We start from the raw sequence: 138214 nt of genomic DNA on the forward strand, positions 1-138214 counted from the left end.
CCCCTGGCTCTGCTCTGCGCGAGCCAGGGTAACAGCTGGACCACCACTCGGGGGACCCACTTTAACCCTTGCTGTGGGTTGTCAGTCTTGCCAGGCCAGTGGGCTCTGCACCCTAGAGATGGGGCAGCGCAGGGCGACGCTTGTGTGTGCCAGAGAGCTCAACACGAGGCCTGGGCACCACTTGGAGGGGGTGGGGGAGGGTTTGCCGGTTGGCTGCATGGGGAGGAGTCTTCAAGTGACATCCTTGGCCTGGTGCATGGGAGTCAGAGGCGCTCGTCACCTCTGGGATCAGGCCACGGGGACCAGAGCCAGTTTGCAACACCTCTGGGGCAGACCCGGAAACACACACCAGGAGCCCTGCCCCTGCCCTGTGCAGTAACTGTGGGACCATCCCACGCAGTGCATGGGAATGGGCCTTTCAGCCCCTCACTCCTGGGGTGCTTCTAATCCTGTCCCACACACCGGCATGTAGACGGGGGAGCACACGACCTGACCCAGCCATCAGAGAGGTTTGCAAACTCTGGTCCCTTCCCTTTCCCCTGCCCTACCTCACGTTTCCTGGCCTGGGAGCATCGCCAGCCTTGGCCATACAAAACCCAGGAGTCAGGCCCCAAATCAGGGGTTAATAATGGCTGCTGGAGGCTTTTCATTGTCCTTTATGCTTCAGGCCCCTGGGCTGCTCTCTGGTTCCAGCCCCCCTCCATCAGCGCAGTCAGCCACGCTGGAGTCCCAGGCCCATTGGACCACCAGAAACCAGCTCCCTTTTCACGGATACACGAAAGCTGAGATTTTCACAAAGCCATATGCCTCCAGGAGCTGGACTGTAAATAAACCAAGTATCACAAAAGCGTAGCCAGGGGCAGAAGTGGAACCAGAAACAGTCTAGAAAGTGCCCCATCTTGGCATCTTTCTGTTCCCCAGGGCAGTGGGAAGGGCCCAGAGGCAAGGCAGAGCCCAGGGCAGGAGACTTACTGTTGCTCGGCCAGAGGTCCTGACAATGTTCGGGGAACCAGCTGAACCTGCAGATGCTTTTGGGACCCAAATCTCCAGCTTCAGCCCTCACTAATGGGCCTCCAAAGAGCCAGGCCCAAGCCGCTTCTGGCTAGTTTGAATCAGCAAAGCAAGCGGCTGCAAAGCCCTGGTGCCAGAGGTGCCGGCCGGACCCCGCTCTGCAGGAGCCGGCTGGTGTCAGCGTGGAGCAGGCAGAGCTGAAGGAAGAGCCAATTCTGAAAAGGCTTCACAGCAGCTGCTCCCATGTGAATCTGCCCCAGCCCTTCTACCGCGGCTCAGCCCTGGGAGCACTTTGCTAAGGAAAACGGGCAGAGGACAGAGACCCCCTCCACAGCAAGGAGGTCAGGCTAAGGGAAGGGGACGCGCTCTGGCAGCTGGGTTCCAGGGCTGCCTGACCACCTGGAGCCCTGCGAGGAAGAGGGACCCCACGACTCCTGTGTGCTCCCTCAAGACACCTGGAAAAACAAGGATTGGGCAGAGTCCCATTTGTTCCTTTCTGAAGGTCAGCACAGGCCAAGGGCCCCTGGCTTACAGTCCCTACACCCATCGTGCTCCCGGCCGCTACTGCCCATGCAGGAGCAAAGCACTCCCACCGGGGAAGGTGCTCACCAGCCTTCTCCATGGGCAGAGCCCCCGGCCGCCGCACAAGGGGAGACAATCCCTGCCCCACAGAGAGCAACCTGACCGAGCCCAGAGGGACCTCCGGAGGAAAACGCTCCCACGATTGCACAGGTCAGTAACAAGCACAAATCGATGGCTCCACATTCCCACAATGTCTTTCTTAAGCTAATAAATAACATAGCCGGCCCGGCCCCCACCTGCCCACCCAAGCCGCACGAGTTGGCCAGTTGCTGTGGCTGAAGTGTGCCCGGTGCAGCACACACGGCTTCCATCTCCCACGTGCGGGTCCACCAGCATGGAGACGAGCTCGGACACGGCGAGTCAGCGTCAGGTCGTCTAAGGGGCCCTCAACCCCCCTTGGCTCTGCACGGGGCCAGTCCAACACCAAGCACCCAGCACAGTGGCCACTGCCCAGCTCTGCTAGACCCCAGACTGGACTCCCGGGAACGACGCAGCCCTCTCCCCAGTCTGGACTCCCGGGGCACAACAGACAGGTTCCTCTGCACGCCCAGGGCCGGGGCAGCATTTTCAAGAGCACCTCTGGAGTGGAGTCAAGGGAACTTGGGCTTCTAGGTCAGGGCAGCACCTTCGAAAGTTTCTCCGCAGCTGCTCGGAGAGAAACCGAAGGCACAGCCCAGGCGCCCATGGACACGCTCGACTCTCAGAAAGCCAGAGGTTAGCAGGGGCTGCCAGGATCAGCCAGGCCAAGCCCCTGCCAAGATCCAGGAGTTGTTGGGTCGCACCCCTCCAGCCTCCGTTGGAAACCTCCAGCACGGGAGCTTCTCTGACCTCCCCAGGCTCTGCGCCATTGACCCAGGGCTCAGACAGCCAGGGCGTTTTCCCGCTCGGTTGGTTTTACTTACACTTTGGAGTCAGGAGGTGAAGCGTCCTGGGTGGGGCTGTCGCCCAACTTTCTTCCCTGCTCCGGTTCCCCCACAGCTGGGTGAGTTTCTCCCTGTAGAGCTGACGCGCTCTCCTCACCCCATCCTGGTCCAGCCTCTGCCGGAGCACGGGGGGCTCCTGCAGCCCCAGCCGATCCAGGATGCCCCTTTGGATTGTTTCGAGCTGAAGCCTGTTCTCAGCCCATCCGTGCGGCCGCGGTTCCACGCTGGAGAGCAGCAGCAGCAGCAGGCAGGTGGCGGCGTACCTGAAGTCCTGCCCTGAGCTCTGCATTGTGCAATAGGACAGGCAGTGGAAGCAGCACCGAGGTTGTGCAATCTCGGTCTATATTTATAGCACACTCTGGACATGCAGCTTTCATCAGCCTCTGAGAGAGAAATGAATGAAATGGACCAGACCTGGCTTTATACTGAGCTGAATCTTGCCCGCCCTCCCCATCCCTCCACTCCCCCCCCCACTCACTCGCCGCCTTACGTCACTGTGTGAAGCAGTAAACACACATGCAGCAGGAATCTCTCCTGTCCCCCGGCCTGGGGAAGATCAGCCCTGGTGGAAGAGCAGCCCTCCCATCCCAGGGCCCTCGGCTGAAATTTTATGGGAGAGCTTGGACAGCGCGGAGGCCTGGGGATTTGTGATGTGTTTTGCAGCTATGGAGACGGCAACGATGACTAAGAACCAAGAGATGCTTCTCCATGGCCGGCTCTTCGAACTAAACATTTGCCCTCCATGTCCCCTTTTCTCAGTTGACCTTGGTGTGCTAGCAATGGGCTTGGGGGTCCATCCGGTGCAGAGAGGTGGGGGAGGCGGGGGAAGTGGTATGCAGCCTGGCAGAGCAGTTTGGAGAAAATAACCCACCCCAAGCCTGCCTGGAAGTCTCAGCAAGGCCAGCACCTTCCCGCCTTCCTGTTAACACTGCTGCCAATTTGTGCATTTCTGACCCTAGTGCCATGTAAGCGCAGTGCTGCCTCGAAGGCTGGAAGCAGGTGTGACAGATCTGGCAATTTCCTGCAATGGCCTCGGGAGACCCTGGCTGAAGTTTCTTTGTTCCCTTGAAGTCCATTGTACAAGATGCAGTGGGTGTGTCTTCCTGTGGATTGGGCCTGTGGGTAACTCCTCTAGGGACGACCAGACCAGGGTGGGGGCGGGGGCAGCGAGCGCCACTTCCATTGTGCCAGGGAAGAAGGGAGCTTTGAGGCGGTAACTGCTAAGTGGATTTCCTAAGAAATACCCCAGCAGAGGTTACTGCAAATTCCCCACTTCCCGCTGTGTAAAAGCCAGGCTTTCGAAACATCACCCTGAGGAGTGTGATTGGCTGCTGATTACCTGTTCCCAGAGCCTGGAGATCAAAGGCCCCGTCTCTGTAAACGGCAGCTGATCTGCCCAGCCCAGGGTCCGGTGCTCAGCAGAGAGCTGTGAACTCGGAGCTACAGGAACTCCCTGTGGTGGGTTTAAGAACTGACGCCTGCCAGGGTGCGAGGCTGGCACTGGGAAGCCTTTCAGCGGGTCTGCCCTTGTGTTGGCTCCCGGTGGTTCTCTCTGTAATGCTTTCTGCAGCTCAGAGCCATGGTGCCGTGCGACTGGAGTGCGAGGCTGGTCGGCACCCACAGAGAGGAGGCAAAGCACAGCCTGGCTGGCTTGCACGATCACAGCGTAACCAGAGGGCTGGGCAGCCCGAGCACCCTCACGCAGGAGGGAGAGAGACTTGGGGCTCTGCCTGAGAGAGGAGCCGAGAGGGAGAATACAGGTGCAGGTCCCTGACATTGGGATAGCAGGACACAGACCCACACCCAACGCTTGGTGCCCAAACTGCACTGCTTTAAAAGCTCCCGGGTGCAAGGGCAGGGGGCTTAGTGTGCTCTGGAAATCAGATCCCCCTAGAGAAGTCTCAGGCTGGCCTGTCGGAAATGGAGGTGCCCAACGTCACCAGTCGCTCTTGAAAATCTTGGCCGATGAATTCCTGGTTCCACTGTGACCCAGACCCGCCCCAGGACAGCTGTGCCTGCCACGCTCCGAGCCTGGCCTAGAGCCAGTCGTTTGGCTGAACTTGGGGCAGACTCCGTCCTTGGGCACGTGGCTACCACCCCCTGGGAGCGAGTGCCAGGGCAGAAGCTGCTTCTTCGAAGTATGCTTCCCCTCCTCTGCGAGCGCCGGCCTCCCTTTCCAGCTGCTCACGCCTGGGCCTGCACTCAGCTGGCAAAGATGCAAGAGGCCTCCTATTAAATACTTGAATTTGGGGCCATTTCCTAAAGCGACCTGCAGCCCCTGGTGGGCACCACCCGAGAAGCGAAGCCGGCCTGTGGGCAGCGTGGGAGTCTGTGCTGGGGCGGAGCAGGGCTGCACTTGAACCGGAAGAAAGAAGAATGGTCCTGATGGGTCTGTGAGCCGCTCTCCCTCTCCCCAGGGTGTGTGCGCCCCATAGGCACCAGCCATTGCACCCGGCCGGGACAGGACCAAGGGCCAGAACTCCAGCTTCAGCCTCCCCGGACGGGTACAGGATGCAGGGGAAGGGCGCCCTCTAGTGCCCACAAAGGACACTTCTAGCTTCCACATGGAGGGCTCCAGCATTGCAGGAACTGAAGCTAAATGCAGGTGGGTGACCAGGCACCTGCCCAGGGATGATGGGCAATGACACCACTCCCTTGGCTCCAGCTGCCTAAACAAAGGGAGCTCGTCTGCAGCCCAGGAGAGCTGGTGCCTAGCCAGAGTCTTGCTCTAGTACCTAGTTTCACAGCTGGGCTGGCCAAGGCAGAAAGAGGTGAAGTGGCTCCCCCCCGTGCACTACGCAAGGTGCTCTTCAGAGGAGGGAACCACAAACAGCGCACGGGGGGCAGCCTCCCCCGGCCACGATCTTCCCCCAAGGCCCATTTCAGCTGGAGGGAGGCACAGACGGGGGGGCAAGGGGGTTGTCACAGAGTGTGGGGGAGTCCGTGGCCTGCACCCCTCTTCCTGGGATTCACTGTGACTCTCAGCCAGCCAGTAAAACAGAAGATTTATTGGACAACAGGAACACAGTCTAAAACAGAGCTTGTGAGTAAAACTGAGGGGTCCTGGTTAAGTCCTTTGGGGGGTGGGGGGAGGGCAGGGAGCTTAGACCCCAGCCCTGGGGTTCCCTGCATTCCACCACCCAGCACCAAACTGAAACCAAACCCCCCCCAGCAGGTTCTCTCCTGCAGCCTTTGTCCAGTTTTCCGGGCAGAGGTGTTACCTCCCCTCCCGGCTCAGGTGACAGGCTCTCAGGTCTCCCAGCCCCAGTGAAACTCCCCTGCCACATCCCCAGGTCAACACTCCCCCCTCCCTGCTGCGTCACATCCCCCCTTCGAGACTGAACTGAGCGGGGTCACTCTGACCAGTGACTTGGGGAAGTTCAAAGCCCCCTCTCCGGGACAGCGCATCCGCTATCAGGTTGGCACTTCCCTTCACGTGGACCACGTCCATGTCGTAATCCTGCAGGTGCCGGCTCCACCTCAGGAGCTTGGCGTTGGCTCCTTTCATCTGATGCAGCCAGGTCAGGGGAGAGTGGTCGGTGTACACGGTGAAGTGTCGCCCGAAGAGATAGGGCTCTAGTTTCTTGAGGGCCCACACCATGGCCAGGCACTCCTTCTCGATGGCCGCGTAGTGTTGCTCCGGGGGTAGCAACTTCTTGCTCAGGTACACGATGGGGTGTCTCTCCCCCTTTTCATCCTCCTGCATTAACACCTCCCCCAGCCCCGTGTCTGAAGCATCAGTGAACACCACAAAGGGCTTGTCAAAGTCTGGGTTTGCCAGAACTGGGCCACTGACCAGAGCCTCCTTCAGCGTCCGGAAAGCCTCCTGGCACTGCTTGGTCCAGACCACCTTGTCTGGCTTCCCCTTCTTGCATAGCTCAGTGATGGGGGCAGCTATGGCACTAAAGCGGGGCACAAACCTTCGATAGTATCCTGCCAACCCAATAAAGCCTTGGACCTGCTTTTTGGTGTGGGGAGCGGGCCAGTCTCTGATCACCTCCACCTTGGAGGGTTCCGGCTTTAGGCGGCCGCTTCCCACCCGATGGCCCAGATAAGATACTTCCGCCATCCCCACCTTGCACTTCTCCGCTTTTACAGTCAGCCCAGCCCCCTGGAGTCGGTCCAGCACTTGTCTAACCTGGGACACATGGTCCTCCCAGGTCTGGCTAAAGACACAGATGTCATCAATATACGCCACGGCAAAACTCTCCATCCCCCTCAGTAGCTGGTCCACCAGGTGCTGGAAGGTGGCCGGTGCTCCCTTGAGGCCGAAAGGCAGGGTCAGGAACTCAGAGCCCCAGAGGGGTGATAAAGGCCCATTTCAGCCGGGCATCTGCATCCAGCGGCACTTACCACCATGGACCTTACAAAGGGCTACTGGCAAGGTATCGAGCTCCTCCCAATTTGTCTAGGAGCTCATCAGGCCTAGGCATGGGGTAGGCATCAGATACAGTGATGGCACTGAGTTTCCGATAGTCCACCCAGAACCGGATCGACCCGTCCTTTTTGGGGACCAGCACCACCGACGAGGCCCAAGGGCTGGCCGATGGCTGGATCACCCCCAAAGCCAGCATGACCCAGACCTCTCTCTTTCCAGGTCCTGAGCAGTTTTCCCTGTGACTCGGAAGGGGGAGCATCTTATTGGCGGGTGTGACCCTGTCTGCACCCAGTGGACAGTCAGATTAGTGCGTCCAGGCTGGTGGGAAAACAGTTGTCGGTACGGATGCAGCACCCCTCTGATCTCAGCTTGCTGGGCAGGGGTTAGCTGATCCAAGAGGGGAATTGTTTCCAGGGGGGAACCAGCTCTGGTCCCAGGGAATAGATCTACTAAAGGGTCATCTCCCTGCTCCTCCCACTGTCCACACACGGCCAACACCACATTCCCCCTGGCATAATATGGCTTCATCATATTCACATGGTACACCCGGCGGTGGTGCGCCCGGTTCGACAGCTCCACCACATAGTTTACCTCATTGAGCTGCTTGACAACCTTGAAAGGGCCCTCCCAGGCGGCCTGTAGTTTGTTCTTTCTCATGGGGATGAGAACCATCACCGGATCCCCGGTGGCGTAGGCACGGGCTCGCGCCGTGCGGTCATACCAGACCTTCTGCTTCTTCTGGGCTCTGGCCAGATTCTCCCTGGCGAGGCCCATGAGTTCAGCCAGTCTCTCTCGGGAAGATCAGGACATACTCCACCACTGACTCTCCATGGGGAGTGGCCTTCCCCTCCCACTCGTCTCTCATCAGGTCCAGGGGGCCCCTCACCCTCCTTCCATATAACAGTTCGAAAGGTGAAAATCCAGTAAACTCCTGGGGTACCTCCCTGTACGCGAACAACAGGTGAGGTAAGTACTTGTCCCAATCCTGCGGGTGCTGGTTCATAAAGGTTTTCAGTGTCATCTTTAGCGTCCCGTTAAACCTCTCCACCAGCCCATTGGACAGGGGGTGATAAGCTGAGGCCTAGTCATGCCAGATCCCACATTTCTCCCACAAGCACCGGAGCAGGGCCGACATGAAGTTGGACCCTTGGTCTGTCAAGACTTCCTTGGGGAACCCCACTCGGCTGAAAATGGTCAGGAGCACATCGGCCACGGTGTCTGCTTCGATGGAAGCTAAGGGCACTGCCTCGGGGTAGCGGGTAGCAAAATCTACCACCACCAGAATGTATTTCTTCCCCGACCGGGTCGTCCTGCTGAGAGGCCCCACGATGTCCATGGCCACCTTCTGGAAAGGCTCCTCGATGATGGGCAAAGGTTTCAAAGCCACTTTCCCCTTGTCCCGGGCCTTCCCCACCCTCTGACAGGGGTCACAGGATCGGCAATACTGCTGGACAGTGGTAAAGACCCCGGGCCAGTAAAAGTTCTGTAGCGACCTCTGCCGGGTGCGCCGGATTCCCTGCTGCCCTGCGAGGAGGATGTCATGGGCCAGGTACAGGAGCCTGCGGCGATACTTCTGGGGGACCACCAGCTGCCTCCTGATCCCACAGGACTCTACTTCCCTTGTGGGAGCCCATTCTCGGTACAGGAACCCCTTCTCCCACAGGAACCTCTCCTGGCAGCCTCTCCTCATGGTCCGTCCCACGCTGAGGTCGGCCAGGTCCCTGAGCTTCCGTAAGGAGGGATCTTTCCTCAACTCGGCCTGGAACTCAGCGGCTGGGGAAGGGATGGGGACCGGTTCCCTCTCACTGGCCGGGTCTGAGGCCTCAGACTCTCTAAGCCGTGCCCCTCGGCGCTCCCTCCCCACCAGGGTAGGGTCCTGCGCCTCCGGGGTGGTACCCTCCCCAAGGTCAGGGTGCAGTGCCCCTCACCGGCTCTGGCTACGGGTCACAACCAGGGCGGTGTGGGGGTTGCTTGGCCAGTCCTCTAGGTCTCCCCCCATCAAAACCTCAGTGGGCAAATGAAGGTGCACCCCCACGTCCTTGGGGCCCTCCTTGGTTCCCCTATTTCAGGTGTACCCTTGCCACGGGCACCTTAAATGGGGTCCTGCCCACCCCTGTCAGGATCAGGTAGGTGTTGGGCACCACCCGATCTGGAGCCACCACCTTGGATCGGGCCAGCGTCACCTCGCGCTCGTATCCCAGTATCCATTGGGCCTTCCGCCCATCCACCTCCAGGGGAACAAGGCACTCTCTCCAGAGGGACAGCCCCACGCCCACCCTGTAAACCGAGCACCCCGAGTCCAGAGCCTCCAGCCCTCTGGCGGAGCTGGCCTGGGGTACTCTTCCCTCCCAAGCAGGTGGTAAACTGGCAGCCCCCCTTGCCTGGGTCATCTTCCCCTCGTCCAGCTGGGTCCCTACCCAGTTAACCCTGGGTAGGTTGGTCTGCTCAGCCTGTCCCTGAGCCTGGGGCACTGGGTCCATAAGTGGCCTCTCTGGCCACAGTGATAGCAGCTCAGGTCACGTTGGTCCCCTCGAGCGGGTCGGAGGGGCCCGACGCCAGGCGTTCCCCTTTGGAGGGGGTTCTCCACATTTCCCCGCTTGGAGGTCCCATGGTGATACTCTCTTTGCATCGGGGGGGGGCTGTTCTTTTGGGACTTCTCCCTGCTACCCCCTGACCAACTGTTCACAAACTCGTCAGCCAGCTGCCTTGCGTGCTGGGGGTTCTCGAGCTTTTTGTTCACCAACCACAGCCTCAGGTCGGAAGGGCACTGTTCATACAGTTGCTCCAGTACGATTAGGTCCAGCAGGTCCTCTTTAGCTCGGGCCCCAGCTGTCCACTTGCGGGCATATCCCTGCATTCGGTTGACCAGTTGTAGGTAGGTGACCTCAGGCGTTTTACGCTGACTCCAGAACCTTCTCCGGTACATCTCGGGGGTCAGCCCAAACTCACGGAGCAGGGCCTGTTTGAACAGTTCATAGTCCCCTGCCTCCGGCCCTGTCATCCTGCTGTACACCTCCACGGCTTTGGGGTCCAGTAAGGGGGTGAGGAACTGGAGCCTGTCTGCAGGGTCAACCCTGTGCAGCTCGCAGGCATTCTCAAAGGCCGTCAGGAAGTTATCTATGTCCTCCCCCTCCTTCCGCTGGGCCAGGAAGCACTTATCAAAGCTCCTTGCAGTCTTGGGTCCCTCCTCACTCACCACAGCCGGGGCCCCACTGCTCCTCAGCCTGGCCAGCTCCAGTTCATGCCGACGTTGCCTCTCCTTCTCCTCCCGCTCATGCTGATGTCGCTTTTCATGATCCTCCAGCTCCCTCATTTTCATCTCCCTCTCCCATTCCAGCTGCCTCTGCTCCAGGGATGGGGAGCTCCGCCGGGAGGATCCCCTGCTGGCTGCCGGGGTCAGGGTGCCCTCGGTATTCGCCGGGCTTCCCCCAACCCCTCCCCCAGGCCTAGGTAGGAAGGGTCTTGGGATGTCCTCGGCAGTAGTCTGACCCCTCCCAGCCCAGTCAGGCCCCAGGGCCCACGCTGCATTCACTGGGCAGCTTCCCTCAGGGACAGGGATCGGGTCATCCAAGCGATCCCTCTCCTCCAGCTGGGCAATCAGCTGTTCCTTGGTGGACCTCCCGATGCGCAGCCCCCTCTGCCTGCACAGCTCCACCAGGTCGCTCTTAAGGCGTTTAGCATACATCTCCCTGCTGGCCACTCGCAGGCCGGGCAGCTTTCCATGGTTTCCAGGAAGAACCCCTAGGGTGCCAGTCCTTCTTGAGGTCACCACCTCTTTGCCAGGGTCGAGCTGCAGACTCCTCCCCCCCGGTACCACTTGCTGCAATCCCCCGGGGGACCCTGTTACTGCAAGTGTCCTTCTCTCTGGTCACACACTCCAAGGGGTTAACCACCCCCTGAAACCATCTCTCTCTGACTCTTCAGCAGGCCTAGTCCCCGTCAATCCCCCTTCCTTTTACTGCTCCCCAGTCACTTACTGCAGGAAGCGCCGTTCACGGGGTGCAGTAGATCCCACCTCTGCCACCAGTTGTCACGGAGTGTGGGGTAGTCTGGGCCCTGCACCCCTCTTCCTGGGATTCACTGTGACTCTCAGCCAGCCAGTAAAACAGAAGGTTTATTGGACAACAGGAACACAATCCAAAACAGAGCTTGTGGGTACGACTGAGGGGTCCTGGTTAAGTCTTTCTGGGGTGGGGGTGGGGGGGCAGGGAGCTTAGACCCCAGCACCGGGGTTCCCTGGGTTCTACCACCCAGCACCAAACTGAAACCAAAACCCCCCCAGCAGGCTCCCTCCTGCAGCCTTTGTCCCGTTTCCTGGTAGAGGTGTTACCTACCCCTCCCCCTCCTGGCTCAGGTAACAGGCTCTCAGGTCTCCCATCCCCAGGTCAACATTCCCCACTCCCTGCTGCGTCACAGGAGTTTACAACCAGAAGGGACCAGGAGCTCAGAGCTTCACATCGCCCCGACACTGTAGGAGAAGCCTGATGATCTCTGGTGACTCCTGGCTTCACTGAATAAATGTGGCACATCTGGAAGGTGGGGGGGAATACGTGCCTGTTCGCAGGGGACGAGGGGGATCGGCAGCGATTCAGTCAGACTCTGCTGAAAGGCAAAGGATTGTGACTGAAGCCATGGTCCACACCAGCTGCGATGCGCCGAGATGGAGCCAGACAATTCCCTACACAGAGATTACACTGAACTGGACAAAGCATAAGCCTAGCCCGGCTCCCCACTGCTCAGACCAGGGCAGATGGCTGGGATGGGACTTGGACAGTATGCTCCCTTGGGCAGTACACAGTGGGCCTGCATCAACCATGGGCCTGGCTTGGGCGCTTGCAAGCGGCAGGAGAGATCACTGAATAGGGGGAATCTCTCAGTTCAGCTCACATGTGGGACAGAACTGCAGAAGCACTCTAGGAGACAAACACTGACTGAGCAGAGATCTTGCAGGTTGGAACGGGACATTGCTAGAAAATACAGTGGCAGGGGCTTCACTCAGCCCAGGATGTGGACTCTTCCCCCTGCTTTGAACCTCCAGCTGCTTCAGTTCTAGTTCCTCTCGGCAGAGCAAAATTTGTGGTTGCTGATGAAGCCTCAGAGCCTGCTTCTCCCCTGCCACAACTTCCCTGAACTCTGGTGAGTTAAAGTGAGAGGAACCAGAGCTCTCAGCCAGGCGCTGCTCTGCTCCATGGTCATTGGCACCAGCTGGGCTCCCAGCCCCTTGGGGAGCGTTATTTGGCTGGAGGTTTGAGTGATGGCACTTGTGGGGGTGCAATGCTTAGCACCAGGTACGTCTCTTAGGGACAAGGGGGTTTGTGACATTGACAAGAACTGTGACCGTATAGATCATTGTTGCAACCAAGGTCCTATAGTTGTACCACATCTTGTACAAAGGAGGTCAAGTAAGGTGTCTACAGCCAGGTTGTAATTTGCTGGTTATGATTATGCTGTCTGTATGTGTGTATCGTTTTTGTATTTGAAATTACAAGTACATAGCCAATATTTATATCTCAATGTGTTTGACTCTAAGTAACCTCAATGAAGCATTTGGTCAGCTTCTTGAGAAGGGACTATTCTCAATAAGTGCCCAATCAAGAAACAAACAAACACTTAGCTGACAATGAACTTTGGGAGACACCAATCCACATCTGAGCTTTCCTGGGAACGATCAAAACTAACATGTAAACAATGGTGTCGGCTTGCAAAAAGCTGAATCATTCATGGACATGACTTGCCCAGATGGCTACAGACTCCATCTTGTTGCTGTGACTTTGCACAGAAGAACAAAGGGGTTTCCGCCCACAAGAGAGACTATAAAAGGCCCTGGAAGCCTCTCCATTTTGTCTTCAGCTGGTTTAAGAGATGGCCTCTTCACCCCAAAAAGATGCCTGAAAGAAACTGGGACAAAGGACAGTAACTACAGGGGTGTGAGCGATTGCTGGACCCAGGCCATAAACTACAACGTTGGTCTGTAAAGGATTGGGTGCAGACTAGGAAGGAGTCCAGTCTGTGGAAGAAGCTTATTGGAACATCTCTGAGGGTGATTTACCTGTATTCAGTTTCATACTGTATTTGTCTTAGACTTACGTATTTTATTTTGCTTGGTAACTTACTTTATTCTGTCTGTTATTACTTGGAAATACTTAAATCCTACTTTTTATATTTAATAAAAATCACGTTTATTAATTAACCCAGAGTAAGTAATTAATACCTGGGGGAGTAAACAGGTGTGCATATCTCCATCAGTGTTATAGAGGGCGGACAATTTATGAGTTTACCATATATAAGCTTTTTACAGAATAAAACTGATTTATTTGGGGTTTGGATCCCATTGGGAGCTGGGTGTCTGGTTGCTAGAGACAGGAGCACTTGTTAAGCCCTTTTCAGTTAAGTCTGCAGCTTTGGGGGCGTGGGTCAGACCCTGGGTCTGTGTTTGCAGCAGGTTAGTGTGTCTGGCTCAACAAGTCAGGGTTCTGGAGGCCCAAACTGGCAGAGAAAACTGGCTCAGAGGTAATCTCAGCACATCAGGTGACAGTCCCAAGGGGGTCTCTGTAACCGAACCTTTCGCAGGATTCACACACAGAAGGCAAAGGGCAGGTACCGGGCAGGAGTTCCCTGACAATGCTGGCCAAGGAGCTGGTGGCAGAGAGGGATGGAGAACAGGTCCAAGGAAGGACAGGGCCTCAGGACAGGGGCTCCCTCCAGTATTTTTGTTCAGGAGACACTGGGCAGTTCAGGGCTCATCGCCCTTGATCACTGAAGGGAAGGCAGCTTCTGATATGGTCTCCCACAGTATTCTTGCCAGCAAGTTCAAGTATGGGCTGGATGAATGGACTATAAGGTGGATAGAAAGCTGGCTAGATTGTCAGACTCACCGGGCAATGATCAATGGCTCCATGTCTAGTTGGCAGCCAGTATCAAGCGGAGTGCCCCATGGGCCTGCTTTGTTCAACATCTTTATCAATGATCTGGATGATGGGATTAATTGCACCTTCAGCAAGTTCGCAGAGGACACTAAACTGAGGGGAGAGGTAAGGGTAGGGATAGGGTCCAGAGGGACCTAGACAAATTGGAGGACTGGGCCAAAAGAAATCTGAGGAGGTTCAACAAGGACAAGTGCAGAATTCTGCACTTACGATGGAAGAATCCCATGCACCGCTACAGGCTGGGGCCTGACTGGCTAAGCAGCAGTTCTGCAGAAAAGGACCTGGGGATTACAGTGGACGAGAAGCTGGATGAGAGTCAGCAGTCTGCCTTCTTGGCATTAGTAGGAGCGTTGCCAGCAGACCGAGGGAAGTGATTATTCCCCTCTATTCAGCACTGGTGAGGCCACACCTGGAGTATTGCATCCAGTTTTGATCCCCACCCCCTACAGAAGGGATGTGGACAAATTGGAGAGAGTCCAGCGGAGGGCAACGAAAATGATCAGGGGGCTGGGGTACTTGACTTATGAGGAGAGGCTGAGGGAACTGGGGTTATTTAGTTTGCAGAAGAGAAGAATGAGGGGGGATTTGCTAGCCACCTTCACCTACCTGAAGGGGGGTTCCAAAGAGGATGGATCTAGACTGTTCTCAGTGGTAGCTGATGACAGAACGAGGAGTAATGGTCTCAAGTTGCAGTGAGGGAGGTTTAGGTTGGATATTAGGAAAAACTTTTTCACTAGGAGGGTGGTGAAACACTGGAATGCGTTACCTAGGGAGGTGGTGGAATCAAATTCCTTTGACATTTTTAAGGTCAGGCTTGACAAAGCCCTGGCTGGGATGATTTAATTGGGGATCGGTCCCGCTTTGAGCAGGGGGTTGGACTAGATGACCTCCTGAGGTCCCTTCCCACCCTAATATTCTAGGGTTCTAATGGCAGAGTCTGCAGCATGGGGAGCACCCAGAGCCCTGGCTGCTTAGGCGGCCCCCAAAATAGAAGAGGCAGCACCTTGGGTCTTTGCCCCACCCCATCTCTTGGTTTCAATCTGTGCAGAACAAGCAACCTCCTCTGCCCCTTGCACTGGGCGCTCCACTGCCATCCAGCCTCTTTGGGAATCACCACGCCTTGGTGATAAATGCAAGTGAAGGAAGGGGAGGCAGGAGGAGATGAAAGGCAGGCCTCCCTTCCCGCTCAAGCCCCATAGCATGGTGACAGTGGAAGCCCAAAGCTGCCCACATTTCCTAGGAGTTGGATCTCACGGAGGAGCACGCAGTTTCCAGGCAAACTGGGCCCTGGTTTCACATGAGCTTGGGGAGTTGATGCCTTGGCCGGGAGACCTTTGCCAAGCTTTGGGTTTCTGTGGGTGGCTTGGTGATCTTTACCCACTTCCATCTGGAAAGGTTTTGCTTCCTTCAAACCCCCAGTCTCAGCACAAAGGCAAGGGGGCCAGGAGCTGCCCATGGAGCAAACCTGAAGGAATCTCTGCATGAAACTCCAGCCGCGAAGCCAACCTGAGTTTCACCAGTTGTAGCATTGTTATGCAGCACGGTGTGGAAGGAAAGCGCTGTGAAGTTTGCCAGCATGTAGCGAGGGAGGCTTCCTGAAATCCCTGGGTGAGTCAAAGGGAAGCTGGAAAGGGGATCTCCATAAGACACCAAGTTCAAGTCCATTTGCGTGGCAAGCCCTTTGTCATGGGAGGTTAAGAATTTGGGTTATCAATCCAGCTCCCCAGGGTACAAACAGGCCCTGAGTCACGAGCAGTTTATGTACAACATGGGAAATTCTTATCCATTGAGGTGACAAGCGCTAAATATTTTAGCTCTGTTTTTCAAACCATTTTCTGGCTGCTGAGCTCTGCTCATTGGTCCTAGTGCTTCCTGTCCCATGACAGACGCCTGGTGACTAAAGCCTGGGGCACTTCAAAGTTTACGTCAAGCCAGCTGGTTTCCTCTGAAAGGCTCCAGCCGCTGAAGCGGATTATTTACAATCTGGGATCAGCAATAAAACTTCTTTGTTTTAATAGTTGCATTTGCAATTGCTCAGGGACCAGTTAAGAAATTCCCGCATGTGTCCTGACCAGAATGGGAGCTGAGTTATCCTCTTCTGTGATGTGTGCGCACTCACAACGAATCTAGTGTCCTGGATAGGCCCAGCGGTCTAGGATGTTTGTATCCAGGAGTCAGAGATTTACCCAACACCATCACCATCTTGTTGGATGCTGATCTTCCGAGCGTGGCTGGGAAACGGGTGGAAGAAAGCAACTCTGCAATTAGTGCACTTGTGTGCGCTGCAGGCAGGACCGGCTAACGCCTTCCCTTCTTTGGGGGGAAGGTGGTAGTGGAAATAGGGAGATGGCTCTAAAGTTTTGTTCTGATGGAACAGCCCAGTGGCATGTCTGGTACACCCAGGCTAACAGCCTGACGAGTGACGAGTGGGAAGTTCAGAGGGTGCACTCAAATACATCGCAGCTCGCAGGGCCTCAAACACCGGCCGAGCAGGGAAGACTCTAATGAGCTGTGATACATTTACCCAGCCTCTCTCCAGCTGGAGTGTTCCCCAGACAAGTGCGTTAGAGCTAGGGTTGCTAGGACAGTGAGAGATGACAGAGTGATTCTGCATGCGATGTGGCAGGGGGCTGCTGAGCGGTTACCAAACCCTATTTGCTGTCGAGGGAAGCCGGCCAGGTCTTAACTGGGTCAACAGACTCAAGAGGTCCCAGCAGCTCGTGGAGCAGGTGCAATCAGACAGTCCCAGGAGATGGTCGAGCCTGTCTTCTGACTAGACAAGAACATTCTGCAAGGGACAGCGCCGGTTGTGCAAACAGACAACTGTGTGAACCACCACAAAGATCTTCCTCTCTATGAACCTTTCACTGCTCTCACTTGTGTGTCTAAACATACTGCTCAGGGCCAACCCCAGCCCTTCCTCCCGCCTGCCGGGCATGAGGAATCTGCGCCGAGAGGGGTTGTGCTGAACAGAGAGCGATCAGATACCAAACAGGCAGCAATAGGAACAAACACTTAAGTACTTCCCCATTAAATGAAACATAAGCCAGCCATCCACCGTCACTAAACAAACCATTAGCATGTAAAGCAGTTCATGCACTTTGCCAGTGGTTCCAACGTGGTGGGCAGGCCCAGGAGAGCAGGACGTCATTCTTCTAGCCTTCGCTCCCATCTTGTGCACAGGGCACCTTTCTGCCTTGAGTGCTTCTAGGAGACACGCACCTGCCAACCTTCGGAGGTATCAGCTCTGTGGCTGGACAAGGAGCTTATTCCTGGAATCTCCATGCAGAAGAGACCTGCCTGGAGATCATAGAGATATCAGGGTGGGAGATCATAGAGAAGAGATCATAGAATATCAGGGTGGGAAGGGACCTCAGTAGGTCATCTAGTCCAACCCCCTGCTCAAAGCAGGACCAATCCCCAATATTTGCCCCAGATCCCTAAATGGCCCCCTCAAGGATTGAACTCACAACCCTGAGTTTAGCAGGCCAATGCTCAAACCACTGAGCTATCCCTCCCCCGTGGCCGGCTTCTGAACGTTCCTGAGAGCTTGAGGCCACGCAGGAGAGCTCAGCCCTGGAACAGTGACTGCGACAGCTGGCAGGAGGGGACCAGAAGAGCAACAGTAGGAAGCCCCCACCAAAGCCATGCCACACTCAGTCTCCTGGACTCAGCAAGCCGCTCGGATGAGGAGGAAAAGCAGAGAAACCTGGTCATCCCCGAAGCTGGGAACCTCCCTCATTGCAGCCACATGCCCCAGCACGAAGGTGCAAAGGATGCTAGCTGGAGAGGATCACTGGGCCCGGGTGGTTTGGCCACCGCTGCATTCCCACAGTCACCAGCAGAGCAGTCAGGAAGCCCTGCAAGATGGAGACATTCTAGCAAATAGACTCCCCAAAGACAATGGGAGCCTGGACTCCCTTGATTTCATGGGTAACCCTTCTGCCAGGGGTGAGAGCAACGGTTGGGTCAATACCTAGGGGTTCCTCTTAACACCCAACACAACCAGCTTGAACCCCAGCCAGTGACCTGGGAAAGGAGCCCCTCCCCCAGGACCTCACAGAGATGATACCACCCCTCGCGCAAGCACCGAGGCCAGGTACAACACAATAAAGCTCTTATTCAAAGGGAAAAGGGGCCGCCCAACGGTGATCTGGGAATACACCACAACACTCAAAAGCACGTGACCACAGGCAAACAAACACCCAGCCCACAGCACGCTGGGCAGTGCTCTCTGCCTCAGTTTCTCACCTTGCAGGGTGAAAATCCAACAAACGAATGTCCCTCAACACACCACTCCCCAGAGCAATGCCTCTGCTGCTGACCCTCTGCACCTGGCTCACAGCTGCCACGGGCTGTCTCTGCCACCGCCAGTCTGAGGTTCCACGCTGAACCTAGCTCTCAGGGAGAGGGGAACCTTGCCGCCGGTGCAGCTTCTGGGTGGCCTTTTGCTGCAAGGCTATCCCCATAGAAGGCCCAGGGCGAAGCCCCCAGACCTGCTGAGCTGAACTCACTTGCTGAGGAGAACTGGGCTCTGCCTGCGGGGGTAGCTGAACTCACTGAGTAGCCCAGTTCAGCTGCCCTTTGCTTGTACAATGAGACCAACATTTCATTACCCCTGCATGCGAGTACTAGAGTGCTCGTAACTCAGAACCAGCCGCCATTGATCCTTTGGGCTCCATCTGCTGGGCACTAGGCAGGGCAGGTGTGTCTATGCAGACAGGGCCTGTTCCGGAAGTCTTAATACCCCCCGCTCGTCATTAGCCATCGGGGGAGAGCTCATGCAGATGCTGTGTATCCATGCAACGAACTGGGCCCTCAGCATGCTACAGGCTCAACGGGGACCCTGAGTTGTCAGAATAGGAGGCGGCAGCCCGAGTTGGGAAGCATCTGTGGGTTCATGTGCTGGGGACTTGCAGCTGGCTCTTGCATTGTGGGCAGTTAAAAAGGTTTGGAAGAGCAGGAACCAGCCACGGGGCCACCTAGAGGCACCAACTGGGCTTCACACGGCTCCTTCTGAACTTTAACAGCCATTGGGTTTCTTTCAGCTGGAAACGGTCTCGTAAGAGAAGACTGTCTAGTCCCATTGTCACCTGTCTCCAGTCTCTCCCCACTTGCACCGTGACACACCAGAGCTGCAGGAAAGTCTCCAGGGAGGAAGCGGGGGCAAGAGAGGTGGGGAGGGGTGCAGCATCTGCAAAGCAAAGGGTCGCGGCCTGCAGTGACCCGCACCAATTGGAAGGTGCGTGTTTTCAGCAGAAATGTTTGCTCCAGCCCCACCTATTTGCTGTAGTTTCAGTGAGAGGAACGTTATTTTCTTTGACTCTTGGGGAGGTTACACAACTGGCCTCAGAGCATTTATTCAAAGCCTGCATCCGAGTGCCTCAGGCCTAGCAGGCAAGATGCATCTCTGGCAGCGGGATATATGATGAGCATCCAAACACAGAGATATTAGGCTATGGCATTGTCTCTCAAGGGAAAAGATAGGGCCCAGGAAGTTTAAAACCAGACTGGACGAAGCCAAGGGAAGCTGTATTGCAGAGCTGTGCATGGACTTGCAGAGGAACTAGACCACCTACAAGACCTTTCGCAGCTCAAATGTCCATGATCTAGGACTTCAAAGGCCTCTTTGAACTCATTTCTGAAAGCGTGAAAGGAAAGAAAATAGAAAATGAAGGGACTATGCCCCATGTTTGTATTGACCAGGCAGAGAACTTGGGTCACATCAGTGGGCATTTTGCCTGCAAGACCACCAGAACTGGGCACTGAAGGCAGATGTACTCTACTGCGCTTGTCTGCACTCCCTCCCCCGTGAGAGCCGCGCCTGATGGACAGAATTCAGATGGAAGCCCACCCTTGCACTATAGTAGCATGGACACACTTTAGCGCATACTCAACGTGATGCCCTAAAGAATATTCTAAACCCCAGGCTCATGGGGCATCACCCTACCTCCTCCTGAGGAAGGATGTTTCAGTCGAGGAATAAAGTCGTTTTCATGTAATGCTTGAAGCCAAAAGTAGTGAGGCGAGTAACATACAAGAAAGTCCACGCTGCCAAGAGGCAGGAAGACTGTGCTTTGCCTAACAAGACCCCAGATAAGCCTCATGGGCTAGACGCAACTTGGCAGTTTTCTTGGTCTTTTACTGTCCTGTGGATTAATTTACTGGAGGTGGCTTTAGCAGATTCCCTAACTATAATTCTTCTTTAAAACCCCCACAAATTAAAGAACATCTGAGTCTGCAAACTGGTTAGTCTCCTTCACTGCTTGTGAACCAGACTAGCAAAGGGTAGAGAGGCCCTGCCCTCTTGCATAAAGCCGAGAAAAAAGCAGGGGGTGTTTTCACCTTCTGTCCAGAACTATGCATGAAGAATTAAGGTTTGAGAAACAGAACATTTCTTCCTCCTTTGCCAGCTTGGGAGACAGTTACATTGGAGGTTTTTCTAGCACTTGCTCAGTCATAATGAATCTCCACAATGGAATCCTCGCTGACCTTTAGGCAGTTCTAAAGCAACCAAACAAGATGAATCAAAGTGGGTGCTAAACAGTTTTGTTCCTGCTGCAGCAGGAATCTGTCTGCTTTCTTTTCCTTTCCAGCAGGTTGACAGCGTTTGTCCAAGACAAAGCTTACGCTTTTTCCAAGTGGAACATTTCTCACTTAACCGCACTAGCCATCAAAGAAATTAACTGTACAGTAACCCCAGCATTCCAGGTCCGTGCAATGCAGAGGAGCATGCTTGAGCTTCCAACCACCAAAAATAGAAATCTTGTCTAATGTGTCCCCTCAGCTGTTGCCTGAAACCCCTTTCTGCTATTAACTCCTTCACACGGGAAGTCTCTTGCAGCCACGGTCAGCAGCGAACATCCTTCCTGGGCTCTGACTTCGGCCAGGACTGCACCAGAAGGGGTGCTGCACTGTTCCAGCCCATCCTTAGGATATGCTGTTACAGGAGGCCTTCACTCCCCATCCCCAGGTGTTACTCCTTTTGGGCCTGAGCAGTTAGCCAGCACTGGGGGTGGGGGTGTCTTACAGGCTAGAAGTGGATGCTTTATTGTATGCAATCTGATTTACTTCCAAAGAATGCATACAAAGGCCTGATTTCTGCTGTGTTCAGGGAAAGTAGACAGCAGGACCCAGGTTCAAGCCCCTTTCCAGCCAGCCCTTTACCCAAAAGGTCTCTCAGGGTCTTCCCTAGTGGTCTCTTTAGCTTGCCCCTTTCACAGATAACTAAGGGGAAGGGGGAGATTGGGGTAACTGTCATCACGGCCCAGCCACTGCCCAGGCTTGCCAGGCTGGGCTGGGTCTTGAGTGGAGGTTTCCATTGGTTCGGCTATCCGTCAGGAAACACAGGGACAGTTAATGAGTCTCTCCCTTAGCTGGGACGGCTGGTGCTTCATAGAATCATCGGCCCACTCAGCCTCCGGCGCTGCTCAGCATAACAAGTCATCTCTCTCATCCCATCTTCCCAAGGATCTGGCAATGCTGAGAGCCCCCCACAGCTGGCTGGAGAGCAGCTGACAAACGCAGCCCAGGCAAGGCCCGGCTGATTGGGATAGGGACGCACTGCCCATTCTAGCCCTCCTTCCATTGACTGTGCTGACACTCCCCCATTTGTCGAACTGGTACGAAGTCTCAGGACTCTGTCTGACCTGGCACATAGCTAGGCTATCAGCGGTTCTCAACAACTGGTCCCCGGCCTGGTGCCGGTCCCAGAGACCTCCGGGACACGTTTGGGAAGGCAGCGAGCCAGTCCCTGGTATCAAAAGAGTTGAGGGACACTGGCCTAGACAACCAGACCGCATCTGTGGAGAAAGGTCGTTGTCCACTTCTGACCCTCTAGGAAAGGCAGCCCCTCCCTCCCAGACAAGGACCCGGCCCCAGCAATCCATCATCTCCAGGTCACTGTAGCACTGTCTGGGGCCAAAGGTGGAAGCCAGGCAGAGGCTCCGGATCATGCAGAACATGGCAGCCAGCCCATCTCCTTGATGGGAGATGCTGCCATGAACACACAGGCTGGGTGCAAGTCTGCTTCCAGGGCCTGGGCCAGATCTCCCAGAGCCATCAGCAGGCCAGCACCCAGCTACCTCAGCAGCCAGGAGCCCCTCCAAGGTGGCCGCGCTCCTTTGGGATGATGCAGAGCACAATGCCCAGGAGTAAGCATGAGAAAGCCAGAGAAACTGCTCTCGGTCACGGCAGCTCGACTGCAGAACCAGCTCCCAGGGGAGGTCAGCACGGCCCAGAGACCGATCACCCGCTGGCCGTGCTGCAGGCCCCTCCCATGAAGCTTTCCCACTGGAGCTAGAACAGTGGGAGACAGGAGGAAGGGAACAAGACAACTAGCGCATGTCACAAAGCACCGCCTGCTTTGCCTGGGAAGGGATGAGAGCAGAAGACTCAAAGTCAGCCAGGCTCCCGGCCACAAGGATCTATTTACCCACAAGCACTTGGCCACTACGGTTATGCTGCCGTTTGAAAACCCAGCGACAGCCTCAACCACCGCAGGCAACACTAGGGAGAGCTGTGGTGCTTTGGACCAGTCCTGTGGGATATTTTTATTGGGTACGTAACCCAGCATCTCAGGTGCAGAGATCACCAACTGTAACCCCACGTGCAACAGCAGGGTCCCTTGGGATGAGCAGAGGATGGAGCCAGGAGCGGAGTCTCTGCATTTCCAACAGGATTAGCCCAAGGTGACATACTGCGTCTATTCTGCAGCGCGTACACACACATGGCTTACCCATTTCCATGGCCGTGTTCCGCTACTGAGTCAGTGCAAGGCAGGATGCAGCATTGCCTGGTTCATTTCTATGCAGAGACTCCAGTCCAGAGCAGACTGGGTAGCTTTGGGCAGGGATTTTCAAAGAAGGGAGGCACCTAAACCCCACAGAATTGAGTGGGAACTCAGTGCATAACTCCCTTAGGCTCCTATGAAATCCCAGCATGGGCCCCATGGGCTGGCATACCCTCTCCATCCCCACCTGACAACAGGACAATCCATGATGTTTGAATATTGACTCCTGGAAAACACACAGATAATCATCTCATTCTAAATCCAGTCTGATTAACAAAACAGCTGTTCAAGGCTACATGTCAAGTAAGACTGGGGGATCCAACCCAACAGCCAGGGAACAATATAACCCATCATCCACCGCAGTCCTTGCAGCTGTACCAAGAGGTGATGCAGAGTGAGTGAGCTGGTACTGCCAGGGGGCATGCCGTCTCTTTTCTAGATGTAACAAGAGCGCTCCAGTCCCCAGCGACATCAGGCTGGCACCCTTCCACCAGCAAGAAATTTACTGGAAAGAATCAGACTCCATTCAGAAGTTGGAGCCGATAAAGAGCGTACCCTTAAGTACCAGGGCGGAGACAGAGACACACGCCTGCAGAGGGGTGAAGTATTTATATTTCAGAGAGGACAGGAGCCAGACAATGAAGGTACCTCAGCGGCGTCAGTAAAGTAATGAAGAGGCTGTTGAAATGTCACTGCACAGAGCCAAGGAAGAGGCAGAAGTGGGAAATGTACAGTCAAAGCCTGTCTCCCAAGGATGAGCTCAGGAACACTCAGCCCACTGGAACAGGAAGCAAATACCAGGAATTCCTTTCCAGTGCTTCAAAATCTGTCAGTCATCTGGCTGAGCAAGGGATGGGGCCAGAGCCAGTGGCCTGTGAAACAGGACCGGATTGCTAGGAGTGAACAGCACTTCAAGCACTTGCAGGCTAAACTCTGTTCCCTGAGGCATGTGCACACACATACCTCCAGGAACGGGTTTATCAGAAGCTGGGGACCCAAGAAGGCAGGAAACTCCAGCCATTCCCAACTCCAGATCCTATAGCTGTATTTGCCTTATTGAAGTCTGGGGAGCCCTTCTCTTACATTGCAAAGAAGGTTTGCACCCTTTGCCTAATGTCAGCTTTGACTTGCAAGCCAGTGGAGTTTAATAAATAAACCCTCCTCAATAAAAACCCTCAGCTAACATAATAAAATCCAGCAGGAACCAACGTGCAAGGAGTTCTCCCGCTAGCTCCCTGCACCTGCTGTCTAGAAATCTAGTCAGGATGCACTCCAAAAATCCAGGTCGTTTCCCAGCTAGATGCCCATCTTTATTGGCTGGCTCTTGGGTCACTCCTTCCTCAGAAAAGTGTTCTGACTTCAATCTGACCTTATCAGATCTAGTACTGGGACATCATTCCAGAAGCAACTCCTTGCAGGAATGACTTATCACTTTATCAAGTAATTTAATTCGAGTGATCTCTGTGTATGCACAAATTAATCACAGGTTTCAGAGGAGCAGCCGTGTTAGTCTGTATTCGCAAAAAGAAAAGGAGGACTAGTGGCACCTTACAGTGTGTATGATAACACCCATTGTTTCATGTCCTGTGTGTATATAAGTCTCCTCACTGTATTTTCCACTGAATGCATCCGATGAAGTGAGGTGTAGCTCACGAAAGCTTATGCTCAAATAAATAAGTTAATCAGAGTACCAGGGTTGGAAGGGACCTCAGGAGGTCATCTAGTCCAACCCCCTGCTCAAAGCAGGACCAATCCCCAATTTTTGCCTCAGATCCCAAATGGCCCCCCCTCAAGGGTTGACCTCACAACACTGGGTTTAGCAGGCCATTGCTCAAACCACTGAGCTATCCCTCCCCCCTCTACAGACTAGAGTTGCAAGATGGTTGAAGGATCATTGCAAGATGGCCGTGAAGGATAAGAAAAAGTGTTTTAAACTTTGGCAAGCAACACTCCAACAGCAGGATTTTCAGAAGTATTCAAAAAAGTCAAAAACATAGCCAAGAAAGAGGAGGCATCCGCTAAGGCTAACGCCATGGAAGGCTTATATGCCCATCTTGAAATGATTGGCAAAGACCCGCGATGGAAACTAAAGACACTGGTAAGATCAAAGTAGAAATACATTACCCAGTGGGAACCAGTGGAGAAGTTACTCTGAAAGGTTTCTGAATGAGGAGACTCCAAGAGAACCATGCTGTAGGAGAAAACCAAACAAGGGACTGATAAGGTCAGTCCTAGAAGCAGCAGGGAGGCATTAAACAATGAGAAATAAGAAAGCTCTCAGCCCCAGTGGCATACCAGAAGAAATACCTGGAGCAAATAGGTGTGAAGATATTGAGACAACTGCCTGGTCACCTCATGAGGCATGAGAAGATGTCTACAGAAAGATATTGGTATTAATGTGCTCTAAGAGAAAAGGAGATGTACAAGGTTGTGGTAACTACTGCAGCATTAAACTCATACACCACACAGCAAAGATCTGGGAGAAAGTTATTGATAAGACTATGAAGAGAAATAAAGGTCAGCGACAATCAGTTTGGATTTGTGCCAGGCATGGCAACAACAGACGCTATCTTTGCATTAAGATGGCTTGGGGGGGGGGGGGAGGGAAACAGAAAAGAAAACCCTGCACATGGTATTCATCGACCTTGGGAAGACTCTTGACCACCTTTCAAAATAAATCTGGTGGTGCATGAGAAAGATTTCTGAAGACCATCTCAGACTCATCCAGGACATATGCAAGGGAGGTATATTACCACAGGTTGAAGGCCATGTGGAGACACTGAACAGGTTTTAGTAAGGCTTGGCACATGCTGATGCTCAATGCACTTACAGAAAACATCCAGAGAGTGGCACCATGGCTGCGTGCTTTTTGCAGAGGTGTTCATGGGGGAAAGCAAGGAGGAAGTAGAAGATGATTTCAAGATGCAAGTGCACACTTGAAAGAAAAGGGCATGACAATCAGCAGAACTAGTATATGGTCTGCAGATTTGAGGATACCTTGCAGAGAGACTAGACCAAATTTTGTGGGCCAGCCATTCCAAAGGTAGAGAAATTCCAATAACTGTTTGATAGTACAGGATAATGGTGAACTCAAACTTATAAGCAGAAATGGAAAGGCATGGACTAAAAAGGGAGATAAGTGAGAAGAATGATCTGCAATAGGAGAATGCCTATCACATTGACAAGATCTACAAGACAGTAATTAGGCCTTCACTTTTGTATGGCTCCAAATGCTGGGCACAGAGATAGGAGATCTTGAATCCAGTGGAAATGAAAGTGTTAAGATGGATGCTTGGAGTTACAAGGATGGACCATGCTCAGAATGAATGAGTCGGGAAGTGTGACAGTGGTACGAGCTGTGGAAAAGCTGAGGGAATCCAGGTTTAGATGGTTTGGGTGTTGTCAAGGTTCCTCCCCCACTCTGAACTCTAGGGTACAGATGTGGGGACCTGCATGAAAAACCTCCTAAGCTTATCTTTACCAGCTTAGGTCAAAACTTCCCCAAGGGACAAAATATTCCACCCGTTGTCCTTGGACTGGCCGCTACCACCACCAAACTAATACTGGTTACTGGGAAAGAGCTGTTTGGATGCGTCCTTCCCCCCAAAATACTTCCCAAAACCTTGCACCCCACTTCCTGGACAAGGTTTGGTAAAAAGCCTCACCAATTTGCCTAGGTGACTACAGACCCAGACCCTTGGATCTTAAGAACAATGAATAATCCTCCCAACACTTGCACCCCCCCTTTCCTGGGAAATGTTGGATAAAAAGCCTCACCAATTTGCATAGGTGACCACAGACCCAAACCCTTGGATCTGAGAACAATGAAAAAGCATTCAGTTTTCTTACAAGAAGACTTTTAATAAAAATAGAAGTAAATAGAAATAAAGAAATCCCCCCTGTAAAATCAGGATGGTAGATATCTTACAGGGTAATTAGATTAAAAAAACAGAGAACCCCTCTAGGCAAAACCTTAAGTTACAAAAAAGATACACAGACAGAAATAGTTATTCTATTCAGCACAATTCTTTTCTCAGCCATTTAAAGAAATCATAATCTAACACATACCTAGCTAGATTACTTACTAAAAGTTCTAAGACTCCATTCCTGGTCTATTCCCGGTAAAGACCAGCATATAGACAGACTATAGACAGACACACAGACCCTTTGTTTCTCTCCCTCCTCCCAGCTTTTGAAAGTATCTTGTCTCCTCATTGGTCATTTTGGTCAGGTGCCAGCGAGGTTACCTTTAGCTTCTTAACCCTTTACAGGTGAGAGGAGCTTTCCCCTGGCCAGGAGGGATTTTAAAGGGGTTTACCCTTCCCTTTATATTTATGACAGGTGTGTGAAAAGAAGATCGGAAGAGCATATAGAAAACAGGGTGTTAAACTTAGAAGTGGAGGGTAAAAGAAGGGTTGGAAGACTCAAATCTAGATGGATGGACAGCGTACCAACATCTGTGAGTAGCTGGGGAGTTGCTGAGGCACTGCTTCGAGACAGACCGGAATGGAGGAAGATTTGAAGAGCTGACCCCATATAGATAGGACTAAAGCTAGAAGAAGTAGCTGCAAACTAGTGATTTCCTCTCCAGAGCACTCCCAGTAACCAAGTATTTGGAGGAAACTGCTGACATTCTCCATTACCTACTCTTTCACTTGCAGCAAGGGGAAGTAACTTGGACAATATATGATGAACTCATTCAAGGCGGTTTGTCATCAGCAACCCACAAGAAGAGACCAGACTGGAAGCACCTAAAAGGAAGGTCACTAACAGAAGTAATACAGGCAAATGGGTAACCTCAAGACATCTCAAAGAGATGTGGATAGAATTAAAACAAAGTGACCTAGTGCAAGTAGTTTGAGAGACTCTAAAGGGAACTTCAAAAGATGGATATTTTTATGTGCCCCAAACACACTCATTTTTAGCTGTTGATCTCAAACTGCTTTACAAAGGAAGGTGATCATTAACCCATTGTACATATGGGGAAACTGAGGCACAGGCAGGGGAAGGGACTTGCCCAAAGTCATGCAGCAAGTAAACGGCAGAATAGAGCCCAGACCTGACACCCACCAGGAGTGGAGATATATGTGAACTTCCACTGTCTGTATAAATGAAGCGCATACCAGCCCAGAGGCTGGTGTGTCACTTTCATAGATCTTGCAAAAGGAAGAGGCAAAGTTAGTCAGGCTGCTAAGAAAGGCACGTGTAGGTTCATTGGTACTCGGTTCTTCCATAGCACCTTTTATCCAAGGACCTCAGGGAGTCAAAGGAACCCTTGCAACACTCTTGAGAGCTAGTTAAATCTGCTTCCCATGTTACAGAGAGGTCACCATGGCAGGGAGAGAGAGACCTGTCCAGGGCCAGAGAGCTAGGGAGAGAACCTAAATATCTTAGCTTCTTACCTCTGCTGTAACCACAGCTCCTCTACACTGAGGTCTTGGGCACACACAGGGAAGTCCTAGCAGACTCACCAGGGCTAACCTAGTAACCCTGACCAGCACTAGGATTTGCCTGTGCAGGGACAGAAGAAGTGATGTTCCCAATTGCTTCTAGTTTCTTGTGTAACAGATCTGCACTGACTACGTCTATTCACCACCACCACCTGGCTCTTATCTTCAGATCTCAAAGTGCCGTACAAAAAGGTAGTCAGCATTCGTCACAGGGATCTTCGTAATAGCTAGAGATTTTTCCAGCTTATGACGTTCTTCAGGCTGAAAGCAGTTCGCTTTCCAGACAAACCGCGGTAGCCCTTGCGTTCCTCCCCACGCCTGTGCTGTGCTACCGGAAGAAAAAGGCACTGCTGCCATGGATTCCTGGGGAAAAAAGCGATTTTCACATAGTTGGATGGTTCAGTCTGGCGAGTGACCCACCCTGTTCTCCAGTCAGGCCAGCAGAGCCTGCTTAGATCGACCACAGGCTGGATGTAGGCAACATTAGCTTGTTTTAAAACACAGAGCTCGGATCTGGTGCATAGACAACTTTCCAGTTAATGGGACTTCAAAACTGGCACAGAGTGGGGAGGTTCCAGCACCTGTGCCTAACCTGGGTCCCTGGATTAGCTGTACGTTAGCACCATCTAGTGACTTTAGTACAACATACAAGCTATCACCGCTGGGTCTACAGATTAACACCCTCCTCCCCGTCCACCCCCCAAAAGCCTCCACCGTTTGGTGGCTTCTGGGGCAGCTCCACGTGCGGCTGCAACGGTGGCAAGGCTTGCATGGATCAGCTGTAGTGTTGGCTGCCACGTTGTCGAACGCTGCTCAGATCACGCCACAGAGGTAAGAAGGCTGGTGACCTGTTTACAATAATGCTCCCACAGCTGGTGTGGCTTTAGTCGGAATCAAGAACAGAGCTCAGGGCAGGCAAAGTTTAAAGGAGGATCTGCCCATTTGGTCACCTGGAGTCCTCAAAGTTTCCAGCGTTAGCTGTTTGTTTTCAAGAGGCAGTTGGAGTCCATGGGCAATTGGAGGTAGGCATCTAACCAATCATTTTATGAGCATCTGCAATACCATAGTTCTTCTAACAGGCTGTGCAGCCTCCACAAAGATGTTACTTCAGGACTAGTTTGTCAGATCAAGTACTCTGAAAAACCCTGACCAAAAATTATAGCAAACCAACGACCAACCCACCCACTATGGCGGCTTCTCAGATTTTGGTAAACTCATTGTGAAGAATTTGAAGCCCAAAGTGCCATATTTAAATTCACTGTGTCTAGTTTTTAGTCATGCCTGTTTCTTGAATGCATGCTTTGCAGTATACTCTTAAATTCAGCTTAAGAAAAGGTCTGTGGTAGATGGGATGAGCTGGAGGTGTGTCTCCTTAGAAGTTTCACACACTGCGTATTATTTTGGGATGGTCCCACACTTTAATTTCAGACAGGAGTTAAAAAGGTGACTGACGCAAATCCCTTTTTTTCCACTTTCCTGCCACATTAATGCTACTGAATTCATTTTGTGAAGCTCTTTGAACCCTGGCAGACAGGCGATATGGCTGGCCTTTGTGTATCCTCTCTAAATATCTGTCTAGATATGCTAGACAGGGTGTCTAATGTTACATTCAGTGGTATTCTTTGACATGCAGAACATTATCTAGGTATTTATACTGCACTCACCATGAGAGGTTTACAGGAAGATGGGAACTAACAGGTGCTCAGTGGAGATTAGTTGTATTGGTAGATATAGCTAAGAGGGGTCAGGGTCTGTTTAAAACATTATCCTAGGAAAACTAAGGCAGAGAGATGAATCTTCATCTTTGGGCCAAAGATGGAGATTTTTGGACGTTCCAAACTTGAGGAAGGGAGCTCCAAAAACCTTGGGTCAGCTGCCAAAAAGCCTCCATCAAGTCATTGCCTTGTAAACAAACAATTCTCCTAATTGAATCAATACATCACATCAGTTGCATAACTGAATGTAATAACTAGAACCTCTGCCTATTGGTTCCTGGGATCATCAGTCACAGAGTGACACATTGCAAGTATCAGGCTCAGAACTGTGCGACTAGATTTCATCTGCTAAGATTTCATGCTTGCTACTCTTACCATATTGATCCAGCTGCCAAACCTGTGCAAGAATCTTCACAATACTCCCCACCCCCCTGAGGGGAAGGACACTACGCTGGCAAGTAGCCACAGGAGGCATTTTAACGTTTAGAAAGTTGTAAACAAAAGTAAACAATTTTTGCTATGTAACATGCCAGAACCATTTCTACAGATCCCCAGCTTTAGGTCCGATATCACTCCCTTGTAGACCAATGTAAGTTTTCTGAAAAGTCTTACATTACACAGCGCCTAGAACAATGGGGCGCAGAAACTACTGTATACACAGAACAATACTTCAAAGCACTCTTCCCCGTAACACTGCACAAAAACCTAAGCTATGCAATGGAAGTTTAAAAACCAAAGTGACTCCAACCATACAAGAGGGCATCCCAGAGAAAGCTCCGGAAGCGTTTGTTAAAGAACACTACACAGCAAAGGATTAACTCGTTTTATTTACTTTTGAAATATCAGTTTTAAATTTTCAGTTACAGAGTCCAGTCTAGCAATGGCAAGCCGAAAGTGTGTTACTGTTTGGTCATTACAATACAGCCCTTTTGTGACACACTGGATTGTTTGGTTTTACAAGGCACTGCAAGAAAGTACGGAGAAAAACAGAAGCCACAACAAATGTATAACTGTAGTTCCAACCGTTATGATAAGCACACTTGGGGGAGAGACGTTTATCTGATCACGATTAACAGAGAAGGTTCAAAAGTGCTCATCTTGAAAGGCTGAGTGATGCTGCAAATGCATAAACAAGAGACGTCTGGACAAGAGAACATGATCTGAAGAAATCTGACCAATAATTCTGCCAGTCTGCTGAAGACCAGTGAACAGCGAGAATGTTGTGTGCGCGCAAGTGCACTTATACCATGTAGTCTGCTCTCCCTCCCTAGGCCTGGATGTGTTCTGGGAAGGTCTTCAGAGCTCAGGTCAATGCAGAACTTCTCTGGAAGGTACTCAGATAAAGGGGACACAGACAGGTGGTCAGTGGTTTCTCCCAGTTACAGGTGTCCAGTCTTGCCTCTTCCCTCTGCACCCACATGCAAATGGCTCATCTATCCCCATGCACCAACAGGCTGCATCCCCAGGGAGCAAAGCCCAAGAAAAGGCACTCCCTGTTTAATCAAAGTTCATACAGGCATTTCAATAAGCTGGTGCAATACAAGATCTGAACCTGTATTTAAACAGCCCAGGGTTTAACTTCAGGGCAGTGTATAATTTCATTTCCCATATTTAATTCTTGTCCACAGCAAGACACCTTGCATTTCATTTTGTTTTAAAATATTTCTTTAAATAGAAGTAGTCTCCATGTTTCCATAGGGAGCGGAATTAAGCCCAAGAGTATCCTGTGGGTTTAATTTTTTTGGATATAGCTTTGTTTCTGCTGTGGAGATTCAGTGAAACTGCTGTTTATTTTTACACTGATACAGTTCTTTACTATGTCAAGCTGCAAATACTAGTTTTGAAAGGAAAAAGGATATTTCTTCACTGCAAAATGTTAGTTAGGATTTCCGGTAAATGCAATGTAACACTCCACAAGATTTTTATTAGGGGTGTGTGTGTGTATATATAAATATAATGAGTGATTAGGGGTATTTGATGCTAGCTTTTCAATAAAGTTTTGAAAATATAACAAAACCCAGAATAAGCTAAATTGAATGAAGCCCTATCAAACTGCCCCGCACCCCCTGTATTTTACTGTAAACCAGCTTTCTACAAACCAGAAGTGAAACAGTCAAAGGCGCTTGGAGGGAAGCTGCTCGATGGAAGCCTATTTGAGAAACACAAATTGATTTAGAGCTATTGTGAATTCAGCTACAACATCCTTGTTGCAGAAGGATTCCTAAACTGAGAAAAACTGAACTCCATATGTGAATATAACACCAACGTGCCTGTTACTCTCCATTACATTGCGCCTGGACAGGTGGTTTTCAAACACTGCAATTAACTCTTAAGGGAGCCCAATACTGTATCACAAAAATGCATGGTTAGAAAGATTAAACACACTTATGCTACAATTTAAAACTGATTCACAGGTCACCATTGGCCTGGTGGTGACAGAATACATTCAGGTCGGGAGTTTATTTTGTGGGATAGTTCCTCTTTTACACAAGGCTGTCACCTGCCAGATTAATCGCTCTTTCCCACCTAACCTTTCCCCACTTGGGGTCCAGCCAGGTCTTTGCACAGTGCTTTCTTTATACAGTTCATATCTAGCTATGCTTGCGTGTAATGTTTCACTGAATTACATGTTCAGACACTGAGGATTATTGGTGTTCTATCATTTAAAAAAAAAAAGATACCAGGAGGCTGTAGTATCAGCTAGAGCCCAGGCCTGGAAGCTCCTGGGTTCTTATCCCAGCTATACCATGGATTCGCTATGCGACCATGTCCAGGGTACTGTTTGCCAGTTGAGTGAGGCACAGAGAGGTTAACACCATGTGGAAGATTAGGCAGACAAAAAAAAATTACACATCACTGAAGTCTAAATGCTACATTTGGGACAATTTATAGTTCCCTACTTGACTTATTATAAGCCAAGCACTTACAGTACAAATCCTAAGGCGATACAGAGACATTGTCATATATCAGACCCTGGCAGCAGCCAATACCCAATGCTTTTAGAGGAAGAGCGACAACCCTCCACACTCTGTCATGCCACGCTGCATGGCGACAAATCCCTTCGACGCCAGCAAGCAGTCAGTTTAATTTTTATTATTTTGAGTTTACATGGTACCAGTGAAACTGGCCACAGAGCCAGCCCTACCAGCAGCAATGAATTGCAAACACTGAGCTGCATAAAGTGGTATTAATTTTTTTCATTCTAAATGTACTCCCTTTAATTTCACCAAGTCTTATAATTTTGAACCCCCTCAACCAAGTCCCCTCCTTGTAAAATTGTTCTTTCCAGGCTAAATAATTCCAGTCTCACATCACAACCCTTCTCAATACCTCTAAACCATCTTCATTACCTTTTTCAATCTTTCCAGAGGAGGCAGCCAATGCTGGACAATACTCCACATAAATGTGAGACATGGATATTTTCTTTTTTTTTCTATATATCACTCTTTTTCCAAATGCACTCAAACACAAATGGCTGCTGAGCCTTGGGCGTTGGTCTTCACTAGTACACCCACAATGGCTCCGAGTCCTTATTTTCAGAGAAGCCTTCAAGTTCAGAGTCAGTCAGTACTTCTCTTCCTTGAGAGATAATGGACATTACAGCGTTTTTATTCAAGCTTAATTTCTCCTGCCACTATGGTCACCAATCCCTGAATGAGTTTGAGCGCATCTGGAGTTTCTCAAAAATCCTCCATAGTTTTTATTAACTGAAGCAACTAAGTCTCATCCATAAGTGTCACCAACTCCTTACTCATTTCCTCCCACAAGCTGTGAGTAAGTACATAAAGACACACAAAAAACCTGCTCTCATTAAAACAAAATCCACTGAGCTCTCACTCAGTTTCTCAGCAAAGTGTTAATACAGACAGTGCTGCAATGACTTACTAGAATTTCACACATTTTATAAGGTGTACTAGTTATAGGTATCAATTTTAACTAACCCTCGTTTTTTGTGTTTCCACATTGACTTGCTAGTTTGAAAAATTCTGTAGCTGGCAATGGATCTCCCAGGCAAAGTTCTATTTATTAATGAATTGAGGATGAAGCAGGCAGCAAATATTACACAAGACAGTAACTAAAGTTTTTGACCATTTGTATGGTGTAATTCCAAACAAAATAGGTCTATATTAGGGAACACGAGTTAATGGGGTTAAAAAAAATTCAGCAAAAAACCCACAAAAGTATTTAATTTAGGTCAGATTTAAACAAAATGAGTTTAATGTCAATTTAAAAAAATCACTATACAAAACTTGGCTAATAAAGTGAGAAACCAACTCTTTAAAGAGGTGATCAACTACTTATTCTCAAAACAAAAGATAAAATAAATTATATTTTCTAGCAAATAAAACTGATCCCATGAAGCTTTATAAAAGCAGACTGTGAGGAAATGCAAACAATTAAAAACACTGCTCACAACAAAGCGAAGCTTATTAGTAGAAATAAGAACTTTGACACGGACATGCAGAGCTCCCATCCCACGCTCCCACTCTCAGAAATCAGTGAAGTTTTTCCCTCAAAGAAGGATTGCGGGAAGGGACCCAAAACGCATTTCTGAAAGGGTGCCTGGCTGGGGAGACTCCACTGACTGAGCAAGCTAATCCTGAATGCAGTTTTATCCTCTAGAAGACACATCCCTCCTACTTTCTCTGTTCACAGAACTGGACGCTCCTCCTTCCACAGTTTTATACAATATAATCCATTCCTATACTCGAGTGGATTCCACCGAGCATGGTGCAGTATCAACACTAGTAGGGGGCTCTGAGGCTGACCATCTGCAAACTCCATAAGGACTATCTGCACTCAAAGTTACAACTGAATGTTCAACAGGAAGACGTTGACAGTGTCCTATTTAGAACTGGAAACGTTGACCAAAATGAGACAAAACTGGTCAACGATCCAGAGGATCGGAGCTGCTCAACTTCCCTTACTGAATTAGGAGGAACGTTCAGCAGACAGGTGGCCCACACAAGCAGATACCTGCCAAGATGAACCAATAAAAGTTTCTGTTTAGGGGCAGCCTTGTCTGTGACTTTCTGGGGACATGCACTACAAGGAACATGGGTTTGTTGATCTGCAGCCCTTTAGGAGACCATCCCATGGAGTTTTAACTCTACGGTCCTTCTCTCTCATTCAGCTGTGGAATTCTGCTTCAATTTTGTTCATAGCCCAGGAATCTTTAAGTGGAAATTAAATGGTTTCAGAAATTATGTACAAGTCAGCTGCTTTATTTAATGGAATATATGAATTCTCTCTTTTGAAGAGGTTCAACAGTTAAGATGCATTTTGGTGATCAGAACTGCTTACCAAAAGAGAAAACTGCAAGATTACCTCCACTATTCACAAAAATGAGTAAAATCACCAATATTTAAACAAAATATTAAATATAATAAATTACTAAACCGGAAATTGTGATCTGACCTGTCTGCTGAAAGCCTGACAAAGTGCTACTCTGCATCTAATGCACATGAGAGACTATACATTGACTTTTAAAGCAAGTTCTATCAGAAAAGCTGTGAAGAACACATGAAGCTATTTCCCCAGAAAACCAATCTTAAGTAACTCAAAAGTGTATCTGAAGATCTCCATGCACTAGCTTCCCAAGCAAAAGTGGTCTTAATGCAACTGCAGACTCTCCAACCTCTGGCATGCATTCAGATGCTAAGTGGTATTTTCTTTGTCACTATACTTCCTGGTTGGAAGTCGCAGTAAAGTGGCAGCTCTCATTTTGAGATTCTGTAGTAGAACCGTTCATAATTAGAGAACTTAAAACATTAACAGATATTTCTAACAGGTTTCAAAACATAGTTTAATATCTATTTTAGTAAAAGTATTAGACTAGTATTATGTCTTATTTAAATGGTTCCCTAAAAAGACATGCTAGCTAGTACCAATTTAACCGTTACTTTTGTTGTGGCATTACGTACCTTTTACTTACATCACAATTTAGAGTCAAGGTCACATACTAGCAGTTCAAAGACCTTTTCGAATCTTGGCTAGAACAGAAGACCCATCTTGCCAAGTGCTGCCTTTGGAAATTTTGCAAGGCAAGCGACACTTCAGACCTAGCCTCAATGGCACAAATGAAATCATCTCACCAAAGAGAGGGCACATGGAGACCACCCAGAAATGCCCCTATGGAGTGAAATTCTAAAATACAAGTCTCAGTTTATACATAATGAGAAGGGCTTTCTTAAAAACTGATAGAATGGGGCCAGGCCCACAACACAGCTTGTGCAGAAAGTTTTGCTCCCCAAGAGGATGCTGCAGCTAGAATGGGGACATTATCTGCCCCGATGCGTCATGCCCCCTACAATTGGTTTTGAAACTAGAACAGACCAGTCAGAAAAGTGCATGTTTGCTACCATTGGGGTGAGTGACCCCGGCAGAGAACCCTGGGTCCTGATTTTCCTAGTGTAGATAGATCACAATTGGTTTGCACTGGTGTAGATAATGGCCAGAAAGGTAAGGCAGTGAAGAAAGACTCGTTTTCTCCTGGCTGTAGGCCACTAAAGGAATTATGTTACTTTTGCTGGGAACTGAGCCATGGGACTTGAAACCAGAGCTGCAGGAGAGTCTCTTTGCAGCAGGAACCACTATGGGGTCTGGAACACATGACTTATGAGGAGAGGCTGAGGGAACTGGGATTGTTTAGTCTGCAGAAGAGAAGAATGAGGGGGGATTTGATAGCTGCTTTCAACTACCTGAGAGGTGGTTCCAGAGAGGATGGTTCTAGACTATTCTCAGTGGTAGAAGAGGACAGGACAAGGAGTAATGGTCTCAAGTTGCAGTAGGGGAGGTTTAGGTTGGATATTAGGAAAAAGCTTTTTCACTAGGAGGGTGGTGAAACACTGGAATGCGTTGCCTAGGGAGGTGATGGAATCTCCTTCCTTAGAAGTTTTTAAGGTCAGGCCTGACAAAGCCCTGGCTGGGATGATTTAATTGGGGATTGGTCCTGCTTTGAGCAGGGGGTTGGACTAGATGACCTCCTGAGGTCCCTTCCAACCCTGCTATTCTATGATTCTATGTGTATGTGTACGTGTACAGCACCTAGCCCAGTGGAGCCCCATGGGGGCCCCAAAGGCAATAGAGATAATAATGGAAGCCATGGTACCTTCTGGTCATTCCTTCTCAGTGCCCCAGGAGAAGCACAAACACAGAGCTCAGTGCAGGAGTAAACAAGATAATTGCAACTCTGGGTCTGCAGTAAGGGTGGCATTGGGTGGGGTTGCCTTTCATTCACATTTTAGCATATTTATGTCTATCGCACTAGGAACCTTTTAGAGCACGCCAGCAGGGTCTTCAAGGAACAGCTGGAGCACAATCCACTAGATGTCCTTCTTCCAATCCATAAACAGAACAGACATTTACAATAAAATTAAAAAAAAGTACAGAGTTGGTTTTAAGGTATGGGGGCAGGGTAATTGAGGTTCTGGGAAAAGAGACCCCTGTGGAAACAGTGGTCACTAGCAAAGCTTTTCCAACCGCTATACGTTTTATTTTATACACGTATGAAACGATGTGTTTCGTAAAGGAGGTATATGGTTAGTCTGAGCAAGGAAGGTAGTATTAAGAGCACAATAAAAATAGTTTTTCGGAACTATTTGGTGTGGGTTGGGTGTCTCCCACATACAAAAAGCCATCCCCTTTTGTACCTCAAGTGCTTCCCATCAAATCAAAACCATGTACCCCTTCTGTTTGCAGCACTATTAAAATCTTAACAGACGTGCACACTAATGCACTGCTATTTTAGGACTGGCAAAAAGATTCAGTGTCCCTCTAAAACAATTATAAATGACTCCCCATCCCGAACAAGAACCGTTTAAAATATAAGCCCAATCTTCTATGCCAACTGCTTATAGCTATAATTTTACATTAAAACCTTTTTTTTTTAAAATCAGTAAATCTTTTAAATTAAGGACTTCTAGTCAGAAGGTGGTATCATCAATTCCCTGCACATGAACTCTGATTCCAGGTGTAAACCTTTTCATCTGCACTGTATTAGACTGCTCAATAGCTGTCACTTGATTTACAGATATCCTCTGTATAAAACACAGCACACATTTTTCAGCCACTTCAGGAAATAAGTAGTTACAGGTGGTTTAAAAGAAAGACTTGAAATCCTTTCTTGCTTAAGATGAAATTCACACAGGAAGAAAAGAATGTCACAGAATTGCTGGAAGTGGAATTAACTTTCATTCTGAAGTCTCTGATTCTTTTTCTGTACATTTCAGACAGGCTGCTTCCCCAGTACTTAGTAGTGGGGAATATTGTGGAAGTGCAACAGTAGTAGGACTTTTGCCCAGCTTCAGTGTTCATGGCGACAATTGATTTTGCCTTCAGAATGCTCCAAAACATCGAGCATTTCTTCTATGATAGCCTGTAGTGCCCGACCCAGCTGTTCTGCAGTATATGGCTTTCCCAGTGGAGGCACGTGAACAAATGCAGACCTGCCATGGCTCTGGTATAAGGACGTATAGTAAGTGAAATCACAGAGATATCTGTAATTAAAAAAAGTTTGTTTAGTGATAAGCAACAAGTACTGTGAGCAAATGGATACGAATAAAATGGAGCGTGGGAAGCCCAGCACAAATGGCTTCTGGTGATTAGCAATGGAAAGCGGCTACAGGAGAAGAATGGTTACATTAACCCTGTATTGGCTTCAGTTATTGTCTCGGCAGCAGCCAAACAGGTTTCAGAGCCTTTCATGTCATTCCCATGCCAGCTGTTCTAAAAATACCAAATAACTTCTCCCCAGACAACAAGACATCACTTTTGTAGTTGCTTTACCTGAAGAGCATTGAGGAGATGGCCTTTATTAAGATAGCGGGATGTCACAAGGACCAAAGACCCAATTCTCTGCTGTCCTACACCTTGTGTAGTTACTTACAGCTGTGCACAGTGGGTTAGAATGGTGCCAACTGAGAAAGACACATGCATGGAAATAAGGCTGGCTCAAGAGGCATAGTTGATTGCTAACTTCAGTGTAACACTTTAGAATTAAGTAATAATTTCATAGAAAGGATTAAAGCATTCCTCTGCACTGCAGACAATCTGTTCCTAAGCATTTATATGGCCTCAGTGTTCTATTTTAAACAACTGATGGACATGAGCAAAATTAGCATATTTCTAATTAAGGAAGACAGAAGTGCCCGCAAGCGCTTCAGTCTAACATATTTATCTTCTCGACACCCCTGGGCAGCAGGGCTGTTGTTCCCCATTTGGGGGACGGGGATCTGTGGTACAGACAGACTAAGAGACTTGCCTAAGCTCATATGGGAAGCCTGTGGCAGAAGAGGGTACTGAACTCATGTCCCACAAATTCCAGGCTAGAGCCCTACACTCCAGAACATCCCTTCCTTTGGAACACTTTTAAACAAGGAAGGGAAAACATGCAAACATTGAAGAGTTTATAGCTTTGCTTTCTGTAAGGAAAGCTGAAGTGGAGAATATCAAAATGCAGATATTTCAGAAAGTCATTTCAAACAAATATTTCAGCAGTTCTCTGAATACATTTTGTTAAAATGAAGGAGTTATTTTTGCTATTCTGGGAAAAAGTCATGACAATGTTTAACAGTAAAGCAAAACCACACGATAGCCGTTTCTGCTGCAGCCAGATTGCATTTTTGGTTTAACCCAGTTTCAGAAACTCTACTCCCCCAATAAGAACACTGATAATTATCTAACTGGACTTCCAGGAAACACAAGGTAAGTGCCCCCAAAACATCCCACAGACAAAAAACCCAGCTGTGATAAGAGCCTTCAGTTGCATCCAACATGTCTGGCTACTATAACATTTTAATGTATCTCAGTTCCAGGCCCCGGGGCTTTGTTTGTTCTGTGAACGGTGGATAATATTCTGGTTTAAACCTAGGGATAACAACTGTTGCAAGATCTCCAGATAAACATTTTTCTTAGTTTCTTTTTCCATTAACACCACAATAGAAAACAAGTCCAGTTCCGATGCTTCACACAAAACTGTTAAAATGGAGTTAAGGTTGAGAGTGCATATCAGTATTTTACCCTAAATTACATTACAATGATGTTTCAATTATAAACCTAGGAAATTCACAGTTAAGGTTAAAACTTTAAATGCAGACACATTCAGATATGGAAATACAGTTAGGACATCTGAACAACCTTACCTCTGTCTTCTAGTGACACTATGCACTAACCACAGGCTTAGGAGTATGACATTTTCTCTTCATAGTCCCAGATTAAATTAAATTTGTTTTAAAAGACAAATTAGGATTTCTTTCCCCACCCCCACTCCCTGGGTGAAGGGATGGAAGTGCTGACCCCATTAAAAGTGAGAGGCTCAGAAACTGTCATCCCCATTAGTTTAGCACAAATGGAACATACACCGCAGCATGAATCGGTTTCACTACTGATCATTATGATCCTGTACCTGCCAGCATCCTTGGATATAGTAACCGTGACATCAAGTCCCAACGTTGAGACTCTCTTGCAAACTGCATCCATGTCAATAATTGAATCGATGCATTCTGGGCCACCTTCTACACAACACTGAGAGCCTGGGCAGAAACGGCAGTTGTCCAAGCCTTTGTATCCTACGTTATGCCCACATTTTTCCAGTGTTACGGTTGTAGCCATACCTGATACACCCACATGAACCACCAACTGCAAAGAAAAAAAAAACCAAAACAAATTACAGGTTTCAGAGTAACAGCCGTGTTAGTCTGTATTCGCAAAAAGAAAAGGAGTACTTGTGGCACCTTAGAGACTAACCAATTTATTAGAGCATAAGCTTTCGTGAGCTACCGCTCACTTCCTCAGATGCATATCGTGGAATATGTTTCATATTCTCTGTGTATATATAAAGCCTGCTGCAGTTTCCATGATATGCATCTGAGGAAGTGAGCGGTAGCTCACGAAAGCTTATGCTCTAATAAATTGGTTAGTCTCTAAGGTGCCACAAGTACTCCTTTTCTTTTTGCAAAACAAATTAGTTAGCTAAAATTGGTGGTGGAAGGGAAGAGGAGAGGGGGAAAGACAGTAACCCCTGGAGCATTCTAATGCTATGCTGATGGGGCCACATTAAAACCTAGAGCGTTCCAGTAGAACCTCAGAGTTGCAAACACCAGAGTTCCAAACTGACCAGTCAACCACGCATTTTGTTTGAAACCAGAAGTATGTAATCAAGCAGCAGCAGATACCGCCTCCCTCCCACCCCCCAAAAAACCACCAAATACAGTACTGTGTTAAATGTAAACTACTAAAAAAACGGGAACGTTTAAAAAAAAGATTTGACAAAGTAAGGAAACTGTTTCTGTGCTTGCTTCATTTAAATTAAGATGGTTAAAAGCAGCATTCTTCTTCTGCACAGTAAAGTTTCAAAGTGGTATTCAGTCAATGTTCAGATGTAAACTTTTGAAAGAACCATAATGTTGTGATCAGAGTTATGACAACCTCCATTCCCAAGGTGTTCGTAACTCTGAGGTTCTACCGTAGTTCACAAGCCAATGAAGTCTTGGGTCCAATGTGAAACGGATTCTACTTCTGTCTGTCTAACTCCTAGTGAGAGTTTTATTTCACACCAGGCAAAAGGAAGGTTGGCATGAATGGCAGAATCTGCTCGGGAGAAGCTTGCTACTGGAAGAGGCAAGGTGGCATAGATTAGTCCTAAGGTGCCTAGCCCTAGCCAGCCCTTTTCAATGCCTGTCCAGCAACCACTACTGCTGGGCAGTGCTCTACATTTTGAGAGGTAGAATTCTTCAAACAAAAGCGGTGCTTTGGAAACCATGGACTACCCAAAGGCCCCTGTATTGACTTTATAAGTGTTCTATGTATCTTTATGGGCTGCCTAGTGATGGCATTCCTGGCTAAACGGGTAAGATATAGGTTTCCTGAAGCAACCAAAGTACTGGGGTGTAATCAGTGAAAATTCCCAATGCTGAAACAGAGCAGGTGATAATGCTTGTGGCAGTTCATCCCCTGGGAAATAGCACTCCAACTGCTTTGAGTTGGTTCAAGGACCTAACAGAGAAAGAACTTGGAGCTGTGCAAGATGTCAGCTCTGGCCTGGGCAGAGGACCACAGACACTACTTGTGAACTGACGGGCATGAAGATAGGTCTAACAGAATCAGGTCCTGCAGGAGGACCTCAAGTATTTTTGAATCTACCAGCCCTTCCATGTGAAAGATGGGTGATCACCTGGTAGGGCAGGCATGCATATAACAGGTTTGTTTCTCAGATGCGTTTTCTCTAAAATGATTTCATTCTGAACACATAGTACTTGGCTTTATGAAAGCTGGCTAATCACTGGATAGCTTTGTCATTGCCCTTGAGAGACTGGAACTACAAGTGATGAGCTGAAGTCAGATCTGTGGAGGTAATTAATGAATTGTAAGGATCTGCAGCCCAGGAGCAGATTGCATGATTCTGCCCTGAGAACAGTGGCAGCTAGAGGCTTGAACCCAAGGCGGGCTGCCCTCAAGTAGGCTATGTAGACATCACTTGTGCAGGGATTCAGGAACTGACACTACTAACCAGGGCTCTATTTTAAGCTGTATAATTGTCCAAATTCACAAGTTTCTGTCAAAAGGAAAGATCTGTCAAATCAAAATTTTAAATCAAGATACATCAGAAGTTTGATTTTGCATTAGGAACATCAGCCCATGGTTGTAAGGATCCGTCAGTTTATGATCATCTATTCCATCTTGCTTTGGATTTTACTCACTTGTGGACTGTGTTTTTTCCACAATGCAGGAATTAGTCTTTGTACTGTTTGGTATTCAACTGGGATTTCATATACATACAGATCCACACCATCTCCCAAGCCAAGCTTCTCCAGCTCCTAAGAACAGGAAAAAAAAGTAAATATCAAAATATCAGACATTTATGCTGGAAAGTCTATTGCTGGGCCAGCCTTCAAGTGTGCTTTATGCTATCCTGCAGGAAAGAGCTCAGTCTGGCTTCCTTGCCTCTGGACAGATGGGAGGAGAACCACCATGGAGGTTTCCAGTGCCCAAGTTAAAGTGAGACAAAAGAAATAACCTTTCTATTCCTCCTCTGTTGGCCATTGGTAGAAGTGACACAGCATTCCATTAGCAAGCTCTGCACCTGCCCTAAGGAGAGGCTCTCTCCATAGCAGTTAGCTGGGCAGGGGGAAAGCAATCATAACTGGGCTGAAGGGACAGTGAGAAATTATCTTTCCATCAACAATAAAAGGTCCTATCTGTGGATTTCTAATATCATACAGATTCTGACCTATGCAGAAAGTTAAATTCCTTAGTTAAACCCAGACAGGTTGCAGACAGTGCCTCACATCAAAAAGTAACTTCATGTCTGTGCCATTTTTCTTAGCTATATTATTTTCAGGAATATGTAATGATATCTTGCTTCTTTCAAGTGGTTTGCATTATACACAGAAAGCACCACAGATCATGCTATTCACAGAATAAGTCTTTCTAGTCACCCTAGATAGGAAGAACGAATATGCAAGTTTTCATCCTTGCCTGCATGTGAGAAGGTCAGCAACTCCTCTCTAGTGAAAAGTAGCACCAGTCAGATTGCTTTTTTGTTAATCTTTATAGGGAATTACAAAACTCCTCATACGGAAAACTGAAGCAGCATCAGCACAGATCACTCCATATATTTATGGGTTTTACTTTCACTTTGGCAGGATTAAAAATACAGCCTTAAACTTTAACATGGAAAAGGAGTTTATTTGATGTCTTCACCTATACTGTACCATCCAGCATATTTGTACTTAGTTTTACAACAGCGACTTTTAATTTCTGATTCAAATATTGCACTGTCACTCCTCTAAAAATATTGGCTAAGAGTCCTCTGACTGTTTTAAATATTTGGACACTAACTGAATTTCAGTTGAACAAACATCCAGCATCGACTTTGTTCCTACACGAGAGTGAAAATGGCAGTTCTGTGGCATGCTTAGTACTAGCGAACATGATGCTCCGTTAAAGCAGAGAACGTTCAGGTAGCGAGATGAAAGCTAGCTAGGAGATACATCCTGCTGCACTGGGAAGCAGTACCAGAGCCATCACAGCAAGACACAGAAAACTTAGAGCGCTGTGGCTAAATGCGACAGGAACAAGTTTCCCAGATGATTAAACAGTACAAGTGGGAATCTGGTCACTTTAATCCTACTACACAGACAGCATAAATCCCCATGCAATAACAGAGAAATATAACCTTTAGGAGCATTTAAAAATAAAAACTTGGAGCATAAAGACACATGGAAGTGCTTGAGCCACACTGTGACATTCAAACACTTGAAGGAAACAATTGTTTACTTTAGGATTTCAGGTATCTTTCCCCCATTCCACTAAGGAGAGCTGTAAAACACATCCCACAGGTGCCTAACCAATCAGTACACATACTGCAAGTCTTTATGTGCATTACATTTTCACCATCCCCCTCCCGTAAGCATGAAGGGCTACATATAGTCCCCCCCATTCAACCAGTGGGTATGACAACAATTAGTGTTACTCCAAGGCAAACAGACATGGTGGATGCCCAACCTCTTGGTATATCTGACTCCTCTATGTGTCTCCAGACCCAGGCCATGGGACCACTTTAAGTAATGCTTTGCTTGTACTTCTACATCATCCTTCACTCAAGGATCCCAGGCTTTACCAACAGCTAATTCAGTCTCAAACACACCTATGACACATGGAAGGACAGTAAGGTCCCCATTTTAGAGACTGGGAAATTCATGCAGCAATATGCAACCTTGAGCAATTCAATCAGCATGCTAGTGGCAGAGCCAGGAGTAGAATCCAATTCACTAGACACCTAGCAGAATTTTAAAGACAAAGCCATCCTCCTCCTCTGATCATCATCGGGATAACAAGTGGCTTGAAAATATGTTGTCATGCTTGTCCAAACATGGTCTGGGACAATAGAGAACCCATAAAAACCAATATCCTGATTGCACTAACACTTTAATAACCCCTTTGCTTTAACAGGTATTGTTTCAGAGGGCCCTGCTGTTTCAATATATTTTGGTTTGATAAATTAATAAAATATTAGGATAAATGAGTGTTAAGTCCATTTATTTTATCATTTAGTGCATTGTAAATGTATCCCTTTTGACATGTTTATAAAAGAATAAACATCACTATTTGCACAGCTTTTGGCTCGTTGCACTGAATTTTATACAGGTTTGCTAAGACAGCTACATAGTATTGTTTGTGTTGTGGGACATACATATTTTAAATTGGAATCTGAGTGGATGGTAGAGCTTGGAGTTCCCCAAGAGCTACAGTGAATATCCCTTTACTCATAAGTTAACATGTTCAAAAGCATTCTAACCCATGGTGGTGATTTAACAGTTTTTGAAATGCAAAGGTAGAATGTGACTTCACTGACTACCCTTGAGGTGTTCACTTCTCGTCATATCAAAGTTGTGTGTTTGGGGTTGTGTATGGGAGGAGTATTGGAGTTTAGCACAAAGCAACCACTTTTATTTGCTGATCTGGGCACTACAAAAATGAATTGTTTTTTCCACATGCAAAGTGAGCAAGTCAAAAAAAGGAGACAATGTACTGAAATGCATTTTAAAAAAAGGAGCTCCATCGGCTGGCTATGGGGTTAGTTTTAGGAGAGAGCAGAAGGGTGGTTTCTATACTTCTGTAGGATTTGTAGATTTACTATAAATCAATGAAATTATATTTCCACAAACCCATATAGAATCAACATTGCCGCCAAATTGGACAGCTGGCTAGAGTCCCATCTTCTGACTTTAGAGTATCTGGATTATAATTTTAGTCAAGATTAATAGCCCAGAATACAAACATGTATGCAATCAAATTTTTTTACAGAATTTATACCCTCTGTGCAGCAAAACAGACTGCTTACTTTATTTTAGAATATTTATTTCAACTTGCAGATGAGAGGAAGGGTCTCAAATATTAAAAAAAGTAAGACATTAGCTGCAACTGAATTCTTAAAAATTCAGTTGAATTTAATCTATTTATTCAAATGCAGGACTAGACTTTCTGCTGTAGTCAAAACTTTGTCCTATGACAACCTTAATCAGACAAACAGAAGCCAGACAGCAGACTAACGAAATTCAGACCCCAGAGACACACTAACCTTCCCAATTGCCCAGAGGTAGGGAGAAGAGGAAAAAAAAGTTGAGTACCACATTACTTGGTTTTAAGTACAAAGACACTAAACCTGTGGGAGCAACTCAACGAGGCCCTACAAGAGCAGCTTAGTACATGGAGGCTTTTATAGTGCAGTATTACTCTCTCCCAAACTACTATTTATGGCTACTTTTTGCAACATCCTAGTAATAACTGATTCTTTAAAGTTGCACCACTTCATTGAATTCTTTATTTATGCATTATTAAGATACCAGTATTAAAACTTGTATGCAAGTGCACAGGGTAACTGCATCCTCCACATGCTTAGGGAACTACTAAAGGAAGAAAGGGACTGACTTTGGTTATTTTAAACATTAAGGTTTAGAAATACAGCCTTAATCATTTACCTCTGGGTATTATGAAAGTTGGAAACCCAGACAGCCAGGACAGCTACAGGGTGAAGTGTAACAACTGCTCATAAGCAACACTCACAATCATTCTTTATTTGTACTCCCAGCGTGTCTGTATCCATCTGTCGTCTCTTGTCTTATAGTTGGATTGTAAACTCCTGTGGGTTCTGTGTGTGTACAGCGCCTAGCACAACAGGATCCTGGTCCATGACTAGGGCTCCAAGGTGCTATGGTAATACAAATAAAGAATACAGTTTTATCACATACAGACATTCACGGAGTTGAAGATCACTGGCTTCGTGCCAAACAATACTCCAAAGGGCTGTGAGGATCTACTGCATATCTTGCATGTCATTGCTTGCTTCTTCCTGTGTATACAATTGGTTAAGTGAGGGATCCATGCTGACTGAAGACATACATTAGGAGCTCTGTCGATACTAAAACCATCTCAATACAATGAGCAGAGAATCGGGGCTCTAGTCTGGTCTTAGTTACTTCCAAAGTGATACACAGAAGTAGCTCTGTGCAAAATGTCCAGAACATTAGAAATCTGGGCCAGGGATAGAAATGGATAATTTAGTGTTCCTCAGAGTAGGCCTGTCAGGTACACAAGAGATGATTGTGCATATCTAGGAGAAGGCAACTAGCCCCAGCTAGCAAGTTACTTGTTTTCTAACCATTAGCTGAAAACCTCGGAGAAGCTGACTGTGCAAGTTCAAGTTGCCCCCGAGCTTCTCTTTACCTTGTGATTTGCACTTACTCTGCAGGTCACCACTGGCCTTGCTGAGCCCAGCAGCATTACAGAGTCTTAGTATTACCTGGCTGAACAGATCTTGAGCAGCCTCTCCAGTTTATGAGGGACAAACAGGTTTTTCTTTGACACTAGGCCAGCAGGTCATCTCTCTACTTGTTTCTTCTTTCAAACGTGTATGTAGCCAGTGCGGGTAAAGGGGTCCCAGTTTGCCTTAGTGTCTTTTCTCCAGTACCTCAATGGCGCATAGGATATTGAACCTGTCTCTTCTCAAGGGAGTGTTCCCTCAAAGAGCAGGTGTTTACTACACTTTTCAATTGCCTTAATAAAACCAAACAGAACTCCAGAGCTCAATGATCTGTTCTCTTGATCTTGGCAGCTGTGAAGTTCCTTTGGAAGCTCTTGTCCCATTTCCAGAGTGGTCAGTGGCACCCAAAGCAAGGGGCCAGGAAGGCAGAAGTTGCAGCACCAGCATGGAGTCCGTACATTATTCTGAAGCTGTTCTACCGGTGTCAATTCCATTGAGCATTACCACTTGCACTATTCTTTTTTTTTTTTCGCTTCACATAATGAGGGGGTTTGGAAGGAATCCTCATATCTTAAATCTATATTGGTTTCCAGCTCACCCAAAATTTCAGTAAAGGGTGGAGTATGCAGGTAGTGCAAGGTGTCACTGTGTACCCCAGAAGTTGCATTTATTTGGTAGCATAATGTGCAGCCTATATTATTGTAGTTTAAGACACTACGTTGAAGTTAGGAGAGGTTTTTCAAGGGGATTCATAAGGATAGACAATAAAAGCGTGCTCGGGCCAGTTTCTTTTAAACTTTTGTGGGAAACTCTGCAAGTACCAGCTAGACCCTTGGCCAGAGGCCTCTTTGAGGTTAATTAGGGAAGGGGGAGGATGAATCCTTCAATCAAAGAAAGAACAGAGAATAGTATTGTTTAAATACAGCTTGTACTGAAAATTCTCTCCAAATCCAGCATAAGGTCTTGCCTGTTTTCCAGCTCTCCTAGTTGATTACTTTTATCTAGTCCTTTATAGTGGAAACTGTTCATAGCTCAGCTATGGTACGCAGTATCTCCATTCATCTAGTTTACTCTATGGTTGATTGCCAAACACACTAGTTTGGCCTCTCTTCTCTCTTGCTCTTCTGCTGTCACCTCTGTTTGGATGCATTCCAGTCTTACCATCAAGATTTCAGTCAGGTGCTTGCTCATATGGTACGTCGGACTTTAACAGTTTAGCCCAGAATGGAACTGGCTCATCAGAAGTGAAACCATCAATTCCAGAGCCCTCAAACCCCAAACATCCTGAGAACTGTAGGGAGGGACACGCACAAGATTTGAAGCCTCTGAAAAAAGGAAGAGATTTACGTAAGCAAGCTCAAAAGCTGAGCTCCAAACCTATACTATATGTTTAATTTAGGAGCCTTACCACAGATTACACTGGGGAGCATTTTCAGAAGCTGCTAAGAGTCTTCAGAATCTGACTGACTTTCAGTAGGACATAGGCAGCATCTTCATTTGGAAAAAAGTCAGTGCGCATAACTCAAGTTAGCTACCTCCCGGAACAATCCTAGTGCAGACAAGATACTTCGCAGTTTGTGTGAGTTCCCATGTGAGTTGAAGGGTAACTACAAACTGCCTTGTCAGTACTGGGACTTTATCTAGTTAACTAGAGTTAAGACTACACATCTTTCTCCTAATGGCAAAGGCTTAGGCACTTTTGAAAATGTTACCCATTGCTCTTTAAACAAAAGGAGTACAGAAAAGTCATCAGCATCCCAGAACTTTACCCTTAGGTCCTTCTTCCCCCTCCACCCCCACAAGGATGAGGTGACCAGTGTATTTTTCTTTTGGAACACACAATTACAAGTAGTGAGATACTTTGTATCACATCTGTTTTTATTACTGATCCTGTATTTTGCTTGGAAAGATCACTGACTTTTAGGTCTTTAGCTTTTCACAAGTTGATACACAGTTAAAACATCTATTCCTGTGCTTTTCTGCAGATGTGTATCAGTTAAAGAGTACAATTCTACTCTTGCCAAGATTGTACACTGCTAACTCCAATTAGTGCTCGAGTAGGAGTTACATGTGCGTGTCAAGAAAATGACTTTTGTTAGGATATAGATATTCAGGCCTGTCGGTAAAGGCCTGTACTTTAAGAATTTAGGTGTATTCTTATCACTTGGCTAGATAGAGGAATAAAAGAAAGAATCAAAATCACTGTCTGCCAGTGTAAGGTCCTTCTCTTACTGTGACAGTCTGAGGTCCTGTTCTTAGATTAAGGCCTTTGGCTAAGCAACACAGGCAGCCATAAGCTGGGAAGCAACCGGTCACGTCCTCACATTCCAAACTAGTCACATTGAAATCAGGTGCTATTGGGCTGTTAGGAATACAATCCTGTCCTGATAGTGCCTATCACCTCCAGAGAAAGGGAAGTGCCTAGAAGATGTAAAAGGAAACTTAGTTTGATAGCATCCTGTCTGGTAAGAACTCACTTATCAATACTGGGATGTGTAATCCTCACTTCTGTATTGTTTCGTCATTATAGTTCCCACTTTGCTATTGTTTGTCTGTATAATCTGTCTGGTTCTGTGATTGTTCCTGTCTGCTGTATAATTAATTTTGCTGGGTGTAAACTAATTAAGGTGGTGGGATATAATTGGTTACATAATCATGTTACAATATGTTAGGATTGGTTAGTTAAATTTCAGGAAAATGATTGGTAAGGTATAGCTAAGCCAAACTTAAGTTTTACTATATAGTCTGCAGTCAATCAGGAAGTGAGGGGGTGAGTGTGTAGGTGGGGTAGATGGGAACAGGGGTAAGGAAATTGGAATAATGTTTTGCTAAGGGCAGGAATAGGAACAGGGACACAGGTGTAAGGCTCTGTGATGTCAGAGCTGAGAAGGAGAATACTAAGGAAGGAAACTGGAATCATGCTTGCTGGAAGTTCACCCCAATAAACATTGAATTGTTTGCACCTTTGGACTTTGGGTATTGTTGCTCTCTGTTCATGCAAGAAGGACCAGGGAAGTAAGTAGGTGAAGGAATAAGCCCCTTAACAACTTTCAACTCACAGTCCAAGAGCTATTATTTTAATCGTTTTCAGGAGTCCATGCTGCTGTTCTTACAACACCAACCTGCTCTCAGGTTACACATTTAAGGATTACTATAAAAGAACGTCTTTAGCAGTTTCACTCTCCAAATCCTTTTTCTCTTTTGAAGTTTTAGTTCCTGATACTGCAATCAGAGCAACGAGAGCAGACCCTTGTGGAGGTTCCAGGCATTATTCTGTGGGGTACTTTTTTTTTTAAAAAAAAAACATCTCTTTTGCTCCCCAATTATAGTTGCAAACTTTTCAATTTTATGAAGTGTGCACTTTTAAAAATAACTGTTTAAGCACTCATACTTCTGTTACATTTTGGGCTACGTCTAAAACATGCTTTGAAGACGACTGCTGGCCCAGACTTTCACAAGTGAATATCGATTTTGTATGCCTGACTTGAAATTCCTTAAATGGGCAAGAGGGTGAGTGGTCAGAGTATTCTGGAAATGAGGCTCATTTAGATGGTGCCTCTTGTGGGCAGCTAAAAATTGTTAATTGCTTTTAAAATCATGGCCTTTGCAGAATCCCCCTAGCTTCCTGCTATTTAAAAAAAAATTTAAGCTCATCCACAGACTGAATAGTGTCTATTCAAGGAATTATTTTCAGACAAAGAGGGTTAGAGCATTAGGGTTAAACATATGTTTCAATGGAATCTCTAACACTCCAACCAATATTACTTTCAAAAAGTTCTATACCTCGTAAAAAACCCAAACATTAATATCTCTGGAAACAAACCATTAATTTACACAATCCACTCAAAAAGCTTTGCTCCTAAAATTTGCAAAAATATACACAAAGGTCAAGATAAATTACTGAGATTATGAAATCCTATTTTCAACAATGCTTGGTAATTCACCCTTAATCTTTGAAAATATTTTTGCAAGTTGTAGAGGGCAAAGCTGTGTTTGAGAAACCTGTGTAAACTGGGCCAGGTAAAGTGAATGAAGGATTATGTGTCAGCAAGAAGCAGGCTGGATACCTTAATTGTTTATTTCTACACTTTTTAAAAAAAAAAAACCCAACGTTAAAACCTCTGGATTCTTTTAAATGAAGACAGCAATATTGTTTGGGTCTTAGCCAAACTCTTTAAGAAGGGTTTTTGAGTGAGCATCTTTGCATATAGGGCCCCCAGCAGCAAAGTACTACTCTGACAGCTCTTATGAAGCTCCAAGCTCTACTTGGACTTTTCAGGCCAAGCCATTTTGGAGATGTGAGCCATAAAACCTTAGGAAAATTTTCAAAGCTCCTTAACTTTACAACTCCTTTTCTGATAGTTACCAAGCACGCAAGAAAAATTCTAATGAGGGATGAGATGAAGCATGTAAAATTTCAGGAAGATTGGTTTCTTTGCGAAAACCTGGGTGGAGAAGCATTTGAAACATCTGGCCAGTAATAGGAAGCTAACGTAAACATTAACTGTGAAGTTTAGAGAGAGACTGCTTTACAATACAGCAGTATTTCCTCTATATTGTAACCTGACTGTCAACATTTCATGTCATCCTCTAGTTAACAGTGCTGTTACGTCCTTTATTGGAGTTCTAGACACATGGAGAAAATTTACGCATGTATGGATGGACAGAGGGACACAGCTGTTGCCCACCCCCCCCACCCCCTTCCCCAAAACAAGATTACTAATAGACCCAGAAAAGATAAGAGTCAGACCTGCTGGTCCATGAAAGTCTACGCAAGAACAGTGATAAATCACTTGCTGTAGCTTTGAGGGCAAGTCTGATATTAAAGGTTTGCTGTATTGATTAGCATCTGAAGCATGCAGACATTCACTACTAGAGACAGATGCTAAGTAATGTTTCATCATATCTTCTTTACCCTAGTCTGCTTTCAAAATTGTAGGTATTTTACTTGGTGCATCAATGAAATAAGTAACTACACAATATTAAAGTAATACTGAAATAAGTCCGTCTTTTATCTAACACCTAACAATTCTCTATCACTACTCCTAAGAGTATGGAAAGATACTAAATGCTGAGTCTCTACAGTTATGAGATGTGCCGTACTGCACCTCGCTCAACCCTACATGTTAGACTGAATGCTCCAGGCTGTAACTTGCAGCTGGAAGCATTTAAAGGCCAACTTCTCTGCTCTCTATCCACATTTATATTAAATGTAGTTTTACAAATTCACAACTAACATTTTACCAAATAGCGCACACGCACTTCTATTCAATAATAAAAATGTCCTTTGGCCCCCAGACAACTTATTATCTACAGCCTTGTATACCTGACAAATATAGAAAAAAAAACATGTTTGACCCATTCCCTGACCCCTCAACAATGGACCTCTTTGTGAGCCTTTAATATCCTTATCAGGTCTGTCTAGACACGCTGACAGCAATTGTCCCTAGTAATGTCAAAATGCACTCTGACCCTTCTTCTCATCCTCCAGCTCAGTCAAAAACACTTCAATGGGATGGACCCAGGAGCCAATTAGCTTCACAGTCCATAGGGCACACCTGTGTCTAGGCTGATCTGCACATCTTTGTACAGAAAACAGGGTATTTTATACCAGGGGGAAAGCCATTATGTTTAAGTAAATAGGAAAGCGATGTCAATGACAGTTTTTTTAAAGCTCCCCTTAATGAAACCTTGTCTTCACCTCTCACCCAAAGTGAGAAAATAAAAACATCCAAAAATAAAAATTTCAAACAATTTAGTACATACAGAGTGTTCTATATACATGGACAGAAGGTTTTTAATGAAGTCTCAAGACATTAAACAAAAATAAGCATTTTGAAAAAAATATATATATCAGAGCCTAAGTTACTACTCTTAAAAGGCATATTTTATATATGCATTATGTGTATGTATATATATATACACACACACACATATGGTCTAGTGTCTAATTTCTGTCCTATAATCTTATTTATAGGATCAGCCTCTCCCCGTGCATACAAAAGCACAAAACAATTAAAGTCTTAGCACTATTAAAATGCTGCAGTGACTAGTTTCAAGATATCGATATTTTACCAAATGTTAGCAATAATTTAGCTTTCAAGACCAAGTGACCATATTAGAAAGTCACTGCAGTCTGAGGAAAAAAAATCATATTTGTCTTCAACATACAAAACCAAAAAAGGATTGGAAAGAAGAAAAACAGAATTTTATCCGCAGGATAATATAAGATCTAATAAACCAGAACTAGCTTAGCCCTAAAGCTAGGAAGGATTTACAAAGATTGTTTAATTGATTTTTCTTCTATTAAAATGCAGATCACACTGTCTGGGATTCAGAAACTCAGACACATGTCTTTGTGTCCACTCAGCTCCATGAAGTCCCCTGTCTGAAACTCGCACAATGCCCAACTTGCACGTGTTCAAAGACATGCTGTTCCTTTTTTGTCTGGGCCCCTCAGGACTGGAGTAGAGTTGGGAAATGCAAATCCCCTACACATTGGTTGAAAGTTTAATTTTTAGGATTTTAGTCACAATCTACCACAAGTAATTAAAAAATCCTGTCAAAGAACAGGCTTACAGTACAGCCAGCACATGTACAGCTATAACCCAGCAACATATGTGTAAAACTCAAAGGATAGTTTTACATATCCAGAACAAATTTAACCTACATTAAAAAGAGCTTCTCTAATAAAATGTACATGATTACTCTACCAACGATGGAACGGATCACAATCACCAGTGCCTTAAACTGAGGGAGTGGAGGTGATTGTCTCTTCCCTTAAGCCAGATTATGTATTTACTTTTACTACAAGCCACAGAACAGTGGCCACCAATTCTGTTTTTTCTTGTCCCAGATCCCCATTATTTAGCCTCTGCCCCCCATTAGAGCTACCTTTATTAGGGATAACTGTCCTTATGCCAACCATAAACAAACAAGGACCAGTCAGCCCTACTATAGAACATCAGATTATAGTAACTGCAGTTTTCTATACACAGCCTGTCTTTTCTACAACCTGAAGTTGAGTGAACCCTCAGACGTTCTTGTCAACTGCTGGAAATGGCCCACCTTGATCATCACTACAAAAGGTTCTTCCCCGTCCCCTCCACCCCTTGCTGGTAATAGCCCACCTTAAGTGATCACTCTGGTTACAGTGTGTATGGTAACACCCATTGTTTCATGTTCTCTATGTATATAAATCTCCGCACTGTATTCTCCACTGAACGCATCCGATGAAGTGAGCTGTAGCTCACGAAAGCTTATGCTCAAATAAACTGGTTAGTCTCTAAGGTGCCACAAGTCCTCCTTTTCCTCCCTCAGGAGTACATCCAGCCCCAACAGTTCAAGGAATCAAAGGTTTGATCTCCTTATAACAGTGCAGTGCACTAGACATCTGGCCAGCCCTCCATTAGTTGGCTATAATTGATTATAGTTTGTGATTTAATTTAAAAGCATTCTGAAAAATACATTAGTCCCAGAACATTGAGGCGGATGGGAACTTGGTGAGAAAAAACACGTCTAATTCCTTGGGCAAAAGTACTGAAATGTATCCTTAACTTTCACTTGACTCGTCAACTGTCTTCAATAACAAAGAATTTGGATAATGCAGTAGTACTGTCACAAATTAATGCTGTTACAGGATACTGCAAAACATGCAGAATATTTTAATTCACTGTTGGCGAGAGTTTGATTTCTTGATGACATCTAGTGTGAATAAATCAGCATTGTAAGCTTACACAGTGAGATAATGTAAGAACAGATGCTTATGAAGATATGCAGACCATGAATGGCATAAGTTTCCTACGTAATGACTTGATCTGAGAACAGTTTGTGCCTCATCAATAAATAGCAGTGCTTTAAAAACCATTCTCATTCTGTACCTGTATCCACAGGGATGTTACATGTTATCCTCATTTCACAATGGGGAAAACACTGAGCTTAGGTGACTTACCCAAGGACATTATTCATGGCAGAACTGGGATCAGAACTCATGCATTTCTTAAACCAAAACCTGTGCTCCCTCCTTTGCACACTGCAACCACTAAGGAAGATTTCAGGTTATTTCTGAGGAATTATAAAATCTAGCTCTCTTCCCTCTGTGGGGGGAGGATAACAGGAAAACTTCTACAATGTTCAGAGTTATCCTGTGAATTCTTTGTTTTGATTAACTATATTAACTCAGCCTTACAAAATTTGACTTGTCCAGAACACATTTTTTGATGAGTGAACAAAATATATAATTTGATTGATCATTGGAGTGTCTGGGCCTCAACTGGTAAATTTCAGGAACAATTTCTGCAAGGCTCTACAATAGATTCACAAATTCTAACTTTTTTTAAAAACGGGACACATCAGCACAGCTCTTTCTTGGAACATGCCAACTGTGTTTTAATGTGTGTTGTTACCTGGACTGCAATCCAGCTGGCGTTAACAGCATGTTCTCCAAATGGGCCAAACCCTGAAACAGAAATAAAGATTTAGTGATGAAATCATTATTGCAGGCTTGACTGGACACAGAGGTGCAAACTGATTTGCGCTTTTCTGTTTTAAATGTGCGCAAGGGAAACTACTTATGGATACCACAATGATTTCTTTGAATACCAAATTCTTGCTCATTTACATTCAAGTACTCAAATCCTTTCCACCTTCCAAAAGTATCTGACTTATATTATATAACATCCTTTTATGTCTTTTGAATGAAAATAGACAAAATATTGAAGATGATTTCAATTCAATAGGTTGTCTAAATAAAAAACTCCCTCCCAATTCTGACATAGTCTGGGGAAAAAACAAAAAACCCCAAACAAAGTTACAAATTTTCTGTTCTTCCTTCCCAGTTGAAATCATCCCCTCCCACAACTGTCAGAGTCCACAACAAATTCCTCTACAAATATACAAGCAAATTAACATACCTACTAATTTGCATCTCCTCTCTACTAAGCAAGTCTTAATTAAGATTTCCATCATTACGGTTATATTTTAACAGGAAGTTAAACAGAATACTGCTGATGATCCCTACACAAATAAGCACCAAAGGTTATGATAGTTCTATACAAAACGCTTGCACGGAGCCTAAATTTTCTAATGAATAACTTATGGTTAACTAGTAACCCACAATACAGTAGTTTTTACTGAGCAAGCATTTCCTCACTATTGTACCACCACAAAAGTAAGGCAATTCAGCGATGTGCAAAGTTATGCCACTATAGTTTAAATTAACTTTCAGAATTGATTTGTGAGCCTAGAGTGCTTGTGAAAACACACAAGAAGTCTTGTTCAGCTAAAGGAAATGCCTTAGGGGTATAAAGAATGCTGTCATTATTATGATAATATTCAGTTTGCTGTGAATAACCTGACATTTCAGGTTATACTGTATACAGCTATACTAGTGATTAGCTCTCTGTGCGGTCAAACAGGAATTCTACTTAAAAATCCCACAAAAAACCAAAAACACCTATGTATAATCTAACCAGTGTCACACTCAAAATTCAGTTCCTAAAAAAAAAAAAAAAATCTTGTTAAGCTTTCCACAAGAATGACCTGCAGGGGTCCTATCTGTGCAGGCCTAACCTCCATAAGATAATGGTCATCAGAGGCGGTAGCATACTGGCAAATAGTGAAAAGCAGCAAAATGCTGAGAAATCATTTCATTAGTCAACTCAGTGACAGTAAAAGAAACTACAATCCAAAAATGACCAGAAACATTTCGTAATCCAGACTGTTGCATTTCTGGAGTTCTGTAACAAGTCTAGCTACAAACCAAATTCCCTGTTCAGTGGCAATTCTAAAGGTGCTCAGTGTGGCTTAATGCTCTGATTCTGCATCAGTTGCCCACACATGCCACACTGGCCTTTTGCTCTTCTGACCCAATAGAAAAGGTGTACGGGGGATTCGTTCTCTTGCCCTATGTCCTTTATGGAAGAAACTCAACTGAGCAAAGCCAGCTGCAGAGATCTTTATAGGATTCTCTCTTTAAACAGTTCTAAAAAACAAAACACACACGCGCACACACCCCTACTGAGTGCGTATCGCCAACAGAAGGAGGTGGAAGCAATATCATTTCCCAGACTTTTAAAAAGAGAGCTTAAAAAGGGAACATGACAGCTGTAGACGGATTATCCCAGTGGCAAACATGGGTCTAAGGCAAGTTAACTTCTGTCAGAATTGGACTCCATAAACGTGCAGTACCAAAGCAGAAAGTGCTGCGAGACGTGGAAACTTTACCAACACAACTTTTCTTTTTAGGCCTTTGATCAAGGAATTGAGAAGTGGTGGAGGCGGACACTTCGCTGCATACACTGACTGGGTTGACAAAGCCACCTTCCTAGGTCTCAGTACCGTAGAAACCCTGGCCTCCAATTCAAATCACTCTGCTGCAGCAACAAAACCCCTTACCACTCCTCTGCCTTCCCAATAAGACAAACAACCTCAACTTCAGCTACACAGGGAGCACTGAATAGTTTAATTGAGTTCCCCATTTGTCACAGAGCTGCCTTCCCCACAAATCAAACTGCTCTCCCCTTTGTATCCTTAGGAAAAGATTCTGACAAGCGCTAGCCTGCTATGTAAGGGCCTTTCATTCCTTCGCTTGCTTCCCCACTTCACTCTCCCAGGCGCAGTTATTTTGGTAACACTTTTGGCTTCGTTTCCCCAGGGGATGGGGCATGCCCGGGTATAAACGCCTCTGCACGCCCGCCAGCTTTCCAGTGCTCCCCACGTTGCTTTGGGTGAATTTACTTTTAATTCACAAGATTGTTCTCCCCATGCCCCAAACCTGCAGCAAGACCCTGAGCAGGGAGCCCAGGCTGGAAAAGTGAGGCTCCCCTCCCCCCCCAAAGCCGCCCCCCCTCCTCAGCCCCACCGGCTCCCCTCCCCCCGCAAAGCCGCCCCCACCGGCTCCCCTCCCCCCGCAAAGCCGCCCCCCCTCCTCAGCCCCACCGGCTCCCCTCCCCCCGCAAAGCCGCCCCCCCTCCTCAGCCCCACCGGCTCCCCTCCCCCCGCAAAGCCGCCCCCCCTCCTCAGCCCCACCGGCTCCCCTCCCCCCGCAAAGCCGCCCCCCCTCCTCAGCCCCACCGGCTCCCCTCCCCCCGCAAAGCCGCCCCCCCTCCTCAGCCCCACCGGCTCCCCTCCCCCCGCAAAGCCGCCCCCCCTCCTCAGCCCCACCGGCTCCCCTCCCCCCGCAAAGCCGCCCCACCGGCTCCCCTCCCCCCCCAAAGCCGCCCCCCTCCTCAGCCCCACCGGCTCCCCTCCCCCCCCAAAGCCGCCCCCCCTCCTCAGCCCCACCGGCTCCCCTCCCCCCCCAAAGCCGCCCCCCCTCCTCAGCCCCACCGGCTCCCCTCCCCCCCCAAAGCCGCCCCCCCTCCTCAGCCCCACCGGCTCCCCTCCCCCCCCAAAGCCGCCCCCCTCCTCAGCCCCACCGGCTCCCCTCCCCCCCCAAAGCCGCCCCCCTCCTCAGCCCCACCGGCTCCCCTCCCCCCCCAAAGCCGCCCCCCTCCTCAGCCCCACCGGCTCCCCTCCCCCCCCAAAGCCGCCCCCCTCCTCAGCCCCACCGGCTCCCCTCCCCCCCCAAAGCCGCCCCCAGGCTCCCCGCGGGAGGCGGGCTGGAGGGGCACTCCGCCTACCCCCGCTTACCCGTCACCACCACCGGCCGCCGCAGAGGCTCCATCTCGGCTCCGCCGCTGCCCCCGGCCGCCCGGAGAGTGACTGGGAGCCGCGCCCCCGCGCCCCGCCCCCCACGTGACCCCACCCGCCGCTCGCGGCCGCCCAGGGGCATAGAGCGGAGGCCGCCCAGGGGCAGAGCGGCCCTAGCGGGGCACTTCCGTCAGCTCTGGTATTCCAAACCGGAAGCTGCTCTTTATCCCCCCGGCCGCCGACCGACTGTGGGTCACGTGTGCTGCGCCCCCCCCCGCCTGAGGGGGCCCCCCCCGTTCTCTCCGGCCCCCAGGGCGGAAACATCCTGCACAGCCTGGTTCCCCACCAGCCCCAGGGCCTCGCAGGCCGAGGTCGCCCCTCCCGATGTCAGCGCTGGCCCGGGCCCTTCCGAGGGCCTTGAACCTTCGAGCGTCGCGGGAGGCCCTCGCCCACAGGCCTCGTGAATGGGCTGGGCCTCTCTCGCTTTTCCTGGTCGCCGCCCCGGTGACTTCCCCGCATGGTCCCCGCGCCCCTCCAGTCCCCCTAGTTTAACTCCTCACCGCGAGCAGTTAGGTAACTGAGAATCCAACAAGGAAGGCACTAAAAATGCTGCTTTGACCTGCTGTTTGATTTCCAGACACGCGTTTGAAAACAAAGCCAGTTACTGAAAGCCAAGGGTAAAGGCTTGCTATAAAGGATACAACAGAACCGGAACCAGCAGAAAGGTCTGTGTACATCCCCCAAACTGATACATGGAATGGAGTTGAGTGGTGGTTGGGGTGACCACTGGCAAGGTTGGATATTCTCACCGACTTGACCCATTTTTGCTTTTTTCTGAGCTTCTTCCTGTTGCCGGCACCCAGCGCCGAGAGGCTGAACAACAGCTTGAGTTGGTTCGCTACCCGGTGTGCTGTACCCAATAATCACAACGGGGTGGAGAAGCAGAAAAGTTTATTTGAAGCTTCAAAAAGGTACAGGGAGATTTTAATCTCAAATCCTGTACACAGAGCAGGAAGTTACACAGGCTTTTATACATCCTTTTTCCCAGCATACTGATCCAATAGCAAGCTGCCCTAAGTATCCATATAGCCAGCCAATCCAGTTCCCAGCTAGTTCCCTTGTTCTCTGTATCATTTCTTAAACCATACATAAAGTTGCTTTATTCAGCATTGTTCTTCCATATCTCCCCTGTGTGGCCTTGCTTAGTTTCAGGCAGTCTGACTCTGCAACATATTGTTGCAGATTCTCAGCATAACTGCTGTGTGTGCCTCCAGGCGGGGGGCCAAGGACACTTGGGCCTAGTACGCAGAGCTGCTGTGTGTGCCTCCAGGCGGGGGGGCCAAGGACACATGGGCCTAGTACGCAGAGCTGCTGCGAGTGCCTCCAGGCGGGAGAGGGGCCAAGGACACCTGGGCCTAGTGCGAGGGGGCTTCATCGACACTCGTGGTCTTCCATCCCCTCGAGTTACCTAGTGGCCATGCCCCAGTGTCCCCAACAACTCTCCCCTTTGAGAACACTCAACAACCTTGGCTCTGAGTTTTCTCACTTGGGCTACTTATTTCTTTAGCAACATGGTGCGCAAGCAAAACAAAGGAGTTTTGCTCCCGATATGCACAGTTTGGAAATACCAATACAGAGAATAACAATGTTACCCAATTAATTATCACCAGAGTCTTCCCAACCCAGGGTCTCCAGTACCTGGGTGGGCCCATTTTAGCATTAAGGTGCCCACTATTTGTGTCTTTTAAACAGTAGCTTTAGCCCGAGATCATCACTAGATGAGGAGTCAGCAGGTTGGACGGTCCACTGTTCTGCTGACGAGGGGGCAGGTATTGCCTTCAGACGAGAGTGATGGATCCAGTTCTTCTGTCCCTCGATCTTTGCCGCTGTATGGGAGATCAGCAGGAAGGTATAGGGTCCTTTCCACTTTTGCTGGAGAGGCTCGTCTTTCCAGGTACGAACAAGCACAGAGTCACCGGGCTGTAAGGAGTGGACGGGAGTGTCTAAGGGGAGAGGCTGGGAATCCTTGGTATACCTGTGAAGAGACAAGAGAACAGCAGACAGGGAACACATATACTGTGACAAAAAACCATTACCCAACTCCCATTACCCTGACAGAACCGGGGTGCCATTCATAGGCCATGCCCTTCCAAACATAATTTCAAAGGGACTGAGCCCTAATCTACCCTTTGGGAGAATGTGGATACGGAGTAGGACGAGAGGCAAAGCATCAGGCCATCGCAGTGAGGCTTCTTGGCACACTTTTGAGAGATGTCGTTTAAGGGTCTGATTGGTACGCTCCACTACCCCACTGGCTTGCGGTCTCCAGGGCGTATGGAGTTTCCAGGGGATCTGTAAGGCATGTGAAATGCTTTGAATGATTTTTGACATGAAGTGTGTCCCGTTGTCAGATTCCATCCACAGGGGGAGTCCAAAGCGAGGAATGATCTCCTTAACAAACTTGAGGGTCACTGTTCTGGCAGTGCAGTTACGGCAGGGGAAGGCTTCTGGCCATCCGCTGAACCGATCCACTATAACAAGGAGATATTTGAACCCTTGGGTCCGGGGAAACTCAGTAAAGTCTATTCGCCACACTTGTCCAGGGCCCGGAGTGGGTTCTAGGGCAGCTGGTGGCACAGGATGTCCCGGTCGGGGGTTATTCTTTTGGCAGACTAAGCAGTCCGCTTGTACCTGGGCAGCCAGGGGTCAGAGTCCGGAAGTGATAAAGTATTTTCCCATTAGTTGGATAAGTGCTTCCCTGCCAGCATGAGTGGTTTGATGTAGTTTCTGCAGCACTGGCCGGATTAGGCCCTTTGGTAAGAGGACCTTCCCTTCTGGGGAATGGAGCCATCCCTTCTTTTCCCAGAGACCGAGTTTGTCAGTTAGCTGTCTCTCCTCCCCAGAGTACTGAGGGGTTGGAAGTTCCCCTACTGATGGGATAAGGGCATGCATATGGGCATTCTCAGTCTGAGGGGATGGCAGGGTGGCAGCATGCTTAGCCTCTCTATCTGCCCGGGTGTTACCTCTGGCCACATCTTGATCCTCCCTTTGATGGGCTTTACAGTGTACCACCGCCACTTCCGAGGGGAGTTGTACGGCTTCTAGGAGCCGGAGGATTTGGGGCCCGTACTTGACTGGGGAGCCTTGGGCTGTCAGCATTCCCCTTTGCTTCCATAGGCCAGCATGAGCATGCAGCACACCAAAAGCATACTTTGAATCAGTAAAAATATTGACCCGCTTTCCTTTTGACAGTTCAAGTGCACGGGTCAGGGCTATTAGTTCGGCAAGCTGGGCAGAGATCCCAGCAGGCAAACCTTCAGCTTCCACAGTGTCATGGAGGATCACAACAGCATAACCCGCCCTCCTTTGCCCATTTATTACAGTACTGCTACCATCAGTGTACCACTCATAATCTGCATTTGGGAGGGGTACATCCTTTAAATCCGGACGGCTGGAGTACTGGACATCTATGATCTCTGAACAGTCATGTTTCTGTTCCTCTGTTTCTGGCAAGAGAGTGGCTGGGTTAAGGGAGGGGCAAGGCTGTAAGGTGACTTCAGAGTTCCCTAACAGCTTAGTCTGGTACCGAGCAATCTGAGCCTGGGTGAGCCAAAGCCCTCCCTTTGCATCCAATAAGGCTCGGACCATATGGGGAGTATAGATTTGCATAACCCCTCCCAATGTTAGCTTCGGGTTCCGCAAGCACAAGGGCAGTAGCTGCGACAGCCCGTAAACATGCCGGCCAACCCTTTGCAACCTGATCCAGTTGCTTAGAAAAATAAGCCACAGGACGTCTCCATGCTCCTAACAGCTGTGTAAGCACTCCTAGGGCCACCCCCCTTCGTTCATGTACATACAACTGAAACGGCTTAAAGAGATCCTGCAGGCCCAGAGCCGGGGATTCCATCAATTTTCTTTTCAGAATTTTAAATGCCCTGTCAGCCTCTGGGGTCCAATAGAAGGGGTCATGATCTGCTCCTTTTACACAGTCGTACAGGGGTTTAGCCCACAGTCCAAACTCTGGGATCCATATCCTGCAAAAGCCTGCCATACCCAGAAATGCCCTCAGCCGCTTACGAGTGCTTGGGGTAGGAACTTGACAGATAGCTTCCTTTCTTTCGCTTGAAAGCTGACGCTCCCCTTGCCGTATGTGAAACCCGAGGTACCGTACCTCTGGGAGGGCGATTAGAGCATTACTCCGTGCTACCCGATATCCCCGGAGTCCAATAAAATTCAGGAGGCTCACGGTGGCTTTAAGGCAGGGGGTTTGGCCCACAGTGGCAATTAACAAATCATCTACATACTGCAGAAGGAGGGCCTCCTCATTATCCCACTCCTCTAGGTCCCTGGCCAGAGTCTGGCCAAAGAGGGTGGGGGAGTTTTTAAATCCCTGGGCCAACACTGTCCAGCAAAGTTGCTTTTTAACCCTTTTTCGGTCCTCCCACTCGAAGGAGAAGATCTCCTGTGACGGGGTGGCAACTGGGATGATAAAGAAAGCATCTTTCAGATCAAGAACTGAAAAATGGGTATACTGTCCCCCTATAGAAGCCAATAAGGTATATGGGTTAGGGACAAGAGGGTGCAGAGTCTTAACCCGTTCATTGACTGCCCTTAGGTCCTGTACCAGCCGATACGTGCCATCAGGCTTCTGTACGGGTAGAATGGGAGTGTTCCAGACTGACTGACATTCCTGGAGAATACCATACATTAGGAATCGATCTATAGTTTCCTGTAAACCTTCTCTGGCTTCCCTCTTGATTGGATACTGTTTTACTTGCACTGGGCCTTTCCCTGGTATGAGCTGAATAGTACTGGGGGTCTGGTGGGTGGCCTTTCCTGGAATCCCTGATGCCCACATGAGGGGGTACATCTGGTCTTCCAATGGGCTCCATTCTGGGGCTTGCATGGCTGAGGGCTCAACTGCAAGGGTCATGATCCATGCATTCTCAGGGGGTAAGGTAAGGGTTATTTCATCCTCAGTAAAATGCAGGGTGGCACTGAGGCGACAAAGCAGATCCCGTCCCAGCAGAGGCATTGGACACTCAGGGAGGTATACCAGCTTGTGGGATCTAGTCCTGTTTCCCAAAGCGCATTCCGCTGGGGCATACACTGGGCACTTGGTATCCCTGCCTGTGGCTCCCACCACAGTAAGGGAATCTGCTACTGGCAACTGAAGAGGTTGATTTATGGCAGTTCGGGCCGCTCCAGAGTCCACTAAAAAATTTATTTCTGAGCTTCCCACCCACATCTTTACTCGGGGTTCCGAGGGTAGGATGATCCGTCTCCCCTGACACCCCTATTCCTGTTCTTCTATCGCCATCATAGAGGTACCCCCCCCTTTCCTTCTTGTTTGGGCACTCATTCTTCCAGTGTCCCTCTTGCCAACACAGGGCACACTGATTGCGCCCCAGTCGTCTCTCCCGCGGGCCTGGACGTCTGCGTCCACGGCCCCTTCCTCCTCGTTCACTTCCCTTCGTGCCTGCCTGCACCGCTGCTACCATCAATCTCACTTGCTTCTTCTCCTTCTCCACTTCTCTTAAACTATACACTCGATTTGCTGCTTCTAAAATCTGTGCCATGGTCATACCCATCAAATCCTCCTTTTTCTGTAGCTTTCTCTTAATGTCAGGGGCTGCCCTGCTTGTAAATATTCCTTTAATAATTGCCTCAGTTTGTGGATCATTAGGATCTGCATTGATATACTGTCGGATCGTGTCTTGAATGCACTGTAAAAAGGCTCCAGGGCTTTCCTTTGGATCCTGCATTACTTCATATGGCTTTGCCCAATTATTATGTCGGACAGCCAAGTGATGGAGTCCATGCAAAAGCAACTCCTTATAGGAGGTAAGGCGGGTCATATCCCCATGATCATTTGGATCCCACCTGGGGTCTGCTCGGGGGACTTGTGCATCCGGGTCAGGGACATTAATACGATCCCGGTCGTACCGTCTCTGCGCCTCCTCCCTTGCCTTGGACACAACCTGTTGTCTTTCAACCTCAGACAATAGGGTTCGCAGGAGGACGTTACAATCATCCCAATCTGGCTTGTGACTACTGAGGCACCCCTCAAAGACTGATATAAACCTGCTTGGGTTGGTGGAAAACTCTCCTGCCTGTGCTTTGAAAGTAGCCAAATCCACAGGATTAAAGGGCACATGAGTATAAACCTGCATAGTCGTGGCCGGACGCCTGTCCAATCCAGACCGGGCGACTTTAGTTTCGGTGATTAAGGGGTATAGGCCAACCATTGGGGACTTACAAGGTGTGGGTGTAGGGGCCGAAGGGGACACCGGCTCTGCCATTACAGTGGGGGTGGGGGTCTGGGGACTAACATTAGCTGCTACCAAACCAGTCGGAGTCAGATTACAGTGCTGTAAAATATCTGGTTGAGTACATAAAGTCAGAAACAAATGTGCATACATATGTTCATTCCATTTCCTTGTTCTCTGACAGAACAGGAGTAACTGAAGGATCGTGTTGTAATTAATTGACCCTCCTGGTGGCCACCACTCCTGGTCCTCTAGTTGATATTGAGGCCAGTCAACTGTACAGAATTGTTTTAATTGGCTCTTAGTCATTGGATCCGTACCAAATACCTTCCAGTTTGCTAGAATGCACTCTAGGGGCGTACACCGTGCCCTAACCACTGAGCTCTGTCCCTGTCCCTTATCTACAGGGTAACTCTGGGCGTCCCCAGGTTCCAACAGAGCATACAATCCGGATTTCAAAAGGTTCCTACCTTATCCAAGGGACTAGTTCTTCACTGTCGTCCACAACTGCAAGGGACCAGTTCTTCGTCGTCGTCCACCACAACTGCTTCTCCACTATATGAGTGCGTTGCACCGTTGTGCCCTCCGGGGTCGATCAAATCGCGTCTCCTCCGAGGCCCCCGATGAACTCACCGGTGCGCGCTGGGCGTCGGTTCTCGCCGCAATCCTCGACCTCCAGGAGGGGTCCGGGCAAGGCTAAATTGCAGCCTCCGCCCACCCAGGGATGCCAAAAGCTGTTGCCGGCACCCAGTGCTGAGAGGCTGAACAACAGCTTGAGTTGGTTCGCTACCCAATGTGCTACACTCAGTAATCACAAGGGGGTGGAGAAGCAGAAAAGTTTATTTGAAGCTTCAAAAAGGTACAGGGAGATTTGAATCTCAAATCCTGTACACAGAGCAGGAAGTTACACAGGCTTTTATACATCCTTTTTCCCAGCATACTGATCCAATAGCAAGCTGCCCTAAGTATCCATATAGCCAGCCAATCCAATTCCCAGCTAGTTCCCTTGTTCTCTGTATCATTTCTTAAACCATACATAAAGCTGCTTTATTCAGCATTGTTCTTCCATATCTCCCCTGTGTGGCCTTGCTTAGTTTCAGGCAGTCTGACTCCACAGCATATTGTTGCAGATTCTCAGCATAACTGCTGTGTGTGCCTCCAGGCGGGGGGGCCAAGGACACTTGGGCCTAGTACGCAGAGCTGCTGCGAGTGCCTCCAGGCGGGAGAGGGGCCAAGGACACCTGGGCCTAGTGCGAGGGGGCTTCATCGACACTCGTGGTCTTCCATCCCCTCGAGTTACCTAGTGGCCATGCCCCAGTGTCCCCAACATTCCTCTTCCCCACACTTGTACTAGAATCTGGGAATTAAAGTATCAACAGGGTCTGCTATTGTTACTGCTGTGCTATATGATGTGACAACACCTAGTCATTGATTGCATTTGCAGGTAAATTCTTGAATATCCATCTGTGTACTGAAGTTCAGTTTTTTGTCACTGTAAGGAAATTACCATGGTCATGACTTTTAGGAAGAAATACAAAATGTCTCTGTACAAGCAATCCAGGGAATTATACATCCTGAATTAGCTGGTTGGCTACAGGGGTACATGATCAATCTTATTAGGAGCTGGGAATAAGCCATCATAAGCAATGTAAAATGCACCCACATATCACACTGATAGACCTGGATGTGCCTTTCTCAACCTACTCTAAGCCACATTCCAAGGTCCACACTGTAAAGCCAAGTCATCCCCTCAGTTGTTACCTTTTATTAGCAAAGAATTTAATAAAGTTCACCTCAAACATTTTCCTAGACTTGCCTAGGGGATCTTACATCAGGACTGCTTTGCTCACATGCTAAACCATCTCTTTGAAAGGAAGAAAGTGTTCCTTTTACTTCCCTTATGTGCTGGTGGGAAGTGAACCACCTGCCTCAGTAGAGCCCACCTAACCCTTTAGCTGCAGGATCAACACCTGCAAACCAGGTGGGGTGTTTTGGGTGAACCATCGTGTTGAGTTCTGGGAAGTGGGCGGGCAGAAGCCCTCCAGGGGCTAACACTGTTCCAATAAATAAAGGGGCTAAATAGTTCACTTGGGAGATATGCTAATAAAGCAGCTGTGCCAATTCCGTGTGTGCAGCCCTCAAAGAATTAACGGGATGCACTGGGTCCAATTTTCACCTCTCCCTTTTTTCAGTCATGTAAGTTAATGGTTTTGGGGTAGCATTACTCATTCAATAACCTAATCCAATGGCTTACAACGAACGAGAAAGGGACAGTAGGGGGCACAGTTCCCCCCTTCTGGGTTTCCAGGTTGTGAGCTGCTGCTGAATGCAGTCGTATTGTATGGCTGGCGTTCAGGGGGACGGGAGGAGAGGACACAGGAAGGCTGGATGGGCACTGGGCAATTCAGGCCTCAGTCCTGCAGGAAGCTCGGCGAGGGTGGACTCCTGCAGCTGCCCAGAGCCCAGCTGCTAAGCGTAGTGCGCTGTAAACACCGGCACCGACAGGACGGGAAGAGGAGATGGGGAAACGAGGGACGTTCCCCGTGGCGGCCCCCCACCGCAGAGGAGCCGTGGTTGACCCTTTGCACTGCGGCGTTGATTGGCAAAGGAGGGCTTGTGGCACCTAGGGACGAACCGATTTCCCGGAGCAGAAGCTTTGCTGAGCTCCAGCTCGCTGCACCGGACAATGGGGGGGGGCCTTAGATACCCACAGAGCGTGTCTCTGAGCAGGGCTGGAAAACGAGGGGCTCGGCCGGCCGGGGCAGGCGGCGGGGAGCGGGACGGAGCCCGGCGGGGGCGCGGCAGGAGCGGGGCGCTCTCCAGACCGGGGGTCCCCACGCGGGGGGTCGCGCGGTTATTGCCGGGGGGGCCGGGAGCGCTCGGACCCCCCCGCCGGCGGCCTGGAGCAGGGCGTGAAGCGGGAGCGCCCGGCGCAGGCGCAGGCGCAGGCGCCGGAGGGGCGGGGCTCTGGCTGGCGCGCCGCGCGGCATGGTGGGGAATGGGGGCGCGGGGCATTGTGGGGAACGGGGGCGCCCGCCGCTCTTTCGCGGCTCTGTCGTAAAACGGCGGCCGTCGCTTGGCGGCCGGAGCGGAGGGCTGGGCCGGGAGCGGAGTGGCGCGGGGCCGCGGCGGCGGCGGCGGTTTGGGCGGCGGGGCTCGCGCGGCCGGAGCAGGAGGCTGACGGGAGCGAGCGCCCGGGCCGAGCGGGAGGATGGTGAGGCGGGGAGGGAGGGGCTGAAAGGGAGCGCGCGGGTTGGGGGGGGAGGGGAAGAGGAAGGCGCGTGGCCCTGGTGCAGGGCCGCCCCAGCGCTCCCGTAATGCACCTAATAGCGCCAACAGCTATTGCAGCGCCTACCCCCGGCCGGGGTCCTGGTCCAGGGGCTCTGCGGCACTACCGTAGTTCAGCTAATAGCGTACAGCTCCTAGCATAATGGGCCCCTGGGCTGTGGCTGGAGAGGGTCCTGGGTGCTACTGGGAGACACCTACACCACTGACCTGTGCAGCACCTGGCACTGTGGGCTCTTAGATGCTACTGTGATCATGCCCCGGGCAGGTCAGTGTGCGGGGCTGTGGTGCAGTAGATGCTGGGGGCACTAGCGGTGTGTGGCTTGGCTTCCCTGGCATGGGGTGCTGTTTACGGGGGAGGGGGTGTCTGGGCGAAACTCGGTTCCTGCTGTGCTTTACCTGACGCTCAAAGGTCAGTTTGAGTGGTAGGAGCTCATGTGGCATATATCTGGGAAAATGGTTCTTACTCCTCCCTGCAAAGTGAAACACAGTCCTCTTGTGCTTGGTAATAAATTCGTGGCTAAAATAACTCTGTCTGTAAATGGACTGTTTTATTCTCTGTTTTGCTGACCTGTTTCTCAGGCTTATCCTCTTTCCTTCTGTTCTAGCTTCCTTTATCCCTGTTGAAGACTGCGCAGAACCACCCTATGGTGAGTAGCGAGGATATTTCCTACAAGCAATGCTTGCAATCCTTATGAAGCTTTTTGAGTCACCAGGTCAGGGTCTGTATGTTGGAGGGTAGGGAGGAGAATTTGGAAGCCCTAAAGAAGTGAGTGCTTTAGATGTATTTTCTGTATCTTCCATGTGCTGCAGCCAGAATTTAGTGTGGTGGCCTTTTTTTTGGTCTCTTATTAACCTAGTGTAAAGTAAACCTTCCTAATCTTGTGAGTGACTTTTTATGAAATAAGATTAGAATTAGACATAGCAGAGATTCTAAGCAGGTCAGGTGTGTTTTTCACTACTCTCAATTTAACAGGAGCCTTACTGTTTTAAAGGTGAGTCTTTGGGCTGTCGCTCATCGCTTGTTTTCATTTAAAACCAATAGTCACGTAAGTTAACAAAGCACCTAGTGTGTCTGTGCAGCAGCTACTTCACAGAGCTTTCTAAGGGCATTGCAGCTATTCTGGAACTGCAAGCACAATAATATCCAAAGTACCTTTATGTTAGGAAGGCGGTCTGTATATGAGTGTTAGAAAGATCCCATTGTAGTCACTACCTGGTCACTGTTAAAAAAAAATTCACACAATAAATTGGTCCGGTAATTATGGCTGCATAGACAGGTAGATAGGGCCAGCTGATGCTTATTATCCAACTCTGTTGACTGTTTTTTAATTCCTTTGTGTGTTCGTCTTTGATTGTGAGCTTTTCAGGGCAGAATCTGCATCTTTGTATGTATGTGAAGAGATCAGGCACGTTGTGGGTGCTACTGGAATGCAGACTATAAAAAATCTAAAACTGTTTGCAAAACTTATTTGCAAAGAGAACAGAACAGTTGCTGCACAAATGCAGATCTCATGCAGCATCATTTGGAGCTTACCTAGGACTTAGGGGTTTTTTTTGGTGTTTTGCGGGCATTTTCCTCACTTTTTCAGAATAAGTGAGGGAAGATGGAGGATGCTCACAAAACTTAGGGGCCAGATATTTTGTTCCAGTAGCACTCTTATTCCTCCTGTTTTCCCTTTTATTTATTGGGGGAGGTGGTTTCTGAGAGGGTCCCCTGGCCTCTGGCTGCTTTATCTATATTCCTCTTAGTGTGTCTTACTGACTTGAGTCTAAACTGCCCCAAGCAGCAGAGGAAAACAATCTCTTGGTCACGTTAAAATGTAACCTGAAGTATTTAAATTCAATGAACCTGGTGGTCCCAGTACAGTTCCCTGTGGGCAGTAACCCTTTGTGTCAAACTGTACAGACAATCTGACACAACTGCAAGTCACTGTTGCAGAGTGGATCGGGGCCCAAGTGGTGCTGGATACAAAGTTGTCTTTGTCCTGTAGAGAGGGCATCCTTTTCCATTCTGATTGCAGGTAATAATGCAGGCAGGGCCGCTAGAATTCTGAGGTGGGATTAAAGCGCAGTAGCAGTTTTTTATCCTAAAGCTTGAGTAGCAAAAAAAAAGTTCCTAGCACACCTCAGGTTTTATTCTCCCTGTTCCTGTACAGGAGGAGGGTTTTATTCTCCCTGTTCCTTTGACAGGAGGTAGCTCTCCTATGTGCATGTAATGTGGGGTGGATATACCTCTTGGTGTGTCTCTTGTTTATTGCCTAAATTACACCATATGGACTGATTTGGAAGTTCACTTCCTCTTGTACAGTCTTACACTTTGACTACGCTTCTCTTGCCCATATATGCTCTTAGGGGATAATTGATTCAAATATTACCTGAAATTGTCTGCTCTTGAGAATTTCACAGTTGCTGGTTATTGTATTTGACTTTCTCCATTGTGTCTCAGTTGGTGGAATTGAAAAATGGTGAAACGTACAATGGTCACCTAGTGAGTTGCGATAACTGGATGAACATCAACCTAAGAGAAGTCATCTGCACATCAAGGGTAAGGTTGACAATTTTAGATTACACTGTCCGGTGCCCCATGCCAGGAACCCCCAGTCTGACTCTGGCTGGCTGTGATAGCTGCTGCCTGGCCATCATTCTGTGTTCTCCCTTTAGTGGGTTACCGCTCTGTAAGAGATGTTTGGTGAGAACTAGCCTGTTCGGGCTGTTCCCACTGACATGGTACTTGTGCATTATGCTCAGTAATAATGTTTAATGTCTATGTAGAAGTGAGGAGAACCTTCTCTTAAATGCAAATAATTGTTTGCAAAGGCAAAGACGCAAAACATGGTCAAACACCAGTGAGTAAAAGAGTTTGCAGGGAATCACAGGAATCAAAATTAACCAGACTGGGCAACGGGAGGAATCGTCTTCTACGGAGTAATTGCTTCATTTCCAAATCAAGAGGTAATGGGGCTCAAGGAGAGAAGGGGGAGGAGGCATTGTGGAGATTTCCAGAGAGACTGAGTCTGAACTGATGATAGCCTGCTGTCGAGTCAGGGTTGTCCAATATACGAAAGTACCATTTTGGTTAACCATGCATGCTATGTAACAGAGCTTATGGCAGAGGTCCCCAAACTGTAGGGCACGCCCCGCTGGGGGGGTTGTGGAGAAACATTTGGGGGGGGCGGGCTGGTCCTGCCCCTATGGAGGATGGGGAGGTAGCGCCACCCAGACCCACTCTGCTCTGGCCCTATCCCCTGGCTCCAGCCTCGCCCACTAGCCATGGCTCAGTTCCTGGCCCCAGCCGCAACCCCCACACTCCGTGGCTTGGGCAGAGGGGGTGACCCTGAAAAGTTTGGGGACCACTGGCTTAAAGCCAAGCTTAGTGCACCTTTCCTAGACACTAGTGTAACCGTGATCATGTTCTGCTTAATGTTTTGTTTGACTTTTTTCCTGTGTCTGATAAACTGCTTTTGTTTAAGAGAACTGGAATCTGTTTTTTACCAATATTAAATTGTGGTTAGATGGTGTTTGATGCTTTGCACACTGGCGGCAGGTAAAGCCTGGAGTACAGGTAGTGAGCTGTTAGAGCACCTGGTTGAGTGCAAAAGGGTTTCCAGTGTCCCCCTCTCTCTGTCCCTGCCTCTCATAGCACTGCAAAGAAGCTTGTAGTGGTCAAAGTGAGCCCATAGAGTGCTACACAGCTGGACCCATGCTCGGCTGGGTTACACCCACATGGTTCATGTGACTCATCCTGCCTGGCTGCCTTTTCAATCCCCCTCCAGTCGTGCAGTAGGAAAGCATCAATAGACAAGCCCAGACTTAGAAAAATACACCCAGGATACAGTCAAGCCGGCCTCAGCTGACCCTGCTGATCTCTGGTTAGTTGAATGGTATTAATGGCAATGGCCACTAGATGGCATGGGGCTGTATCTGGAGGATCTGGCTCTAAACTAGTTAGTTTGTTTACTTCTGTGAGTACAGAAACAAGGAAGTGAAGGGAGACTGGCTCAGTCGTTTCTTGTGTTTTGAGCCGAAGTCTAGTTAGGAGGATCCAAGGCCGAGGGTGGGGGCAGCAGTAAGCTAAACGGGAGCAAGTGTTGTTAACACAGGGAGCTATCCCTGAATAACCCCATGTGTGGACAAAACTTTAGTGGCAGATGTACAATCTCTCTCTCCCTCCTCCCCACCCCACCAAGGCATGTATTTGTGTTAGAGAAACCATTTATGCTGACAATAAATATGTGGTAACATTTTCAAAGTGACTTAGGCACTTCTGAGTCAAAGACGTAAGAGCACATGTGCACTGACGCACCTGCTCTGCCCTAACATGCTTCTCCCCAACAGGACGGAGACAAATTCTGGAGAATGCCAGAGTGTTACATTCGTGGCAGCACAATTAAATATTTGCGTATCCCAGATGAAATCATTGACATGGTGAAGGAGGAGGTGGTGTCAAAGGGCAGAGGCCGTGGTGGCATGCAGCAGCAGAAACAACAGAAAGGCCGAGGAGGTGGAGGTGCTGGGCGAGGTAATGGTCCTGTTTGCTCTTCTGCTTGCAGTGGAGTGCCTAGGCTTCTGTCTTAAGCAAATCTCTTGTACGTGTAACTGTTGTTGTTGTGTGGTATGAGACATTGGAATGAGTCCTACAAAAGAACCAGCTAAGGAGGAATAAGTCCTTTACCTTGTTCACAAACATGCCTGTAAGGCAGGTGAATACAAAGGGAAGGGCAGGAACTGTTCCTTTCTGTTTACTGGAGCTGGGTAGGAGCTTAACAAATAAGTAAGTCCCTTAACTTGGCTGGGTCAGACTCCTTCCAAACAAGCTGTGGACCATTTGTGTAATCGCTCTGTCCCTCTCAGCACAAACCTCATGTGAAATCTCCTTCGTTAGCAAATCAGTTTGGGGGCCCGAGTGAATGTTCTATCTGAATATGCATTGGGTTCTGACCATTACTGCAGTGGGGGAGAGGAAGCCTCTTTCCAGTGCAGGGCTCAGGTGATGCACTCTAGTCTGCTTAAGAGAAGCACATCTGGCCGTCCCTTTGGGAAGTCTTTGCATTACTTGTAAGAGATCTAGCTGCTGACTCTGTTTCACTTGCTGACTGTTTGGAGCATTTTCACCCTTCCAGCTGAAGGCTTCATGGTTGTTAAAAGGTGATCCCTTGAAAACCACCCTAGAAATCAGTTTAGGGTGCAACGATCATAGAGGGGCTGCCCCAATCCCAGGATCCTATCACTGTTGGTCATTCCTTATCCTCCTGCTTCTTGTCTCCCACCCCGAGGCCAGCTGCAGCTTTGGCCAAACCTATGGGATTCACTCAGTATTGCTTCTTACTCAGCCAAAGAGTTGCTCTTGAGCCAGGGTCTGAAGCTTCTCCTAAGGACAGTCCTGGACCTCACGTTTATTCTCTTACAGCAAAACGTGAGGTGGCCTTTGGTCACCTGTGACACACAACTAGCTCTTGTGCACCAATAACTGAAGAGAGAGATTGGCTGGCTGCTGTTTGGATGGAGCAGTCTTAAAAGCTTGTCACCAGAACCATTTCCTATCTTAGTGATCACACAAGTAATTGCAACAGTGGTTGCAATGAGTTTGGCAGTTTCAGATTTGAACTGGAGAGCTCGTGAAGGGGACTCTGTTTGCAAAAGCAGCATCCCTAGGAATGTCAATAGACTCCCAGAGGAACAAAGCTAGGTTTCTGCTGCTCTTGCTTAGCCTCTAAAAGCCTTTGAAATGCAAAAGTGACCTTCAGAAATCTGAAGGCGCCTTTATTTCTCTTCCCTCCACTCCAGTGACCACAGTACTTGGCATTGTCGCTTCTGGATGCGGTGGGTTCGACAAACATTTTGCATGAAATATTCCCTCCAGGCCTTGTGCCATCGCTGTATCCACCTGGTGGAGAGCAGAGTCGATTTCTCCTCTTGAGGTAGAGGAGTTCCCTGCTGCTTCGATGTGTAACTTTAATTAGCTTAGGGAATATTTTAGAGTTGCTGTCACATTAGTTAATCAGCTGAAAGGTTACTTTCAAGTAAAGGTTTCTTGTTACTGCGGCACAGAAAGGGTGACACAGTTCGCTAAGGAGCTAGCAGGCAGGAGCAAAGCTATAACTGGGCACACAATATCAAGAAGAATGACCCTTTCAGCAATTCGTGGTCTCTTGCTCCTGGCCAGCAGGAGGGGGCACTGCAGTCCACATCTTCAGCCACTTGGGGGAAGGAGGCCCTCCTCCTTTCAAGCCAGCAGTGTGGCTAACTTTAATCACCTGAACAGTCCATGGGCTGCAAAGAGCCCAGCTGCATGGATAGGCTGTAGAGCTGGGGTCCCCAAACTAGTACATGCCCCACCGGTGGCATGCGAGTTTGGTGTCCCTTCCCAACAGTTTAAGAAGGTTGGGAGCCACTGCTCTAGAGCCAGCTGTGACCTGGCTTTGTGGGCCCCAAGGAAGCTGCTTGTGCCTGGTTGTGTGCAGGGGTGTAAGCAGAGTGAATCCCAGAGCACCCCTATCTCCAGCACACCACAGTAATCCTACCAGAAGGTCAGTCTGGAGGAGCTCCCTGGCAGCATGTTCATGCTGATTTAGCTTTAGTTTGGTGAGCAGTGCTCTGGAGAGAGGTGGAATTGGGGCCACACTACAAGGCTGCTCCATGTTGCTGATGCCCTGACCAAAGCACCCCAATCATGAGCGCCTTCTGGGTCAGTATGCTGTGTGCAAACTGAGGCAAGTCTGATGGGTAGATAGGCAAGCTAATAACACAGTGGGATACTCTTGTCCCATTTTGTAACTGGCGTATCTTTGAAGTGTGTCACTTTCTCCATCAAGTTGATTTCTGCATCCTTGTTGGTGTCTTTTTTTTTTTTTCTCTTTGCCTATGGTAGAATTTGCTAATCTCACTAAATGACTGATACGTTGGTCTAGTTTTTAAATCAATGTACTGACAACTTATTTTGAAAATTGTAACTTTTTTAATTTGTGATCCTGGTGCATTCTACTAGTAACCACTGCAGTGAATATCTTGCTAACGGTCTTTGCAGGCTGAGATCTGACAGCACTCTGCTGCTAAGTCAAGAGAGGGTTACGTGGTTTATTGTAAAAAGTAGTGTTGTGGATTAGCAAGGTGTAGGTTTTAAGGTTCTTCTATCCCCTCATTTGAGAACCCTGGGAAAGGAGTCTACCAGTCAGGCAAAGCATGTGTGACTGTATTGCACCCAGACTATACACTGGAGGTTACCGCTGACTTATTCTTTCACTGCTCTTCTTCCCCAGGAGTGTTTGGTGGTCGTGGCCGAGGGATACCAGGGAGTGGAAGAGGGCAGCAGGAAAAGAAGCCAGGCAGGCAATCTGCAAAGCAATGAGACTCTGTCTGTACCTTTGCCAGAGACAGTGTTGGGAGGTTATCTGGTTTTGTCACCTCTGGATTGCCATGTGTATAAAGGTGTTAAGATTTCTAAACTTCAATTAATCAAGCTAAACGAACTCTGAATCATCATGCACCTTGTCAGTCCCTCCGATCCTAGTCTGCTGGTAAAGCTAGGGTAATTGCTGTCACTTTTTTTAGCCAGTAAATCCATAATCGGAAAGATTTGGGTTCTCTTTTCAGTTTGGTAAAGGAGGTGACTTCAGTAGACTGTCTCCTGAGAAGAGTTACATTCTGTTTAATTCTTCAGGCTCACTATATTTTTAATACACACACAAATGTTGTCCCTTGTATGTTTTAAGAACTTGTGTAAACATTTTGAGGACAGTTTGATTTTGTTCTTTGTTTTATACTTGAAACCAGATTTGATAGGTTTTTACATCTGTTGCATACATAACTTTTTAGTTAGAAACATTGAAATTGAGGACATTGTATCTTTGCTTAAGAGCTGTCTCAAAGAGTCTTTTTTTTTTTTTTTTTAATCCTTTTTTAACTAGCCCTCTGTTTCTGATGAGGCAGTTCTCTCTCCCTCCCTCCCTCCCCCATGCCTTGGACCATAGGTCAAGGGGAAAACACTCTTTGGTTGTGTGATTAAAAACTGAAAATAATAAACCAATTACTTACTACAAGTTCTCAAATCACATCGCTAATTCCTGGCTTTCTCTGGTTTGTTACTGTATGTGAATTTCACATCGGGAAGTCCTGAGGTACTGGTACCAAAAGGCTAACAGCTTTTTTATACTATATATAATCCATTGGGTCATAACTACTCAAATTAAAAATTAATGTTTCATTGGCTTATGCGCGTGCGCTATTCTGAATTCTCCATGGTAAGTGAGTTTCCCAAATACTGATTTTTTTTATATTTAAGACTGTGGATGAAACTTTTCCTTTGTAAATGGGTTGAAATGCCAATGCACCACTTCGTCTTCAGATTACTTTATTTGAGAGAGGATTGAATAGTGAGGTAAGAGGAGGATTTGCTTTGACTAACCTTTGACCCTAACCTCACTCTGGAGACTGACTTGTCTGAAATAAGACTGGCTTTTTTTCTCCCTCCCAAGCTTGCTTCTTGCTAGATGACATATACAGATTAATTTCATTAACAGTATCTGGCATTTCTAAGCCTCCTGTAAGAATCTATGCTTAGTTTTTTATCCTGGAGCCACTAGTGAAAAGGGGGAAATCCTGGCGCTGCTGAAGTTACTGGGAATTCCCCATTGGCTTCAGTGAGGACAGGATTTCCCCATTGACTTCAGCAGTGCCAGGATTTTCCCCAGTCTTCAGCCCCAGTGGTTGCAGTGTTCCCTGAATGAGAAGTACTCCTAGAATAGACCTCCTGACCAGTTCAGACTTTTGGCGTGGAGATAGATGCTGTAGGCTTTTGCCTCAGCTATTTCTTGTCTTGAAAGACTTAAGTAGTTTTTTGAAAAATATTACAGGTAGCTTACCCTTCAGCTCTTGGTGAGAACACAATTTCCTTTTGAAAGGGGTATCTGTGTTCATGTCCACTCTTATGCCCTCAATCGCCTCTTCTGAACAAGACCAAACAAGTGAAGAACATGCTTTTATATATACATTTGTTTAATTCTTACCTTATTGAACTAGTCCAGTGCTAAATTGTGAGTGGAATAAATTCATTGTTAACCTGTAGAAAATTACTCTTGCCTGCTGTCTGCAACAAAGCTGGGACTTGGTGAAGACCTTCGCGTCTCTGTTTTAGACAATTGGTTAATTTTTTATAAATCGGTGTTATCACCAAAAAACCCCAAACCCCGCCCCAGTTGACTGGCTAAAATGCCCATCTTTAAACTCCGCTGTATGTTTTAATTGGTTATGTTTGATCACTGGGGCCTGTGGATCTTCTGATCCCTTGGAGCAAAAGTGGCGAAAGAGGTTCAGATGCAGCCAAGTCTCCTCCTGCCAAGGGCACAGACCGCGCACATAGAAATGGGGACCTGCTCTAGATGCTCTATTTGGAAATAAATGTCACTCCGGCACTCGAACAAAAAGCAAGTTGAGCCACATGCCAGTTTTTCCCCTTTAACATTCTGCTCCCCTCCCCTCCCCATCCCTGCTCAAGCCAGGAGACTTCAAGTGCCGCAGCTGCCTCAGTGAAAGAGGAAACAAGGGCTGCGAAGGGTGGTTCTTAGTGTCACTAGCGTAGGGAGTAAAGGTCTGGTCTGGCCAGACACGGCGCAGTTGCAACAGGCAGCTCTTCGGCTTCAGCTCAGAGTAGCATCCTGCTAGCCTCTCCTTCGGCGACTCCAAACAACCGGGAAGGCTTGACTCTGGAAGGCCATCAAGAGGTGCTGCTGGCATTTCATTACAGCAGGGGAGTTCCTCCTCCCCAGCCCTCTTTCACTTCTCCTTGGGAATATTTCAGGCCTTACCTAATGTGTGCATGTCCTGCCTTCTGCAAAGGAGCCGTTATCTGCAGGACGACGAGATGTAATTTTGTTAAGATGATGTTGAAGTAAAAAGAAAACGGTACAGAGTTTAAGCATAGAAGTTTCTGGTTATCAGGGATTAAGGTACAGATTATCAAGGGGTGCGAAATTTGGTTTAGGAACGGGTGGCGTAATACATAATCTGTAATCTCCCCGATTGGGGGTAAAAGGTTAATGGGTCAAAGTACAGACATTGAGATATGGGGGTATGTTGTTCATATAATGGCTATGTTCAGATGTGGAGTATAATGAGTGGATACGAGGATGAGGATGGATTTACCCTCATTTGGTGAGATTTAATGTTCAGTGAGTTTATGGTTCTAGTTCATATGGTCCAATGGAAAAAGTCTCTCCGTCCCTTTCCCATAGTTGATGCACGACGTCGTACCGGCTCACACCTCCTGGTACTGTTGGTGGCCGGTGATGTGTTCGATGTAGATGTCCCTGGACCATTGGATGGTGTCGGAGACCATGAGGCACCGCATGAGCCGTGCGTAGCGTCGACTGATCCCACGGGGCCGCAGCACACGCTCGTTGCAGGGGTCCCAAGCGCCCAGGGCTCTGACAGTCAGGACATCCATCTACACCTCGTAGCCCTTCTCTCTCAGGGTGTCAGCCAGGGGCTTTCCAGCTTACGAGCTCAGGCTTTGCGGAAGGCCGGGGTCCTGTTCTCGAAGGAGACCGTGACGTCGACGAGGATGATCTTTTTCTGGGCCTCGTCGGTGACTGATGCATTAGCAGTGTACGTCTCTATGGTGCATGTATCGTCTCTCCTGCCTGCTACCCTCTTTGCAATGGGGGTGTAAGGTGGGTGACAGAACAGTGTCAGAGTAGTCACGGTGAGTCCATAGCAGTGCGAGGAAAAGCTGAGACCAGGGAGAAGAATCAAGGGGGCAAGGGCAGGAGCTGCAGCAAAGGAGGGAAGTTGTCAGAATTGCTCATGAGGCTGGGATGCAGCCAGAGTCGTAAACCTGTCTGCTCGCAGTGGGGGTGGGGAGCCACGGGAGCCACAGGGAGAAGTGTGCAGTCAGAGCCTGTTCCTGGAGCTGCCCCTTTCCCATGAACAGGGTGTTCTAGGGAGCCTGCAGTTGCTACTCTGTAGGGTGTTGGCTGTCCAGTGGAACCTGCTATTCCACCACCCCCACCCCCTTTTCTCTCCTGGGTCTATTGACTCTGAGTTTCCCTTTCCCTAAAATACAATTATTCTCTTTTTTCCACAGCCCAGCTGTGTGGCAAGAGCAACCCCTTGTTCTGAAACACAGTTGTGTGTATTTATGGGGCAAGTGTTTACACTAGGAACACATGATCTCTCTTTAGCAGAACACTTATTTTGCACAGCGTAAACAGCTCTCTGTTGACTCTGAGCAGCTCTGACTCATAACTTCTGTGCCTTCAGCTGGAAGACAGCATAGGAATAGTTACACAGGAGAAGCCTGCAGCCCAGAGGGAGTGGCTGCAGAAATATTTTAGGGCTGTGTTAAGCAACTAAAAATACACTTTGAATCCTCTTCCTCCTCCTTCCCTTCCTTTCTAAATTTCAGATTGTTCCATGTGCCTCCATCAAGCTGTTGGGAATGGCTGACAGCTCCTCACTGGCTGAGGCTTTCCCTCCAGAATTCAGAGCCGCGTTCTCTGGAAGGAAATAAGAATTTAAAAGCGTGTGCTGTCTCTGAGCTGCCGCTTCCCTTTGAGTCTTGCCTTGCTCGTGGTGGGTGAATCCCAGCAGGGGTTAATTCTCCTTCCCAGGCTCGCTAGCCCCAGCTGAGGGTGTCTCGCTGCTACACAGTTGAGGAGTCATTAACCGGTTGGGGAGCACAACCCCATGCAACCTGCCTCCTGGCACGAGCAGCAGGTACTTTCCACACCTCCTCCTCCCTGCCAGCTCCAGAGGCCTCCTCTAGAAAGGTGGGGAGTTGGATGGAGCCTGTCTTAGCCCAGGTGAGACTCTCTGCACTGCTGTGCGGGAGCTGGCTCTGCAGAGCTTGGGCCTTGTACTCCGAGCATTGGCTGCCCCTCCCCTCCCGCAGGCAAAGAAATGAGACCATGGGCTGGCCAGGGGAATAATGGATGGGCTCCTGCCTCAGGTGCTAGCCCTACTGTTGTGATGGAGAGGAAGGAGAGTGCCCAGGGCACTAGCGTGGGATTCAGGAGTGCTGGGTTCACTTTTGTTCTGTGCCAAAGCTTCCCTTGCTGACCTTGGGCCAGTCCCTTAGCCTCTCTGCCTCAGTTCCCCTCTGTAACTCAGGCACAGCAGCACTGCCCTGTCTCGGGGGTCACTGCAAGATGGCATTACAGTGTGCAAGACGCCCATACTATGGTGATAAAGGCCAGAAAAGTTCCTTAAACGGATTCAGTTCCAAGCCAAGCTCTGCATCAGGGCCCAGGGCGAGGTCTGTCTGCTCGGGCAGGGAAGAGCCCCCCTGGCCAACACAGGGGCAGGTCCTGCTTGCAGCTACACAGAGCCCAGTAACCGCAGCTCCAGCCACCAGCAGCCCTGAGATGGGCTGTCCCCTCTTGCAGTGCATCAGTAGGTTCCTGGCCCTGAGCCAGGGTCCACAGGGAAAGAGCTTATCCCAACAAGCCCATCATCAACCCTCCTCTTTGCCCCGCTGAGGCAGGGACAGAGGGGCTGGGCTGGAGAGCTGTGCTGCTTAGTTCAGGGGTCGTGGTTGCAGAGAGCCAAAGAGCACCTCTGAGCCACCTGTCCGCATGTGCGACCTTAACCGTGCAGCCGCGCTGCTCTGTGCAAGCAGAGGGGCCTGGACCTTATAGCTAGGGCCTGCGGAGAGCAGAGTCCAGCCTGCAAATACCTGCATGTCCTCCGCCACCGCCAGCCAGACCCCTCTGCCTTTTCTGGGTGAGCCACTGCTGACTGGCTGCCCTGCCCTCTATCAAACACACGCCACCTCCCCCTGGCCGTGGTCACATGCCAGCCACCTGCAGCGACTGCTTGCCCAGGGCAGGGAGATCAGGAAGGTTATGAGTGTGGCCGAAGACGCTCTGCAGCTGGAAGCAGCACCCCATGCTCATCTTGTTCTCTGCTGGCGCTGCACAGATCACAGCCTGGGGACAGCTGGGGAAGAGGCCTTGTACAGTAGGGGTGACCAGGGCCCAAGCTTGCCCGAGACTGAGGTGTCTAGAAGTTAGAATGGTGCCCTGGGATAAGGAGAGTATTAACGTATTTGCAGAGGGCATCTAGCATCATACATCTATTAATCAGCACATGCTGGGCCTACAGCTCAGGCCCCTGGAGCTTCCCTCGCAGGAGTTGGTGGCTTTCATGAGAGCCGCTCCATCCTTGCACTCTGCGAGCTGGTGGAGGAGATCGTCACTAGGGATAGCTGAATTCTCCTCTGCCCCAGGAGCATCGCACCCAGGAACACAACCCTTTGTTGGTGTTGCACCGGGACCCGCAGTGATAAGTTCTTCACATGCGTTGGGTGTTTGACAGGCGCCAGTGAGCCCCAGCCTGTCCTGCAGCCGGAGCCCCTAGCGGTGCAGGGCCCTTGTGACGGAGGTGTTTACAGTAGCAGGTGGAATGAAATGAACCCTCTGTGTGCTGGAGCCAGCTCCAAGGTAATCAAATGCTTTACATTTCCAAAGCACTTGGAAGTCCAGCTGGGAGGCTAATGGTTTCATCACCATCAAAGGAACAGCAGGAGTTGGGTCAGGGTCCATCTGTGCTCACTCAAACCACAGTGGCTGGGCCAGAGAGCACAGATTCTGCCTTGTCCATGGGAAAACCAGACCTCTCCATTCTCCTCCCATGATACCCAGGTTTCGCTCCGATAGCAGCGGGATGGGACAGCACACCCAGGGGAGAGGTTTTCGAGCCGGGTGAGTGCAGAGCCATTGTATGCCTCCTCAGTGCAGGGGCAGAATTCTTCTCCAACTACTACAAGATAAATATAGCTAGCAGGTGGCAGAGCAAAAGTGTGACTAAGTGGGTACGCGTGAGCTCCGGGCTGCTCTGGCTCGCGCCCTGGCTCCAGGAATAGCATGTGAGGCATCAATTTGATTTGGGAGACTCCAAACATGGCTGTGGCTCCTATGGTCTATGGATAAGAAGGCAGCTCCTCCCATAGGGCTTCCCATGGCCCTAACACAGCCGGGAAAATCCTTTGTTGGAGTTCTCAGGTCACCTGCCCCACAAGGCCCTTGGGGAACCAGGAGGGGGACTGAAGGGCCGTCCGAATAAAATACACATTCATCAAACACATCGAGTGCTAAGCTGCCTAAGCTGCTTCCCTGGCGGGTGTGTCTGCCATGCCACAAGGAGCCTTAGAAAGACTAGTTGACCCTGTTCCAGATCACTGGACATGGCCGTCGCCCTGGGGTGGTGAGAGGCACAGAGAGCGGCAAGGCAGGTAATTGGTTGCACTTCGTTTTTTCAGGAGAAAGGTTTTAGAAAGCAGCAAGTTGCTGAGTGTTGCTGAGAACTGGGTTTGGCCAAGGCTAAGGGGTGTACTTGGGTAGCTCCCCCTGCATGGAACTCCTATTGACTCTGCAGACCAGGGTCTGGGAATCGATCCCAGAGAAGGTGAGTGCAGATGACAATGGGATTTCCGCTTGGCAGCGATGAAAACTTGGCACCAACGAGCTGCTCTGGGAACGAGGGCTCTGTATGAAATGGCTGCATCCCAGGGCAACTCCAGAACCTGCCTACTCCTCAGCGGCTGCCTGCATAGCCCCGCAGTGGTGCGCCTCTGGCCGAGGGAATTGGTTTGGGAGCTGCACAGCGGCAGCAGAGATGTGGCAGAAGGGCGGCAGGCTGTGGGCCAGCATGATGCTCTTGAACTTCTGGAACGGACTTTCAGCCAGCCTCCCTTGCCCAGGGATTGCCCCTTCCAGGAGCTGGCCCTGGGAGCAATGAGTGCGATCGCTCACTGGGCCACGGGGACGGATCTGATGGAGACGCTGGAGGTCGAATGGATGTGTTGACAAAGTCTAGATGTCACGGAGTCCCTGGGCGATGCTCTGGAACTGCTCCCTACGAAGCCAGTCAGGACTCTGGGGAAGTCTCCTTTCTGCGAGCAGCCTGTCTGCAGGACACACAGCTCACCCGGCTTCCACCTTCCTGGGTCTGACCTCGGAGTATTCAGCATCCTCTGCCCCTCTGTGCACTTCCCACAGCGAGTCTGCCCAGGTCGGGTCCTGGGAAGCCAGAGGGTCCTGGCCCCCAACTTCGCAGTCAGACGGGACTCTCAGCCAGCCAGTAAAACAGAGGTTTATTAGACGACAGGAACATGGTCTAAACCAGAGCTTGAGGTGCAGAGAACAGGACCCCTCAGCTGGGTCCATTTTGGGGGGCAGTGAACCAGACAACCACGTCTGCACTTCACTCCATGTCCCAGCCAGCGCCAAACTGAAAGTCCCGCCAGCCCCTCCTCCTCTGGGCTTTGTCCCTTTCCCAGGCCAGGAGGTCACCGGATTCCTTTGTTTTCCAACCCTTTAGCTCTCACCTCGAAGGGGGGAAGGGCCCAGGCCATCAGTTGCCAGGAAACAGGGTGTTGGCCATTCTCTGTGTCCAGACCCCTGCACACACCTGCCCTCTAGGGCTCTGCAATGATCATACACCCTTACCCAACCACCTAGATACTTAAGAACTGCCTAGGGGAAACTGAGGCACCCCCACACTATTCAGAGGAAACTTTAAGAACAGTCCCACTTCGTCACACTAGAGAAGGCCAAATAAGTGGCGGATTCGTTCTCTCTCTTGTGAGGGTGATGGCCGCCCGGCACTGCGCGGGGGGGCTGCCCACCTCCATCTCCCAGGGCTTTTCCTCCTCTAACAACTCCAAGGCCAGGACCGTTGCTCTCAGAAAGGATGTGGACTACCCCTGGCAGCCGAGCTGGAGGCCCTGGGTCTCACAACGACCTTTCCTGTCGAGCCAAACCCAACAGCCCGAATCTGCCCAGGAAGTAGAGGATTGCAAGGCGTCCCCATGGCACCCAGTTGCCATGGCTACTAGCTGCTGCCTTGATTCCTCTCAGGGGATGTGGACACTGCAATCAACCGTGCAGCTGGCCCATGTCAGCTGACTGGGGCTCGCAGGTCTGGGGCTTAGGGGGGTGTAACGTTGCAGTGTAGCTCTCCAGGCTCTGGGACCCCACAAGGGAGAGGGTCCCAGAGCCCAGGCCTGACCCCAAACATCTACACTGCAATTTTATAGCCCCACAGTCCGAGCCCAGGTCAGCTACGAGTGGGCTATTGCAGTGTGGATGTCCCCTAAAAGGTTAGCTGGAAAGACCTCTATTAATAAGCGCGTGCTGGTGTTGCAGCTGATCCCCAGCCTAGGAAGGCCAGGCACTGCTCCTAGCCCTGGCTGCTGGCCAGCCCCCTTCCACTGAGGCCCAGAGTTTGGTTCGCTCCGCTCTGGAACTGATTAAAGCACCTACAAGCACGGATGGCTCTCATTCAGCCTCCTCGCAGCCTGGACTCCAGGAGCAAGGCAGTCTGGGGGGCCCCTCAGGTGGAGCAGGAGGGCACCTGATGCTGCTCGCCCAGGGCTGGTTCTTCGTGGGTGGGGACATTGGCCTGCAGCCAGGAAGCCACCCAGGGCAAGGAACAGCCACATCAGGCAGCAGGGTGGGGCTGTTTGCTTTGCTGACATTGCTGGGGCCAGCAGCTCCAGCTGGCAATTTGTGGGGTGTAGAGCAAACTGCCTCGCAACGGGAGGCTGCATAGAAACCAGGGGGCAGGCTGCTGGAAAGTGGCCCACTGGGCACCTCGGGTGGGCAAAGCCGCTTGGCACCAGCCAGAACCATTTCAGTGTGGAGACAAACCAATTCAAGGGACAGGGACTCGAGCAGGCCCTGCGAAGAGGCTCCACAGAGGGCCACCAAGGGACGCCTGGTGGGGAGCCTCCCCCCATGCACGGGGCCTCTTCTCCCCCCCGGAGGGAGTCGCTGACTGTGTTTCCTCGGGATGGAAAGTCTGAACCTGCTCATCTGGCAGCACCAGCCCCGCCCCTGTAATTACGGGGCCTGTGGAGCCTCCCTGGGATGTGGGTGTGGGTGGAAACTCGGGGATGGGTTAAAGCAGGAGAACAGTGGTGCGTGAGGGGAGGAGCCCCCTGCCATCGGTCCCTGCACTTCCCACCCCGAGTCTGACCCGAGTACATGGAAGAGCCCATCAATGCCACCTTGGGCCGGGACGGGTCAGCCGTGAGCATCCCGACTACCTGTTGGAGCAGAGCGCAAGCTGCTCTTCCCCACAGCCCCCACGGACCCCCTGCTGCCTTGCTCCCTTCCGCATCCAGGTGGCTAGGGCTGCTACCCGCCTTCCAGCCCTGAGCAAACAGGCCAGATCCTGAGCTCAGAGGTTGTACAGATTCACAGCTGAGGAGCTGAGACGGGAACCTGGACCCTGGGGCTGGCGTGCACCGGGATCTTTTCCCTCCCTCCCTGGCTGTCAGCTCACTGCCCGCTTTAGCCCACACACACAACGGGCCAGAATCGTCCCTCGTGAGCATCACCGCAGTGGTGAGATGCTGAGCTGGCTGGCTGGGCAGGGGCCTCAGGGGGCTGCTGCTGGCGCTGTGGTCTCTGAGAGGGAGCTCGTGCCAGCCCCGAGCTCTGTCATGCTCTGCTTATATGTATGCAATTCACTGCAGTGCAGACCGAAACATAAATCCTGTTTCCCAGGGCCCCTGCGAGGGCCCAGGCTGGGCCGGTGTTGGGGAGGCAAAGAATTTTCCAGGGTGTGTGGGGTGTGGGAGCAGCTGCCTCGGCACTCGGTGAGGGTGCAGCAATACAATCTCACATCCACCCAGCCCCTCAACAATGCACTTGCCAGGATCGGCTGCCAGGCCGGCTGTGAACGGGGAGGAGGCGAGTACAGCTGCAGCTCAGCTTCCAGATGGAAAACGGCGACTCGCCTGCATGTTAGAGGACAAAATGTCATGAGAGGGGCCTCGAAGGGCACTCCCCAGCCCAGCCCATGGAGTTCCCAGAACCAGGCCCATGCTTGGGCAGCCACAGCTAGGTGCTGAAATGAAACTGGCCTGGCTTCCAAAGGGGCTGCTCACCCGGAGCTTCCCTGGGCCTCAATGGGAGCAGCAGGTGCAGAGCCTCTGAGAATCAGGCTGCTTTTGGTTAGGGGCCTGAATGGCCTCAGGGCAGAGAGGGAGGCGCCCAAGTAGGAAAATCTTGGTCAATTTTCTAGGAGTGTGTGACAAAGTGGGACTGTTCTTAATGTTTCCTCTGAATACTGTACGGGTGCCTCAGTTTCCCCTATGCATTTCTTGTCTCTAGGTGGTGTGATAAGGGGGTGTAATTGTTGCAGAGCAAAGGGCCAGGGTACATAAATGGCCGACACTCTGACTCCTGGCCACTGATGGCCTGGCCCTTCCCCCCTGCAAGGTGAGAGCTAAAGGGTTGGAGAACAAAGGAATCTGGTGACCTCCTGGCCCAGGAAAGGGACAAAGCCCAGAGGAGGAGGGGCTGGAGAGTGAGTCAGTTGGGGCTGGCTGGGGATGAGGAGTGAAGGGCAGACGTGGCTGTCTGGCTCACTGCCCCCAAAAATGGACCCGGCTGAGGGGTCCTGTTCTCTGCACCTACAAGCTCTGTGTTAGACCATGTTCCTGTCGTCGAATTAACCTCTGTTTCACTGGCTGGCTGAGAGTCACGTCTGAGTGCGGAGTTGGGGGGCAGGACCCTCTGGCTTCCCAGGACCCCGCCTGGGCGGACTCGCTGTGGGAAGCGCACGGAGGGGCAGAGGAGGCTGAATGCTCCAAGCTCAGACCCAGGAAGGTGGAAGCCGGGTGAGCTGTGTGTCCTGCAGACAGGCTGCTCCCAGAGAGGAGACTCCCCCAGAGTCCTGCCTGGCTTCGTAGGGAGCAGCCCCAGAGCTTGGCCCAGGGACGCCGGGGCAGAGTGTCACAGAGCTTTCCACTCCCAGCTCCCAGCTTGGGCCAGGGGTCCCAGCAGAGCTCGGAGCCCAGAGCAGCCTCGGCCCTGCGCCATCAATCATTTACCTGTGTGTGTGCTGGGTGACGTCAGCGTTGCCATGGCACCAGTGAAGTCCTTTCTATTCGGTGCTCACAGACTCTCCCCACGCGCAAACCAGCTCACGGGAGACATTTATTTTTACCATGTCCTACGACAAACGGGAAGTAAATTTATCCCTCACTCCCCTACGTGGCACCGCCATTAACCCTGACAGCCCTGGCCTGGGGCACCCTGCCACTCTCCTGCCCTCCCTACGCTTGCAGATTCTTCGTTTGCCCCGAAGCTGAGTTTCAAAGGGCCCAGGGGGCTGTTGGCCGGGGGCTCAGCTGTGTGGGGATCGCAAGAGGCTGGGCGGACCCCGGAGCCTGCCTCCGGGTCCTCGACAGCTGTCGCAGAACGGAGCTCGGGCACAAACACTTGGCGCACGATTCAATGTGACTATTTCACATGAGATGCACGCCCGAGGCAAGGCCGATTTCCCTCTCCCCGGGGGCAGGGGCTGTATGCATGGCACTTGCCCTGCTGCTGTCCCATGCTCTGCAGGGACTGGGCTTGGAGAAGCAGAGGCCTGCATCCTCCAGGGCAGCTGCTCCAGCACGGTTCCCAAGCCCTGACTGCATGGCCCAGTGGGGTGAGCAGGGAGGAGGTGGTGTGGGCGGAGGTTGTAGGCAGATGGCATGGGGGGCAGGCAGACATGGCCTGAGAGTGGGGCAGTTTGAAGGGCTGCAGCCTCAGAGGGTCCCGGGGAGCACTGTCAGCACGGGGCAGGAGGGTATTTGTCCTGTCACCGGATTTACCACAGCTTAACCCACCTGTTGCCTGGGTGGAGACTGTGACAACTGCACCAGATACAGCCAGAAGCCCATGCAGGACCTGCTCTGCCTTCCAGCAACTCCCCAGGTGGGACCCTGCAGTCACCATGGGGGGGGGGGACATGGGGCTGGGAGCGAGGGCTCCTGGGTTCTGTTACCAGCTCTGCCGACTGCTGCTGACTAGCTGTGCCTCGGTTTCCCCAGCTGTGGCTCCCTCCCCTCGAGCAGTGGAATGCGCTCGGCTCAAGTCTGCCTTATTCTCCCACGGTGTCCCAAGCCCTGAATGACTCCACAGGGAACCATTCCCTTCTCCCAGCTGCATTCTGTCGCCGAACCAGGCTCCCAGCTCTGCTGCAGCAGCCGTGCCAGGGCTGCCCAGGTGGATGCCCAGACTCAGGGAACCAGAGAAGCTGGTCATGGCTCTGCCAGTGGCAGGGGACGCCACAGTCCTGAGGAGGCCACGCTGAGGTACTGGGGGTTCTTGGCTGTGTGACACCCTCTCCTCTCGACACACAATTTCATCTGCAGCCCCCCTTTAGTCTCCCCAATTCTCCCCGCAGCGGCTGCCCGCCAGCTTGGCCCCTGCTCCCCCAGGACGCTCTCACTGCCACCCCCAGCCCGCTGAGCCGGTGGGGGAGGGTTGGTGCACAGGCCCTGCCTCGGGGCTCTAGGCCAGTCGCCGGCGCACCTGTGGGACAGCGGATGGCGCTGGGTGGTGGGAGAAATTGCTGTCCTCTGCAGTTCTCTATCCCCCCTTCCTGGCAGCCCCCCTCCCCCCTGGGAAGGCCTGGGTTGACTGTCCCCATCTCTGGTGCCTGGCGACCCCTTGGGCTTGGCCTGCAAGGGGCTCCCCCGGGGCGGGACACAGTCACTAGAGCGGCCGTGGACAGGATCCGCTGCCTCTGATTGCACCCCCAATAAACAGCCCCCGTACGCGAGTGGTCTCCATCCCCTCACCAAGCCCCCCAGAGCTAAAGGGCTGGATGGAGAGGCCAGCGCAGCAGCAGGAGCCTGGGGGGGCAGTGCTGCATCCCAGCCCCATCCAGGACGTGAGCTCACCAGCCCGAGGCCTGCGCATGCAGCTGGGGAGCCGGGAGAAGGGGGCTGGCGGCCTGGCATGCTTGGACAGTGGGGTGGTGGCAAGCACCAGCCTGGCCCCTGAACTGCACGTTTGGCTTCTGAAAAGCAGCGAGTGACGCAGCGACCTGGGGGTGGGAGCGATGGGGACGTGTCAGCGGGGCCAGCTGGGGCTCCCGCAGGGGTGTGACCTCACCGCACTCACTGACCGCAGGGACAGCAGCTGGGCGGGCTGTGCATCTCGCTGCGGGGGGGCTGGCGTAATGCGGCCTGGGGTAGCAGGGGGGACCGGGAGACATGGGCTGGGGCAGAAGGACCCAGTTCATGTCACACGTGTCCTCAGCCAGAGGGAGGGTCGCTGGGACGTGAGGAGAGGATTCTGGATGAAAGCCAGCTGGCTTTCCCTTCCCACCCCCGGTGCCAGGCAGCTGGGCCCATGCTGAGGCCTGGCACTGCCATTCAGAGCCAGGCCAGGGACCTGTCTTGGCCCAGGTCCCCCACTGGCCGACAGGGGGCCTTGTATTAATTTTAAAGGGAGCTGTCAGATGCCCCCTCTGTCAGCACCCTCTGGGTGCCCCGCCTGGAGCATGCTGGAGCATCCCTGTGCTCCCTGCCCCGCCAGGCCGGTGGGACAATGGGGAGAGCCAGGAGTCCCCAAACCTGGGCGGGGATTTGTGCTTGTAACGGGCCAGGGAGCCAGGTGGGTGCTGTGGGGCTCCGGTGAGGCCTGGTGCGGGGGGCGCCCTGCTGACAGCGGCTCCCTGCGGCCCCAGCATTACTGCTCGAATCGTGCGGTGCCCGGTCTAGTCAACAGAGCTGGGGGGTCAGAGCTGGGCCCCAGGAGCAAGCGAGGTGCTTAGTTTCGGCTGCCCTAGCCCAGGCTCTCTGTTTCCACTCGCTCAGTCAAACCTTCTCAGAAATGACCTCCTCTCGTCTTCAACCCATTTGCATATTTTCCGTCCCGCAGCGCTTTGCCTTTATTAATGGTGCTTCGCATCCAGCCTGTGGACGGTGGGCCCTGCCCTGGGCAGGCTGCTCCTGGGGCTGAGCTCTGCGGTGCCAGAGGGGGTCATAGACACCTGGGCCTGAGCTGGGCTGCTGGGTTTGGGGACTGGCTGCTTGGGGATAATGCAGCCGCTGCAGGAGCACCAGGCCCGGTGTTGGTATGAACTGTCTGGACGTGCTTGCTGCTGAGAGCCGGACAGTGCTTTGAGCCTCCTGCCCCCCAGCCAGCTGGTGCCATCCCCACTGTATCGCAGGGAGGCCCAGGGAGGAGCAGCTTTCCCAGCGGTAGAACCAGGAGGCCCGGCCGTCTGCTCTGACGGCTAGATGTCGCTTCCCGCCGGAGCCAGGACTAGACTCCCGGGTTCCGGTTCCCAGCTCCACGCTCTGGCAGCAGCCCACTGGGTCTCTGGGGGAGTTCTAGGCTTCTCTGCCGCTCTGCGCCTCCCCCGAACTCCTGGGCCCAGCCTTGCCCCAGTGCTTAGGGTGCAAGCTAGGGTGTGGGAGGCTTGGATTCAGGTCCCTGCGCCACCCAGGCTCCCCGCTCAGCTCCCATCCTAGCCCAGCCCTGCCTCAGGGGGCAGGGGGATGAATGCGTCCCTGGTGGGGGGCTCGCATGGGAGGGGGCTGTCTGGGTACAGATAGGCTCCCTGCACAGGCTGGGCTCTGGGCTGGGACCAATGCAGCTTGGGCCCTTCCGGGAGGGTGGGCGGGGGACGGGGTTTGGTTCTGTGGCTGGTGGGGGGCCGGGGTTCTCTGGCCCACAGGGGCTGCTAAGCAAGGGGGAAACCACAGGCATGGCTGTGCCCTAATTGCTGCGACAACTAATTGGAAAGGACTAATCGCCATGGCAACACAGCTTGTGCTGATTGGGTGAGGCTGAAGCGCTGACATCCAGGGGGATGCGGCCGCAGGGCTGGTGCCGGGGCCGTGTGACGAGGGCCCCAGCACCCTGCCTGCTGCCCCCCCCCCCGCCTCTGGCGTGGAGCTGAGGGGCGTCCTCCCACTCCCGTGCTGGCTGCCCGGCCCCAGACGCCCTGGGACCTCCGTCGCTGCGGCCACGGCTGCTGAGTTGTCGTCCAGACAATTTCTTCTGCCGCGTGCCGCGCTGGGACCTGGAAACGGGCGCCGCGTGGGCCCAGCTGCTCTGCACGGGGGCAGAGCTGGGCGGGAGGGGCCCCACGCGCTGGCTGCTCCCCGCAGGTAAAATAACCGTGTTGGGGCCTAACACAGAGCAGGGTGGGCGGCTCAGGGCACCCTTAACCACGTCGCTCTGCCCAGCCGTCATGTCCCAGGGCCCGTGGAACGGCTCATCCCCCTCCAGCTTACGGCAATTCCCCCAGTGCTGCGTGCTCTGCCATGGGCCTGGAGCGCCCTCGACTTGCCCCTACTGGTGACCATAGTTCCCAAAGGGAAAACAGGACACCACATGGGGTAGTCTGAGTCCCCCCTTCCCCGCACAGGGCTGGCCCAAGTCGCTCGCCCGAGCCCCCCTCCCTGTGCGAGACTGGGGCTGGGCTCACTGCTTGTCCTAGCCCTGCCTGCCCCCCTGCCCGAGGTTGGCATCGCCACTCGCCCCCCTGCATGTTCCTCTGCACTCCACATTTTTGACAAAATGGGGCATTTGTCCTATTTGCTCTGCCCAACTGATCAAGTCGACAAGCAACCGGGACAAATGCCCACAAAGTTGGGACAGCCGGGACAGGGCTTAAAAAAGGGACTGTCCCGGCCAAAATGGGAAGTACGGTCATGCTACTGCTGGGGGATCGGCTTGCAGTGTGGAGCGCCCGTGGTGCCCTGAGTGGGGTGTGCCTGGGCTGAGCCACGCAGACATACCCAGGCTTCGTCGGAGCCACTGGGAAACGAGCAGCCGTGGCTGCCGCGCAGAGCAGCCCACTGCCCCACTTTCTTATTCTCTCTCCAGCCCTGTAACTGCTGGGCCAGGCTCTGTTCCCTCCTCCCCCAGGAGGACATGGGGGGCTCTTCGCCTTTACACTCTCCACATTCTGGGGCTTGCTAGGGGCCTGCTTGGCCTGTGTAAGGTAGAGCAGCCTCAGGGCTACGGTAACTCCTACTATGCTTCCCAGGGCCAGCCCAGGGGCAGTCTGCGGAGCAGCGGAGGGAGGGCTGGCTGCCCGGCTGGGCCCCAGTGGGGACTGTTGCTGGAGGGCAGCCTCTTCCAGGAGGTCCCTCCCGCAGCAGGAGCGGAGTCTGGAGACAGAAATACCAGGGGGCTTCCTATTAATGACCCAGGATCACTTGAACCTGCTGTCCCATGTGGAGCAGGCCCATCCAGTGCAGCTGGCCACACTCCTGCCCACCCTGGTTCCCGACATGGGCCCCCCAGCCCCGCAGTAGAGACAGGCAGCTTTGGTGAATTTCCAATCAGGGAACTGTCCCTAGAGATGGGGAGGGGCCGGGAACAGCACCTGTTTGTGCTCTGCAGCAACACACCAGCCCCTCAGCGTCCCTTGTTACTGGACGCAGTCACCCAGCCATGGGGCTGTTGGGGAGATGGGTCACCCCAGCAGCCCAGGCCTATCTGCCACCACCAGAACCTCCGGGACCGTTCAGCAGGTCGGAACAGCTCCTGAGCCCGAGGAGAGCGCCCGCCCGGGGGATGCAGGACAGCAGAGAACCTGGCCTGGGCTGGAGGGACTCTGGTGTCTGAATGGGGAATGGTGTTTCCCCGGCCTGGCCCGGGCAGTTTGCTGCTGCACTGGGCTGGAGGAGAAGCTGCTTTGCCCTGCTCCCCGCAGGAGAGGTGCTCCCTCGGTCAGTGCAGAGGGTTGTTATTAACACCTAAGAGAGGCTGCTGGGGGCTGGGCCAGCCCTGCCGCTCCCACCAAGGTCAGGATGACTCAGCCCCATGGGTGGCTGCTGCCCTGTGTCCGTGGGAGTGTGTGGGGAGACAAATCAGTGACGGGCAGTTATTAGCCTCACCGGCCACCACAGCCATGCCGTTTCCCTCTTGCCAAGGGGGGACCCCCCCCTCAGTCATGCAGCGGGTTTATGCCTGAGTCAGGACTGGAACCCAGGAGTCCTGGTGCTCATTTCCCTCGGCCATGGTGCCGCCTAATCTACTGACCCCAGCCCCAGTCTGCGCCTTGTGGGGCTCCCCAGGCCAGGAACAATCCCGACGGGCTGGATGCTGCGGCGCTGCTGGCGGCAGAGGCCCCCACACCTCTCTCCTGCCAAGCTGCCGGGGCACAAACACGCGCACTCAGGGAAGGAGGAAACCCGACACCGTTTCACAATCTCCCTGCACCACATCCTGCGCTGGCATGGTGACCACGTGGCTGGCCCTGCTGGGAACAGGCCTCTGCCAGGCTCCCCACCTGCCTTCTGGAACTGAGCTGGGCACCCAAAGCCCACCTCGCCAAGGCCGTCCCAGGGCCGGGGCTGGTTGGCATAGCTTGAGGCGGACCGCGGCTGTCCTGGTCTGCCCACGCAGGCATCTCATGCAGGACACTGGGGCCAGTCACATCTGAGGGAGGGGCATCCCCTGTATTCCAGGAGGGATTTTGCAGTCACTGGGGTGAAACATGATGAAAGGCACCTGGGGCATGAGGGAAACTGAGTCACAGCCCACAGAGCTCATCCACAGAGGGCCATTGGCGGAACCAATGGATCCAGGGTGGGCAGAGCCAGACCCGCTCCCTTCACTCACTGGGTCCCTGGGGCCAGCGCTAGGAGGACTGCGGGGAGGCACCTCTGCCCAGCCCAGAGCGGGCCAATGGAGTGTCATGGCAGAACCGCCCCTCCCGCGCCTGTCACCAGGGGCTGGGGCACGCGCACCGCGGCTGCGGCCTGATCGCTCTGCTGGGACGGGCTGTTCCCAGTCTTGCCCAGGCATTGCCTCCTCCCCAGGCCCTTCTTCTGTGTGTGTCCCCTCTTCTCTCTGGTTTTGGAGCTTGCTTTTCCCTTGGCCCCCCCAGCTCCTGCCCTGTGTGTCTCTGCAGCCCGACCATCCCCCTGCACCTGGCTCATGCAGCCTCCCCACCCCCCGGCTCATCTGCTCTTGGCCCTCATCCCACTGGGCTGCTGTTTCTCCCACAGGCATCTTGGGTGCCCCCTGCCACAGTGCCCTCCCCGCACTGATCCGGAGGGCCACAGCCCGCCCTGCCTTCACATCTGCCCCCCGCCCCGAGCCGCACACAACGCAGCCAGCGGGGAGCGGCTGGGGACAGAGGCAGGCGGGCAGCCCCGAGACACGCAGCACGGTGTATCGCCCCCACCCCGCCCTTAGACTGCGAGCGCCACGGCAGGGCTGTGTGCATGGGCAGCGCCCCCAACACAGAGCGGGCACTACCAGGCTAGAGGAAATAATGCCTCCGACCCACGCTTCACACACTGCGCCACGAACAGACCCCCCCGCCCGACCCTGAACCCCGCCCCCCACTCCAGCGCGCTGCAGAACACGCTGCATGTTCCAAACCAGTCGTGGAAACAGCCCGGCGGCGCTTTCCACACCCCCTGCGGTGGTTGCACAAGGACGGCCGTTCATTGAGAAAGAGCCTGAGCTGCTGTCGTGGGGTTGCCGAGCTCCCGCATGGGGGTGGCGGGTGCCCGACCCAGTAACCCCCGGCCCGGGCAGGTGCCCCTCCAGGGAGGGAGCGCACGAGGTCAGATTCCCCTTCCCCAGTGCTCCCTGGCCCCCGTCCTGTGGTGCCGAGGCCCCGGTGTGCCCGCGCTCCGCTGACAGGGCCGTGGGCTGGGCCAGGACTGGGCAGGGAGGTCACCGCATGAGCGAGGACGCTGTGCCTGACGTCTCGATGCAGATGGAGGGGCACCGCGGTGCCGGGCCCCCCCTGGGGCCAGTCCCTCCTCTCCCGCAGGCTCTGGGGGGGAGGTGGCCGCTGAGGAGGTGTTGCAATAGCGAGTCTCAGGCGGGGCTGGCCTCCTGCACTAGGCCGGTTCCCTGTGCCCAAGCGCTCCGCTGCTCCCACCCACCTCCGCGACGGCCCCGGTTAGCGCCCTTGTGCCGGCAAATCCCGTCAGCTCTGTAGAGGTGGAGCCGCCGTGTGTCCCAGCCCACCGGAGGTTCCGGTCCTGCTGGGAATGGCGTGCCCCCCACCCCTGCCAGCGGGACCAGGCCCGCGGGGTGCATACCAAGTGATGCTGTCCGGGGCGGAGTGGTGTGCGCTTCGAAATGGCACCCCCCATCTGATACCAGACAAAACCCGGCCGGTTCTGGCTCAGTCCCGGAGGGGGCCACACATTAGAACGGCAGGACTGGTCGGGTTCCCCCCGGGCGAATGGCCTGCCTAGGCTGGGGCTGGACTTGGCTGGGCAGCCCTGGAATGTGCCCTATAGAAAACCCTGCAGTAGAAAGACAGTTGCTGGAAATGGCACTGGCCCCCCCAGCTCCAGACAGGGCTGGTCCTGGCGGCCCAGGATGATGCTAGGGGGCCTGTGCTCCAGGGAGCGGGATTGGGACGCTCTCCCCACACAGTCAGTGCAGACCCCAGCTGCTAGGGCCTGTTCTGGAAGCCACGTGTTCTGACCAGGGGGAGTCCTTCGGGATCCCCGGGGCTGTTCCCAAGAGGCAAGGGGCTAGCTCTGGCATCCTGGTCAAGCTCCAGCTCAAGGTCATGTGACTCCCAGTGGTTTCAGCTGGTGCTGGGGGTCGGGGGGTGGACACCGCGCAGGGGAGAGGGGATGTTCTGTTCTGGGGTAGATGGGAGGGGATTAGAGGGTTCGTGTGGAGCAGAGGTTAGCACAGGATGGTGAGAGTCAGGACTCCTGGATTCTGTTCTCCCGCTGACCTCCTGGGGGACACTGGGCAAATGAGATCACCTCATCGCTGTGTGCCTCGGTTTCCCCATTTGCAAAGTAGGGTTGATAATGACGCTCATGGGGGGTGGTTGCAGCTAATTAAGACTGAGAGTTGGTATCACTGGCTACGTTTGTTTCCAAGCTGTGCGCCAGACCCGACGTGCCCCCTCTGTGCCACGCGGGGGGCATGTTCTCCACTGAGCTGTCCCCTTTGCCGGGCTGCCACGCCCAGCGCACCGGGCCGCTCACGCTCTCCATCCCGGCACTGCAGCTTCCCCTTTCACAGCCCATGCGGCCGTTATTTTTAGAACCTGGAGGGATTTTTTGCAGTTACTATTGACGAGATGAAAGGGCAGAGGATGCGAGTCATAATGAATGTGCTGAGCAGGCCCTGTCGTGCTCCCAGCTCACAGGGCAGGCTGGGTTACGGTAAATGGTGCAGCTTCCTACAGGGGGAAAGGGCCCGTCTGGGCTCACCGCCAAACCCACTGCCGCTGCTCGCACACACGTGCGCCTGGGAGCCTGCCCAGGCAGAGCCCTGAACTGCTCCCTCAGCTTAGCTCGGCCCTGCCGGGGGTCCCAGAGATACAGCGCCCAGCACGGCTCAGCTCCTCAGCCCCGAGGTGCCAGCGTAAGGGGGGTTGCATCACAGACCTCTCTGGGCAAGGGGGGGCCTGAGGGACCCATGGTTTGTGCAGAGATTGTTATTCCAGCTGGGGACAGACTGCCCCACGGAGGGACCCGGCGAGTGGGGTTCCTGCAGGGGAGGGGAGCCACACTTTGTTGTCAATGCCAGTTCTTCACAGGGCCCTTTGGGATAGGGGAGAGTGACCCTGAACCCCACTCCATGCCTCTGCCGAATAACAGGAGCAGGCGGAAGGGCCCTCAGCTGTCCTGCAGCCTCTGCACCCAGTGCAGCCCGTAACGGGGTGGGGATGCGGTGGGGTCTGCAGGCCCATGTAGTGCTGCTGATGCACCCCCCACCATCATCAGCCCCCCCCACATTCACCCAGTCTCGTTTCTCCCCATTACTGGGGCATTTGGTTCAGCCTCACTGCAAAGTCTAGCCAACGTGGATAAATGTCCTGCAGAGATTATGCTGAGACCATACAACTCAGTGCACATGTGACCTGATCAGGACTGGAGCCCAGGCCTCCAGGGCTATCACACCTGCACCCAAGCCTGGCTTGCTCTTGGTAGGAGGGTCAGGGCTGGAGGAAGGGAGGGAAGATGCTGGAGGCAAAGGTTTTCGTAAGGAACTCCCCAATTCTCCTGCAGAGGCACACAGGAGACAGGCCCTGTGGGGCTGCAGGGTGAGCCACAGACAGAGGGGCCCCTGCAACTGCCCCGGGAGGCTCCTCCACGTGGTAAGCTGCCTCCTGCAAGCTGTGTGCTGCATGCCTGCAGCTGGAGGGCAAGACGGGCCAGCAGAAAGGGACCCAAACGAGCAGAGAACGCGGGGCAGCAGCCACATGCAGCAGGGCCTCGCCACCACCCAAGGCAAGGCCTGAGCCGAGGCCCCTGCAGCCGTGGCGTTCGCCTTTGCCCAGGGCCTTCGGTGGCACAGTGCTCGCAGCCTCAGAAGACGGCTGCAGCAAGGGGGGGGGTTAATTCTCTGCGGCAGCACTGAGATTTGACAGCGGGCCCGACTCTCCTGGCACTCAGCCCCCTGCCCCCTCCCTGCACTCAGCATCTCCTGGCCGGGCGATCACCACGGATCCACCGGCAAGGGCCTGGGGTCAGTGGGGAAAGGGCCCGGTTGCTGGCTCGCGATCCCCTGGCTCCCAGCACCGCCACGACAGGCCAGCCGGGGATCCGGCACCAATTAGTCTGCGTGTGACCCAGGAGAGGGCAGAGCCCCAGCCTGCCCCCCGCATCCCCGGCTTTCCTGGGAGGGAGGCTGAGGGCAGCCGGAGTGTGGCTGGGCCATGTGATTCCAATTACAGCCAGGCTCTGGCTTGTGTTACGAGTGCCCCCCCGCCGCGCGAGGGGACGCGATTTGCAGTTGGAATCGATCATGATCATCGTGTCTCATCTCTGGAGCCAGGGCCCTAGGACCGGCCCCTCTCGCCGGGGGAGGGGCTGCCCACGGGAACCGGGTCACCGCCGGAAAGTGGAACCGTGAAATCCTGGCGTGGACGTTTCCCCCTTGCAGCTTCCTTCCAGGAGAGCTGGAGCAGGGTGTGCCCCCCCGGGGTGGGGGGAGCATGTGTCTGTGCACACGCACGCAGCGGGGGGCATGAGGTAGACCTGTGCCTGCGTGTGCATGCCTCTGTGTGTGTGTGCGTGTCTCGGGGGGGGTGCGTGTGCGTGTGGGTGTGCGCGTGTGTGTCAGTCTCGGTGTGTGTGTGTGTGTCTCCAGATGTGTGTGCATGTCTCAGGGGGTGTGTGTATTTGTGCGAGCACATCTCGGGGGGAGGTGTCTGGGGGGGGTGTGCGTCTCAGGGTGCGTGCGTGTGTGTGCATGTTTGTGTGTCTCCAGATGTGTATGCGTGTCTCACGGTGTGTGTGCATGTGTGTGTGTGTGAGCGTGTCTCAGGGTGGGTGTGTGCATGTCTGTGCGTGTCTTGGGATCTGTGCGTGTGTGTGTGCATGTATCGGTGTGTGTGTTTGTGCGAGTACATCTCTGGGGGTGTGTGCATGTGTGTGTCTGGATGTGTGTGCATGTCTCAGGGTGTGTGTGCGTGTGTGTGTCTCTGGATGTGTGTGTGTGCGTGTCTCGGGGGGGTGCGTGTCTCAGGGTGGGTGTGTGTGTCTCGGGGGGTGTGTTTGTCTCAGGGGGAGTTGTGTGTGTGTCTTAGGGGAGTTGTGTGTGTGTGTCTCAGGGGGTGTGTCTCGGGGGAGGTGTGCGCGTGTCTCGGGGGTGTGTGTGTGTCTCGGGGGGAGTGTCTCGGGGGAGGTGTGCGTGTGTCTCAGAGGAGTTGTGTGTGTGTCTCAGGGGTGTGTGTGTGTCTCGGGGGTGTGCGCGCGTGTCTCGGGGGAGTTGTGTGTGTCTCGGGGGTGTGGGTGTGTGTCTCAGGGGGTGTGTCTCGGGGGAGGTGTGCATATGTCTCGGGGGAGTTGTGTGTGTGTCTCGGGGGTGTGTCTCAGGGGAGGTGTGCGCGTGTCTCGGGGGAGTTGTGCATGTGTCTCGGGGGTGTGTCTCGGGGGGGTGCATGTGTCTCGGGGGAGGTGTGTGTGTGTCTCAGGGGAGGTGTGCGCGTGTCTCGGGGGAGGTGTGTGTGTGTCTCGGGGGAGTTGTGCGTGTGTCTCGGGGGTGTGTCTCGGGGTGTGTGTCTCGGGGGAGGTGTGCGTGTGTCTCGGGGGTGTGTCTCGGGGGGGTGCGTGTCTCGGGGGAGGTGTGTGTGTGTCTCAGGGGGTGTCTCGGGGGAGGTGTGTATGTGTCTCGGGGGGTGTCTCGGGGGAGTTGTGTGTGTGTCTCGGGGGGGGGTGTCTCGGGGGGGCGTCACCGCCAAGCCCCAGCAGCTGCTCTCTGCTCAGCCTCCCCCCGCCGAGCGGCTCCCCTCCCCCGCCCAGCAGGCCCTGGAGCCGGGCCGCAGCCGGGGAGCGGGGAGATCTTTGTGCCGAAGGGGAAGCGCAGGCCTCGCGCGGGGCCGGGGCCGGGCAGGGGGGCTGCCCCGGTCCCTCCCCAGCCGCGGGCTCCGCAGAACGGCTGCTCGGTGGCCGTGCAGCGGCCCCTCCCTTCTCCCCGTGCGCAGGGCGGGCGCGGGCCCCCGGGCCCCCCTCCCGGCTGCCGGGGGTGGGGATCTCATCCGCGGCAAGCGGCGCTCTCCGCCTCCCCCACCGCAGCGCCGAGCCGAGCCGGGGCCTTGACGTCAGCGGCTGACGCCGATCCACCCCCTCAGCCGCCCGCAGGCCCTGGCCTGGCCATGACGCGCAGCGGGGCCTGAGCTTAACTCCTTCCCCCCCACAGCGCCCCCCCCCGCGAGCCCCTCGCCGGCCCGGGCGGTGCGAGGCACGGCGGGGAGCCGGCCGCCCACGCGGCCCTGAGAGACCCAGCGCCCCGCGCAGGCCGTGCATCCCAACCGCAGCCCCTCTGGCTCGGGCTCCTCTGCCAGCCAGGGGGGCCTTGTGACGGGGGCCTCGGGGGGGCCTTGGGGCAGGCAGGGTTACCGGGGTGGACATGTGCAGCTGGGCCCCCCGCCCCCACGGATCCGCATCCCAATGTGACGCTTGCCCCCATGGCTGGGCCCGCTGCCAGCCCAGCCCTGACCCTGCGTCACTGGGCCCAAGTCCCGGGGCTCCCGGCGCCCACCCCCAGCTCCTTGTGCACCCAGCCTGCTAGAGCAGAGGCGGCAAAGCCCCCCGGGGAAGGCGCAGCTGGGACAGGAGAGCTCCTCCCCGCAGGGAGATGCATAGAGCCGCTGGCTCCGGCGCCGCCCAGCCCAAAACGATGAGCAAATGGGCCGGGCCGGAAGCCAGCGGACACTAGCATGTGCCAAGCTCCCCCCACCCCTCCATTGCTGGGAGCCCTTACGGAGAGGCCAGGTTCCCCCGGGGGGAGCCGGGCGAGTCCTGCTGGCTGTGGGCTGGTCAAACCTTCCCCTGCCAATGGCCCGGGTCTCGCTGGACTCCATCTCCTGCCCCATTAACCGAGCCTCCCGGGGCCCGTGACAAGAGCTGGTTCCCTGGCGGCCCTCCCCAATCAGTACAAGCAGGACTGGTACCATGTGAGCCAGCAGCACCCCCTCCCCAGGCGCCTGCCCTGCTATTCCCCCAGCCCAGGGAGGGAGATGTTTGGAGAAGACCAGGGAGATGGAGCAGGCCTCTGAGCAGGTCAAGACCCACCCCAGGGCCAGGGCAGCATTGTCCCCTGCAGCCTATGCTCCACCTGGGGTCACCAGCACCTGCCCCTTCCCCCCTGGCATGGGGGAGGTTGGGAGCCCTGCTCTGCAGCTGTGTGCAGTGGGGCCAGATGTCTCAGATGGTGGCTCTTGGGGGCATGGCAAGGCCGCTCCCCAGCCAGCAGGCAGTGCTCCCAGTGAGCCTGTGTCCTGAGATCCTGACGGGACGCCCACATTCCTCCCTCCTAGCTGGGTCCCTTCGCTCCTCCTCAGCAGCCTCCATCACCGCCTTGGCTTTCCCCAGGGTGGGGCGCTGTGTTCACTGCTGCCCACTGTCACCCCAGCACCCTGGCCTGCTGGGACCTGCTCCCAGCGACTCCCACTTCTCCCATCAGACGTCCCTTCTTCCCCTTTCCCAGGGTGAAACCCACTGGGTTATTTCCACTCCAAGCTCCGGATCTTCAGCTGGCCCCAGGCAGCATCACTGGAGCCCTGTGGGTTGCCTCCAGCCGGGGATCTCCGTGGTTCCGCCTCTGGCTATTTTGCCGTTCTCACTGGTTCTTGCAACTCCTCCCAAATTCATATTATTTGCAAATGCAATGAGATGCTACATACCCCCCCCCCCCGTTGCAGACCATTCATTCAGTTACACTGAGCCCTGCCAGGCCCCTCCCCGGACCCACTGCAGTAGGTTGCCTTTCCTCCCATCTGCTTTGTTTCCATCTCTCCAGCCAATTCTCAGCCCCTAGGCCAGTGCTCAGAGCCAGGCCAGAGCCAGTACATGGTTTAGGGAGGCTTGTTTTAGACACTGCTCCAGTTCTGAGTGTCGCCAGAGGGGAAAGGGCAGGTTTGATTGGCACTTTGGAGCAGCCCCTTGACGTGAAAGTGTGCTTTCCTGGGGAGGTCAGTGGCCGTTGGATCCAGCTTTAAACCCACCTGACTGTTTATTCCTCCAGGCTCAGGGACGAGTCTCTGCTGGTTGGTTTTGTGCATTTACCAGGCTGTTCTCAGCACTGGCGGGAGAGTCAGAAATGATGGCTTTGCACAAGCGTGGTCACTTTTGTTGCACGACTAGCAATGATAACGTGCTGAGGGCTGGCCCTCGTGGGGGGCACTTACACACAGTGTCTCTGGGACTGGCGTGGGAGGGAGGCTTGCACAATTGGGCCCTTATTGTGAAATAAGTGTTCTGTTCTTTTATCGGATCCCACTTTTCCCTCCGTTCACTTGCTCGGAGAGGGGCCATGGGGCAGCAGCAGCCTTTACCAAGGCAAATCGTTGGCTGCAGCACCTGGAGGCTGCTGGCCTGCCCGGCTCAGATGGGCCAGCCGTGCCTGCACCCCGCAGTTGTGGTCAGGCTGGTGACTGGATCTTTTCTCTCTCCTCAGGTGTCCGCTCAGAGCAGGCCAAGGGGATTCTGAGGCCTGCTGCAGACCGTATGTGTGAGGACTCTGAAGAGCAAAGGGCACCAGCCGTGCACAAATCAAGGGGAGCTAAATTCTACCAGGGTGGTATCACGTTCCGTGCTGTGAGCAGCTGCCATCTCTCCCCCTCTCTGAAGTGCACAGACCTATTGCTGCTCTCTCCGTGGGATCTGGAGGATGCCGGAGAACGGCCCTTCGTCCTTAAATCGGGAACTCTGCCTTGCAACCCTCCCAGTCCTGCGGTCCTGCGCTATGACGCATGAGCAGCATGCAGCCCTTGGGTTCCAGGGAGGGGGCTGGCTCTTTGCAGTGCGGTGAGCAAGGCCAGATTCCCTCCACCTGGGAACCGTGGGGCAATGTGAACATTCTTGCTGCAAAACAGGAAGTGAAATCAACTGTCTCATGGAAGCCAGAGAGCGCCAAAGCCTGGAGAGGAAGTTGGTTTGTTATTCGAATGTTTCTGTCTCTGATAAAGTGCAGCGCTGGGCGTCACAGGCCAACCCCCTCCCTGTGGGAGCCTCCTTTCCCTCTGTGCTGAGTCTTGAGCGGCAGGCTGAGAGCAGCTCACCAGTCTGACCTCGTGAGCTGGAGGGTGGGGGAGGAGAGAGGGCTCTAGGCACAGGAGCTGCTCCCCTGGCACAAGTCAGCCCTGCAGATCCGGGTTGGGGAGGGGAGGCAGGGGAGCCTGCTGCAGGGTTGAGAGTTATTTATCTAGATTTAAACACAAGGAGGAAGCTGCTTCACCATTGCCCTGGTTGCCCTGGTGATTCCTGGGAATCCCAATCCACAGAGGAACAAGCACTCAGCAGTATGGCTGTGCTCACACACAACCAGAGCCAGCTAGTGTAGACAGCCACAGCCCAGCCCCTGCCTGCCCCACGCCCTCACCGGGACCGGCTGTGCAGTGTGGCCTGAGGGCAGCTGCTCTGGGCCAAGGGGTCAACAAATTCCCAAGCATGGGATTCTTGGGGTGACAGCCCTGCCAGGGGCTCCCCTCCCATCTCCTTCAGAGGGGGCAGGGGGAGCAGATCCAGCTGGAGCTTGACTTTGACAGCTGCATGGAGAATGAGGCCGGGCCCAAAATCTCCCACAAGGGGACTGCAATTACCTAGGCCTGGTCCTTTGGCCTCTCCCCCAGCTCAGCTGCAGTGGTCTCAGCCAGCTGGCTCTCACCCCGCAGTCCCAGCCAGACACTGGCTCGGTGCTCAGCTGGGCAGCCAGGGCCAGATGAGGCAGAGCCATAAAGCTGGGTGCGGTCTCTGTACTGAGCACACCGCACCCCATGGCTCCCCACTTCCCCTTCTAATGCTGAACCGTGACCACAGCTCTCACCTGGGCTCTCCCCAAAGGCAGAGAGAGCAGCCGCTGGAGGGCCACCTCCCACCCTAGGACCCACCAGGTATGACAGTCAGACCTAGTGCTGGCTCTGCCAGCCTGGGCTTTCAGGGGACTCCTGTGCACTGGGACAAGGCCCCTCCCCGCTCTCCAGAGCAGCAAGTTAGACTCCAGCACTCAGCACCCACTCTGGCTCCCAGTGAGGCCAAGGGGAGTTTTGCTGGTGAGCTCAGGGGACTCGGGTTTCCAGAAGTGCTGGAGCCCCAGGAGCTCACACTGACTTCAGTGGGAGAGGCCCTTGCTCCGAACCTCTGGAAATCAAGCCTTCCTTCTGCAAACTCTTGGAGCAGGGAATATGCTGTTGGCCTTCCCCTTGGCCTCCCAGCTCCGGCACTGGGGAAGAAGTTGGTGTGCGATGCTGTGGTTGGCTTTGCTTTTGGTTTCTCGGAGTCCTTCAGAAACTCCCTAATGACTAGGCAGAGGTTGCAGCATTCCCATCTCCTGCTGTTTTCTTCCTGGGTAACCTGATCCCAAAGAATCTGCATAGGTTTAGCATTCCCAGCTGGTACTTCCCACAGCCTGATCAGATAGTCACCACTCACCAGGTCCTTTGTTCCCCCAGCTGCATTCTGATTCCTCAAGAACTTGGCCTTGCTTGGCACCCTCTCCTGGGCTGTAACTTCCAATGGCCTTGAGCTAACGTTTCCTGAATAGTTTATTTACCTTAGAAAACAAAGCCCCCGTCTATGGATTCTATGTAGCTTGACCAGTGCAATTGATCCTGTCTCACTGGGCTGTCTCTGGAAAAAGGCAACATACCTAGATTTGCAAACCATACGCTGGCCATGTGCTGACAAGGCTGCCCTGTATTCCCAGCATTCCCGCTAGGAATAAAGGGGAGCAGATGGTCAGGTCTTCTAGCTGGGGGATCAAATTACAGTGAGTTAATTGACTGGACTGAAAGCCTGACCTTGCTGGAGATCTCTCTCCTGTGGTTACCAGCCTGCTGGGAGAGGAGAGACCAGAGTGGTGGGTAGCTACTGTGGGATATCGCCTGCCTCTGCGCCCACACAATGATCTTCACGCAGGGATGCTGCATGTTGTTGCCCATGGATGGCCTCTGGGGAAGGCGGCTGTGTCATTTCTGGTGTCTCCGGACTGCTCTGACAAGGGAGCACCCGTGGGGTGTGGGAAGGTTGCCCCTTGTCACAATGCACATCCTAGTACATCTCCCCTGGGGAGGAGCGAAAGTGAGAGCTGGACAGAGAGGAGACAGCAGAGCATAGAGAAGGAGAGCAGCCCCCTCCCCCCCCGTTCTGCTTCTGTTCCCCCATCTCCCCTCCCCAGCCTGTCTCCCCTTCCTCCCCACCTTGCTGCTTTCTCCTCTTTGCCCCTTCCACCCCCACATTTCTTACCCTCCCCCTCTGGCTGAGCATTTCCCCTCCATTCCCCACTGAGCCCTGGCCCCTCTGCACAGCGGGGGACCCTCCACATGGGAAAAGCCCTCCAGGGAGGAGGAGCCCCATCTCTGTGTTCACTGTCTCCAGGATTGTCACAGCTGGGCAGGGACGGGTGCTGTGCTAGGACATGGGGGCCCAATGGGCTGGGCAGGAGGTGGGCACCCTCCCTAGTCAGCAGAGCCAAGTCATGAGAGAGTTGTAAAACCAGGCTCGGAAGGACCCCTTTAATTTTAACCCTGCCTGGGGCCTGCACATCTCAGCTGGGATGGCTTGAAAACAGCTTTGGGATGCTGTCTGGGCATCTTGTGACAATTGCCAAGCCCCGTGACCCCAGCTCTCAGCCTTCATGGCTGTTCTGTAAATCCCCAGGTGTACAGAGCTGGAAACACTGACAGCCATTGCTGCGGGGGCAGGCGGGGGCAGCGCTTGGAGCACACGAACCCCCTAGGGCCTCAAATCAGCTGCTCACTCTGTATGGGTGTGAATGGAAAGGACTGTAAGCTGTGAAGCTTTATTGGGGCTTTGCAGGGACCTGGGAGTGAGGTCATGAGGCACCAACATACAGACAGACGTGACCTAATGCTAACAATCCAAAACTTAAAGTATGGGGTAAGCAAAGCGGGGCTGGTATCTGTCCGGAGCCGAAAGCAAAGCAGCGGCAAGGGGTGAGGCAGATGTCACCTCTGTGATGCACAGACAAGATGGGGCTGTGGTTCCAGAATGAGAGTTTTCTGAGATCTTTCCCTTGGCTTTCTCCTGCATGCCCTGATGGCGACCCAGGCTCAGGGATTTCGTCCTGCAGCCTCAGCCTTGGCACTCTGACATGTCCACTTGACCTTTGCAATCTGCCGCAAACGCGGAGAAATCGCTTGGTTTTCGCCTCTCGAGTGGCATGCAAAAAAGACTTGCCGAGCGCCGTGCTCAAGCTGCGGCCTGGCAGTCAGGAGCCTACTGAGGTACAAAGGAGACTCCTGCCGAAGGCCGTGCGGATTGTTATTTATTGTGCACTCTTCCCCTCGCTCCTGGCTTTATGCAGCAGGACAGTATAAAGCTCACAACTGATAAAGAAAAACTCCCTCAGCTCTCTCAGGAGTAACCTTCCGCCCTGCCTGGCAATGGGCTGGATCCTACAGTCCTGCTAGCATGGTGCAGCGCTTCTCAGCTGTTCTGGGGCATCAGGCGGGTTTGCTGGACTGCCCGAGGCTGAGCCAACTGGCACTTCCTGCTCCCCTTCCTTAAACTTGCATCACATGATTCTTACTATGCCAAAGGCCTGGCCCTGTGCTTCCTGCATCCTTGGGCTCTGCACAGTCAGGGACAGATCCCACTGGCCCTGCACCCGGGGAGGGCCCTTGGAAAGCTGAGGGGGGTAACTCTGGTGCACACTGGGGGGCAGCAGCCAGTCCCTGCTTTACCTGGGGGCTCAGAGAATTAATTTTTAAAATTAGGCTGAACTAATGGCAACTCTGCTGAGCAACACAAAGCCATGGGTGAAATCCTGGCCCGGGGAAGTCCATGAGTGTTTTGCCACTGCAGTGGGGCCAGGATGTCACCCTAGGAGTCGGCAGCCATTCTGCCCTGGCTGGTTGCATGCTCTCCTACCCCAGGGTGCTGTTCTGTTCTGTTCTGTGGGGTCACCGTGGGACCACACAATCCTGGAAAAAGTCTGAATTCCAGGCTGAGGTTTAGTGCTCTCCTTCAGTGTATTTCCACTGTCTTGCCTCCGAGCACCATGGGTGTGCCGGGATATGGGGCGAACCTGTTGGATATGGGTATGGATATGGATATGGGTCAAACCCGGGGATATGAGGCTAGCACAGAGAACCTGCAGTGATAGCTCCCCAGATCTGGCCCCAGTGACAGGGCAGAGGCAGAGCCCTGGCAATGCCAGGAGACAGGCAAGGATGAGAGACTATATCAGCCTGAGGCTTGTGTTACAGGCACTCAGCCCATATGAGAATGTTCCTTTGCACCTACACAAAAGATGACAGGCAGCTGAGCCATGTGTCAGCCCTGCACACGCACTGGGGTTCCCGGAGGGTTGATCTGGAGTTGTGTGTAGATATATCTAGTTGTCCAGGCCTGCTATTTTGGAGTGGCTCAGAACAGCTCGACCCACCAAGGCATTTTGTTCTGGAAAATCATGCTTTGAAATAGCAGAGACATTGTACTTAAGTTGGCCAGATAGCTGCTGTCTGAGCGCGCAGAGTCCCTATACACTGGAATGAGGCCAAGCCCTGGCATGGCAAGGGCTGCCGTGGCTGCGATGTGTGCCGCCCTATGGCAACCCAATTACAGAGCCCACACGAAATGAGGCCACAATTAGCTTCACAGAGCCTGTCGCAATGTGAGAACGAAAACAACTTCCAGGCAAGTTGGAACACCATGAAACCCAGGGCAATGAAAACAGCTGCCTCTGTGCAGGGAAGAGCAAGTCCCATCCGCACTGTGCTGTGCTGCTCAGAGGTGAGTGTCCTTGACTAAGCAGAACAACTGGGCACCAAACACTCCCCGACTCTGTCACTGACTCACTTTGTGGCCTTGGCCAGGTCAGTTAATCTCTGTCCCATGTCTGTACAATGGAGATTAGCCCCAGACCAATCACTGGCCACGCAGGGAAGTGCGGAGGATTTGCACTGGTACGGTGTATGGAGGATCCTCAGGGTATTCCTGCAACCGTGCTGGGAACAAGCCTCCCAGCCCGGGCAGACAGACTCGCATTCGCTTGGCCTGCGCTAACGTGCTAAAAACAGCAGCGTGGACACTGCAGTTTGGGCAGCCGCTTGGGCTAGCACCCGAGCTCAGACTTAGGGGGTCGAGTGAGCTGGAGCGTCCCAGCTGCAATGTCCACACGGCTATTTGTAGTGCACTAACTCGTGTCTGGGACGCTCGCTCGCCACGGCGGGATGGCCATCCTGGAGCATTCACAATGCCAGAGGCTGCGGCACATCCCATAAGCCTGGGTTAGCTATTCTGTCTTTGGAGCTAGACTGCTGAAAGATGTATGCCAATTGCCGAAGATGCTAGGGGCATCCAGGGTCATTAAAAACTACAGTTCATCACCTTGCGCCTTCCACATGGTCTTGCCAACCACTTGCTGTGAAAAAGCCATTCCTGAACTTTACAGCTATTGAACAGAGAAACTCAGAGGCAGCTTCCCCAACCGGTAACCTGAGCCACAAGCCTTAACGTCCTGCCCACATGGCCAGACTCAGGCAAAGGCCTCGCACCACGCCCCAAGGTTAGCAAACGTGGGCTCTGGGGGCCAGCAGGGAAGCAAGAGGCAGAGTCAAGGGGCCTCTGTTGAGGATGGCCTGTCAGCAGCTGCCAGATGTTCACATCTAGGGTCTGAGCGCGGGAGCACCTCGGCTGACCTTGGCGGCGCAGGGGGACAGAGGCGGTACTTAGAGCGCAAACCATATAAGGCCATAAAGCTCCTCTGGGAGACTTTCTGGGCTGAAAGGCCTGGGGCTGAATTGTAGTGGGGCCCCACTGACAAGCAGAAATTGGTTCTGTGATGGGTGAGAGAGCAGTCATTTACACCTGATGTTTTCTGAGCGCTCAGAATACAATCAGGATATTCAGCAGCAGGCTGGGCTGTAAGGCCAGAGGGGACAGATGAAACTGCAAGAGGACTCACAACAAATGTCCTCAGAAAGTTCTGATTGCCCTTGGGGGGAGAGCTCAACAGCCCTGGGGCTCATTTCAGGTTTCTGTCTTAGGTCAGCTCATGCTTCAGCATTTCAGCCAGCCACCTGCAGGGCTCAGGAAGGGATCCCCCCACAGGATTCTGGGGGAGGAGGGTTGAGCTCCTTCCGCTGAAGCATCACAGGGATGGCTCTGGCTGGAGCTGGGACATTGGACGGGGAGGGCCGGGCTCTGGGGTGACGCTGAGCATTGTCTCTCAGGTGCTGGGCTGGCTGGTTCTTGGTCACGTGCTCAGGGTCTAATTGGTCACCATGTGTGGGGTCAGGCAGGAATTTTCCCCCAGGTCAGACCAGCAGAGACCTTTGGGAGGGGGGCGTCACCTTCCTCTGCTCCGTGGGGTGCGGGCTGCTTGCCTGGATTCTCTGGGTGTATCTCACAATCCTTTCCCTGCCCCTGCGGGGCCTTGGACACATCTCGATCCCTCCTGCTCTCGGCCTGTGGCACGTACAGCCTAGCCTCCTGCAGGCTCATCTCGGCTGGTGGGGCTAGGGGCCCGCACTGTACAGGAGCTCAGACTAGAGGATCCAGTGCCTTCGGCTTGTGGGCTCCCGCCCACGTGTTTGTGCCAAATCACGGTCTGGTGGGGGGAAGGGCTGTGTACAATAATTTATTGCCAATAAATACAAAATTAAATTAAAATATTGGTGACGGTCTGAGTGCCACTGTGCTCTGCCGGCTGGAAGCCGGCCACCCCTGCTGCCTGGGTTGCTATGCAGGTTCCTTTAGGGCACAAACATCACCAGTTTGGGCAGGAATAAACTCGTATTAGCTGGTGAGGGTTTGTATGAACCCAGATCTGCCACTCAAGCTCCTACTTGCTTGGAAAAGAGGCCAGGCCTCCCCGAAACCTGATGGAGGAAAAGGGCTGCCTCCACCCCTACCTATCTGAATGCTGTTTCTGTTTTTCATCCCCAAACTAGTTACACTTCATTTTTAATAGAGCCCTGTAATATTAACCCTTCCCTGCCTCATCTCGCACTCCAGCACAGGCACAAACAGCCCAGAGCCAGCATCTCCGCTTTGGGCTCTGTGAATTTCTGAGGTGGAGCAGGTCCGGGGAGCCCACTGATTCTGACTGGGCATTTTGCTGTCGCCCTCAGCGGGTACTGGATTGAGGATTTGGATTGCAGAGAGGAGCATAGAAAAATTATGTGCAAAATTTTGGAATACAGAAACTTTTAAGAAAATGCTGATTCGGCCACTGATTCTGTGGAAGTGGCCAAGTCGGACGTCCTTCCAGTTCATTTCCAGCACGGTCCCCCTTGGTGCTGCATTAACCCTCTGTTGAACACACAGCTCTCCAGGAGCATCCCCCCCATCCCAAGAGCCCTTGCATTGGGACACCTTCCTCCAGTCAAGCAGAGGCGCATGACAAAAGCAGGGCCGCTCCTTGGGGGCTGCACGTGCTGCCTCCGCAGCAATCCCAGCCAGGTCTGGGCTGCAGGGCGACTTTGCTCCCTCTGTCTCCTGGAGTCAGGGGAGCAAATACAGCCTTGTTTAAAAGAAAGAAAGTCCAGTTGCTTTTCCACAGTCGTCTGCTTGTGCCACCCTTGTGCAGTGCCCATGGTGAGCTAATCTCTTACCATCTGGTCACAATTAACGATAAAGTAGGAAATCGTTCTCCAGCCCAGCCGGTATCTACAGATACTGAATGGGGGAATCACAACCGTCTCCGATTTTTTCTATTCTTATCGCAAATGGCAAAAGCCTATCTTGGTTTCCAGCAAGTAAGGAGTTAATTCTGCGCTTGGCCCCCCCCTCCCAGGTGTCTCAGATGAAGTAAGGAGGCAGGCGGGGAGTGAAGGCCCAATCAGGAAATGGTCTATAAAGCAGCTGACAGCCTGGGCTAGAAGCCTGACTGCTGGCCCTGGAGTGAGAAGGTGGGTTTCTCTGGTATGAGGTGATGCTCAAAGGCTGAAAACTCTTTGTGAGTGAAGGGTTTGTTTTGCCACGGAGCTAGCTGACCCTGCCTGTTTGCACAAATGGGTATTTTTGGGGTAATTTTATATGGAGCTTTAATTGCTCTGTTCTTAAGGGACTGCTGAAATCCCAGCTCTTCCTCCCAGCTCCCTCCTTTCCAGTTTTATTTGATTTTTAAATTTAAAAATCAAATACCCTCCCCCTGCAACTGCATCCAACTAGGTAATTGCATGTCCCTAGACCTCCTCCCCCAGAATCAGCCTGTACTGAACAAGTGCCTGCCCTGACCCACCAAATGGCTTTCCAGCCTGGCAACAGTTCAGTGTAGTCTTCATTTATACCAGTGTGTTACCATGGAGAAGGTAAATTAAGTCAAAACATCCCCTCTGCTAAGGTGAGGTTTGGCTTTGACTGTAGGGCACCTGCTTCCTCCTTGAGACGGGGGAGGAGGGGACCTGCCATTGATGCTGGGTACCCAACGGGGGCCTGATGCTGGGACGGGCTGAGCTGTCCCACTGCTTGTGGAAGCTAATGGGGTGCAGGAGGGACAGGTCCAGTCCTGGGAGGCTGGAACCCCTTGGTGTCATTGCAGCGGGGCTCTAGTGGGTGGGCGCTGGGTGGCATGGGTGCAGGGAGGGACAGGTCCAGTCCTAGTCCCAGGGGACTGCAACCCCTCAGCATCATTGCAGGGGGCTCTAGTGGGTGGGTGCTAATGGGGTGCAGGAGGGACAGCCCCAGTTTTGGGGGGCTGCAACCCCTTGGTGTCATTGTGGGGGGCTCTACCAGGTGGGTGCTGGGTGGCGTGGGTGCTAATGGGGTGCAGGAGGGACAGGTCCAGTCCTGGGAGGCTGGAACCCCTTGGTGTCATTGCAGCGGGGCTCTAGTGGGTGGGCGCTGGGTGGCATGGGTGCAGGGAGGGACAGGTCCAGTCCCAGTCCCAGGGGACTGCAACCCCTCAGCATCATTGCAGGGGGCTCTAGTGGGTGGGTGCTAATGGGGTGCAGGAGGGACAGCCCGAGTTTTGGGGGGCTGCAACCCCTTGGTGTCATTGTGGGGGGCTCTACCAGGTGGGTGCTGGGCGGCGTGGGTGCTAATGGGGTGCAGGAGGGACAGCCCCAGTTTTGGGGGGCTGCAACCCCTTGGTGTCATTGTGGGGGGCTCTACCAGGTGGGTGCTGGGCGGCGTGGGTGCTAATGGGGTGCAGGAGGGACAGCCCCAATCCTGGGGGGCTGCAACCCCTTGGTGTCATTGTGGGGGGCTCTACCAGGTGGGTGCTGGGCGGTGTGGGTGCTAATGGGGTGCAGGTGGGACAGCCCCAGTCCTGGGGGGCTGCAAGGCCTCTGCGTCATTGCAGGGGGCTCCAGCGGGCGGGTGCTAATGGGGTGCAGGTGGGACAGGTCCAGTCCTGGGGGGCTGCACGCCCTCGGTGTTGTTGTTGGGGGGGGGCTCTAGCGGGTGGGTGCTAATGGGGTGCAGGGAGGGACAGGTCCAGTCCTGGGGGGCTGCAACCCCTCGGTGTCGTTGTGGGGGGCTCCAGCAGGCAGGTGCTGAGGGGGTGCAGGCGGGACAGGGACAGTTCCAGTCCTGGGGGGCTGCATGCCCTCGGCATCGTTGGGGGGCCTCTAGCGGGCGGGTGCTGAGGGGGTGCAGGGAGGGACAGGTCCAGTCCTGGGGGGCTGCACGCCCTCGGCATCGTTGGGGGGGCCTCTAGCGGGCGGGTGCTGAGGGGGTGCAGGGAGGGACAGGTCCAGTCCTGGGGGGCTGCACACCCTCGGCATCATTGGGGGGCCTCTAGCGGGCGGGTGCTGAGGGGGTGCTGAGGGGGTGCAGGGAGGGACAGGTCCAGTCCTGGGGGGCTGCATGCCCTTGGCGTCGTTGTGGGGGGCTCCAGCAAGCGGGTGCTGAGGGGGTGCAGGCGGGACAGGTCCAGTCCTGGGGGGCTGCACGCCCTTGGCATCATTGGGGGGCCTCTAGCGGGCGGGTGCTGAGGGGGTGCAGGGAGGGACAGGTCCAGTCCTGGGGGGCTGCACGCCCTCGGCATCATTGGGGGGCCTCTAGCGGGCGGGTGCTGAGGGGGTGCAGGGAGGGACAGGTCCAGTCCTGGGGGGCTGCACGCCCTCGGCGTCGTTGGGGGGGCCTCTAGCGGGCGGGTGCTAATGGGGTGCAGGGAGGGACAGGTCCAGTCCTGGGGGGCTGCACGCCCTCGGTGTCGTTGTGGGGGGCTCCAGCGGGCGGGTGCTGAGGGGGTGCAGGCAGGACAGGGACAGGTCCAGTCCTGGGGGGCTGCACACCCTCGGTGTCGTTGGGGGGCTCCAGCGGGTGGGTGCTGAGGGGGTGCAGGCAGGACAGGGACAGGTCCAGTCCTGGGGGGCTGCACACCCTCGGTGTCGTTGGGGGCTCCAGCGGGCGGGTGCGTGCTGAGGGGGTGCAGGGAGGGACAGGTCCAGTCCTGGGGGGCTGCACGCCCTCGGTGTCGTTGGGGGGGGGGGGCTCCAGCGGGCGGGTGCTGAGGGGGTGCAGGCGGGACAGGTCCAGTCCTGGGGGGCTGCACGCCCTCGGCGTTGTTGGGGGGGGCTCCAGCGGGCGGGTGCTGAGGGGGTGCAGGGAGGGACAGGTCCAGTCCTGGGGGGCTGCACGCCCTCGGCGTCGTTGGGGGGCTCCAGCGGGCGGGTGCTGAGGGGGTGCAGGGAGGGACAGGTCCAGTCCTGGGGGGCTGCACGCCCTCGGCGTCGTTGGGGGGCTCCAGCGGGCGGGTGCTGAGGGGGTGCAGGCGGGACAGGGACAGTTCCAGTCCTGGGGGGCTGCACGCCCTCGGCGTCGTTGGGGGGGGGGGCTCCAGCGGGTGGGTGCTGAGGGGGTGCAGGCAGGACAGGGACAGGTCCAGTCCTGGGGGGCTGCACACCCTCGGTGTCGTTGGGGGCTCCAGCGGGCGGGTGCTGAGGGGGTGCAGGGAGGGACAGGTCCAGTCCTGGGGGGCTGCACGCCCTCGGCGTCGTTGGGGGGGGCTCCAGCGGGCGGGTGCTGAGGGGGTGCAGGGAGGGACAGGTCCAGTCCTGGGGGGCTGCACGCCCTCGGCGTCGTTGGGGGGGGCTCCAGCGGGCGGGTGCTGAGGGGGTGCAGGCGGGACAGGGACAGTTCCAGTCCTGGGGGGCTGCACGCCCTCGGCGTCGTTGGGGGGGGGCTCCAGCGGGCGGGTGCTGAGGGGGTGCAGGCGGGACAGGTCCAGTCCTGGGGGGCTGCACGCCCTCGGCGTCGTTGGGGGGGGCTCCAGCGGGCGGGTGCTGAGGGGGTGCAGGGAGGGACAGGTCCAGTCCTGGGGGGCTGCACGCCCTCGGCGTCGTTGGGGGGCTCCAGCGGGCGGGTGCCGCGGGGTGCCTCGTGCAGGGTGACGCGGTTTGGCAGGAGGCTGGGCGCCAGGGGCTGCCGGGGCGGGTCCCTGGATCCCCGCGGGACCCCCGGCGCCGCAGCTGCGGGCTCGGCTCCCAGCGCGCGCCGACAGCCACCCCGGGCCGGGCCCGCGCGCCAACCCCCCGTGACCCCGCCCCCTATGACATCAACCCAGGGGGCTCCGCGCTGTTGTGCCGTTTACAGGCCGGTCGCCGTGGTGACGGGGGCGGCCAAGGAGGCGGGGAGGGGCGTCGTGGCCGTGCCCCGCCCCCATGCAAATGTGCCCCGACCAGAACGTCATCTGCAGCCAATCCCGGCCGCACGCGGTGACCTCATCGGGCTGGCGCTGGGTATTTAAGGCGGCGCGGGGCGCCCCCCCGACGCGTGTATGCGAGAGCGCGGAGCGGAGCGCGGGCCGCGTCCAGCCTGTAACGCCCGGGGCCGCTGCAGCCGGACCGGGACCGACCCCCACCCCAGCGCCCGGGGCCGCTGCAGCCGGACCGGGACCGACCCCCACCCCAGCGCCCGGGGACGCTGCCGCCGGACCGGGACCGACCCGCCCCCCTCGCCCCCCCCCCCCCCGCACGGGGGCAGCCCCAGCGGGACCGACCCCCCAGCCGCCCCGGTGCCCGGTCCCCCCAGCGCAGCCTCCTGCAGCCGGCGCCGGAGGCTCGGCCCGGCGCCCCGCGGGCGCAGCCGCCCGGCGCCCCCCGCAGCCGGCGGGGGAGGATGGAAACACCCTTCTACCATGACGATGTGTTGAGCGCCTCGGCCCCGTCCCGCGGCGGCAGCAGCAGCGGCCTCCCCCGGCCCTTCCCCGGCGGCAGCATGATGAAGAAGGACGGGCTCGGGCTCAGCGACCAGGTGGTGGCCACCCTGAAGGCGCCCGGCCAGCCGCTCCACCCGCTGCGGGGCGCGGCCGGCGGCGGGGGCGAGGGCCCGGCCCTGCTGAGCTCCGCCGAGCTGGGGCTGCTGAAGCTGGGCTCGCCCGAGCTCGAGCGGCTCATCATCCAGTCCAACGGGCTGGTCACCACCACGCCGACCAGCAGCCAGTTCCTCTACCCCAAGGTGACGGCCAGCGAGGAGCAGGAGTTCGCCGAGGGCTTCGTCAAGGCGCTGGAGGACCTGCACAAGCAGAACCAGCTGGGGGCGGGCGGCGGCGGTGGCGCCGCCGGGGGGCCGCCCGGGGACCTGCCGCCCGCCGCCAGCCTGGCCCAGCCGCCGCCGCCGCCCCCCGAGCCGCCGGTCTACGCCAACCTGAGCAGCTACCCCGGCACGACGGTGAACTACGCCACCGAGACCGTGCCCTACCCGCCGCCGCCCGGGCTGGGGGGCGCCCCGCCGCATCCGCGCCTCCAGCCGCCGCTCAAGGACGAGCCGCAGATCGTGCCCGAGGTGCCCAGCTTCGGCGAGAGCCCGCCGCTGTCGCCCATCGACATGGACACGCAGGAGCGCATCAAGGCGGAGCGCAAGCGGCTGCGGAACCGCATCGCCGCCTCCAAGTGCCGCAAGAGGAAGCTGGAGCGGATCTCGCGGCTGGAGGAGAAGGTGAAGAGCCTCAAGAGCCAGAACACCGAGCTGGCCTCCACCGCCAGCCTGCTGCGCGAGCAAGTGGCTCAGCTCAAGCAGAAGGTGCTGAGCCACGTCAACAGCGGCTGCCAGCTCCTGCCGCAGCAGCACCAGGTGCCGGCCTACTGAGCGCGCCCGGGCCGGGCCGGGGCCGGGGCCGGGGCGCACCCGGGGGGCCTGCGCCGCGCGGGGGGCGCGCACAGCGGACCGTGCCCGCTGCCCGTAGCGGGGCTGTGCGCGCCCGGGGCGCCTGAACTGAGCCGGGGCCCTCGGTGCGGGGACGCTGCGGACGCACGTGCGGGGCGCCAGACAGGCCCGGGGCCGCTGTCTCCCGGGCTGCGGGAGCAGAGGGGGCGCTGGTCCGGGCGCCGCAAGACTCGGGAGGGGCCTCTGCCTTGCCGGGGGGCTGTGGGCGCAGTGGCAAAGCTGGGGTGGGGGGCGCCCGGCTCGGTCAGCCGGAACCCGTATCGCCTACCGAGCGCTCCGGCGCGGACTCCTGCCCTCGCCAGGGCTCGGACAAGCTCGGCCCCCCGGCTCCGAGCGCACGAATCCAAGAGACTGCAGAGCTACCCAGGTTCCGCCTCTGCAGAGCCGGGCCTGGGGCGGCCCCAGGCGATAAGCTCCAGTGTTCTGTTGTTTGAAGTGTTTTTGCTCTATTTATGTTTATACTGGGCCCAATGTTCCTCCCCCTTGTTCTATGCTCCACATTCCAGTGTGCAGTAAAGTCTTGTGCCAGGAGCTGTGTCCGCTGTCTCTCTCTTCTTCCCCCCCCTCCCCACCGCAGGAGAGGTGGTGTAAAGCCAGCCACCAGCTCTGCCTAATCAGAGCTGGGTTGGTTGTTGCTTGCTGGGCGCTGGCCTGGCTGGTGCTCCCCAAGGCAGAGGGAAGGAGGCTCCCCCGCCCCCTTCCCTGACCTAACTACTTGTTGCAGAAAGGAGGAGAAGCTGCGCTGAGCTCCAGTTATGGGGTGGAGGTGTCATGTGGTCAAGCGCTCCCCCTCCTGCCCATTGTGGAAACTACATCTGTGCGCCCCCACAGGAAGAAGCTTCCCAGCTGGGTTCTTGCTGAGAGTAGAGCTTGGCCCTGGAAGCATCTATCGCAGGTGACTATCCTTGGGGGAACGAGGCGTTTAAACAGCAGCTTGTGGTGGTGTGCTCTGAAATGTTAGACACCATAATTGGGGCAATTCCTTGTAAGGACACCTGGTCCAGTTGCAAGTCTGTGTTCATTTCAGGCTGCCCTTTCCCTGCTGGTTAGTTGTGGTGGCGGCTGCTGGAGTCTTGCTGTTCTGTGAATTAATAGACAGGCCTCAAAGGGGTGACTGGGGGCAAAAAATGAACTGTCAGGTTCTTGGGTCCATCACCTGTGGCACTTGTCTTGGCCTGGCGTGCACAAAGAAGGGTAGAAAGAAGGAAATGAGTTGAGAGAGAAAATGGAAGTGAAGGGGGCTGCTTGGTTTCTTAGAAACCCTATGACTAGGCAAACTTCTAGCTAATTGTAATTGACAGCTCTGCAAGTTTCTTCTTGGAAACGAACTTAAGCCCTAAACACGTAGGTTGCCTTGGCCAGTGGCTTGTGATACTAGATTACAGGAAAGGTCCAAAATATTTTACCTAAGTGGCAGCTCTGTCTTGCTAAGATTTGCAGCAAACTGGTCAAGAGCTTAAAGGAAAATGCCTTTTTCAAAGTGTAAAACAGTGTCAAAGATTGGGTCAGACGAAACTTTCACACTGAGGTGTCTTAGTATCTGACAGTACCACAGCGGGGTTGGTGGTTTCTAGAAGGGATAATCTTGCAAAATCCAAGACCGCAACAGCTCATTAGGTGAGTTTTGGTCTAGGCTCTAATTTTACAAGAAGTCTAAGTCGCATTAAATTTTATCCACTTGGTGTGTGACTGCATGTGGGCCCACTCATACAGGCCTGTTTACTGAAGGAGCACAAGGAAGGGTCTCCTTGTTGTTTTTCAAGGTTAACTTGATCATGCTCAGGTTGGTTTTCATCGGGCCAGGAAAATGGATTGTGAAATACTCTAATGGTAAAGCTCAGGGTGAGAGGAGTCCTCTAACATTTCCACAGTGGTCTGAGATCCTTTAAAAACTAGCCACTTTTAATAGGACTGAAATGGGGTGTGTACAGCTTATATGGTACTTGGTTGTGCAATGCTAGGCCCAGAGCTGGCTGGCTGTCACTGATACTGGTACATAATCTAAATGGTGAACAACCGGTGAGGTGGATTCCAGCTTTGCTCAGGCCCTAGGGGGAAATAAAAACAAACTTTTGCCAATGGGAAAGGCAGCATTCATAGGAGCTTTATTTTCAGCATTCCAAGACAGTGTTGTAAAATCTTTAAAGAATGTGTCCTTAAAGGTTGCACTTTGTTGTGGGAGCAAGGAACCAGTTGTGTCTCCTGCCTGGTCTTTACTGTAGCAGATAACCCCCAACTTCTGTTCCCAACCCTGTGGTGACATCAGGAATGACGCTGAGCCAGAAATGAAGTGAACAAAAGAGCAGTATTCCTTTGAGTGCTGTTCCCAAGTGGTGACGCCCACGCTTGGCGGGAGGAGCCATGCTCCAAGTAATGACTTGTCTAGGGAAGCCAGGTGGTGCAGTGGGTCTGGTACTGGCCTGCTGGGGGGTGCCACCTCCTGAATGGCCTGTGCCCCCGGCCCTCATCGCTGCTTGGCTTGGCAGGTTGCATGTATTAGGTGGTGCAGCTGGACACCTTTCAGGGACTCTTCAAAACCAGCAGCCTGAGGTGCCCAATCTGAGTTCACTATCAAGAACGAGAACGGATGCCAGATCAGTGTCATGCAGCCTTTAATCATAGAGATCTTTGTTTTCTGTGTTGTATCTAAAAACAACTACTCAACACCAGAACCACTGTGCTTCCCTGGAATGAGAAACTGAGGGTGACAAACCACTTTGTTTCTAACAATTTATACATTGGCTGGAACATTCTAAACCCTGGCAGCAAGTCAGCGGGCGAAAACTTGTCCTGGGAAGAGGGGGAAGGTGGTTTAAAGCTCTTATAATTTATGCTGGGAGATTGCTTGGCACTGAGTCTTTTCCTCATTTGTCTAAACAGGCAACAAAACTGAGGGGAATAAAAACCCATTTGCAGCCAATATACATTAAAGCTCAAAGCTAGCCCAAAGCAGGGACTCCGCTTCCCAGCCCCAGCCAGCAGTCCCCACGCTGAGAACAGCTTGTACAGGATAAAATGGCTGGAAAGCCTCCTTTTGCGTTTTGCCTGGAAAGGCTGGGGAAGAAGTCAGATTTCTGGGATTGCCCAGAAGAAGTCAGAAGTGGATTTCCCTAACTGCTTAGTTTGCAGGTGCTGGGGTCAGACTAATCCCCACCCTGCTAAAGGCTTTTCTCAGACTGAGTGAAATAGCCTAAAAAGTGTTTGTTTTTTGTCCATGCTTCTGTCCTGAAGCCAACCTGAAACAAGGGATGGTGGAGCTAAACACCCTGCTTGGGAGCCGGACTCCTCTCTCCTCTTTCTCCCAGGCCCCCCACCCCGGTTGCTCTGGGGCCCAGAGCCTCACTCACCACACAGGGGACTCAGCCCCAAATGCGTGGTCTGGGTGTAGCATTCAGGTGCTTAACAGTGGTAACCTCGATTGAAGGGAAGCACAGCTGAGACCCTGTCCTTTGAGCTGGGCCCCTGGCCCTGGCTTTGCATCTCAGCAAAATTGTTGAGGGGTCAGCTCATGCCCCACAGCCTGAGAGCCTGGAGCCTCTGCCTCCCTCCTGCTGCTTGTTCTCCCCTTGCTCTCCCTCGCCTTCATCTCCCGTCTGCTGCTGGCACTGCCCTGGACTGAGTGCTTCATTCTCTCCACCCCTTGTGGGGTTCAAAGTGCTCCCTTCCCATCTGCCTACCCACCCGTGAGCCACGGACCTGGGCTTTCCCGCTGCCCCTCTGTCCCATTGCTGTCCATGGAGAGCACTTTGGCCGCTGCCCCTACCTGGACAGCTGCAGAGAGAAAGCTCTGTCTGCCTTCCCCCACCATGCTACTCCTGCCTCTCCTTTGGCAGTCTGGGCTGTCCATCCCACCTCCCACTTGTGGGAGCATCCACCCTGCTGCCTGGGGTGATTGGTGTTGTTAGCAGCCCCAGTCCTGTGTTCTAGTGAAAGCAGTCCTAGTCAGCGGGGGGTAGGCCCTGCCCCAGAGCATCTGATGGCACCAGGTCCGCTCCCCCCAGCCTCAGCAGCCACAGACTGGAGTGCACGTTCCAGCTCACCCACCCTTTGGAAGCAGTGGTGAAGGGTCAGGTGTCCTGGCGTCCCTGGGCGATGCTCTGGAGCTGCTCCCTACGAAGCCAGGCAGGACTCTGGGGAAGTCTCCTCTCTGGGAGAAGCCTGTCTGCAGGACACACAGGTCACCCGGCTTCCCCCTTCCTGGGTCTGACCTCGGAGCATTCAGCCTCCTCTGCCCTTCTGTGCACTTCCCACAGCGAGTCTGCCCAGGTGGGGTCCTGGGGAAGCCAGAGGGTCCTGCCCCCCAACTCCGCAGTCAGATGCGACTCTCAGTCAGCCAGTAACACAGAAGGTTTATTAGATGACAGGAACATGGTCTAACACAGAGCTTGTAGGTGCAGAGAACAGGACCCCTCAGCTGGGTCCATTTTGGGGGGCAGTGAGCCAGACAGCCACGTCTGCCCTTCACTCCATGTCCCAGCCAGCCCCAAACTGAAAGTCCCTCCAGCCCCTCCTTCTCTGGGCTTTGTCCCTTTCCCCGGGCCAGGAGGTCACCGGATTCCTTTGTTCTCCAACCCTTTAGCTCTCACCTCGAAGGGGGGAAGGGCCCAGGCCATCAGTTGCCAGGAAACAGGGTGTCGGCCATTCTCTGTGTCCAGACGCCTGCACACACCTGCCCTCTAGGGCTCTGCAATGATCATACACCCTTATCCCACCCTCTAGATACTTAAGAACTGCACAGGGGAAACTGAGGCACCCCCACACTATTCAGAGGAAACATTAAGAACAGCCCGGCTTTGTCACACCAGGTTTTTTGTGGGCAGCGGGGGGCCTGGGGAGCTGGGGGGCACTCAGAGAAACCCAGCACCCACCGCGTGGGATTGCCCAGGCACCTGGCAGAGCAGCTGGGTCTGGGCTCTCTAGGGGCTGGCCCTGGGGGGAGCTGAGGGACTTTTCAGGGTCAGGATGACTGTTGAATGACAAGAAGGCCCCAGGGAAGGGAAGGATGGGCTGGGGACAGGAGCCGCTGTGGCTTCCTCTTGCCTTCCACAGAGATGCTGCAGGGTGAGGTCAGGTTTAGGGGTATGTGATCAGATAGAAGGGGCAGGGCTATCATCTCTCTTCCCCCTCCTCCCGGCCCAAACCTAGGGGACATGGCAGTGAATAGTGACACTGTCAGGTGCCTGATCTCCTCACATGCAGGCACAGGGCAGAACTGCTCCTGCAGGACCCTAGGGCTGCACAGAAGGCCTGGCCCTGCTTGCAGGTGCTTTGCTCTTTCACATCCATGCATGTAGCAGGTGACGCCTCCTGCTGGGGGGCAAGCGCCTCTCCCAGTGCACTGACTGGCTAGGCTGCAATGGGTGTTTTCCCCATAAATCCACCCCCCCTTCCCTGCCCCTTTGTCAGGGGCATGGCATCCTTTTAAACACAGCAGTGACTTCCCTGTATGCATCCCATGTAGGCCCAGTGCAATGGGGGTGGGGGGGGAGAAGAGGACATTTTAAACCCCTCCCCCCCACTATCTTCAAGGGATCCAAAATTGTCAGGCCAAAGCACGTAGGGGGTTATCCAGGGTCAAGGATCGGAACAGCTGCAAATGGGAGAGTCTTCAGTCTCCATGTAAATTATAAATCACAGCAAAATACTGACACAGAAGCCAAATCACTAAAGCTTTTGTAAACCCGTAAAAGCCCAGATTCCACAGAGCTCTGACTAGCCCCTGGACTCCTCGCAGGGAGCTTATTTTTGAAATGGTGACATCCAGGGCCCCAGAATACCCACTTGCCCCCGCCCGCAATAATGGACCCCTAGAACCAGCCCTGCCCCAGCCTAGCACTGGCCCTGACTCCCCATGGGACCCTGGGGGCAAGGGGCTCCAGCTAGGATCAGTTAGTTGATGGCTGGCTGGAGGCTTGACCACGTGAAGCAGGACACAGTGGTGAAGTTATTGTTCAAATGGTCACACAGGGGCTGGTCACTATGGCCATCTGCCTTTGAACTCTGCACAACATTGCTCTGCTAAAGGCGATGGGGCTGGTTCCAGAGTCTGCATTCCCTCTTTGTGCTGCATCAGCTCCAGGGTCATGGGCTGTGGAGTCAGCTCATATGGGGTGCTGCCTTAAGCTACTCCCTGCTGATGTGGGGCCTGGCTTTCCCGAGTGCAGAGCCCCCGCCCTGCCAGCGGGAACTGGGGGCCGCAGGCCCTTAGTGCTGCAGAGATGAGGGGCCCTGTCATACCTTGAAGCTGCTGTCTGAGAAGCATGGGGCTAGTCACACGGATACTGACCTCCTTTGTAAAGCGCTTTCAAATCTGCTGCAGAAAAGCACTAGAGAAGAGCTGCTGGGTAGCACTAGGATTATGTGGGGGAATGCGACCTAGTGATCTGAGGAAGGGGGTTCAGGCTCTGCTCTGTTTATAGAAATAGCTGGGTCCTCTATTGAAGCTACCTCTGGGGTGGAGCACAATGGCTTTTGGACAGCACTGAGTGACACTGCACAAGGGTTCAGGCAGGAAGAAGATGACTGGTCATCTCCACAGGTTTCGGAGTAGCAGCCGTGTTAGTCTGTATTCGCAAAAAGAAAAGGAGGACTTGTGGCACCTTAGAGATGAACCAATTTATTTGAGCATAAGCTATTTTCCACAGTATGCATCCGATGAAGTGAGCTGTAGCTCACGAAAGCTTATGCTCAAATAAATTGGTTTGTCTCTAAGGTGCCACAAGTCCTCCTGTTCTTTTAGGTCATCTCTAGAGACTGGAGCTCCAGTAATTTCAGCTGGCGTTGAGAGCGCATTCCCCCTCCTGCCGGTGAGGTGCTCCTTGAGGGGAAGGGTTAGTAATGAGACCCTCGCTAGACTGGCCCCAGTTACTCCTCCGCTATCCTAGGGCCGTTAGCTGCGTTACTGGAGCAGGTTCTGACCACAAGCTGAGTCCCACTCTGCTAGGAGCTGTGTGTTCCTGGCCTGAGGCTCTGACCCACAGCTTAGGGAAGTCAGTGGGAGTATGGGGGTGGGCGGGGGGGACTTTGGCTCAACCCTTAGGAATGCAGATAAAATACCCCTGTTAAAACAGCCGATGAGCTGACTTCAGACAGGGCTAGATGGTAGAGCTAGTAGCTGAAGCCCCCCTTTGCATGCAGCAATGCTGTGCCCTGTTTGCCCCCTCGCTGTCCCGGGCTGTGTGGGGGAGCTCTGGGGCAGCCAGCAGGCTGCGGTTTGTGGGGAGGAAGTTTTCCTCCCAGCCTTGCATAAACATTTTTTCCTAATCCCTGGTACATTGTTCTGCCTGGATGCCATTCAGAATCACAGACCCAAGAGGAAGCCTCTCTCCTTTGGCTGGGACTGTTTGTTGTGAGTTGCCTGATCAAAAATGTCCAGCACCGACCCACAATGCTTTTCCCTTGCAGGCAGGGCTGTGGCACTGGGCAAAAGCTTGGGCCGGCTTACTGAGAGCTGGGCCCGGGGTTGTGCCAGGTGGGTGGGAGTGGAGGAAGCTCAGTGTCCCAGTCTCTGCCACTCACTGCTCTAGGTCAGGTCTCTCCAGCCACCCTTCACAGCCAGGCTCTGCCATGTACTGGCCATTCCTCACATAACTGCTGGCATGGGACCTGCCAGGGCCTCTGGTGCCTCTCTCAGCTGTCTCCAGTGTCTTTTCGGGCAGGGGGCAAAGCCCCTGCAGTGAGTGACTGTCACGGAGTCCCTGGGCGATGCTCTGGAGCTGCTCCCCATGAAGCCAGTCAGGACTCTGGGGTAGTCGCCTTTCTGTGAGCAGCCTGTCTGCCGGACACACAGCTCACCCGGCTTCCACCTTCCTGGGTCTGGCCTCGGAGCATTCAGCATCCTCTGCCCCTCCGTGCGCTTCCCCCCAGCGAGTCCGCTCAGGCGGGGCTCCTGGGGAAGCCAGAGGGTCCTGCACCCCAACTCCGCAGTCAGACGTGACTCTCAGCCAGCCAGTAAAACAGAAGGTTTATTAGACGACAGGAACATGGTCTAACACAGAGCTTGAGGTGCAGAGAACGGGACCCCTCAGCTGGGTCCATTTTGGGGGGCAGTGAGCCAGACAACCACGTCTGCACTTCACTCCATGTCCCAGCCAGCCCCAAACTGAAAACCCCCTCCAGCCCCTCCTCCTCTGGGCTTTGTTCCTTTCCCGGGCTAGGTGGTCACCTGATTCCTTTGTTCTCCAACCCTTTAGCTCTCACCTCGCAGGGGGGGAAGGGCCCAGGCCATCAGTTGCCAGGAAACAGGGTGTCGGCCATTCTCTGTGTCCAGACCCCTGCCCACACCTGCCCTCTAGGGCTCTGCAATGATCATACACCCTTACTCCAACCCCCTAGATACTTAAGAACTGCCTAGGGGAAACTGAGGCACCCCCACACTATTCAGAGGAAACATTAAGAACAGTCCCACTTCATCACAGTGACAGCCGGGAACCATGATGCCTATGCTTTCTCCCCTCCCCGCAGGGCCCAGGCAAGGCCAGGAGAGCACCCCCTGAGCAAGGGCTTGAGCCCTGAACCTTAGGGAGGGGGCTCAAGGAATCTAGGCAGCTGCTGGTCCAAAGGGCACCAGAGTGAGAAATAACCCACTTAACAACTCTGGCTACCCCTGCCCCAGGAAGGGAGCAGACAGGAAACAGCTTTGGGATAGGCTGGGGCAGGACACACTGAGCTTGCTGGCCACACATGGTGTCACCCAGGGGTTTGGGAAATGGAGGGAGCTGGGAAGGACCTGGGGGTGACGCCAGCTCTGGATAACGGGCTTTGGAAGGGGAAGCTTTGGCTGCCTGCACATACTAATGATGCGGAAACTGAGGCACAGAGTGGGGAAGTGACTTGCCCAAGGTCATAGAATAAATTAGTAGCAGTGCTGGGACTAGACGCCAGGAGTCCGGGCAGGAAATAAGGGCTGCATGTTTAACAGGCTGGGTAGCTAACTGGAACAATTTACTGAAGGGGGGGAGGGGCAGCCTGGCCATGCCCCTGGCAATGTTTAAAGTGGGATCCGCTGCTTTCCCAAAAGATCTGCTCTGGGACTGGCTGTGGGAAGGGCCCTGGCCTGCGCTTGGCAGCAGCTCAGCTGAGAGGACACCAGTGGCCACCTGGCATCGCTCTAACCACTAGACCCCACTCTCCTCCCGCAGCGGGGACCAGATCCCCACAGTCCCCAGCCCCCTGGGGTGCGGCCCGGGCGAGGGGCCCTGTCCCGGCTGGTGCCTGGCTCTCGCCGGGTGCGGGCGCCGCTCCGGGCCCTGGCTGGGGGCGGGAGCGGCCCGGGCTGAGGGGCTGCCCGGCGGCCGGTCTCCGCCCAGGTGCGGCGGGGCTGGAGCCCGGGGCGGCGCCTCCTGCGTGGCAGGATCCCGGCAGGTGTCCGGGAGCCGGAGCGGCGCCGCCAGCATGGCCCGGGGGACGCGCTGGCTGCTGATCGGCTGCGGCTTGTGCCTGGCGCTCGCAGGTGAGGGGCAGCCCTGGGGGGCAGGTCCCGCCCGGAGGGAGACCCGGGGTCTGCCGCCCCCCGCGCACATCGGGGGCTCCTTCCTTCCTGCTCCCCGGGGAGAGGGGGACAGCCGGGGGGGGGGTCTGATGAGTTAATGCAGGGTCAGCATTAACCGTCCGGGGGGGAGTGAAGAAACTTTCTAATCCGAAAGCTTCTCGGGTCTGGGTGCTGGTCACCCCAGGGAGAGTCTGGCTCGTGGGGAGGGTTCCCAGACTGTGCCCTGGGGCCAGGCAGATTCCCCGCCCCCCTTCCTGCACCAGAATCCAGTGCTCTCGAGCCAGACCCCTCCTCCCCTGGGGTGCTGGACCAGCGTGTACTGTGGGGGTGCTGGGAGCCATTGAACCAAACTGTAACCCCTGGATATGATGGGAACCCCTTCGAGCCAGGGGGTGCGGCAGCCCCCCCAGCTCCAGCACCAATCCCCCAACCCCCCACTTTGTGTGAGTGCCCTTGCTGCAGGGTGCATGTGTTCTTGAAACCAAATTGGGGGGGGGGGTCAGAAAGTCACCGTAGACTTAGTTACCCCAGGGCTGTGAGGTGGGGGCAAGTGTGTCCCCCCTGCAGTGCCCCCCAGCGCTAAACCAGTGACACTTCAGGCCAGCAGCCCTGTGTGTTTGTTACAGGACACTGGCAAATGGAGCTGGCGCCCTGCAGGCTCCCTGGGCTCAGATGCAGACAAACCCGCTTGGCCGGTTGCAAAGGCTCAATGTGCTTGGCCTGTCCCTTTTATTAACAGGTTTCAGAGTAACAGCCGTGTTAGTCTGTATTCGCAAAAAGAAAAGGAGGACTTGTGGCACCTTAGAGACTAACCAATTTATTTGAGCATGAGCTTTCGTGAGCTACAGCTCACTTCATCAGATGCATACCGTGGAAACTGCAGCAGACTTTATATATACACAGAGAATATGAACCAATACCTCCTCCCACCCCACTCTCCTGCTGGTAATAGCTTATCTAAAGTGATCATCAGGTGGGCCATTTCCAGCACAAATCCAGGTTTTCTCACCCTCCACCCCCCCACACAAATTCACTCTCCTGCTGGTGATAGCCCATCCAAAGTGACAACTCTCTACACAATGTGCATGACAATCAAGTTGGGCTATTTCCTGCACAAATCCAGGTTTTCTCACATATTGGTTCATATTCTCAGTGTATATATAAAGTCTGCTGCAGTTTCCACAATATGCATCTGATGCAGTGAGCTGTAGCTCACGAAAGCTTGTGCTCTAATAAATTGGTTAGTCTCTAAGGTGCCACAAGTCCTCCTTTTCTTTCCTTTTATTAACAAATTCCTAACTATCCCGGTCCCCAGCTTGGACCCTGGGCCTTCCTCCTGGTGCTTGAACATGGAAGGGCAGAGCTAGGCCTGTAATGCAGAGGGTCTGACAGCACGACTCATTTGGCTCCTGTCTTCCTGATGGTGGAGGTTTGCCATATTTGCCCATTGGCTGGGAGTCCTGCCTCCGGCAGCCACCATGTGCAGGGCCCCGCGTAGTCTGTAGTGGTTGCTGCATGGAAAATCTAGCTCCCCTAGCTCCGGAGACCACCCCCCTCCAGGGGCAGTGGTGCCTGCCTGGCGCTCACGGCGTCCACTGACTCCCTTGACGCCTTCGAGGAGCAGTGGGCGCTGTCCGGGGTCCTCTGCTCGGTGTCCCCGTCCGGTTCCCTTCGTTTGACCCTTTGACCGCACTCCTGTCCCTGTTGTTCATTAGTTGTCCCCCGTAATTATTTGGTTTTCCAGGTCCTGTGGACCCCCCCCTTAGGCTGGAGGGGGATCCTTTAGCAGTGGGTGGGCTTTGCCCGCCCACTTCCTGGATCCCAATAAGGCTGATGGCTGTGAGCTGTCAGGAGGGCAGAGAACTGTCCCTCTCAGTGCACTGGGCAGCTCTGACACGCCGTGAAAGAGCTGTCTTATTAACCCTTTCGTGGCTGACTGTTGCTGCAGAAACTGCTCTGCTCTGCTCCTCCATCTCTGTCCTGGGCCTGGGAGCTGAGATCCATTGCGGATTCTGGGGTGCAGAGCCAGGCATGGACGGACTCTGCTCCCCATGGAGAGGGGGTTCCCCTCCCTAAACCGGGCCACTTTCCGCCCCTTCCCCAGGGAAAAGGCCTTTGGCGCTGAACACGGCTTGGGCTGCACAGCTCCGCGGTGCTGGGACGAATCCGTCTCCTCCGGGAGAGGGGCAGTGTGGAGACAGCAGCAAGGATGGCATATAACCCGCTCGGCAGCTGCTGCTCTGAGAACTCCCTGGACCTGCAGCAGGATTCCCTCCACAGCACTCTAGGGGGCGCTGCTGCAGCGTGGGGATTGGGAACGGTTTTCCCACAAGGCCTCCGCAGGGCCTGGGCCCTGCCATCTGCCACACGCTGGAGTGTAACACCCCCACCCCTGGGCCCCGATGACGGCGCAAACCTGCTGCATGCACTGGGCTTCCCTGGGCCACTGCCTCTGGCCTCTTGCCAGGTTGCTGGCCGTGTCCTTGTGCCCCTTTCTTGAACGGGGCTCTCCGTCACTCCGTACGGGTGCCAGGCTCGGGCTCAGTAAAGACAGGCTGAGGGGCAGCAGAGCTGGCTGTGTGCCTGGCCGCTACAATGCCATGGAGCCCTTGGCCATAAGGGGGCAGCACTGCACAGAGCCCTCTCTGTCCTAGGGCTGGGATGAGTGGGCTAGGGCTCCCCCAGCTCTATCCGGTGCAGGGACAGTGGTTACTGGCTCTTGGATTAAGGCCAGAGGAGACGCGATGCTCGAGGCTGACCCCCTGCATAGCACAGGCCGGGGAACCTCCTGCAGCGGTTCCTGCACCCGGCCCGGAACGTCAGGTGGAGCTCGGGAGGAGCTCTTGGGGAAAGCTGCCCAGTCTCGATTTTAGCTGCTGAATGACCGAGAATGCAGCACATCCCCTGGGCCTGACCCGGGCAGTCCCCTGCCCTGTGAAATACAAGCTCCTTCTGTCCAGTCTGAATTCATTTCGCTTCCAGCCACTGCCTCTCATTCTGCTTTTGCCTGCTAGATTCCAGCCCCCCACTGTCAGAAATCTTTCCCCCCGTAGGAGCTTGTCAGCCAATCAAGCCCCCTGAGGCTGAAGAGCTGTCCCCCCCCCCTTGTCCGCCCCCCCCTTTGTCTCCCACTACAGAGCAGATTTTCCAAACCTTGAGTTGTTCTTATGACTCTTCTGAGCCCTTTCAATGTGCACTGTCCCCACTGCCGTCCAGGGATGGTCTTTCCAGGGCCGTGCACAACGCTGGCCATGCGTCGGGCTGCATGAGATTTTTCTGCCCCGCTGAAGTGACTGTCAAAGTTCCCGGCTTTGGTACCAAGCAGTGCCTGCAGCTCTCTTGGTGATTGGGGGAGGGGGCATTCGTCTGATGCAGCTAGAGCCAGCCCAGGGCTTCCCGCTGCCTTTCGCAGGTGCCTCCCGGCAACAGAAGGTCTTGCAGATTCTGTTTCCTCTGTCCTGCGTTTCACCCCCCCACCACCACCACGCAGGTTCTCTGCCCTGCCCACCCCCCGCAGCCCATTGCATGGAACCAACCTGCCCTATCTCCCAAGTCTCAAAATTAATTTCTCCCAACGCCAAGGAACAAACGCTCCCACTCGCTCTCCTGTGACTCCTCAGTGGCTTTCCTAGCTGGAACGCTGCCTCTAACGGTGCTGCTGAGCTCCCCTCCAGCATCGTCATCCCACGTGCTTGGTGTTTAATTAAAGCCTTGGCAGGCCCCAGGCCGGGAGTGTGCAAGGGTCTGAGCTCGGGCAGTGGCTTGGTACACTCCGCCAGGGATACCATCCTGGAATCCTAATGTGGCAGGTGGGTCTCTCGTGAATGAGCCATCACGCGAATGGCAAAGCCCCTTACCAAGGCATGCGTTGGCTGGCGTGGTTTACAGGTCAGAGGTCAGGAGTGAATTTCCTGGGGCCTAGCTCTAGGCGGGCCTGGGCCTGCAGGGCAGTCTGTGGGGCTAAGGCACTGGAATGGGGCTTCAGTTCTTTGGGTCTGATCCAACCTTCCCAGGTGAGCGTGGTGGAAGCACCTAATCTCTGTGCCTTGCTCCCGCTCTGTGAGATGGGGCTAAGACACTGTCCCAGGCTGCTCGTACTACGGGCTCAGCGAGGGCCTCCAGATTTCCTGGCAGCGGAACTGCCTGACACTTAGCGGCCCCGGACAGCCGCTGCTCTCAGCTGCCTTCCCCTTGTTGGATTTAAACTTTTAACATGAAAGTACCCAAACTTTCTTCTGGCTCCGCCTTGCCTCCCATGATGGATGTGGCAGCAGTTTAATGGGGTTAGGGCTTCTGGCACAGTCATGGCATTTAAAAATGGAGTAATAATTCCTTGTGTCTGGAAGGGCTGGCGGAGCCTTAACAACCTTGCAAATAAATGGGGTTGTATTTAGGAACTGAAAACCCTCCAGGCTAAAGCAAGCAATGGCTCATTATCCTTTCTGAAACTGAAGGGAGATCGGGTGTGGGAGGCACCACTCCAGAAATGAGTCATTTCGAACAGGAAATTAGCACTTGCCTTAGATCCTACCCAGAAACAGGGCCTCCCGCTGGTTTGTCTACCTGTAAGGTGTTGGAAGGGCCGGTTGTTGACTTGATGCCTGTGCTAGGGGACCAGTATGAAGGAAACTGCTGTATCCTAAACTCCCAAGGGACAGTTTACTCTTAAAGCTGTCAAATTGCCGGGGGTGGCCTCTTGTTCACCTCAAGGTGGCCTCCTAATGAACAGACTAAGTTAACTTCTTCTCACAAGGCACAGTCAGCCTGTGGAACTCACTGCCAGGGGATGTTATGAAGGCCAAAAAAATAATGGTTCAAAAACAAACTAGAGCAGTTCCTGGAGGATGGACCCATCAGTGGCTGTTAGAGCATGGGGTTGGGTTCCTGCCCATCCTGGCTGAGGGTCCCTGAACCTCTGACTGCCACATGCTGGGACTGGACGACGGGGGCTGGATCACCCGGTAATCGCTCTGGTCTGTTCATTCCCTCGGAAGCACCTGGCACTGGCCACTGTCAGAGACAGGACACTGGGCGCGATGGACTGTTGGTCTGACCCAGTGTGGCCGTTCTTGCAATCTGAACTGAGTGCAGAGATGCATCTGACAGGGCTTGAGCTTGGTGCAGAGATCACAGGAGGCCGTGGAGGGTAGCTGAGAGCACCCATGGATCTCCTGTGAAATGCAGACACTGCCTCCCCTTCAGTTCTTCAGGAGCTGTGAGAGTGGGGGTGTGCAGCAATGCCAGGGACGTGCACCCTGGATTGGCAGCCCTGCGGGTCACAGACTCCAGGAGGCCAAATACAGATGCCTGGGCAAACAGGTCTTGTTTTCATAGCAATGAAAGGAGACTCCAGACCTCCCCATCCACCTCGTTTTCCAGTGAGCTGGAGCTTTGGGGTGTGAGTGAAACATTCTGGGGGGGCCTAAATATTCCCTCTCAAAATCCACCAGTTCTGCCACCTAGGTGCACCTGTCTCTGCCCTAAGTGGGCCATGGTCATCCTTCCTGGGGGTCCTACATGACCAGAATCCTGGTCATTAAAATTCGGGTTCCCTTCAGCTGGCAAGTCCCAGGGCCCTGGCCGCTCTGCTGCAGGGTGGGGACAGGCCGCTCACACAGCCAACAGGGCAGCAGCTTGGGAATAGCAAACACGATGGTGCGGATAAAGAGGGCGGGTACATATTGACTTTGCATCAGCCAGGAGGGTGGGGTGCAGCCTGGGTAGAGGATCGGATACTTGTTCCCAGCTGTGCACACAACAAAAGACAGTTGTCTCCCCCCTAGTCTGTACCTGCCGGGGAAATGGGAGCATGTTACACATCTGCCAGCTTCAGCAGGGCTAGGGACTGAAGGGACCTGTAGCCGTTTGCACAGCACTCACTGCTGCTCTAGGGAGGGCTGGGGAAAGAGGGGCACCCAAGGCAGGTGACTTGCCCCAGGACCCCCAGGGAGTCAGTGGATTAGAATCTGGGCATTCCTGGCTCCCAGTCTTGTGCTCAGGCCTCTCAACCCTGAGCCCCTGTGTTCTTGTGGGGGAAACGTCCAAGGAACCAGTTTCAGGATTGAGTTGCTGGCAGGGAGGCCAAGATGCTGGGTGAATTTCTCTGCTTTGCGGGGGTTGGGGAGAGACTAGGCACTTCCCTATGGAGAACAAGAACAATCCCGTGCCATGAGATGGGGCAGAAACCACCCCTGGCAGCCTGGGGCTTGGAAGAAACTGCTCTAGGGACAAGCTATTTCAGGGTTGCTCCTCGGAGGCTTCTTGTACCTCCCTCTGAAAAGCCACGGGGCTGGCCCCCGGGCACTGGCCTGGATGGAGCATGGCCTGTTCCGGTCGATGGATCGAGGCCGTGGCTCAGTGGCCCGCGCGCTCCTTGCGCTTGCCTGCGTGGGCCTCGGCCTCCCGCTGGCTCTGGGAATCCTCGCAGCAGCTGGTCAGGTGCAGGAGCAGTGGTGCCTGTTGCCACCCCTTGTGTGGGGCACAGAGCCCGTGGTGCTGAGAGGGGGAGGAAGGGGTCACGGCAGCCCACTCTCCAGCTTGTCTCCTCTGCAGCCTGGGGCTGGTCCTTTAAATCTTGTGCAGCATCTGTGTCCTCGTCCCAGGGAGGAAACGCCCCGCCCCCAGCACGGGGCTCATGGCGCAGCCTCCAGGGAATTCACGTCTGTGGGGTGCTGAATGCCGTGACAGGGGCAATGTGGGGCTCTGGGGGCAGTGGGGAGGGCTGGGGTTTTCCCTGCTAGTGAAGGTGCCTACGGCCATGCCCACGGGGCCCCAGGCAGTGCTCCTAGGGGGGTGGGGAGAGGAGCTACAGGCCAGAGGTTGTGCCCAGCTAGTCGCCTGGCTACCCGGGGGCATTTCCCCTTGGGCTGAGCGAGAGGCAGGATTTTGCTGATTAAACCTCCCTCCATTCCCCTGCCCATCACAGCCCTGGGGGCTTTCCTGTCCCATCAGCCCGGGCAGTCACTCCCAGCAAAGGGAGTGGAGGGTGTCTAGTGCCACTCCTGGGCACGCTCCAGCTGGGAGCACGCACCCAACCCCCCGCCTCTGCATACACACACTCCTGAATCCCCGCAGCACCCCTAGGAAGCCTTGTTATCCCGCAGCAAGGCCCTGGCTTCCCCCCACAGCGTCAAGGATATTAACAATGGCAGAACTAATAACTGTGGTTTGTAACATATTGTTTAAATCAGAGGTGATCCCGGCAATTACAGGCCGGTAAATCTGACTTCTTTACTATAGTTTCAACCATTTTGCCTGGTACTGAACAAAATTGTCAGACACGTAGATGAACATAATTTGTTGGGGAAGAGTGAACATGGTTTTTGTAAAGGGAAATCATGCCTCACCAATCTACTATAATTCTTTGAGGGAGTCAACAAGCTTGTGGACAAGGGGGACCAGTGGACATAGTGTACTTAGATTTTCAGAAAGCCTTTGACAAGGTCCCTCACCAAAGGCTCTTAAGCAAAGTCAGCTGTCATGGGATAAGAGGGAAGGTCCTCTCATGGATTGGTAACTGGTTAAAAGATAGGAAACAAAGGGTAGGAATAAATGGTCAGTTTTCAGAATGGAGAGAGGTAAATAGCAATGTCCCCCAGGGGTCTGTACTGGGACCAGGCCTATTCAACATATTCATAAATGATCTGGAAAAGGGGGTAAACAGTGAGGTGGCAGAATTTGCAGATGATACAAAACTAGTCAAGTTAGTTAAGTCCCAGGCAGACTGCAAAGATGTACAAAAGGATCTCTCAAAACTGGGTGACTGGGCAACAAAATGGCAGATGAAATTAAATGTTGATAAATGCAAAGTCATGCACATTGGAAAACAGAATCCCAACTATACATACAAAATGATGGGATCTAAATTAGCTGTTACCACTCAAGAGAGAGCTTGGAGTCATGGTGGAGAGTTCTCTGCAAACATCCACTCAATGTGCATCGGCCGTCACAAAAGCGAAAGAATGTTGGGCATCGTTAAGAAAGGGAGAGATAATAGGACATAAAATATCCTGTTGCCTCTGTATAAATCCATGAGACACCCACAGCTTGACTAGTGCATGCAGATGTGGTCGCCCCATCTCAAAAATATATAGTGGAACTGGAAAAGGTTCAGAAAAGGGCAACAAAAATGATTAGGGGCATGGAACAGCTTCCATATGAGGAAAGATTAATAAGACTGGGACTTTTCAGCTTGGAAAAGAGACGGCTAAGGGAGATATGATAGAGGTCTATAAAATCAATGCAGTATTTGTGCCATGGCAAGGGCAGCTGCTGCCCCTGGGGAGCCAGCCCTGAGACCACAGCCTGTCCCTGCAGGGCGCAGAGCTGCTGTCTGGGATGCGGGCCTGCCTCCCTCAGCAGCAAGGCCAGAGCCCAGCCTGGCAGCATTTCCATGACAGCCTGAGGCTAGATGGTGTCCTTGAGCAGCCTCTGCCCCCAGGAAGGGCTGAACTGGCAGGGCAGTGCTGGGCGTCTCGGGCTGAGGTGGTGCTCTGGAGCAGGGAGGCAGCCTGCAGACAGAGCCCTGGGCCCCCGCTCCAGGCAGTGGATCTCAGCTGGGGCAGGAGGTGCTAGGAATGCAGACAACAAGCCATGAGATGAGTTAAAAGTTACGAGACTCCACAAACACTGGGCTCCCTTTAGTGAGTGGCGAGGGGCAAGCGGTTCCATTTCAAGCTTGTCCCGACCCGCGGGCTGAGCTCCTCGCTGGACCCTGCAAGTGTCTCCTAAGGGCTCGTCTCCAGCAGCCTGGACTCAAACACCAGGTAGCAGGAAAGCTGCTAACAGGCTAGGAAAGGCCCTTGGGGAGGGGGGCAGAGGTCCCAGGCTGATGCTAGCATGAACGTGATCTGACGTGGGGGCCCTCGGCTTACTGGCTTATCTGCAAACACACCCTTGCCACCGGGCCTCCCCTCCTAGTGCTGGGATCATCCTGGGCCGAGCGGGGTGAGCTGGGAATGCCCCCGCAGCACTGGGGTATCACGGAGCACAGCGCCCTCGGCTTGAGTGAAATCTTCAGAGCAAACCTGGTAACTCTGATTCCCCTTCCTCAGTGAGGGACCTTACTGCCAAAACTGCCTCCCAACCAATCGCATCCAGCCAGCACCCCGCCACCGCGACTACCCCCCGGCAGAGCTCCCTGTCCGCGTCCAGCCAGCACCCCGCCACCGCGACTACCCCCCGGCAGAGCTCCCTGGCTGCCTCCGGAGACACCTCCCTTCCTGCTGCCCCGACCGACAGCACCGCTGCATCCACGCAGTACAGAACCACAGCAGCAGCTCCGGCCTCGTCCAGAAACCCAGAATCTGCTTCCAGCCCGCCCCTGTCCCCAGCCAGCCCCGGTCACCCCTACACCTCCAGTACTCCTGCTGCCAGCTCCAGTGAGAGCCACACGACTGAGCCCAACAACGGCGCAACGGCCAGTGGCTCGGGTAAGAACCGGGGTGCAGGGACGTGCAGCCTCTTTTAACGGGGGCGAGAGGCACCAGGCAAAAGGCTCTGCAGGCCTCTGGCCCCAGGACAGGAGCAGCCCAGCGGTAACAAGGCAAGCTTGCCTCCCCTGCCCCCAGGGAACCCCCTGAGTCCTTGGCATCTCCCCAGAGACTGTCACCAGGGGAGGCTGGTGCTCACCCTGGGCTTTGGCAAAGGATGGCAGTGGTCAGTCACTTCCGCCCTCCATATGGCAGCCCCGAGCCCTGGAGCCAGCCAGCGCCTCTAAGGCGAGCCGTGGTCACTGCCCTCAGGCCACGGAACCACACTGGCCGCTACGGGGCTCCCAGGGCCGCCCTGCACCAAGCACTGGTCACGGGACAGGCCTGCCGACTGCTGGGCGCGCAGGGTGGGCGTGCAGGGTGGGTGAGGCCCATGGGTTTCCTTCAGCGGGGGTCGCTGTCTAGCTCTCACCACCAGATGGCGCAGCGGTCCCAGGCCTCAAGGTGGAGGAGACAGGTGTTCCAGCAAAGTGGGTGGGTACCTGGGCGGGTGAGATGACCGATCAAATGGGCAGCACCCTCCTGGCTCCTCTGTGCCCTGCCCCACGGAGCGTCTCCTAGGTGTGTGCAGTTATATCTGTAGAGCAGAACGCCTGGCCCCACCGGAAATCGCACAAAAGGATTAGAACAATCCACAGCTGTAGGAGCTCGGGGGTTTCTGCCTGGCGTTTCTGTGCCTGGGGGTCCCTTTTCCCAACTCCTCAGACCCAGAAGCAAGAGAAACTCTCATTTAAAAAGTAAAAAAAAACAAAGCTGCAGATCTGCAATCCCGGGGCTCCGGGGGCCTCTCCTGAGACTTGCCAGAGCTGGTCTCCAGCCTCTCCCCACCCCGCAATGCAACTCCTGACCCCCAGCCAGGGCCCAGTCCTGCAGCCAGGGTGTCCTCTGCCCCGTCATGGACACGTGTAGTCTCAGCGGGGGGAGCCGGGGCCGCTGAGCAGGGTTCTCAGCCGTGTGACTGCAGGGCTGGGGAGGTGTCTAAGCCGAGTGCTCTGTCCCCTCCAGAGGTGCCTGTCCCGGAGCAGCCCACGCTCTCCCAGAGCCCCGGTCTGGTGGCCGTGATCTGCATCTTCGTGGCCATCCTGCTCATTGCTGCAGGCGTGGTGGTGGTGAAGCTCTGCCGCAGGAGGGAGCCGGCGTTCAGGAAGCTGGATGAGGTGCCCATGGTGCGTAGCTCCGCAGAAGACACGGCCCCTGTCCCTGCCCGCTGTCCGTGCATCTGTCCCAGCCTGTAGCAGGTCCTAGCATCTCTGCCCTGCTATTGCAGCATCCCACAGAGGGGCAGGGGCAGAACGAGCTTCCCCCTCTTCCACTGAGGCTCCTGCCTCTGGGCCCCAGCCAAAAGTGAGCTGCTGCTGGGGCCTGCGTGTCTTGGCAGGGCCCGGGCCTGGGAGCCCTGCTGTACAGTGGCTGGGGAGACCTCTGTGCTGCCCCAAGCCCCCCTCCGGGGAGGGGTGTTGGTGTGAAGTGTGGGCAGAGGGCTCCCCAGTCTGCAAGCGGCCGGGGCTCACCAGGAGCAGGTTAGCCCGTGTTAGCTGGCGCAGCGGGCTGGAGGGGCTGCTCAGGAGAAGGGCTGGTCTTCAGCCGCCAGAGAGCCTGAAGGACAGGGTGGGGTTAAATGGGGGCGAGGGCTGGGCACAGGTCGGGCATCCCCCCGCCGGCCCGCGGGGCGCTCAGAGGGCACAGTGCTTGTTCCCGCGGAGATGGGCTGCAGGGTGACACAGCGCCGATCTGGGTGCTGCTGTCTGTGCCTGGGGCCAGGCCGATCCGCCAGCGGTAACAGCCCGAGGCCGTAGCGCCCTGGGGGAGGGCCGGGGGCGGGCAGTTCCTGGCCCAGCCCCACCACTGCTGTGCTCCAGGGTGTTGCTGCAGGCGTTCCCCTCGCTGCCCTCCAGCTGCGGGGGTCTTACTGACTCTCTGAGTGGCCCTGGGCGCTCACCCTCCCCTCTCTCCTTCACAGGGGAAGATGACCGAAGACTCGCCGTTCGCTCGCTACCCTCCAAAATAAGGAGTGTTTCCTCCGGCCCTGGCTGGAGCTGAGCCCAGCCTCGTGCCAGGGTAGGAATCCGCACATCTGTCCTGGCCACTCCAGCACCTCCCGGCCCGGCCTGGGTAAAGCTCCCCTACTGCTCAGGGACTGCGCGGGAATAAAGAGGCTGCTGGTTTTGCTGGTCTCCGCTCCCGCTGCCTGTGGCCCCGCACAGCTCTCCCCACAGCCGCGACGGGGGCAGGGGCGCCGTGGACTCTGCATGGGCTGCACTCACCCTCCCGTGTGGCTTTGGCTAAAAGCAGCAGCGTCCCCCTCCCCCTGCCCTATCAGCTCTGCGCTGCCATGGGGGGCACCAGTTGCCAGACAGAGACCCAGGCTGGGAGAGGGAGCCTGTCCCCTCTATCGCCCCACACCGGATCCAACCCAGGAGGCCTGCGCCGGCCTGGGCGCTGGCTGCTTGTCTCCACTGAGAACCGTGTCCCCACCCACCACTAGTGTCCCCTTGGCAGCATGAGCCCTGGGCCGCGTGCTGTGCTCCTCAGCTGAGCCGCATGGAGGGGGCTGCGTGGGGGCTGGACACCACTGAGGAGCCACCTGTGGGGCTGAGGTTCCCTGGCCCGGGGCTCAGCTGGGAGCAGCCCAGCCAGCATCTGGCTCTGGAGTCACTCTGGAGCGATCCGAACTCAGGGCCGGGCACCAGGGAGCAACACAGTGAGTCCTGCTCCAGTTCTAGCCACAGGCAGGAACTCTCCTGCTGGAGTGGGGGAGCCTCCCACTAGCCAAGTAAAAGGGAGACACTCCTGCATCGCACCCAGCTGAGCTCTGGCCTTCAGTGTGGGCCCTGCCCCCCATGCATCTGCCCTGGCTTCCAGCTCCTCTGGTACCTGCTTCCCATGGCGTCTCCCGCTTGCTCCTCTGGGGGAAACTGCCCCTTTAAATCTGGGAGAGGCCTGCGGCTGCAGCCCTGGGTCTGCCCTGGGTAATTGCTTGTTTGCTGGTGCCCATCACTCAGCCCAGGCCCCCAAGAATCCACTGCACGAGCTTTCTTGCCAGCCCTGCAGGGAAGGCGAGGCTGTCAGCAGAACCAAACCACCTGGCATCTACCTCAGCTGAGCAGGCCCGGCGTACTAGGGGGCCATGGGTCTGAGCCATCCCTGGGCTCCGGCTGCTCTACGGGGTCCTGGCCTCACTACTCCGGGTACATTGCTACAGCGAGCCCCCCGCCAGCCCCTCCTCGCCATGCCAGCTCCCTGCGGCGCTGGTGCCTGCCTGGGTGTCACGGGGTCCCCGGGCGATGCCCTGGAGCTGCTCCCCATGAAGCCAGTCAGGACTCTGGGGAAGTCTCCTTTCTGGGAGCAGCCTGTCTGCAGGACACACAGCTCACACAGCTTCCACCTTCCTGGGTCTGACTTTGGAGCATTCAGCATCCTCTGCCCCTCCGTGCGCTTCCCACGGCGAGTCTGCTCAGGCCGGATCCTGGGGAAGCCAGAGGGTCCTGAACCCCAACTCCGCAGTCAGACGGGACTCTCAGCCAGCCAGTAAAACAGAAGGTTTATTAGACGACAGGGACATGGTATAAAACAGAGCTTGCAGGTGCAGAGTACAGGACCCCTCAGCTGGGTCCATTTTGGGGGGCAGTGAGCCAGACAACCACGTCTGCACTTCACTCCATGTCCCCAACCAGCCCCAAACTGCAACTCCCTCCAGCCCCTCCTCCTCTGGGCTTTGTCCCTTTCCGGGCCAG

General features: G+C 53.4%; 5 protein-coding genes and 1 long non-coding RNA gene across 14 annotated transcripts in view; 3 read left to right on the forward strand and 3 right to left on the reverse strand.

Annotated features, from left to right (window-relative positions):
• Positions 1–2805, reverse strand: part of GDF15 (growth differentiation factor 15) — a 5066-nt gene extending 2261 nt beyond the window's left edge. Inside the window, exon 1 of the mRNA XM_073323670.2 lies at positions 2496–2805. Within this exon, the coding sequence (XP_073179771.1) occupies positions 2496–2805 (310 nt within the window). The remainder of the gene's footprint in view (positions 1–2495) is intronic.
• A 27779-nt stretch (positions 2806–30584) lies between these two features.
• PGPEP1 (pyroglutamyl-peptidase I) lies at positions 30585–58745 on the reverse strand. 5 transcript variants are annotated; one of them, XM_073323685.2, is made up of 7 exons: positions 58671–58708; positions 55445–55497; positions 48201–48364; positions 46343–46487; positions 42475–42591; positions 40182–40414; positions 30585–38274 (listed from the first exon to the last, which is right to left on the reverse strand). In XM_073323685.2, the coding sequence occupies exons 4-7, from the start codon at positions 46346–46348 to the stop codon at positions 38082–38084; spliced, it is 549 nt and encodes a 182-aa protein (XP_073179786.1). In that variant the 5' UTR covers positions 46349–46487; positions 48201–48364; positions 55445–55497; positions 58671–58708; the 3' UTR covers positions 30585–38081. The 5 variants fall into 5 exon arrangements, with proteins under 5 accessions (XP_073179786.1, XP_073179785.1, XP_073179784.1 ...); XM_073323684.2 differs by having other exon boundaries at positions 47079–48364; XM_073323683.2 differs by lacking the exon at positions 48201–48364.
• An 859-nt stretch (positions 58746–59604) lies between these two features.
• On the reverse strand, positions 59605–67897 carry LOC140903040 (uncharacterized). The gene is made up of 2 exons (XR_012156149.2): positions 65410–67897; positions 59605–60705 (listed from the first exon to the last, which is right to left on the reverse strand). It is a non-coding gene; the product is annotated as an uncharacterized LOC140903040 (long non-coding RNA).
• An 81-nt stretch (positions 67898–67978) lies between these two features.
• Positions 67979–79815, forward strand: LSM4 (LSM4 homolog, U6 small nuclear RNA and mRNA degradation associated). 5 transcript variants are annotated; one of them, XM_073323671.2, is made up of 6 exons: positions 67979–68153; positions 68833–68874; positions 70674–70772; positions 72563–72746; positions 78454–78826; positions 79626–79815. In XM_073323671.2, exons 1-6 carry the CDS (start codon positions 68151–68153, stop codon positions 79798–79800), a joined length of 876 nt encoding a protein of 291 aa, XP_073179772.1. In that variant the 5' UTR covers positions 67979–68150; the 3' UTR covers positions 79801–79815. The 5 variants fall into 5 exon arrangements, 4 of the variants coding, with proteins under 4 accessions (XP_073179772.1, XP_073179773.1, XP_073179774.1 ...); XM_073323672.2 differs by lacking the exon at positions 79626–79815 and adding an exon at positions 79305–79592 and having other exon boundaries at positions 67981–68153; XM_073323673.2 differs by having other exon boundaries at positions 67982–68153; positions 78454–78891; positions 79626–79757.
• Positions 79816–114350: 34535 nt separating this feature from the next.
• On the forward strand, positions 114351–116030 carry JUND (JunD proto-oncogene, AP-1 transcription factor subunit). Its single transcript, XM_073323667.2, has one exon. It carries the CDS (start codon positions 114453–114455, stop codon positions 115419–115421), a length of 969 nt encoding a protein of 322 aa, XP_073179768.2. The 5' UTR covers positions 114351–114452; the 3' UTR covers positions 115422–116030.
• Positions 116031–124514: 8484 nt separating this feature from the next.
• On the forward strand, positions 124515–136645 carry CIST1 (colon, intestine and stomach enriched 1). The gene is made up of 4 exons (XM_073323681.2): positions 124515–124950; positions 134043–134420; positions 135486–135646; positions 136441–136645. Exons 1-4 carry the CDS (start codon positions 124893–124895, stop codon positions 136486–136488), a joined length of 645 nt encoding a protein of 214 aa, XP_073179782.1. The 5' UTR covers positions 124515–124892; the 3' UTR covers positions 136489–136645.
• Positions 136646–138214: the final 1569 nt, after the last annotated feature.

Source organism: Lepidochelys kempii, chromosome 25, assembly GCF_965140285.1.
Source record: "Lepidochelys kempii isolate rLepKem1 chromosome 25, rLepKem1.hap1, whole genome shotgun sequence".
In the NCBI taxonomy this organism is placed as follows: Eukaryota; Metazoa; Chordata; order Testudines; family Cheloniidae; genus Lepidochelys; species Lepidochelys kempii.

Excerpts from the sequence above, each read along its gene's own strand:
- LSM4 (XM_073323671.2), top strand. Across the intron at positions 70,773-72,562 it reads AAGTCATCTGCACATCAAGG|GACGGAGACAAATTCTGGAG; the intron begins GTAAGGTTGACA and ends TCTCCCCAACAG. Across the intron at positions 72,747-78,453 it reads AGGTGGAGGTGCTGGGCGAG|TTGATGCACGACGTCGTACC; the intron begins GTAATGGTCCTG and ends CCTTTCCCATAG.
- CIST1 (XM_073323681.2), top strand. The coding sequence starts at position 124,893 with ATGGCCCGGGGGACGCGCTGGCTGCTGATCGGCTGCGGCTTGTGCCTG. Across the intron at positions 124,951-134,042 it reads CTTGTGCCTGGCGCTCGCAG|TGAGGGACCTTACTGCCAAA; the intron begins GTGAGGGGCAGC and ends CCCCTTCCTCAG. Across the intron at positions 134,421-135,485 it reads CGCAACGGCCAGTGGCTCGG|AGGTGCCTGTCCCGGAGCAG; the intron begins GTAAGAACCGGG and ends TGTCCCCTCCAG.
- PGPEP1 (XM_073323682.2), bottom strand. The coding sequence starts at position 58,704 with ATGGAGCCTCTGCGGCGGCCGGTGGTGGTGACGG. Across the intron at positions 40,415-42,474 it reads GGAAAAAACACAGTCCACAA|TTGGTGGTTCATGTGGGTGT; the intron begins GTGAGTAAAATC and ends TTTTCTTTGCAG. Across the intron at positions 38,275-40,181 it reads ATATCCAAGGATGCTGGCAG|ATATCTCTGTGATTTCACTT; the intron begins GTACAGGATCAT and ends TTTTAATTACAG.
- JUND (XM_073323667.2), top strand. The coding sequence starts at position 114,453 with ATGGAAACACCCTTCTACCATGACGATGTGTTGAGCGCCTCGGCCCCG.